Here is a 124283-nt window from a genome sequence, read left to right as displayed (position 1 = left end):
GTTTATTTGTATCATGAAATATGACATCTCTCTTCACTCTGTCATTGGTAGTTGGTCTGACAATATGACAATTGAGAACATTATTTTATGATTACCATATAGCCTAGGCCTATAACGTAATGCATGCTTCCCTCAAAACCTGATTTCAACAACTTGATACATGAGCAAAAAAAAAGCAGGAAACCACAGTACACCTGTAAAGCAGTGTGCATGGTACACACCCCCGATGGCACCCACTAGATGGCAGCATCACTATAACTGTGTACTTCACTAAATATTGGTGGACAGGAGTGGGTGAGACTCCTGTCCTGTCCACCAATATTTAGTGAAGTACACAGTTATAGTGATGGTGCCATCGGGGGTGTGTACCATGCACACTGCTTTACAGGTGTACTGTGGTTTCCTGCTTTTGTTCTCCAGGTCAAATCACCACAACCACTCCATCTGCCCCTCTACATAGCATGTTACAGAACAGCCAAGAGGAGAGGGTTAGCTTCCAACAGCACCAGGAGGACTCTAAAGATGTGCTACCTAGGCAACACATGTCCATGTTGAGTTGTAGGTTGCTTGCTCATGTATCAAGTTGTTGAAATCAGGTTTTGAGGGAAGCATGCATTACGTTATAGGCCTAGGCGATATGGTAATCATAAAATAATGTTCTCAATTGTCATATTGTCAGACCAACTACCAATGACAGAGTGAAGAGAGATTTCATATTTCATGATACAAATAAACATTGATTTGATTTTACTCGTGCTATTGTGCTTCCTCGAAAGCACTTATCTGCCACTGAGTGTGCAAGCAGTAGTGTGTGTATTTGACAGTGCATGTCAGAGCAAAAACCAAGCCATGAGGTTGAAGGATTTGCCCATAGAGCTTTGAGACAGGATTGTGTCAAGGCACAGATCTGGGAAAGGGTACCACAAAATGTATGCAACATTGAAGGTCCCCAAGAACACAGTGGCCTCCATCATTCTTAAACGGAAGAAGTTTGGAACCACCAAGACTCTTCCTAGATTTGGCCGCCAGGCCAAACTGAGCAATCGGGGGAGAAGGGACCTCATACTGGGGCGAAGGTTCACCTCCAACAGGACAACGACCCTAAGCACATAGCCAAGACAACACAGGAGTGGCTTTGGGAAAAGTCTCTGAATGTCCTTGATAAGGCCCAGCCAGAGCCCAGACTTGAACCCGGTCAAACATCTCTGGAGAGACCTGAAAATAGCTGCGCAGTGACGCTCCCCATCCAACCTGGCAGAGCTTGAGAGGACCTGCAGAGAAGAATGGGAGAAACTCCCCAAATACAGGTGTGCCAAGCTTGTAGCTTCATACCCAAGAAGACTCGAGGATGTAATCACTGCCAAAGGTGCTTCAACAAAGTACTGAGTCTGAATACTTATTTTTTTAATATCAATTTGTAAAACATTCTAAAAACCTGTTTTTGCTTTGTCATTATGGGGTATTGTGTGTAGATTGATCAGGGGGAAAAAACGATTGAATCCATTTATAATAAAGCTATAACGTAACAAATTTGGCATGACAAAATCTGAATACTTTCGGAATGCATTGTAAGTGGATTATACAGAAATGTAACACAATATTTCTTATAAGAACATGGAGTCAATCTCTCCTCTACTTTGAGTCAAGAGAGACTGTCATACAGTACCAGTCAAAAGTTTGGACACACCTACACATTCAAGGGTTTTTCTTTATTTTTACTATTTTCTACATTGTAGAATAATAGTGAAGACATCAAAACTATGGCATTCTCTCAACCAGCTTCATGAGGAAGTCACCTGGAATGCATTTCAATTAACAGGTGTGCCTTGTTAATTTGTGGAATTTCTTTCCTTAATGCGTTTGAGCCAATCAGTTGTGTTATGACAAGTTAGGGGTTGTATACAGAAGATAGCCCTATTTGGTAAAAGACCAAGTCCAGCTCAAATAAGCAAAGAGAAACGACAGTCCATTATTACTTTAAGACATGAAGGTCAGTCAATGCGGAAAATTTCAAGAACTTTTAAAGTTTCTTCAAGTGCAGTCGCAAAAACCATCAAGCGCTATGATGAATCTGGCTCTCATGAGGACTGCCACAGGAAAGGAAGACCCAGAGATACCTCTGCTACAGATGATAAGTTCATTAGAGTTACCAGCCTCAGAAATTGCAGCCCAAATAACTGCTTCACAGAGTTCAAGTAACAGACATCTCAAAATCAACTGTTAAGAGGAGACTGTGTGAATCAGGCCTTAATGGTCAAATTGCTGCAAAGAAACCACTACCAAAGGACACCAAAAAGAAGAGACTTGCTTGGGTCAAGAAACACGAGCAATGGACATTAGACCGGTGGAAATCTGTTCTTTGGTCTGATGAGTCCAAATTTGAGATTTTTGGTTCCAACTACTGTGTATTTGTGAGATGTAGAGTAGGTGAATGGATGATCGCTGCATGTGTGGTTCCCACCGTGAAGCATGGAGGAGGTGGTGTGATTGTGTGGGGGTGCTTTTCTGGTGACACTGTCAGTGATTTATTTAGAATTCAAAGGCACACTTAACCAGCAAGGCTAACACAGCATTCTGCAGCGATACGCCATCCCATATGGTTTGCGCTTAGTGGGACTATCATTTGTTTTTCAACAGGACAATGACCCAAAGCACACCTCCAGGCTGTGTAAGGGCTATTTGACGAAGGAGAGTGATGGAGTGCTGCATCAGATGACCTGGCCTCCACAATCACCCGACCTCAACCCAATTGAGAGGGTTTGGGATGAGTTGGACCGCAGAGTGAAGGAAAAGGAGCCAACAAGTGCTCAGCATATGTGGGAACTCCTTCAAGACTGTTGGAAAAGCATTCCTCATGAAGCTAGTTAAGAGTGTGCAAAACTGTTCATAGTTTTGATGTCTTCACTATTATTCTACAATGTAAAAAATTGTAAAAATAAAGAAAAACCCTCGAATGAGTAGGTGTGTCCAAACTTTTGACTGGTACTGTACATACTGTTGACATTAGCCCAATGTGTACATTGAAGGGCAAGACTGCTGCTCAGCACTTGACCATATCACTGGGCAATAGTCAAGATTACATCAAACTAGAGCCTGTGATGTTACAAATGCGGTGTGAGAGAGAGAGCGAGTGTGTGAGAGAGAACGCGAGTATGTGAGAAAGAGCGAGTGTGTGAGAGAGAGCGAGTGTGTGAGAGACAGCGAGTGTGTGTGAGAGAGGCTCTGCAGGTCCAGTCGGTATGTCCACAGGTTCAGTGTGCAGTGGTACCCGTACGACACGGGCATAATTGTGTCCAGCTCCTTCGACAAAACCATGAAGGCCTGGGACACAGACACTAAAAGGTATACCTACATACTCTTTCTCTTCCGTTGTTTTTCTCTCACATACATCCTTTGTCTGTCACTTTCTTTCTCTCTCGCTCTCTAGCACACTCCGTCTCTATCTCTGCCTCATATGGTGCGCTCTATGCTGAGCTAGAGTTACACTGGTGCCATGGTTACCTCAAAGGGTCAGCTAAAGGACAGTAAAACATACACACACACAGGAATTCAGATCCAGGAATCAGTATCCAGTACCTGCACCACACTTAAGCAGATAAGAAGTGCCTTGTATAATAGAAAAGGTCTAGCTAGCTACAGAATGTGTGCGTGGGTTAGCTATGTCCTCGATAAGCATCAGCATTGTATGTCATTTATATTCAACTGACATTTTCTGAGCCCATAAATGGTTAAGAGATAAGTGTATGTGACAGTGTGTTGAGACAGAGCCCCCTCTGTGTGTACCCATTGGGTCAGCCCTTGCTAGTACTGGCACACAGTGGCAGCCAAGGCACCAGAGAGGGCACTTGTGTTTGCAGATGGATTTGCATTGTAACTGTCGCTCTGCTGCCTTCCTCCAGCCTCTTAGTCCCCTGCCGTGCTCTGTTCTCCCACACTGCCATGTCCTTCTCTGCTCTCCTCCATTCCCCTCCATTCCTCCCCTCCATCTCTCTCCCAGTCTCACAGACACATTCTTCATTTCTGTCTCCTGGTCCCATTGTGTCAGTCACGGCAGTGTTCTTTCCTGTCATGCTGGCCGGCTGACCGAACAGTATTGTTGTCTCTCTACAGCACATAGATATCAGGTTTATGTTCACGTTGAACTGAAGCTGATAGTTCCTTCTCCTTCCTGTGTGTCTGTAGCCCAATGAAGTGTTCCAGTTTGAAGGGAACGTCTACTGCCACCACATGTCCCCCATCTCCAGGAAACACAGCCTCATTGCAGGTGTGTGTGTGTGTGTTGCTGCGTTTATGCAGCCCAATTCTGATTTTTTTCCCCCAATTATTAGTATTTTGACCAATCAGACCAATAATAGCAAGTTTGTGAGCTTAAAACATTATTTACTCTTTATAATAATCAGTTATTACATTTGTAAAGCTCTTTTCATTATACAGAATAATCTCAAAGTGCATAAAATAAAAACCTATTAGAAAAAAAAGAATGGACACAACTAGACAGGCCAACTGACACAAAGAACACAGCTGACGCTACAAGGGAACAGTCTGTCTTACTGATATAATCTAAGAAGGAACATTGGCTCTACTCTCCAGGCATTCTGTAAACCTATCAACAAGGTATTCATTTGCCCCTTTTGCTATGCTCATTCCACAGCATACCTCTGTTCTGATGCAAGGCCTGCAGCAATGATCCTCTCCACAGATTGTGAAAGCTGTTAGCATGACGGCTGATTGTGAAATATCAGTGTGGTGGGTTAACAAAGTGTATACCCCTTGGGGTCTCAGGAGTTGGAAATGACTCTGGAACAGTTTAGATAGACATGATAGGAATCCAGGCGGTGCCCCCCCTGCTGACAGAGCAGGACAGACTGGTTGTACATACCTGCCAAATCACTTGTTTAACACCCACACTGCTCTCTTTCCTCATCGCTCTCTCAATGCATTTCAAAGGGTCTCTCGCTCTCTCTCTTTCTGTGCGTGTGTTTTTCTCTGACTTTCTCAATGTTACTGTCTCTCCCTTTGTCCGCCCACCCCCCTGGTGCTACTCGGACCAAAATTATAATTTCATTTCTGCCGGGTTTCAAAATAATTGACTCAAACCTGGTTATCTTGTGTCTATCTCTGTCAATTATCTTGCTCCCTGACTGCTCACACCCTCTGTGTGAATAATGATCTGTGTTGTGAGCTCATGTATATCAATGGCTGGTATAAGTGCTCTCGTATATAGCTACACTCCTGTCTCATCTGAGAGAACCAGGGCCTCCAGTTTCTCCTCTCGGTTACAAAGCATTTATACACAAAGTGAAAGTAAAGATGTTTTTCCTTTGTCTTAGTCATGTATGTAACCTCTCAATGAATCCCTTGATCTGTGTGTTCTCAGTGGGTACCAAAGACCAGAAAGTACAGCTCTGTGATCTGAAGTCTGGCTCATGCATCTAGGTTCTGCAGGGTGAGTGTGCCGTACGCACACACGCACTCATGCACACACACCTCAGGTCACAGAGGTCCTATCTGGCCGGTGGTCGCCAAGATATGAGCACATTTTAGCTACAGCCAGGTAGGCCAATTAACACCACAGCTGGAGAGATACAACAACAACCTCCGTGTCATGCCTTTAGATACATGTACCTCCCTCAGGCACACCAAGAGACCGTGGCATTGCCTGGGAACTAGCCTCTATTCCCTGGGAGTGCCAACACAGCTCAGGCAGGCAGGATACCCACCTGGTTTACACCAAATTAGATCAGCTAATTAAACCATTGGGATCATATCACTGTCCCTTTGGGCTGTAAGTGATTTGAAAAACATCTGGGCATGCTTGAACTGCTACTGATAACATGGGCAATTGGACAGTGAAGGACACTGTCTTTGGAAATGTATGGAGTGATATTCTTTTTTAGTATGGAGGGCTATTTTCAGGAAATTTGAGGCACTAGAGCTGGAAAATTGAAGGGACTATGTGGCATTGTGGTAGTTGTAGTGTTACAGAACAGGTTTAACCTCTACTGTTAGAAAGCCTGATCAACTCAGAATACCTAAGAATGAACAAAAAATATTTTGAAAAACGCAATTAATGGAATTAACTGGAATGATCTCTTGTCCGATACAGATGTGGAAGCTGATAGTCAGGTTTTTCTATCCACAATCCAGACTACAATAAATGGCTTCCTAAAGAAAATCCAAACCTGGCCAAAAGAGCACTCTTCCTTGGCTAAATGGAGAAATCTGGAAACTGATGAAAGAACGAGATAATGCTCTAAAAACATCCCTAAAGTCCAAATTAGAGCATGACAGATGTAGGTTTACCATGTTGAGAAATAAGGTGATGAAAGAAAATCAGACAGGCCAAGGCAAACTTTTTTATTAACATAATTGGTGAAGCAAAGGGAAATTCTAAATTGATCTGGGAGAATCTAAAAAAGTGAACAGGGAAAGAGCATAGTAACACTGCAAAAAGACTAGAAATCACGGTGAATGACAATCTAACACAGGATGCAATCCAAATAGCAATAGCCTTCAATTCGTAGTTTGTTGACTCTGTCAGGGTACTGACACAGAACCCCTCCACTTGTTTCTTGGGCTCAGTGCTAGTGAATGACACTCAACCGGTCTTCAGAGGGGAACAAGGTGATTAGCTCACTAAAGAACGCTAAAGCCAAAGATATGTTTGTAGTTTTTAAGAAAGGTAGAGTCCAGCCCAGAGTCACTCATTGGCCCCATTACTAAGGTCACCAACACATCTATTGGTCAGGGGGTATTTCCAAGGGTCTGGAAGTCCGCGATAATAACGTCAATCTTTAAATCGGGTGACCCTGCTGACGTGAGTAACTACAGGCCCATTAGTATACTTCCTGTGGTGTCGAAGGCTGTTGAAAAGTGTGTAGCAGAACAACTGATTGCCCACCTCAACAATAGCTCCTTCACATTACTCTCCATGCAGTTTGGCTTCAGAGCAAAACACTCCACAGAAACAGCCAGCTGCTTTCTTCTGGAAAATATGAAGTCCAAGATGGACAAAGGGGGCGTTGTTGGGGCTGTGTTTCTGCACCTAAGGAAGGCTTTTGATACTGTTAACCATGAGGTTCTCATCACAAAATTGTCCAAGTTCAACTTTTCCAGCAATGGCTTGAGATGGATGAAATCATACCTTGAAGGCAGAACTCAGCGTGTCAGAGTGAGCAATGAGCTGTCGCCCGCTCTTAGCTATGACGTGGGCGTGCCCCAAGGGTCAATACTGGGGCCCCTCCTGTTCAGTATGTACATTAATGATCTGCCTTCTGTCTGTGCTGGGTCTGAAGTTCAAATGTATGCAGATGGTACAATGATATATGTGCATGCAAAGAGCAAACAACAAGCTGCACAAGAACTCACTACTGTAATGGTCCAGGTTACAAAGTGGCTCAGTGACTCATGTTTGCATCTCAATGTGAAAAAAACTGTCTGCATGTTCTTCACAAAGAGGGCAACTGATGCTACTGAGCCAGATGTCTATGTGTCAGGGGAGATGCTCCAGGTGGTATCTGATTTTAAGTACCTTGGCATCATACTTGATTCCAACTTCTCTTTTAAAACGCAGGTGAAAAAGGTAACTCAAATAACCACATTCAACCTAGCTAATTTCCGATTAATACAACATTGTTTGACTACAGAGGTAGCAAAACTGTACTTCAAATCTATGATACTCCCCCACTTAACATACTGCTTGACTAGTTGGGCCCAAGCTTGCTGTACAACATTAAAACCCATCCAGTCTGTCTACAAACAGGCTCTCAAAGTGCTTGATAGGAAGCCCAATAGCCATCATCACTGTTACATCCTCAGAAAGCATGAGCTCCTGAGTTGGAAAAATTGTGTGCAATACACTTCCCCTCCACTCAGTACTTTTGTTAAACAGAAAACCCAAACATATGGCAGCAGATCCACAAGGTCTGCCATGAGAGGTGACTGTATAGTTCCCTTAAGGAGTAGCACCTTTAGTCAATCTTCTTTCTCTGTGAGAGCTTCCCATGTTTGGAATACACTGCCATCAGACACACACAACTGCACCACCTATCACACTTTCACAAAAAACATGAAGCCATGGCCAAAGGCCAATCAGAATTGTGAACATAATCCCTAGTTGTGTATTGCTGCTTTCCATGTTGTCTGTAGCTTGTGAGGTGTGGAAATGCTTTGTTGCTTTTATGGATTTTGTCTTGTTGCGCTATGTTGCTCTGTCTGCATGCTACATCTTGCTTGCCCTATGTTGCTCTGCGTGTGCTCACTGCTCATCGATTGTCTGTATTGTTATTGTAATTGTTTTTAATAACCTGCCCAGGGACTGAGGTTGAAAATTAGCCGGCTGGTTAAAACCGGCAGTTTTACTGAAACGTTGATTATTGTGCACCGTCCAAGTAAAAATAAACTCAAACTCAGATGCCGTCTTAATTCGAGCCAGTTTGCTACAGCAGGAAAATAATCCTGCAGCAACAAGAAATGTGAATTATGTGGATTATAATTAATGGGCATTTGTTATTCTGGCAAATCAAGTCACACTTTAAAGTGGAAATTACAAATTTTAGAAGCCTTTTTAAACCTTGACTACTCTAGTTTGCATTTCCTGTAGTACAAGAAAATTCTCAGCAACAAAAGAGTGATCAAAATAAGACCCTACATCTGTACTTTGTTTATGCCCAGTGATGTGAACCTTCACCCGCAGACCAGTTAGGGGACGTTTATGTAAGGGCCCTTTATATGTCCCTATAGGGCCCGAGGGTGCTGTCACATGTCCCCTGGTGGATAGGTGAGAAATAGAAAGCTGTTGATTTAGGGTTCGCTCTTCTCTCTCACTCTCTCAATTCAACTGGCTTTATTTGGCATGTTTACATTGCTAAAGCAAGTGAAATAGATGATAAAATAAACAATATAAAATGAACAGAAAACATTACACTCACAAAAGTTCTAAAGGAAGAGACATATCAAATGTCAAATGTCATATCATGGTGTTGTAACTATGTGCAAATAGTTAATGTACAAAAGGGAAAATAAATCAACATAAATATGGGTTGTATTTACAGTGGTGTTTGTTCTTCACTGGTTGCCCTTTTCTTGTGGCAACAGGTCACAAATCTTGCTGAGGAGATTACACACTGGTATTTCACCCAATAGATATGGGAGATTATCAACATTTGATTTGTTTTAGAATTCTTTGTGTGTCTGTGTAATCAGAGAGAAATATGTTTCTCTAATATGGTCATACATTTGGCAGGAGTTTAGGAAGTGCAGCTCAGACCTGGCTCTTCTCGAGAGCCAGGTCTGCCTACGGCGGCCTCTCTCAATAGCAAGGCTATGCTCACTGAGTCTGTACATAGTCAAAGCTTTCCTTAATTTTGGGTCAGTCACAGTGGTCAGGTATTCTGCAACTGTGTACTCTCTGTTTAGGACCAATTAGCATTGCTCTGTTTTTTGTTAATTCTTTCCAATGTGTCAAGTAATTATCTTTTTGTTTTCTCATGACTTGGCTGGGTCTAATTGTGCTGCCGCCCTAGGGCTTTGTGTGGTCTGTGTTTGTGAACAGAGTCCCAGGGCCAGCTTGCTTAGGGGACACTTCTCTAGGTTCATCTCTCTGTAGGTGATGGCTTTGTTATGGAAGGTTTGGGAATCGCTTCCTTTTCGGTGGTTGTAGAATTTACCGGCTCTTTTCTGGATTTTTGAAAATTAACGGGTATCGGCCTAATTCTGCATGCAGTCTCAATTTGGTGTTTGTCCCATTTTCTTTATTGGCATAATGTAACAATGTACTTATTACAAATGGAATGATTCATTAACAATATATTTTAAAAAGTGTAATTTAGCAGATGCTCTTATCCAGCGCGACTTAGTTAGTTCATTCATCCTTAAGATAGCTAGATGGGACAACCACCTATCTCAGTCATAGTAAGTACATTTTTCCTCAAAGTAGCAATCATTAACGTCAGTGCTAGTAGGAGGGGGGAAAGTATAGTGCAAGTGTTGGTTCATGAAAGGCAAGGGTGTCATTTTTTCTTTTTTTGGGGGGGGGGGGTGTTGTGGGATTATAACAACATCCTTAAAGGTAATAAATATTGTCACAAACAGGACCATCAGTAACAATAATAATCAAGGGTTGCGGGGGGATGGGGTTGTATTAGAAATGTAAATCAATAAGAAAATCAATAAGTAGATAACAGTTGGTTGGTCTGTCACTAGGCAGGTTGCCATTGACCCAGGTTTAAATCGACAAAAACAATGTCACATTTTCTAAAGATCGACATTGTTTATCTGTTCGACGGGTGGATTTTCTTTTGTGTATAACTCTCTGTATTGTGGCAATGAGGATGGAAACTGTGGCGGTTTTTTTTTTCAAATAAATTATGATTGCCGAATAATTTAAGGTACGCGGGGCACGTGATGCCAAGCTTGCTAAATAAATGTTTCTTTGCAGGACAAGGATTGTCCTGACTTTGAAGAATGCCTGAATTGCTTCGCCTTGCTTTCTGGTTGGCTGGATGCAAGTTTCCCCGTCCAATTATTTCATATCGACAGCTGTGCAAGTTTCACCATGGTACTGGCTGTGGCGATACGTTGGCACATGAGAATTATTTGAAAATGGCGAAAAGTAAATTCTTGCATTCTATCTTCTGCGAGCTACCCGAGACGAGAAACAGATAGGTGGGAGGGCATACGGGCTGTCGGCAATTTATTAATGCGCAATTTGCCTAAATGGATAATGTAAACACTTCGACCACTATTTTTTGCAAGAAAGTCGTTGGGGGGGGGGGGGGGTTGACGGCATTACCTCCAGCTGTTTTTATAGACACACGACAGTTCAAAGGAAAAGCACCGTAGCAGACAATTGTCACATCTATTTTCTATGCCAACTATCCAAATATCTACAAAAACATCACTGGACAAGTTCATGGAAACATTGCTACTCCTGTCCCTCATTTTATGGCAGGCAGCAATGTAGTGCGCTGCCAACCCACAGCTCTCTGCGTCCTCCCCCAACAGGACGGGTAGCCTATTCTCAGAGAGGTCGTGGAAACCTTCAATGATTTTTTTCAACAAATTTCTTTGGGGGGGGGGGGGGGTGAACTCTCCAATTGCATTATATTTTTTACATATTGTCAGCTCTGTCTCAGGTTCTGCAGGGGTGCAGTGACTGCACAACCTGTTCTCTACAGGGAGCCAAGTTTCCTGTGTCTACCCTTCTCAATAGCATCAAGTCTATATTTTGTCAAGGTTTTTCTAAGGTTTTGATCAGTAACCATGGTCAAATAGTTTGCCATGGTGTACTGTCAATTTAGGGCCAGGTAGCACTTCATTTTGCTTTGTGCTTGTGTTTCCCAATAAGTGATGTAGTTTTGTTTTGACCCTGTTATAATTTGGTTGATTGATGTGATGTTCTGGTCCTGAGGCTTCGGTGTGTTCGTAGAACAGGTTTGTGAACTCAGTCCCAGGACCAGCTGGATAAGGTACTATTTTCTTTGCTTACCTCTTAGCATTGCAGGGCTTGGTAATGATATGAGAGGGTGTCAGTGTATTTTAGATGTTTCCAAAGCTCTTTTAAAAAAATTATTATTATTATTATTAGTGGATATTGCCCGAATGCTGCCCTGTATGTTTTGTTCTTAGTGTTACTCTGGACATGTAGGAGAATCTTGCATAACTCCGCATGCAGGGTTTCAATGGGGTGTTTGTCCCATTGTGTGAAATCTTGTTTCGCAAGTGGACCACATACCTCGCTGCCATAAAAAGCAATTGGTCCAATGATACATTCAGTTAGTTTTAGATGCATTTTAATATGCTATTCAATTTGAATTAGTTTATTAATGGTGTAGAATACCCTGCATGTTCTCTCTCAATTCAGTCACTGCCTCATTTAGACATTTCAGCTTTTCATTTTTAATTAATTTGTAAAAATGTAAAAAACATAATTCCACTTTGACATTGTGGTATTGTGTGTAAGCCAGTGACAAAATAAATCTATTTTAAATTCAGGCTGTAACACAACAAAATGTGGAAAAAGTCAAAGGGGTGGGAATACCTTCTGAAAGCACTAAGAATGTATAGTGTTATCAGCATATCAATATTATGTTAATTCATTATCAATACCTTACGCATGTTCATGTAAATCGGCTCATGTGCAGTCATATTGTTCCTAAGATGAAGCAAGGTCTCTGAGACCTGGATCGTATTCATTAGTGCTCATTCTAGCGAATCATAGCAAAATGTTTTGCGACGGAAAACCCGGTAGGTCCCTTCCTGTTTCTACCCGTTTGCTTCCGTTTGGTTCCAAATGAATAATACCCTGGCCACACATCCTGCCCACATTATCAGGATCCTGACGATGCTATCAGTAGATAGCTGACGCATTGTCAGTTTATGGTATATAGTCGGCATAGATAATATGACAGGGCAAGGAACACTGTCGCCTTCCACTAATGTTAATCAGAGGAAATACTGAACTAGTTATGCTGTTAGTCTATCCACCTAATGCCGTACATACTTATTGTACTGTTTCATATTGTATGTGTATATTTTTGTAATTACAGGGCTCAATTGTAAAACAGACCTTGGTTTCAGCAGGACTCCCTGTCAAAAGAAAGGTTAAATAAAATGTAAGTTGTCAGAATGTGGCAGCGCAACTTGTCACAGAGTCATTTTTTACATTTGAATTAATCTTTGCTTATCTTTTTTAGTTGAAGTAGGCTAATGCCACAAATACACCACCTCAAATGATTGGCAGGTTTGAACTTCTATTGGTTGGTTCCATTGTTCTCTCCCTGGATGAAGATTGTCATTGTTTTGAGTCTACTGTTTCATAAAGGTAGACACTGCTGTAATAACTTTTGACTTCCTCCTGCCATCAACACTTGAGTGACAGGATACTTCCTCAGCATGTTTCTTTCCACTTGACTACCTTTGCGAATTTAGGACCAAATGCTAACATGAGGTACTTTTCTGCATACAGTGCATTCGTAAAGTATTCAGACCCCTTGACTTTTTCCACATTTTGTTACAGCCTTGTTCTAAAATGGATTCAATATTTTTTTTCTTCTCATCAATCTACACACAATACCCCATAATGACAAAGCAAAAACAAGTTATACATTTTTGCAAATGTATTAAAAATAAAAAACATCACATTTACATACGTTTTCAGACCCTTTACTCAGTACTTTGTTGAAGCACCTTTTGGCAACGATTACAGCCTCGATGCTTCTTGGGTATGAAGCTACAAACTTGGCACACCTCTATTTGGGAAGTTCCTCCCATTATTTTCTGCAGAACCTCTCAAGCTCTGTCCTGTTGTCCTGTTGGAAGGTGAACCTTCGCCCCAGTCTGTGGTCCTGAGCGCTCTGGAGCAGGTTTTCATCTAGGATCTCTCTGTACTTTGCTCCGTTCATCTTTGCCTCGATCCTGACTAGTCTCGCAGTCCCTGTTGCTGAAAAACATCCCCACAACATGATGCTGCCACCACCATGCTTCACTGTAGGGATGGTGCCAGGTTTCCTCCAGGCGTGACGCTTGGTATTCAGGCCAAATAGTTCAATCTTGGTTTCATTAGACCAGAGAATCTTTTTTCTCATAGTCGGAGAGTGCTTTTAGGTGCTTTTTGGCAAACTCAAATCAGAATGTCATGTGCCTTTTACTGAGGAGTGGCTTCCATCTGGCCACTATACCATAAAGTGCTGCAAAGATGGTTGTCCTTCTGGAAGGTTCTCCCATCTCCACAGAAGAACTCTTGGGCTCTTTCAGAGTGACCATCAGGTTCTTGGTCACCTCCCTGATCAAGGCCCGTCTCCCCCAATTGCTCAGTTTGGCAGGGCGGCCAGCTCTTGGAAGAGTCTTGGTGCTTCCAAACTTCTTCCATGTAAGAATGATGGAGGCCACGGTGTTCTTGGGAACCTTCAATGGTGCAGACATTTTTTGGTACCCCTCCCCAGATCTGTGCCTCGACACAATCCTGTCTCAGAGCTCAACGGACAATTCCTGGTTTTTGCTCTGACGTGCACTGTCAACTATGGGACCTTATAAAAGACAGTTTTGTGCCTTTCCAAATCATGTTCAATCAAGTTGTAGAAACATCTCAAGGATGATCAATGGAAACAGGATGCACCGGAGCTCAATTTCGAGTCTCATAGCAAAGGGTCTGAATACTTATGTAAATAAGGTATTTCTGTTTTTACTATGCCATAATGGGGTATTGTGTGTGGATTGATGAGAATGTATTTAATCAATTTTAGAATACGCCTGTAATGTAACAATGTGGAAAAAGTCAAGGGATCTGAATACTTTCCAAATGCACTGTATGCTTCCGTTTTTTGTCGCCAGACTGGTGTGCATGGCCAAAGAGCTCTATTTTTATGTCATCTGACCATAGCACAGCCTGGAGTTTGATAAACGGCAATGGCACTTGGATTAGAACAGGTTCTATGGTCAGATGACATGGAAATATACCTCTTTGTCTACGCACACCAGTGGTGGGTTTGGCATCAAAATGGAAGCATACCTGTATACAAAAAAATAACTCATACCTACAGTAAAATATGGTGGTGGATCTTTGATGTCACGGCGCCATTTTGCTTCCACTGGTCCTGGGATCCTTGTTAAAGGTCAACGGCATCATGAACTTTACCAAGTACCAGGACATTTTAGCCCAAAGCCTGGTTGCCTCTGCCGGGAGGGCTGACACTTGGCCGCAAGTGGATCTTCCACCAAGACAATAACCCCAAGCACTAATCAAAATACACAAAAATCTACATTTTGCAATGGCCATCTCAGTCTCCAGACTTGAATCCCATTGAAAACCTGTGGTTTTCGGCTGCTCTTATGGGCTGCCCATAAGAGCAGCCGAAGGATAACAAGAATCTGAAAAGATTCAGTATGGAGGAATGGTCTAAGATCCCTCCCAACGTGTTCTCCAAACTCATAAAACATTTGGGAAAATTGCTCAGTGTCGTTATCCTCGCAAGGGGAGGGCGCTAGAGTATTGTAAACAGGGTGCCAATAATTTTGACCCTTATCTTTTATTACTTTTTAAACAAAATCTGTTTCTCAGAGAAATTGTATTGGTAGAAAATAATTTCCCCCTTTTTTTGTGTGTGCGTACAATACAGCTCAGTATTGATTTGTATAGTCTTTTTTGCTAAACTTTATCAAGGGTGCTAATAGTTTTGGACCTGACTGTATATGGCTCTGGCCAGGAAGTAAATAGCACAGAGTGTTGATACCCAGGCTAAAGTGCTGCTCTCCTCTGTGTGTCCAGGGTGGTACCTCTGTACAGCGGGGGTAAAGACTAACATCCTAGCCTGGGTTCCTGTTCTCCGACCCCCAGACATGGAAGAAGGGCCAGCCGCCAAGAAAGTAGGAGGCTGAATAAGCAGGAACAATTAAAAAACATTTGGGGGATGGCAGGTCTCTGTTCTCGTTCTAAAATGCAATCGCATTAGCCAAGCTAATAAACAGCCATCTATTAGGGACTTATTCTTTGATTCCAGTCACAACAATGCAGACCGACTAAGCCTTTGTGCACACAGGAATGAGATCATAGGGGTTGTGGCTTGTGCTGCACCTTACTCGGGTAACCAGGTGCATGCACACACACACACACACACAGTCACGCTGCCTCACCTTGGCTACATTTCCCAGGTGCTGATAAAATTGTCTAAGTATCTTAAGCCACCTCCCTATCCAGCTTCACTGGTTTTTATATTTAGCTTTGGAAACTGAATAATATATATATTTATAAACCTGTATTTATCCAGGCGAATCAATTAAGAACAAATTATTATTTACAATGACTGCAATTGCTTGCACTTAGGAAATGTATGTAATGCTTTCCTGATTACCTAATCGCGTTCAATCAAAACAACAAGGTATTTTTCCATCCCAGGGTGGGAGCCAGGCTACGGTGTACCCTGCTTTTGAAGACGCATGGAGCCTTGATGAGGACTGATGCATAAACACACCTACCTGTACAATTGGCCAAGTGTCATCCGGGTTTGGCCGGTGTAGGCCGTCATTGTAAATAAGAATTTGTTCTTAACTTACTTCCCTAGATAAACAAACAAAGGTTCAATATTTTTTTTCAATCTACATTAATGTGGATGATTACAGATACTCATGAATGATGAAAAAGAAAGTTAGACACACATATCATACTCGAAAAGACATGCTAACCTCTCACCATTACCAATCACATTTATTTGGGGAATGACATTTATGCCTCAAACTTTCTTACTCATCATTATTCACGATTCATTCATGATTATCCGTAATCATGGTAGCATCCACATTAATGTAGAGGTTTTCAGAAACATCATTGGAATCTTATAAAAGTTTCTCCAAAATCACACATTACATTATTTACCATTCGTCTCTATGAATGGCTAGGAATATGGGACCAAATACTAAACTTGACAAAATTTAATAGACTATAAAGTGAATTTGTCCAAATTCTTGTGACACCGTCAAAATGGGGGGACTAGATAGATAAAGTTCTTTAATTTCTAAAGGTATAACACACATGTATAAAAATACCCTCAAATAAAAGGTGACATTTTGCACTGTCCCTTTATAGGAAACATTGGATCTCAAATACTGGAGTATAGAGCCAAATTAAACGTTTTAGCTTCAATGTACAAATAAATATGTAGGGGAGTGTAATTAAGAATATAATCATGGTGCTACTGAAGACTTCTCTAAAACTACAAATGCAGTTTAACACCTACTGTGGTGTTAGAGAATAAACCTTAACAGAATTTGAATGTCTGTTGTAATAACTGATTTATCGTTTTCATTTTTTATAGAAAAGTGGAAATGTATAGTATTGGTGATTTGTGCATTTGAAATCAAATGTTATTTGTCACATGCGTCGAATACAACAGGTGTAGAAATGCTTACTTACAAGCCCTTAACCAACAATGTCGTTTTAAAAAAAATAAGTTAAAGTATTTACTAAATAAACTGAAGTAAACAGTAAATAAATAAAAAGAAAATAGAAAAATAATTAGAGAGCAATAATAAAATAAGGCTATATACAGGGGGTACTGGTACAGAGTTAATGTGCGGGGCACAGGTTAGTTGAGGTAATATATGCATGTGGGTAGTGGTAAAGTGACTATACATAGATAAACCTATGGATGGGTATCTGCACTGTACATTGAGCTATAGAATCTATGGTGTTCATATCAGCTTTCCATTATTCCAATGATGAGCAGAGTAAAACCAGCAGAACTGGAGCCAAACCAGTCCTCATAGCCTCTTTGAACATGAAGCTCAAGAGACGCACCTTTCTGTCATCCATTCACACACAAATGTATACATACAAGAAGTATACATTTACATTTACATTTAAGTCATTTAGCAGACGCTCTTATCCAGAGCATACAAACAGACAATGAAAACATACGCTAGGGGGTACAACAAATGACAGATTATACAAAGACCTTAAAAGAAACACATTGATTGTTTTAACAGCTTTCTTATTACAAGAATGTAGAATGGTCTTAATGTACTGCTCAAATTCCTTATAGAAAACATGGAAGAGTTTTTTTTATTAGTGAATTTACATTTATGAATACGACATTTTTCCATTAGCACAATTAGATTGGAGGTAAAGTTGTTTTTCTTTATCCTTATTATGGTTAAGGAAACTGAGCAGCACATTCTCCCATGAAAAACAAAAGTAATGAAGAATATTAACAATTATAAAACTATGAATATCTTTCCATATTTTTTTTTTTTACATGTAGACAATGCCAAAATAAATGCAAAACTGTTTCTGGATGCTCACCACAAAAAGTACAGTTAATGTTTTTTGTTGTTGAGTTTCTTCAGGTAATCATTCTTAGGGTAATATTTCTGGATCATTCTGAAAGAGACCTCTTTGACCTTGTTAACAAGCAGGTATTTGTGTGGTAATAACCATACTTTTTTTCCAACAGATATGATTGACAAATGTATTCCAGTAAATTGTGACATAAGGAATGGATACAATATCCCTTTGAAATAAAGCATGTATAGATCTGTTGTTCTGAGGGAGCAAGGAGAAACATATTTTTTCCTATTGGAGAGTCAACTGGATTAAGGGAGGGTAGGTCAAGGTGAGGTTTGGTTACACCTCTAAACAACATGAGAGTTCCAGATGGAATAGCATCAAAGACTTTGGCGAACTCTAGGTGTAACAGGGATATTGTAACGTGATAAAAATTCCTCATAATTGAGTAACAATCCTTCTGCGTTAAAAAGCTGACTCACCAGCAGGATATGATTATTGAACCACTTCTTAAAAAATAAAAAGACTTGTTTCTATACAAAATATCCTTATTGTTCCAAATGAAATACCTATGCGGGGAAAAAAATGTTTATATATTAACGACCACGCTAAGAATACTCGTCTATGAAAAGCAGATCATTTTGTAGGAATCTTATCAATGTTATAGTTACAAAGTAACAAAATTGAAGCCACCAAAATGGGAGAAGATATGAGGGATGACATTCCACATTGAAGTTGGATTCCTTAAGAAATGTTTAGCACAATTTATCTTAAAAGTATTATTCAAAGTTCATAACGACAGATTTCCTAATATTGCCAATCCGTTTCGACGGGTTTCTCGAAGAAAGCAAACGTCAGGCTCATTCTCCGCCCTCGTTCCGTATCAATGCACCGCAGTTACACAGTAGGGAGGGGACTATGGGACTCCTTGCAAATTGCTAGAGTTTGACACCCCATTCGTCAAACGCTCACAGCTGATCCACCGGCAAAGCACTGGAGGAGAAGTAACGTAGGACGGAGTGGTAGGATGCTCTCACGATATTGAAGGTTTGTGAATTAGGCTATGTTACGGCATTGATACATTGAATAATAACTTTACTTCAGCAGTCTACTCTGTGAAGATGTCATATTACCGTATGTGATAGGCTAAACATCTTAATTGATAGTCACGTCACAGTTTGTCCGACATTTGAGGATGAAGGGATTTTTAAGTTTGAAGTCCGTGTTGTGGCATTCATTTTTGGGATGACTGTTATTCTGTGTTGCTGCAGCGCTGAACGATTCCTGTTTTCATCAGGTCTCGTGCCAGTCCTCTAGCGCTGGTCTTCGTGGGCCGGTGATGAGTCTTGACGGACGAGTTACTACCGGGATTACTATGACGGAATTCCTTTCTGTGAAGCCTAATTGCATGAAACATCTTAAGTGTTCCCTTAAGGAATAACTTCCTCATACCTAAGGGTGTTGCATAGAGCCCCTCAAACATTTCCTTAGGTAAGGACATAATTGAAGGGTTTTACGGTAGTTTGGAGGCAGGTACGGCAGAAAGACTCCGGTTACCATGGAGACGACTTGAGTCACTGAACGTCTTAACTAGATCGCAAAATAGAACTTCTGCGTTCAAGAAAGGAGAAACAAATTGATTCCGAAGATATTAAACCATTTATTTTAGTTCTCAACTTGTTTCTATTACTTTCTAGCACGTCAAGCTAATTTAGAGTAGGTAGCTTTGTAAGTCTTGGATTGTGCACCTTCCATTGTTTAGCCAGCTAGCTGGTGTCTGTATTCCTTTTTAAACCAGGACAGAGGAAAGCGACATTCATCTCCACAAATGCTGTTTACATTGATATCCGTACTGAATGATGCAGTTAAGGGAAATCATGGGCACCCTTAACTTGATCACTTAATTTAAGGGGGTAATTCGCCCTAAAATGTTTTGTGCAACTGATTTAAAGTGGGAAATACACGTAAGACGTTTTATGCTACTGGGCCTTATTGGAATACTTAAATGCATGCATTCTCACTTGAAGTAATCACTCACTGATTTTACGTGTCTGGAGAGGTGACAGTAAGGGTTCCCCTTTCACCAACCCAGTCCTGTATTTAAATAGACAAGTATCTCAAGACCTGTTTATTTTTGTATGAACCTCCGAATCCTTCGCTATGCAATCTATACTTAAAACATTTACATTCTTAAACCCTTACCGTGTACCTATGGTCGTCCTCTTTTGTTGCGTGCCTTTCTTTGTTTGCTGAAATAGATTAAAAAAACGTTAATCAAATACAACCACCGACTGACTGTTTGCTTGTTGAGATTCAATTGTCACACGTGCATTGAGCTGAGTTGCCATGTTATAGTAACAGCAATGAGGTAACAGTTGGTGGTTGTATTTAACATTTTATTAAACAGTATGGAATTTAGCAACCAAATTCACACAGAGGACAAACAAACACTGAACACAAATATACAGTTCTGTCCTATGTTTCATTAGCTGAAATAAAATATCCCAGAAATGTTCCAAGCTAATTTCTCAAATTTGTGCACAATTTAAGTCCCTGATAGTGAGCATTTCCCCTTTGCAAAAATAATCCATCCACCTGACTGGTGTGGCATATCAAGAAGCTGATTCAACAGCATGATCATTACACAGTTACAGCTTGTGCTGGGGACAAAAGGACACTAAAATGTGCAGTTTTCTCACACAACACAATGCCTCAGATGTCTCAAGTTTTGAAGGAGGGTGCAATTGGCATGCTGACTGCAGGGATGTCCACCAGAGCTGTTACCAGAGAATGTTATGCGAATTTCTCTACCATAAGCCGCCTCCAACATAATTTTAGAGAATTTGGCGTCCAACCAGCCGCAGACCACGTGTATGGTGGTGTCATGTGGGCAAGTGGTTTGCTGACGTCAATGTTGTGAACCCATGGTGGCTGTGGGGTTATGGTATGGGCAGGCATAAGCTACAGACAACGAACACAATTGCATTTTATCGATGGCAATTTGAATGCACAGAGATACCGTGACGAGATCCTGAAGCCCATTGTCGTGCTATTCTTCCGCCGCCATCACCTCATGTTTCAGCATGATATTGCACGACCCCATGTCGCAAGGATCTGTACACAATTCCTGGAAGCTGAAAATGTCCCAGTTCTTCCATGGCCTGCATACTCACCAGACATGTCACCCGTTGAGCGTGTTTGGGATGCTCTGGATCGACGTGTATGACAGCGTGTTCCATTTCCCGCCAATATCCAGCAACTTTGCACAGCCATTGAAGAAGAGTGGGAGAACATTCCACAGGCCACAATCAACAGCTTAATCAACTCTATGCGAAGATGTCGCAAATGAGGCAAATGGTGGTCACACCAGATACTGACTGGTTTCCTGGATTTCCCCTCATTGTCTATACGATTTAAAGATGTGGGTCAAAAAGAAAATGAAAGTATTATCAGAGTCTTTTGGGGGGCAAAGGACCGTCAACGCACACAATGTCCTTCGCTAACACCTGCCGAACATCTGCCCTCACCGTCGTTAACAGAACAGTGGGAAAGCAGTGCCCAGCAGGCGGGGGTTGAAGGAAACAGTTTACCGTGTCCTAGCTAGCTACCTATCCTGCCTGCTGTGTACCGACGCACACAATGTCTTTCGCTCCTGCCTGCTAAACACTTGTCATCGTTGACAGACCTGCAGGAAAGCAATGCCCACCAGATGGGGGAATTGTTAACCTTCTCAGCCCATCCAGCTATACACTCGTGTCCTCCGGAGACCGGCTAGTACATAAAGCATCCTCCATTCAGGCTGCAAAGGTGTCGGTGTCCTCCTTAACTCGATTTAATGACCCGCCTGCCAAAAAGAACTGGGAAAATATGCATACTGTCATAATAAATCACAATTTTCCAGCACCATTTTCACAAGTAAAAAAGACTGCTGCACTGAAAAGAGTGTGCAACATCTAGAAGTTGTCCTGAAAATAGTGGTGGAAAATTGTTTTATTAAGACGGTACACATATTTTCCCTATCAAATCGAGTTAAGGAGGAAACTGACACCTTTGCAGCCTGAATTGAGGACTCTTTATGTACAAGTAGGCTGCCAAGGGGACATGAGTGTTTAGCTGGCTGGGCACTTTAAAGTCAGACGCAGATGACAAATAATGTAAAAGGAATAATAGTGCTATCTGGTGGCCAGTTGGACTAGCTTCATCAGGGTCCCTTACAAAAAAAGATTGCAGTTTTGAAACTGCAATAAAAGTGCAGTAACTGCAGTCGAATGTGGTATTTTGGAAGCAGTCATTGCAGAATAACTGCAGTGGAACTACACTGCAAAATTACTCCAGTAAAAAAAAAAGTATATTTTGGACACAGTATTTGCAGCATACTGCAGTAAACTGCACTCTGACTGCAATCTTTTTTGTAAGGGGTGGGAGCTGTCAGACAGGAAAGGTGTCAATTGCAAAAACTGAAATGAACATGTGAAAGCTTGTGTGTGTCTTATAATGGTGTCACCATGTCAACCAAGGGTTTGAATGACTCAGACATCCAGTGCTATCCCATTGTGTGGCACCACACCTTATCAGTCAAAGAGGAAACCTGCATGACCTGTAAAGTGTTGTGTAGATCCACATGGTAGTGCAGTTTGCCCAAGGAATCACCTACTATTTTATTATGTTGATCTTATGTTATGTTGATTATGTTGATGCCATTAGTTTTTTGGTTTGTTTTATTTCACCTTTATTTAACCAGGTAGGCCAGTTGAGAACAAGTTCTCATTTACAACTGTGACCTGGCCAAGGTAAAGCAAAGCAGTGTGACAAACAACACACATGGAATAAACAAATGTACAGTCAATAACACAACTGAAAAAGTCTATATACAGTGTGTGCAAATGGCATAAGGAGGTAAGGCAATAAGTAGGCCATAGTAGCGAAATAATTACAATTTAGCAAATGAACACTAGAGTGATAGATGTTCAGATGATGATGTGCAAGTAGAAATACTGGTGTGCAAAAAAAGTAAATAAAAACAATATGGGGATTAGGTAGGAAGTTGGATGGGCTATTTACAGATGGGCTGTGTACAGCTGCAGCGATCTGTAAGCTGCTCAGATAGCTGATGCTTTAAAGTTAGTGAGGGAGATATAAGTCTCCAACTTCAGTGATTTTTGCAATTCGATCCAGTCATTGGCAGCAGAGAACTGGAAGGAAAGGAGGCCAAAGGGGGTCTTGGCTTTGGGGGTGACCAGTGAAATATACCTGCTGGAGCACGTGCTACGGGCGGGTCCTGCTATGGTGACCAGTGAGCTGAGATAAGGCGGGGCTTTACCTAGCAAAGACTTACAGATGACCTGGAGCCAGTAGGTCTGGCGACGAATATGTAGCAAGGGCCAGCTGACGAGAGCATACAGGTCGCAGTGGTGGGTGGTATATGGGGCTTTGGTGACAAAACGGATGGCACTGTGATAGACTGCATCCAGTTTGCTGAGTAGAGTGTTGGAGGCTATTTTGTAAATGACATCACCGAAGTCGAGGATCGGTAGGATAGTCAGTTTTACGAGGGTATGTTTGGCAGCGTGCGTGAAGGAGGCTTTGTTGCGAAATAGGAAGCCGATTTCTAGATTTCATTTTGGATTGGAGATGTTTAATATGAGTCTGGAAGGAGAGTTTACAGTCTAGCCAGACATCTAGGTATTTGTAGTTGTCCACATATTCTAAGTCAGAACCGTCCAGAGTAGTGATGCTAGTCGGGTGGGCGGGTGCGGGCAGCGATCGGTTGAAGAGCATGCATTTAGATTTACTAACGTTTAGGAGCAGTTGGAAGCCATGGAAGGAGTGTTGTATGGCATTGAAGCTCATTTGGAGGTTTGTTAACACAATGTCCAAAGAAGGGCCAGATGTATACAGAATGGTGTCGTCTGCGTAGAGGTGGATCAGAGAATCACCAGCAAGAGTGACATCATTGATGTATACAGAGAAAAGAGTCGGCCCGAGAATTGAACCCTGTGGTACCCCCATAGAGACTGCCAGAGGTCCGGACAACAGGCCCTCCGATTTGACACACTGAACTATATCTAAGAAGTAGTTGGTGAACCAGGCGAGGCAGTCATTTGAGAAACCAAGGCTGTTGAGTCTGCTGATAAAAATATTGGCAGAGTCTTGGCCAGGTCGATGAAGACGGCTGCACAGTACTGTCTTTTATCGATGGTGGTTATAATATCGTTTAGTACCTTGAGCGTGGCTGAGGTGCACCAGTGACCAGCTCGGAAACCGGATTGCACAGCGGAAAAGGTACAGTGGGATTTGAAATGGCCAGTGATCTGTTTGTTAACTTGGCTTTCGAAGACTTTAGAAAGGCAGGGCAGGATGGATATAGGTCTGTAACAGTTTGGGTCTAGAGTGTCACCCCCTTTGAAGAGGGGGATGACCGCGGCAGCTTTCCAATCTTTAGGAATCTCGAACGATACGAAAGAGAGTTTTAACAGACTGGTAATAAGGGTAGTAACAATGGCGGGGGATCATTTTAGAAAGAGAGCCCAGATTGTCTAGCCCAGCTGATTTGTACGGGTCCAGGTTTTGCAGCTCTTTCAGAACATCTGCTATCTGGATTTGGGTGAAGGAGAAGCTAATGGTCACATTAGTGTGTTCTTCGTTCTGATTTATTTATTCAATTTGCCCGTGGTAACATTATTTGCCCTCGGCTCAACTCAAGTGATTTCAAATCAAATTTTATTGGCCACATACACATGGTTAGCAGATGTTTTGCGAGTGTAGCGAAATGCTTGTGCAACATCAAACAATTCCACAACAAATACCTAATACGCACAAATGTAAGTAAACGAATGGAATAAGAATATATAAATATATGGATGAGCAATGACAGAGCAGCATAGGCTAAGATGCAATAGATAGAATACAGTATATACATATGAGATGAGTAATGCAAGATATGTAAACATTATGAAAGTGCCTAGTGTTCCATTTATTAAAGTGGCCAATGATTTCAAGTCTGTATGTAGGCAGCAGCCTCTCTGTGCTAGTGATGGCTGTTTTAACAGTCTGATGGCCTTGAGATAGAAGCTGTTTTTCAGTCTCTCGGTCCCGGCTTTGAGGCATCTGTACTGACCTCGCCTTCTGGGTGGTAGCGGGGGAAACGGGCAGTGGCTCGGGTGGTTGTTGTCCTTGATTTATGTTTTTGCCCTTCCTGTGACATCGGGTGCTGTAGGTGTCCTGGAGGGCAGGTAGTTTGCCCAAGGTGATGCATTGTGTAGACCGCACCACCCTCTGGAGAGCCCAGCGGTTGCTGGCGGTGCAGTTGCCGTACCAGGCGGTGATACAGCCAGAAAGGATGCTCTCAATTGTGCATCTGTAAAAGTTTCATGGTTTTAGGTGTCAAGCCAAATTTCTTCAGCCCACTGAGGTTGAAGAGGCGCTGCTGTGCCTTCTTCACCACGCTGTCTGTGTGGGTGGACCATTTCAGTTTGTCCGTGATGTGTACGCCGAGGAACTTAAATCTTTCCACCTTCTCCACTACTGTCCTGTGGATGGGGGGGGGGGGGGTGCTCCCTCTGCTGTTTCCTGAAGTCCACGATCATCTCCTTTGTTTTGTTGACGTTGAATGTGAGGCTGTTTACCTGACACCACACTCAGAGAGTCCTCACCTCCTCTTTGTAGGCTGTCTCGTCGTTGTTGGTAATCAAGCCTACTACTGTTGTCATCTGCAAACTTGATGATCGAGTTGGAGGCGTGCATGGCCACACAGTCATGGGTGAACAGGGAGTACAGGAGGGGGCTGAGCACGCACCCTTGTGGGGCCCCAGTTTTGAGAATCAGTGATGTGGAGATGTTGTTTCCTACCTTCACCACCTGGGGGTGGCCCGTCAGGAAGTCCAGCACACAATTGCACAGAGCGGAGGTTGAGACCCAGGGCATCGATCTTAATGATGAGCTTGGAGGGTACTGTGGTGTTGAATGCTGAGCTATAGTCAATGAACAGCATTCTTACATAGGTATTCCTCTTGTCCAGATGTGATAGGGCAGTGTGATGGCGATTGCATCGTCTGTGGACCTATTGGGGCAGTAAGCAAATTGAAGTGGGTTTAGGGTGACCGGTAAGGTAGAGGTGATATGATCATTGACTAGTCTCTCAAAGCACTTCATGATGACAGAAGTGATAGTGATAGTCATTTCTTTCAGTTACCTTTGCATTCTTGGGTACAGGAACAATGGTGGCTTTAATGGATGTAAGTTTTATCCAGGGAAACCCGGTGCTTGAACATGTACAGCCAGTTCAGGGCATATCCTGTAGGCTTACTTGTACTCGTATCTAAATTATATATGGACATCTAGTGTTGAATGGCCCATGCATCATCCCCTTTTCTGGGTGTAGTGATGGCCCTGGGGATTTGTGCCGTTAACGGGAGCTGCTCCACTAAGACGATGGCATTTTTCCGTTTGAGCAGAAGCCCATCCTCTCCTCCGTGACCCGGTAACCGAGGAGTGAGTCAATTCGTTAGTAGGCAAACAGAAGACGGTCCTCCCCACTTCGATAGCCTCCTTTCAGCGAGGAAGCACAACTGTGTCCTACCGGAGTTCTTCACCGAAGAGTTTAGAAATCTGCCACACCCCCTTTGAATCAGATATTGTTTTCTCGAAGGAGAAAAGCATGCAAACATTTAAAAACGATATGCTACTTATCCATTTACAACGTCATTTGTTTTGATAGCTATATACATTTTGGGGGGGATTCATCCCTGTGAATGTAATTTGCCTGATGACGCGCGATTGGTGGAGAGTCTCATTTCATACAAGCGTATTTTCGTCCACTTTCATGCTCTTCGCAGTTTTTCCTCGATTACCTTTGACCTTTTTCAAAAGAAGGCCAGATACGAGAGAGGATTTAGGAGTTGAGCAAAGGCCACTGTTTCCCTCATAAACACTCTTCTGTTAAAGACTCACTGCAGTCAAATGTGATTTCCATGCGTTTTATATACATTTCCACACTGAGGTTGGAATAATATTGTGAAAATTAGTGTAAACTGTTTTTAAAAAACTGCCTGAAAATGTCAGTCTGTTTTTGTGGGATTGAGTTTTGGCCTGCCTGGTGACATCACAATGCGATAAATTAGTTAATAGACCAATAAGAAATAGTTCCAAACCTCTGCTAATAACTGCTAGTTTTTAGTTTTCCCCTTCCAAAGAGAAATTGCTCTTTGCTAAGAAGCTAGAAGCTTTTGTTTCTTTTTGACCATTTTAATTGAAAAAAATCACAGTAAGGTACTTCATTTTTACCCAGAAATGATTTGAAATTGAGATAAAAACAGTTCCATTTGACTTTTTTCCCCCAAAACCAGTCAGACATCATTTGAATGTTAAAGCTCAATATTTAACTTTTTGGGCGACCTGACCAAATTCACATAGAAATGTGAGCTATAGATCTCACTCATTGCAAGCAAGTCTAAGAAGTGGTAGATCTGTTCTATGTGTGCTATTTCTGTGCTTCCTATAAAGTTTCCTTTTTGCTGAAAATACAATATTTTTGGTTATGGAAAATATATTTCACAGCGTTTTAGATGGTACAATGGTTCTCTACACTATACTTGCTTGTTTTGTCACATAAACTGGCGCCGACAGAGATGGCCATCTCGTTTCGCGTTCTTAGGAAACTATGCAGTATTATTTCTTACACTGTTACCCCAGGAAATCTTAAGTCTCATTACATACAGCCGGGAGGAACTATTAGATATAAGAGCAACGTCAACTTACCAACATTACGACCAGGAATACGACTTAATACGACCAGGACAATGGATCGGATCCCAGCAGGCAACCCAAAACAATGTCGCCGCAGACAGAGTGGTCTTCTGGTCAGGCTCCGTAGACGGGCACATGGCCCACCGCTCCCGAGTATACTACTAGCCAACGCCAAGTCTCTTAACAACGTAGATGAAATCCGAGCAAGGGTTGCCTTCCAGAGAGACATCAGAGATTGTAACATTCTCTGTTTCACGGAAACATGGCTCACTCGGGATACGTTATCAGAGTCAGTACAGCCACCTGGTTTCTTCACGCATCGCGCCAACAGAAACAAACATCTCTCTGGTAAGAAGAAGGGCAGGGGTGTATGCCTTATGATTAACGAGTCGTGGTGTGATCATAACAACATACAGGAACTCAAGTCCTTTTGTTCACCTGACCTAGAATTCCTTACAATTAAATGCCAACAGCATTATCTACCAAGAGAATTATCTTCGATTATAATCAGTCGTGTACATTCACCCCAAGCAGACACCTCGACGGCCCTGAAAGAACTTCATTGGACTCTATGTAAACTGGAAACCACATATCCTGAGGCTGCGTTTATTGTAGCTGGGGATTTTAACAAGGCTAATCTGAAATCAAGGCTCCCTAAATTTTATCAGCACATCGAATGCGTGACCCAGGCTGGGAAAATTCTGGATCATTGCAACGCATAGTAAGCCATCTCTCGCCCTCCTGTTGGCAAATCTGACCACGACTCCATTTTGTTGCTCCCAGCCTATAGACAGAAACTAAAACAGGAAACGCCCGTGCTCAAGTCTGTTCAACGCTGGTCCGACCAATCTGATTCCACACTTCAAGATTGCTTCGATCACGTGGACTGGGATATGTTCTGGATAGCGTCGAACAACATTGATGTATTCGCTGATTCGGTGAGCGAGTTTATTAGCAAGTGCATTGGTGATGTTGTACCAACAGCGACTATTAAAACCTTCCCCAACCAGAAACCGTGGATTGATGGCAGCATTCGCGCAAAACTGAAAGCGCGAACCACTGCTTTTAATCAGGGCAAGGCGACCAGAAACATGACCGAATACAAACAGTGTAGCTATTCCCTCCACAAGGCAATCAAACAAGCTAAGCGTCAGTATAGAGACAAAGTAAAGTCGCAATTCAACGGCTCAGACACGAGAGGAATGTGGCAGGGTCTACAGTCAATCACGGACTACAAAAAGAAAACCAGCCCCGCCGCAGACACCGATGTCTTGCTCCCAGACAAACTAAACAACTTCTTCGCTCGCTTTGAGGACAATACAGTGCCACCAACACGGCCCGCTACCAAAACCTGCGGACTCTCCTTCACTGCAACGTGTTAACCCTCGCAAGGCTGCCAGCCCAGACGGCATCCCTAGCTGCGTCCTCAGAGCATGCGCAGACCAGCTGGCTGGTGTGTTTACGGACATATTCAATCAATCCCTATCCCAGTCTGCTGTTGCCACATGCTTCAAGAGGGACACCATTGTTCCTGTTCCCAAGAAAGCTAAGGTAACTGAGCTAAAAGACTATCGCCCCGTAGCACTCACTACCGTCATCATGAAGTGCTTTGAGAGACTAGTCAAGGATCATATCACCTCCACCCTACCTGACACACTAGAGCCACTCCAATTTGCTTACCGCCCCAATAGGTCCACAGATGACGCAATCGCAATCACACTGCACACTGCCCTAACCCATCTGGACAAGAGGAATACCTATGTAAGAATGCTGTTCATCGACTACAGCTCAGCATTTAACACCATAGTACCCTCCAAACTCATCATTAGGCTCGAGACCCTGGGTCTCAACCCCGCCCTGTGCAACTGGATCCTGGACTTTATGACGAGCCGCCCCCAGGTGGTGAGTGTAGGAAACAACATCACCACCCCGCTGATCCTCAACACTGGGGCCCCACAAGAGTGTGTTCTCAGCCCTCTCCTGTACTCCCTGTTCACCCATGACTGCGTGGCCATGCACGCCTCCAACTCAATCATCAAGTTTGCAGACGACACTACAGTGGTAGGCTTGATTACCAACAACGACGAGACGGCCTACAAAGAGGAGGTGAGGGCCCTCGGAGTGTGGTGTCAGGTAAACAACCTCACACTCAACGTCAACAAAACAAAGGAGATGATCATGGACTTCAGGAAACAGCAGAGTGAGCACCCCCCTATCCGCATTGACGGGACAGCAGTGGAGAAGGTGGAAGGTTTTAAGTTCCTCGGTGTACACATCACGGACAAACTGAAATGGTCCACCCACACAGACGGTGTGGTGAAGAAGGCGCAACAGTGCCTCTTCAACCTCAGGAGGCTGAAGAAATTTGGCTTGTCACCAAAAACACTTACAAACTTTTACAGATGCACAATCGAGAGCATCCTGTCGGGCTCTATCACCGCCTGGTACGGCAACTGCTCCGTCCACAACCGCAGGGCTCTCCAGAGGGTAGTGAGCTCTGCACAACGCATCACCGGGGACAAACTACCTGCCCTCCGTGACACCTACACCACCCGATGTCACAGCAAGGCCAAAAAGATCATCAAGGACAACAACCTCCCGAGCCACTGCCTGTTCACCCCTCTATCATCCAGAAGGCGAGGTCAGTACAGGTGCATCAAAGCGGGGACCGAGAGACTGAAAAATAGCTTCTATCTCAAGGCCGTCAGACTGTTAAACAGCCATTACTAACATTGAGTGGCTGCTGTCAACATACTGACTCAATCTCTAGCCACTTTAATAATTAAAAATTGGATGTAAAAAATGTATCACTAGTCATTTTAAACAATGTCCCTTTATATAATGTTTACGTACCCTACATTACTCATCTCATATGTATACACTCTACTCTTTACCATCTACTGCATCTTGCCTATGCCGTTCGGCCATCGCTCATCCGTATGTTTATGTACATATTCTTATTCAGTCCTTTACACTTGTGTTTATAAGGTGGTAGTTGTGAAATTGTTCGATTACTTGTTAGCTATTACTGCATGGTTGGAACTAGAGGCACAAGCATTTCGCTACACTCGCATTAACATCTGCTAACCATGTGTATGGGACCAATAAAATTTTATTTGATTTAGGCAAACTATCAGAATTTTAGCAACCAGGAAATGGCAGAGCGATATCTGTATAATGCACCTTTTTTTAAAGCTTACTTATCTTGGAAGTTTCACATGGCAGGCTTTGCCAGATAACACTGTGTATCCCGTAGTCTGGAACTTTCTACACGGCCTGTTCTGTTGGATTTTGTAGACTTCTCCAACTCAAACCGGCAGTCTCTTCTCAGCTACACGCTGCGCACAATACTTGTTTGTATTTTGGAATACTTTTAAGTGAAGTACTTCCAATGGACTGAATTTATAGTTTCAGGCATGTAGGATGATCTTGAATTGTGTGGATCTTTTAGAATCGATTGGTTTCTTGGTGTCTCCAGTTATGGGAAAGAGACCAAGGGTTCAGCTCGTCTTCCTCCCCCCACCCTTCTAGGAATGTAAAGGGACTGCTTCACATGGCTCTAAATGTTGTCTTGTTTTACTAGTACTTAGGCCTACATCATGTTAGGCTGAATCTTAAAGAGCATTGTGTCTCATGGGTTAAATAAAATATTGCATGACGGCTTAGCTATCCACTGGTTTAGTTTGCAGTAGACTGTTTGAATGGAAATCTGACATGGACATGGTGTACATGTCAGTCAGCAATCCACTTGTGTTGAGTATTGGCCTAATTGTTCTAGAATGGAGCTTTGTTATCTGGCTTGGCATTCTGTGTCTTCAGGTTGTAATTTTATTGAATAGAGAGATGTCAGGATAGTAACCCTAGCCTCATGTAGCTGTTCTCTGTAAATGCCATTTATCCTTAGCTCCCTCCCTCTTAATGGGTATCATTGGTTGACCGATCCAGTGTTGCTCCTTAATCTGTCTGTGTGTATCCTAATCTTTCCCTCCCGCTTAGCAGCAGGCGAGTCGGCTTGGGAACGGTAGACTGATATTTAGAATGCAGGTCATCTTGAATGGGAAGACGTTGAGTAGGACTACATGGCCTATTAGTTGTATAACTGAATGATTATAATATTGTCTTCATTATAATGACTGTCCCTGTGTGCACGTGTGCCACGCACTCCAGTGAATGAGTGCTTTGCTGTTCCCTGCATGCTGACTGTCTGTATTTCCAAATGGCACCCCATTCACTATTTAGTGCACCAGAGCCCTATGGGTGAGGAAGACTGACTGATGGCCATTGTACTGTCAACACTCCATCCCTTGTCTTCCAATGAGATACTGACCAAGAGGAGAGAGAGAAATGCTGATTAGACTTGTTTCACTTCAACAATACAGCCTTTCATTCAGGGCTGGTATATTGTATATGACCCATCCACTTTGGTCACAGAGTATTTGAATATGGTACATGCTTATTTATTAGAGGGAAATGGGGTGATCCAGGACTAGATCATGTAAATGTTATGACCATTTAAGTCAAGAGAGTAAGATTGAGATTTAAGGGATGTTATTTCATGTGGATCATCCCGTCCAAGAAAACTACTGTAGGACTGCCTGAACGTTTAGTGCTAAACGGAATTCTTGGGACATCCCTACCCTTAACCCTACCCTTAACCCTGAGCTAACCCACACTCTTTTACATTTCTACTTCAATTGGGTGACGTCATAGTTGGATGTCCCAAGGATCCCCGATAGCAAGAACCACTGTCTTACCTCTGTCACAGCACTGATCTCTAACCTCTGACCTGTGTGTTTCCTCCTCCAGGACGGCTACAGGAGCTCAGAGAGACATGGAGTTCAGGGATCTAACGGCCAGGGCCGGACTCTGGTATGAAAACTTCATGAAGAATGCAGGTGAGGATCCATCACTAACTGCTGTCCAGCGATGCATAGATTTTTAGTTTTGGTATTAAAAAGGTAAATGCACAATTCCAGTGTAAGCCAGAGGATAACGCATAAAAGCATTATGCAACATTCTCTTCCATTGTGTTACTTGGTGGAAACGGACAGATATTGACTCTTCATCTAGCCATGGTTGGTCTTTTGGGGTTGATGAAATGGCGCTAGTAATTACAAGCCATGGGAATCGACTCTAAATCTAACCCTCTTAAACTTGTTCGTATTGGTGCATCTCAGTTGAATGGTTGGCTAGATAGCATGATGTATTGAGTTATGTTGAATCACACTCAACCCTTCTCTGCTTTCCAGACCCCAGGACAGAAGACTGGTTTCTCATGTCGTCGCCGCTCCCCCAAACCATAATAATCGTGGCGTACATCTACTTTGTCACCCGGCTGGGGCCCAGACTCATGGAGAACCGCAAGGCCTTCCACCTCAAAGAAGTTCTCATTTTCTACAACTTTAGCGTGGTCGCCTTGTCCCTCTACATGTGCTATGAGGTGGGTCTCTTTCTCAATGGACTTCTGACAGGCTCTAGTGTTTGTTACTGCCTCGTCAAGCAATACGATCTTGTTTAGCAGCAAACTCAACAATCGTGATTTGTAATTTAATACTTTACACTACATTCTTTAGTTTCAATGTGGAGACAATGCATTTCAGTTGGCGTCTAGTCTTTGTTTAAAGGAGAGCAAGTGCAACAACAACTGTGTTGTGATTAGGAGTATGTTTTAATGAATTGTCTCTTACTGTAGTATGTGATGTCGGGCTGGGGGACGGGCTACACGTTCCACTGTGACCTAGTGGACTACTCGGACTCGCCGCAGGCAGTGAGGGTAAGAGCTGTAGAATGTGGCGCAACCTGCTACAGTACAGGTAGAGATCTTCAAACTACTAGTGCTGGTAGTTCCTTTGTCTCTATTAACACCCATTCACCTGTGGATTCCTCCACTGACTCTAGAATGCTAACAAACTGTTGGAACAAAGAATCATTGAGAGCAGGCCATTCCATAGCCGTGATTCACACCACGTTTTCTGTGTTGCATAATGTCATTAGTCGTGTGGTGAGGCCTGTTAGGTCACCACCATTTTGAATTGAATGGTTTTGCTTATCTGTAAGAAATGTAATTATTCCTGTCTTGCTACAAATAACCTCGCTCTCTTCCTTTTAGATGGCTGGGACGTGTTGGCTCTACTACTTCTCAAAGTTCATAGAGATGTTGGACACAGTAAGCTGATTCCCTTTAGTATAGCTTTCTGACTGTTTGTGTCTCGCTTGTTCAGTTGTCTGTTTTTTTTCTTTGTCTTGTTCTGTTAAAGGCCCAATGCGGCTGTTTTTATATCAATATGAAATCATCTCTGGGTAGCAATCAAGTACCTTACTGTACTTGAAGCACCAGTGACTAGATCAATACAAAAGTGGTCAGATGAAGCAGATGCTATGCTACAGGACTGTTTTGCTAGCACAGACTGGAATATGTTCCGGGATTCCTCCGATGGCATTGAGGAGTACACCAGATCAGTCATTGGCTTCGTCAATAAGTGCATCGATGACGTTGTCCCAACAGTGACCGTATGTACATACCCCAACCAGAAGCCATGGATTACAGGCAACATCCGCACTGAGCTAAAGGTTAGAGCTGCTGCTTTCAAGGAGCGGTACTCTAACCCAGAAGCTTATAAGAAATCCCGCTATGCCCTCTGACTTACCATCAAACAGGCAAAGTGTCAATACAGGACTAAGATCACATTGTACTAGACCGGCTCTGACGCTTGTCGGATGTGGCAGGGCTTGCAAACCATTACAACCGATGTGAAATGGCTAGCTAGTTAGCGGTGGTGCACACTAATAGCGTTTCAATCGGTGACGTCACTCGCTCTGCTACCTTAAGTAGTTGTTCCCCTTGCGCTGCAAGGGCCGCGGCTTTTGTGGAGCAATGGGTAACGATGCTTCGTGGGATGTCAGTTGTTGATGTGCGCAGAGGGTCCCTGGTTCAAGCCCAGGTTGGGGTGAGGAGAGGGACGGAAGCTATACTGTTACAGAAGCACAGTCGAGAGCCGCCCAGTGACACGAGCCAACCAGACGAGCTGAACTACTTAAATGCTCGCTTCGAGGCAAATAACACTGAAACATGTATGAGAGCACCAGCTGTTCCGGAAGACTGTGTGATCACGCTGTCCGCAGCCGATGTAAGACCTTTTAAACAGGTCAACATCACAAGGCCGCAGGGCCAGATGGATTACCAGGATGTGTGCTGCAAGCATGTGCTGACCAACTGGCAAGTGTTTTTCACTGACATTTTCAACCTCTCCCTGTCCGAGTCTGTAATACCAACATGTTTTAAGCAGACCACCATAGTCCCTGTGCCCAAGAACATTAAGATAACCTGCCTAAATGACTACCGACCCGTAGCACTCACATCGGTAGCCATGAAGTGCTTTGAAAGGCTGGTCATGGCTCACATCAACACCATTATCCAAGAAACCCTAGACCCACTCCAATTTGCGTACCGCCCCAACAGATCCACAGATGATGCAATCTCTATTGCACTCCACATTGCCCTTTCCACCTGGACGAAAGGAACACCTATGTAAGAATGCTATTCATTGACTACAGCTCAGTGTTCAACACCATAGTGCCCTTAAAGCTCATCAATAAGCTAAGGACCCTGGAACTAAACACCCCCCTCTGCAACTGGACTTCCTCACAGGCCGCCCACAGGTGGTAAGGGTAGGTAGCAACACATCCGCCACGCTGATCCTCAACACAGGGGCCCCTCAGGGGTGCGTGCTCAGTCCCTGTTCACTCATGACTGCACGGCCAGGCATGACTCCAAAACCATCATTAAGTTTGCCGAAGACACAATAGTGGTAGGTCTGATCACCGACAACGACGAGACGGCCTATAGGGAGGAGGTCAGAGACCTGGCCGTGTGGTGCCAGGACAACAACCTCTCCCTCAACGTGATCAAGACAAAGGAGATGATTGTGGACTACAGGAAAAAGAGGACCCAGCACGCCCCCATTCTCATCGACGGGGCTGCAGTGGAGCAGGTTGAGAGCTTCAAGTTCCCTGCTGTCCACATCACCAACAAACTAACATGGTCCAAGCACACCAAGACAGTAGTTAAGAGGGCACGACAAAGCCTATTCCCCCTCAAGAGACTGAAGAGATTTGGCATGGGTCCTCAGATCCTTAAAAGCTTCTACAGCTGCACCATCGAGAGCATCCTGACTTGTTGCATCACTGCCTGGTATGGCAACTGCTCAGCCTCCGACCGCAAGGCACTACAGAGGGCAGTGCGTACAGCCCAGTACATCACTGGGGCCAAGCTTCCTGCCATGCAGGACCTCTATACCAGGCGGTGTCAGAGGAAGGCCCTAAAGATTGTCAAAGACTCCAGCCACCCTAGTCATAGACTGTTCTCTCTGCTACCGCACGGCAAGTGTTACCGGAGCGCCAAGCCTAGGTCCAAGAGGCTTCTAAACAGCTTCTACATCTAATCAAATATCTACCCAGACTATTTGCATTGCCCCCCCACTCTCCCTCTTTTACACCGCTGCTAGTCTGTTGTTATCATCTATGCAGAGTCACTTTAATAACTCTACCTACATGTACACAGTACCTCAACTAACCGGTGCCCCCGCACATTGACTCTGTACCGGTACCCCCCTGTATATAGTCTCGTTGTTGTTATTTTACTGCTGCTCTATAATTACTTTTTACTTTTATTTCTTGTTCTTATATGTATTTTTTTAACTGCATTGTTGGTTAAGGGCTCGTAAGTAAGCATTTCACTGTTAGGTCTACACCTATTGTATTCGGCGCATGTGACTAATAAAATTTGATTTGTAATAGGTTTCCATTAATTTGAGCAAAAATAGCTTTTTAGCTAAATTACTTCTCAAGCAATAATTTTACTAGGACTGTCTGTAAGTGGTCTGAGTGGGGAGAGAGAAACTGAAAAATAGCAGTTATTGGCAAAGCGGTTTGGAACACTTTATTGGTTTATTCACCAATTTACTGCATGGTGATGTCACCATGGAAAGCAGACACTCCCGCTCGATCAAACCTGCTGATTTAGAAGGTCCTGTGTAGATTGTATTTTCAACCAGCAACTTTTAGGAAATTACACTGATCACATTTTTTCACACTTTCACAGTGTTAGTTTCATCAGCTGTTGTACAATATAATATAAACCACAGGAAGAAACAGAATTTTGACTGCACTGGGCCTTTAAGTTAAATGGCTGAATTCTCCCTTCTTTCAGATCTTCTTTGTTCTGAGGAAGAAGAACAGTCAGATTACGTTCCTCCATGTCTATCATCACTCTATCATGCCCTTTACCTGGTGGTTTGGGGTCCGGTTCGCTGCAGGTACAGTATACAAGTGCTTGAATTGGTACAGTGACTGTATTAGCACATTGGTGTCCTGGTCCTATAAGAGATCTTTGTCACCTCCCACGAGCCGGGTTGTGACAAACTCATTCTTATGTTTAATAAATGTAGTGTGCGCGTGTGTGTGTGTGTGTGTGTGTGTGTGTGTGTGTGTGTGTGTGTGTGTGTGTGTGTGTGTGTGTGTGTGTGTGTGTGTGTGTGTGTGTGTGTGTGTGTGTGTGTGTGTGTGTGTGTGTGTGTGTGTGTGTGTGTGTGTGTGTGTGTGTGTGTGGCAGGCTTACAATGATGGCAAAAAACAACATTTAAGAGTGCGCTGACCCTGGTGCTAGAGGGGGTACGCAGCTGGAAGTTGAATGTTTTTGAAGGGGTACGGGATTATCAAAAGTTTGGGAACCACTGCTCTATAGAACAAACAAAATCATAACTGCTAATTGCTCATCTCGTTCTCTAGGTGGCCAGGGGACATTCCATGCCCTGTTGAACTGTGTGGTCCATGTCATCATGTACTCCTACTACGGCCTGTCTGCCCTGGGCCCCGCCTACCAGAAGTACCTCTGGTGGAAGAAGTACCTCACCACTATTCAGCTGGTACGTACTGCACTGCACTAGTGTGGGAGTTGAATTTGAATCAGAAGTCATACGTTTTTATGAACAAGGATATGATTATGTTAAAAACAAGTCATATTTGACCTTCCTCTGTCTGTCCTCAGATCCAGTTTGTGATCATTACCACCCACATCTGGCAGTACTTCTTCATGAAGGACTGTCCCTACCAGTTCCCCATCTTCATCTACATCATTGGCCTCTATGGCCTGGTCTTCCTCCTCCTCTTCCTCAACTTCTGGTACCACGCCTACACCAAGGGAAAGAGGCTTCCCAAGGTACTTCAGGCCAAAACCTGGGCCCACCCCTACAACAAAACCAACGGCGAAATAACCAATGGGAATGGTTTCCACTGTGACAAGGATAAGTGACAGGAGATCAATCAATCAGGCTCACGATCAAGGGTCGATCTCATTTGAATATGAGCCTATTCATGAACTGAAATTAGACATGGAATTTAGAGTACTGAGGTGTATTCACTAGGAACCAAACGGAAAGGTACCTACCTGAATTTGTCTAATAGAAACTGTCTTTTTCCATTGCAACATTTTTTGGACTAATGATTACATCCCAGGTTAGGTATGCAGGAGTTTTGTTTTCCAATATAAAAGTCACTGCACTATTGAACTGAAAGAGAATTGACCCCTCACCTCTGGACCTTCTGATATTTTATTTTCTCTCTGCTACAGCAATCTCTCAGAGTTATGACCCAAAGCTCTACTGGACTTTTTGTATTAGATATTTTAAAGTTTTATACCTGTGCATTTCTTTCCTGTTCAGGGTAAAGGCACAAGTTGAGTGTTTTTTTATTTTATAAATAGATTGTATTTGTTAGACGTGTGTTAGGTTAGCCAATGTTGGGGCAGTTCAGTAGCTTTGTCCCACCAGCCCAAATGACCTCTGCTGTTTAGAGTTGGTGCTGAACCTCTCTAGCTTTGGCTGTAGAATTCAGCTTTATAATGTGACCTTGCTTTCAGCTGGTTTCTATATTTCAATACCTGTACTTTTTTATAATTTTAATACATTGTCTGTGCATTTAATTGTAAACATTTTATATATTCTGCTACTGAAAGTCTAGCAGGATTTTGTCTGTCTGAGTATGTGAGCCATCTTCCATAGTTGAGGCCTGATGTATTTCCTGGGTCTGGTCACATGGCTGAGAAAAACTCTGGGCCCTACCCATAGTACACCTGTAATGGTGGAAGGATACAGCATAACCATTTTGCCAGTAAGAACCGATGTTTACATGTATACTGAGTGGAGTGTATTGGTGTTGACCCCCCCCCCCTTTCATAAATTCCGCACCCATTTCTCTCTGGTTTGAGTCACAGCCTCTACTGGTGCTGAGAAACTTTGGATGCCAACCTGCTCCTACTGTTAAAGAGCTGTAGGCCTACTTGAATCTCATTGAAATCTGTCTGTATTATGTCCAACAGAAGTGACGGTGTGACATTTTGAAGCCAGAGAGAAAAGCGTGGCACTGTTCTTGCAGGAACTGGAGCAGAGTGCACATTTCGCTTTAGCTCTGTCGCAAGCAAAGAACGACACATTTAAAAAAATAAAAAAATAAAAAAAACTGTAGCCATTGTTTACCACTGCATGCATATACGTTTTATATCCACTCTTCCAAATTGAGTTCAGTCCTGATGCCATGCTTATGACAGTTAGTATGCTTTCTCACTGGGTGTGTTCACATTTGGTTTTTCGCCTCCGAGCTCTGCTCAACTGGTGATTGAGGACACAGCATTAGCTAAGTGTAGGATGGGCCTCCACAGGTGTAGTAAAACCCCAGTGCCTTGGGTGTAGGCTGAGTCCAATAAGCAACAGCGATCTATCTGATTTTAAATGTATTTGCTGATGTTAGTTCTAGTGTGAGCATGTTATCCACATGGGTTACTGTTCAGTGCCTTTGTCTAAGCCCCTCCAGCTCCACGTTGTCCTCCAGACATGTCGCTAATTCTGTATAAAAACAGTCATGTGTAAAGTAATTATTTTTGTATTTATATAAAAATAAATGCTGTTTTATACATCACCTGTGTTCTATTCTTGGGGCTTAGTTTGTAGCAGTTCAAATATTTGCTTCAGCATATTTTACTGTTTTCAACAGTCATTCACCCACAACCAATGCTGGATATTAGAAGTAGTAGTATAACTTTTTGAAAATGGATGAATCTGGAGTCCACATTTTGATAATTTTAGACACTGGAATGATGAAGGTAAAAGCAGCACAGCTGACCTGAGGCACATGAACACTCCTCTGAGAACATATCAATACATTTTTTCCCACGGGGAGGTGCTTTGAAACTAATGTTTTACACTGGTCTGTAACTACACTATAATTATTTCAATCAGTTTTTGTTCATTTAAAAAAAATTATTATTCAGAATTGTCTTACAAACACTTCAACCTTTTGAGAACTGAAATTGTTTGTGGACATTGATTAGAGCCTGAGCTTTAATGCAACGAAATGACACTATGAGCCCAATTCAGACCATTAAATTAAGGTGTGGCGGAGGTGTGTACAGATACGCCATATTCTGACCTTGATTTAGGCTAATTCCACCACCTTTATGTGCGAGGAAACCATGAAGGTCTAGCGAACCTACCAGTTCCAAGCTGGAAAAGCATCTACTTTGGATTTGGAGAATGGTGTTATTTCTATCAAAAAAATAATATTTGTCACATGAGCCACATACAACAGGTATACCTTACCGTGAAATGCTTACTTACAAGCCCTTAACCAACAATGCAGTTCAAGAAATAGCACTAAATATATACACTGCTCAAAAAAATAAAGGGAACACTTAAACAACACAATGTAACTCCAAGTCAGTGTGTCAGCAGTTCCTGCAAGAGGAAGGCATTGATGCTATAGACTGGCCCGCCCGTTCCCCAGACCTGAATCCAATTTAGAACATCTGGGACATCATGTCTTGCTCCATCCACCAATGCCACGTTAAACCACAGACTGTCCAGGAGTTGGCGGATGCTTTAATCCAGGTCTGGGAGGAGATCCCTCAGGAGACCATCCGCCACCTCATCAGGAGCATGCCCAGGTGTTGTAGGGAGGTCATACAGGCACATGGAGGCCACACATACCACTGAGCCTCATTTTGACTTGTTTTAAGGACATTACATCAAAGTTGGATCAGCCTGTAGTGTGGTTTTCCACTTTAATTGTGAGTGTGACTCCAAGTCCAGACCTCCATGGGTTGATAAATTGGATTTCCATTGATTATTTTTGTGTGATTTTGTTGTCAACACATTCAACTATGTAAAGAAAAAGTATTTAATAAGATTATTTATTTCATTCAGATCTAGGATGTGTTGTTTAAGTGTTCCCTTTATTTTTTTGAGCAGTATATTTACTAAATAAAGTAAGAAATGGAGTAAAATAAAAAGCAACAATAAAACAAAGAGGCTATACACAGGGGGTACCGGTTAGTCGAGGTAATTTGTACATGTAGGTAGAGGTAAAGTGACTACGCATAGATAAACAGTGAGTAGCAGCAGTGTGAAAACAAAGGGGGTGGGGGGGGGGGGTCCGGTACCGCTTGCTGTGCGGTAGCAGAGAAAACAGTCTGACTTGGGTGGCTGGAGTCAGTGACAATTTTTTGGGGCCTTCCTCTGACACCACCTAGTATATAGGTCCTGGATGGCAGGAAGCCTGGCCTCAGTGATGTACTGGGCCGTACGCACTACCCTCTAACGCCTTACGGTCAGATGCCGAGCAGTTGCCGTGATGCAACCGGTCAGGATGCTCTCGATGGTGCAGCTGTATAACTTTTTGGGGACCCATGCCAAGTCTTTTCAGTCTCCTGAGGGGGAAAAGGTGTTGTCGTGCCCTCTTCACGACTGTCTTGGTGCGTTTGGACCAGGATAGTTTATTGATGTGGACATGTGACGTTTAGAACTCATACAGTAGGCCCAACATTGGGCCTACTCACACAAAATCATTCAGAATATCTGGAGACATTTTATGTACCTCTTTTGGGTCAAGTGAAGAGGGAGGAAAATGTTACATGCCATATGTACATCAGAGTTTAAGTCACATTCTGAATCATCTTTATTTATGCATGAAGTGTAGAGGAGTATATTCCCCCATTAATCAACCAGAACTAATCTCCCTGGTGTAGGCCTATAAGAAACTTGGAATACTCTCCATTTTCCCCTATTAGTTTATGCATCAGCTAGGTTACTTTTTAAAAAAGTGTGCATTTGGTGATAAAGATTAATATTTGAGAATGACAATGTGTATGTGAAAGCTGATTAAAATGCATAATACCAACAACTTTTTAACAGGCTGTTATAGACAAAAACAGACTACCACTCAGTGTAGTTCAAGATTTTTTTTATTTTTATTTATTAACAATGTATCCCTTTAATAAGATTGTATGCTTCTTTAGGTCAGCAATGCCCCAAAACACACTGTACACATTATACAAGGGAAACCACGATTCAAGCAAAAAAAAAACACAAAAGAAAAATCTTTAAATTATAATACAGTCTCAAGGAAAAAAATATATAAATAACTGTTCTCATCTCAGTCACTCTGCTATGGTACAGATACAATAAATAGATCTGACATCACTCAGCAGACCTATAAATCACCCTAGGAGTCCACTTGTGTAGCAGCATAATAGCAAAACTAACCAATAGAAACAGAAACCTGTTCCCAAGGAAACCTTACAGCAATCCATAAATGATCGAGTCACCCTGTCCTCTCATCTCAGCCAATGATAGACAGCAATATCTGCATTGTGAAAACAACTTAGGGACCATTACTTTCCCCAGTTTGCAAACAAGTGATGGCAACCTATTATGATTTAAGACAATGAAACTATTAGAAGCATTTGGAAGAAATAAATTAACACTTTTCAGAAACAGTGACAATGATCTAATATTACAGTTTTGACATGCCGTTTGTACATGCAGTGAGAGCGAAGCGCGGAGGTAGGCTTTCTGACAACCTCTATAAAAAGAACCAACGAAAAGGTGAGAGAACCCGGCTGTTGCCACTGTCAGAGGCAGTGTCCTTCCAAACCCGGGTCAGAGATAGAGGAATACAGAAAGGGTGACAGACAGAACATAACTGCTGTGGCTTGCTATGTGTCCAGATGGGAAAAGAGTGTGATGGCTAAACATTTTTTTTTACAATACACTACTGATGTTTGATTGTCTGACAGTCTATAGACATAAATAGAAAAATGGTTGTTTAAACAAGAATGAGTCTTTTGATCATAAGCGGAGTTGGAAATAATAAACTTATGAGATCACAGCACAACCATCTCTAGCAGAAACAGACTGAGGGTATAACTATGAGGGAGGCTTCTAGAACCTTCTGTAGTGTTTCCATTATGAGGGAGAAGAGGATGAGTCCAGCACTGACTAGGATGGACTGAACATGCCCTTTTCATTTCATATCAGCATACACCAGAGCAAGATCACATTTTTCAAGACTTAGTCATATTTCATCCAGCTTGTGTTTAGGTTAAGTGTGATGTGTTAAGTAGTTGATGTGTCTCCTGTCATGTCAGTTGGTCAGGCTTGGACATCCGTCTGAAAACAGCATTTGGTAAAACTGCTCCCCCTGTTGGCCATAGGCAGGAACAAAACGTGTCAGGTTTCATTTGTTCAGACAGTCCATCTCCTCTTTCTCCAGCAACCGGAGGGAGACAACCCTTTCACACTCATTCTTTAACATCCATGATCCCTTCCTTCTCTCACCCATGCTCCCTCCATCTTGAACTTCAGCAAAACTTCTCCCCATCCCTCCCTTTTTTCACTATGTTGCTCTCTGTATCGCTATGTGAGGGTTGGAGGGAAAGCAGCGTCTCAACAGTCAGGGGAGGACAGAGACGAGGAAAGTCAGAACTTCGTGGGAGGGTCTATATCCACTCCGACGGGCTTTGGTGGCTTCGACAGGATAGCTTCTGCTTCCTCGTACATCTGAGGGGACAGGATGTGACATGCGCATGAGGTCAGAGGAGATGACTGTCATATTTCTGTTGTAACCACTAACGTAAATCGGAAGTGTAGGAGTTGAGGAGCGTCGATCTCCTCTCTCTGCCAATCAACCCATCACCCATACATCCTAACTACTAGAGAAGATCTGAAAGGACATAAGCAATACGGCAAAAACAAATCCACCAAACAAAGACGTGGAGCTATTACCAGAAACCCATCTTATTCTTCCAGATCTACATAAGTAACTAGAGATGGGGGCTAGGAGTGAATTTGGGACTGGGGAGAAATGGAAAGACCGTATAGATGAGGACCTTACCGGTATGAAGTGTACGTCCTGAAAGAGTTCCTGTATGAAGCGTCGAGAGGGCAGGCGGAACATACAGTGGGCCAGCAGGTGAGACACCTCAGAGTACAAACAGATATCATCAAACGCATAGGGAAACTTCTCTTTTATCCTGGAGAGACACAAAGCAGACACCATTAAAGCTCCAATGCAGCTATTTTTTTTTTTTGTATCTTAATATCAAAATCATTTCTGGGTAACAATTAAGTACCTTACAGTGAATGTTTCCAATTAAAATGGTCAAAAATAAACAAATTCCTTCATAGCAAAGGGCAATTTCTCAAGCAAGAATTCTGCTAGGGATATCGGAGTGGAAAATTGAATATTAGCTATGGATGCGGTAAAGAGGTCAATGGAACTCGACCAAAACAATGGTAATGCCATGAAAATATGTGGGGGAAAGATCCTGAATCTCCTCACTGCCCCTCAGCAAAATTAGCCTATATTTAGTGTGCCCGATGTGAAATGGCTAGCTAGTTAGCAGGGTGCGCGCTAATAGCGTTTCAATCGGTGAAGTCACTCGCTCTGCAAGGGCCGCGGCTTTTGTGGAACGATGGGTAACCATGCTTCGTGGGAGGCAGTTGTCTGTGTGCAGAGGGTCCCTGGTTTGAGCCCAGATAGGGGCGAGGAGAGGGACAGAAGCAATATACTGTTACATTAGGCTACTGTTTATATGTGCATTTCACACACTGTTTTTTAAAATAACCTTTATTTTTATTTATTTTTTAAATCAGTGTAATGCTTGTATGGATGTCAACCCCAATACATTTTCATGTCATCGTCACCAACCAACTGCATTACAGTTAAAAATGACTAACATTACTGATGTCTCTATGCTAGCTATGCTATCAGCTTACACGTACACGAGTTAGCATTTAGCAGTCACTTCTTCTAAACCTGAAAAGAGACTACTTCTAAATGTTATGCAGCGAAAACAGCCAAATATATCCAAATCGGACTTTATTAACCACATTGTGGGCCTTTTACAATGCATCAATCATGACGAATTTGACGAATATCCACTTAGTTAGATCAGATTTGTTGAATGTGGGCAAATCAGCATTCTTCTATCCCCCAGTCTGCGTTCCACTGACCTTTTCACCACATCTATTGGCAGAGGTTTCAAACTCTTTCTTATTGGTCTATTAACTAATTTACCGCATGATGATGTCACCATGGAAGGCTATTATCATAATTCTCACAATTTCACAGTATTACTCCAACCTTAGTGTGGAACTGTATGGAAAATCTGTGTTGGGGGAGGGGGTTTAATTGTGTGTGTGTCTTACGTCAGTAGTCCTGTCTCGTGGCCCTTGGTTCCTACAGAAGAGCTGAGGTTGATGACGAGGCGAAGCACCTCCTTCCTCAGCAGGACCCGACAGGCCGGGCCGTCTTCAGATATTGCCTTGCCACCTGACGGACATACACAACAGCCTATCAGAGCTCACTCACACAACCCGACCAAATCAGACATTTTGAGCGGAATTACAATGTTCAACAAAGGTGTACATATGCAGTCTGTGCGTGTGCTGCAGACAGCCTCCTGAGACTGCAGTGTGTGTGTGTGTGCATACCTAGCACTATGTCAGCAGGAGTAGGTGTGCTGCAGACGGATCCCTGTGACACAGCAGCGTCGCTGCAGCCGGAGACGCCAGAGAACTTGGACTGAGGCATCACCTCCAGACGATGGCTGGTCTGACTCGACCACTGAAAGTCTATGTAGTCTATGAAGAGAGATGGGGCAGGGGGGTAAGGCAACCATTACTCTGAGTGTGCATGTGTGTGCACTCAGAGTAGTCGGTGTGTGTGTGTGTTCTCTCACCAGTGCGTGTGTGTGCGTTGTTGATCTGAGGCTGTGTGGGGTAGCCCAGTACAGTAGCTCCTACGCAGTAGAGACAGTTGTCGTCAGTGTGTTCCTGTAGACCCGTCTCCTCTGGACCCAGGATATGGTTCTGGTTGTTCTCTCTGCTGGCCATCAGCTCTGAGATACTGAACTGCTGCTTCAGCAGTGGGATAGGAGGATAGGGACGACCACCGTCACCTACAGTACACAGGGCATAGAATGCGCAGTCACACCTACTGAAACTGGAAGTAAACCATCTCTATGATTCACGTTAAACTATCATCACCATCCACCCATCTCTCCCTCTCCTTCCTTACTGTCTGAGTCTCCAAAGTAGAACGGACACTTCTCGTCGGCGGGCGGGCTAGTCCTCTGTTGGAAGTAGGGCGTGTCTCGGATGTAGAACATGTCGTTGATGTCCATGGGCAGCGCCAGGCCCACGTAGTCGTCGTTACAACCGTAGGTGGCGCTGGACACCATGGAGCGCACCGACGAGCAACGCTGCAGAGTGATCTGGTTGATGGGGCTCAGCAGATCCTCCTTGTCCAGAGACGCAAAGCTCAACGCCTTCAGAAACCTGCCGGGCGGAGGGAGACGGGTGAGAGCGAGGGGTGACAAGTGGGCGAGGGGAGTGAGGGCAGACACAGTTAGACGTCGCTATAGGGCGAGAGAAGTAGAGAGAGAATGAAAAACTCTGACAAAGCAAGAGAGAAACACACAAAAACACACGGAAATGTGGGACTCCTAATCCACACCACAACTACACAGTGCCATCTATAAGACAGCAGGGTTCATCTGCTTGAATCTATAAAGGGAATCTAGCCTCCTAGTCTTATCAATATACTCCAAAACAGAACTGTGGGAAGGACAGTCAACACTAAGAAATGCCTATGAAAACTGTGTTGGGTAAGCAGAAACTGAGTAGTAGGGATGTGACAAATGGGAAAAAAATTCTTAACGTTTGAACTGCAATTCATTTTTTTCGATAAGAAAAATGAATACAATTCCACATGAATTCACAACGCTGCTGCCAGCAACGGTTTGGGTCTCACGGTGCGTCCCGTTCAGATGGTTAAGCATTGCACCTGTACTACCATTACTATACCTCAATTCCACCGAGCAAAGTTTCCATTTCCCTCTCATTTAACTTCTCAAAGTATTGCCATACAGGGCTTCGCTGCTGTCGCTTGCCGTCGCCATTTTTCCAACTGTTAACGACGATGACGTAACGTTGGAGCGTCAAACACCAAAATGACTGATTCCTCGACTCCTTGCACGTCGACTGCCAGTGTCAACTCCCATTTGTGTGTGTGTGACTCCGAAGATTCAGTATTTTTGGAACGGAGGACACTTGATTATATGCCGTACTTCCGAGAACACAAACACTTGCATCTTTCATAGCGAGAGAGAGGACAGAGTGTGGAGGTCAGCCACGAGTCAAACCGTGCACTAGGCCCATCTATCGGGCAATCAAAAACTATCTCGCAATGGAATGCTGTATCTCGCAATTTCTTGGCTTGCAATTTCAGTAAAGCAGGGTATATCATCAATGAATAGGCTAGGATATTGAGATGCGCAAGATGCAATACTTCTCTCTCACAGTATCTGCGCATGTGCACGGGTTCACAGAGTGGTAGCCAGGTCACCAAAACAGTGGAGAAGTTGAGCCTCGATCGTCGACGCCCTTAGTTGTGGAAATTGACCCACTATGTCTTTTACTTTCTGCATCTACTTTCTGTATCGTTTTTTTTTGGGGGGGGGGGGGTAGTGATTTTTATTAACATTAAGCATTTAAGGACACCAATTTCAACACAGGAGGGAAACTGCTCTACAAATGGGAGGCTAGGTTGGTCCACCCACCAAGGCATAGAGATGGACATCCTGCGGAGTGGCTGGACAGCTGGACAGCTGACCCTCTTAGCAGACAACCTGAGAGACCACCAGCGCATGCACACACACACACACACACACAGCGGTTACTGCTCTGAACCAGAAGAGAGAGACACCGTTGCTGCTAAAGATGACTAATAACCGGAGATACAACACACAAGCACACAGAGCAATTACCTCTAAACACACACACGCCACCGTTACAGCTAGAGACTACAGCTAACCCTCAGACAAGCTGACAGACCAGCACATCCAGGTATCTAAAGGGGGAAGGGGTGGACACTACTGGAGTGGTCCACCCACCGAGGGACGTAGGCTCTGGATGGCCTGCGGTGGGCATCAGAGGGGCGGGGGGCTGGACAGCTCACTCTCTTAGCAGACAACCTGAGATACTCCACCTCAGTCTGCCTCTCTCTGTCTACCGACCAAGACTGGGCTGTGGGGAAGAACCCTTCAGGAGCCCAAGCTGAGCTAGAAAGAACAGAGAGTTCAATGACCTCACAAACCAGCACACACACACACACACACACACACACACACACACACCCACAATAAAAAACAAATTGATTAAAAGGAGAGTGGAGAATGATTAGACAGAGCAGTAGAACACTGATATGACCAGTCACATAGAGACAGACACAAGGACCTATGACTGAGAAAAGCATGAGCAATGGCAGCCAGCAGCCATGACGGGCAGTGAAAACCCACCAGGAGAAGTTGTCCTTACTTGTGTGAGTTCAATGTGCGAGTGTGAATATAGGTGTGCATTTGTACGTGCATATTGCATTTCCCATATATGTGTGCGTTTGTGTGAAGCGTTCAGATACCTTATGTGTAGCGTGCGACGTAACTTACCTGCGCGGCGTCAGCCTCGAGTCCAGACTACCGGTCTTCATAGTGATAGTGTCAGTAAAGAGCACGTCTTTAGCGGGCGACGCTAACGACTCACTATGAGACAGAGACGGGTGGATCCTCTGCTGCTGCAGCCTCTTCAGAGTAGCATAGCCTAGTGCATCCCGCGGGCTGGTGTACATGAAACTGCAGTCTGCAAGGCTCTTAATGGCCGCCACCGAGGGAGACTTGAGGCTCTGGGCTCTGCGGGGGAGGGTGTGTGAGGAGCCAGGGGGGACCAGGGAGACAGAGTTAGACTTGGAGAGAGGCAGGTGGTTGGTGTGGGCCTGGGTTGGGGCAAGGGTGTACAGCGTTTTGACCGTCTTAGCCGAGACCACTGTGTTGAGGCTGACACAGTCCGACGAGTCTGGCTCGGGATGCTCAGGGTTTCCCACAGTCTCGCGGGAGGGGCTGGAGCTCATGGAGCTGATGCCGCTTGTGGTGGTGTCTGTGTTGAAGCTCTGACTGCGGCTTTTAAACTGAGTCCCTCCCCCATCTCCCGCTAGACGTTCCCGGCTACTCTGCTCCCTGGACGGGGGCTCTCCAGGACCCCCCAGCCCAGACCCCCCTCCACCAGCCCGGGATAGCCTCCCATCTCCCAGCTGCTCCACAGACCCCCCCACAGAGCCCCTGATCCCCACAAAGGAGGTTTCCAGGCTGACTGTGGGACTCTTGGGCATGCCTCTCCCATTGAACACAGACGTAAACACATCGCCTTGCGACGAGGAGTAGATGGAGGGCTCCGTTACCGTCCTGTTCCTCCTCAGCCCTCCCAGTTTGGGCTCGGTGGGGGTGCGGCTGCCCCCCATTGACTTGGGGTCGCTGGTGGAGCGCAACTTCTTGCTGGGGAGCGACAGGGAGTTGAGGAAGCGGTTGCGTACAAAACGGGTGGAGGCCAGGATGGTGAAGGGGCTGCGGTCCTTCATGGGTTTGGAACGCAGGTAGAGGGAGGCGTCGTCTGATTGGTCCAACATCTCAGACTTGTCATCATCCAGGATGTACATGTCTAAATCCACACACGTGACAAACATTACACAACATACAGTACCAGTCAAAAGTTGACACACCTACTCATTCAAGGGGTTTTCTATTTGTACTTTATTCTACGTTGTAGAATCGTAGAAGACATCAAACTATGAAATAGCACATGTGGAATCATGTAGAAACCAAACAATTGTTAAAGATTCTTCAAAGTTGCCACACTTTGCACACTCTTGGCGTTCTCTCAACCAGCTTCACCTGGAATGCTTTTCCAACAGTCTAGAAGGAGTTCCTATATGCTGAGCACTTGTTGGCTGCGTTTCCTTCACTCTGCAGTCCAACTCATCTCAAACCATCTCAATTGGGTTGAGGTCAGGTGATTGTGGAGGCCAGGTCATCTGATGCTGCATTCCATCACTCTCCTTCTTGGTCAAATAGCCCTTACACAGCCTGGAGGTGTGTTTGGGGTCATTGTGATAGTGGGACTATGCGCAAACCAGCAAACCAGATGGGATGGCGTATAGCTGCACAATGCTGTGGTAGCCATACTGGTTAAGTGTGCCTTAAATTCAAAATACATCACTGACAGTGTCACCAGCAAAGCACCCCCACACCACCTCCTCCATGCTTCACAGTGGGAACCACACATGCGGAGATCATCCATTCACCTACTCTGCGTCTCACAAAGACAGTTTTTTGGAACCAAAAATCTCAAATTTGGACTCAGACCAAAGGACAGATATCCACCGATCTAATGTCCATTTCTCATGTTTCTTGTCCCAAGTAAGTCTCTATTTTATTATCATTGTCCTTTAGTAGAGGTTTCTCTGCAACAATTCGACCATGAAGGCCTGATTCACACAGTCTCCTCTGAACAGTTGATGTTGAGATGTGTCTGTTACTTGAACTCTGTGAAGCAGTTATTTGGGCTGCAATTTCTGAGGCTGGTAACTCTAATGAACTTATCCTCTGCAGCAGAGGTAACTCTGGGTCTTCCTTTCCTGTGGCGGTCCTCATGAGAGCCAGTTTCATCATAGCGATTGATGGTTTTTGCGACTGCACTTGAAGACACTTTCAAAGTTCTTGACATTTTCCGCGTTGACTGACCTTCATGTCTTAAAGTAATGGACTGTCGTTTCTCTTTGCTTATTTGAGCTGTTCTTGCCATAATATGGACATGGACTTTTACCAAATAGGGCTGTCTTCTGTATACCCACCCTACCTTCTCACAACACAACTGATTGGCTAAAATGCATTAAGGAAAGAAATTCTACAATTTAACTTAACGCACACCTGTTAATTGAAATGCATTCCAGGTGACCACCTCAAAGCTGGTTGAGAGAATGGCAAGAGGGTGCAAAGCTGTCATCAAGGCAAAGTGTGGCTATTTGAAGAATCTCAAATATATTTTGATTTGTTTAACACTTCTTTAGTTACTACATGATTCCATATGTGTTATTTCATAGTGTTTGTGTCTTCACTATAATCTTCAATGTAGAAAATAGTAAAAATAAAGAAAAGCCAATGAATGAGTAGATGTGTCCAAACTTTTGACTGGTACTGTACATGACAGAAAATACACAAAACAACAATTATTCCCTGCTTAAGAACACCTACAGAAGCTACATATATCCATAATATACAAATCGAATGAAAAAAATAATTGTAAAGAAAGTGCTACTGAGGATGTGTTTAACAGAAACTGTCCTTGTTGCCTGGTGAAGAGTTTCATGGTTAACTCACTGGGTTGGGACTCGCTCTCGCTATTGTGCCGGGAGCTGGTGGACTCGGAGTTGAGACTGAGCGTGCTCGGTACGGAGGAAAGTTTAGAGGTCATCGGTTTGTCCACCTCGTCTGGGGTGACGGGCCACAGTGTCTGGCGACTGTGTCTGACTGTGTCCCAGCCATACTGTTTCAACACTTCACAGCCCTGCCGCGTCTTGGAGATCACGCCAACGACGTACACGCACGTTCTGGAGGGAGAGAAAACAGACATGAGACTGTTGGCGAGACATCAGGTTCATCTCTGTGTGCGCGCGCGTGTGTGTGTGTGTGTGTGTGTGTGTGTGTCCCCTTACCCCCGTACGGACAGGACCTCACAGTGTTGTGCCAAGGCCAGGATGTCAGGGATGACGTTCTCCTCCTGAAGCAGGTTCAGACCCCAGTTTGATGACCCAATGTTACCCTGGAAACAGACATACATTCAGTATCATTAACACAACAGACCCTGGGAACCACAGTCGGAACCAATGTCAGAGCACTGGAGGACGCAGACTGTCTATAGCGTCTACCCAAGAGAAAATAAAGACCATTATGAACCAATGGTGTGGTTTTTTTCTTTTCTTTACTGTAACTGACAACACGTGTACTTATCATACAACGTTGTGAATTATGTGCCGAGTGGTTAGGGGGACTGACCAGAGCCCAGAGGGCTGCCTTCAGCTGTTTGATGCCCTCCCAGGTGTCCAGCATCGGGGAGCGAACCGTGTAGCTGAGGTCAGGGACCACGCTCTGGAGAGCGTGAGACAGTCGGTAAGATACCAAAACCCATAGATTCTTCACATTAAGAAAGCCCTTTGTAAAGCAGAGTTACCTGAGTCTCTAGTAGGTGGCAGCCTGTCTTATCATGGACTAGCTGACCATACAAGTGCACAGGAAGATAAACATTTGGTCTCTGTAACCTAGAGACAAAACACACAAAGACAATGTAGTCATGTTCAACAAATGAGAAAATAAATACAGTTGGCTCAAGATCACAGCCGATGGTTTTTTTTGGTGGTGGAGAGCAACAAGGTATGCAGGCTTTACAGTTGTTTTAGCCCAGCACAGTTTCCACTTATCTAAATAAGAGTATGACGCGCCAAATCAGGCAAGTTAGTGCTGGGCCAGGACAAAGGCCTGCACACGGTGCCTGCAACCCTCCAGGACCAGTGACCACTGGATCATGGCTAACTGTCCAGCTTAGTAAGGTAAGAAGTCTCACCTTTGGTTGCTGCGTCTGACGTAGTTGTCTCCGTCCACAGGTTTCCGGTATGTAGTTAACGCTTCATTCAACTGCTCCTCAATCAGATCTACATACTTCAGGTTGTACTCCTGTTCACCACACGGGGGGGGGGGGGGGGGTACAGAAAACAAATCATTAGCGGATTACATTTGTACTGATAGAGAGTTATAAAAACAATCAATACAGTTAAAAGGTGCACTACGCAGAAATCGCTCTGCCATTTCCTGGTTGCAAGTATAGTGTAGAGAATCATTATACCATCTAAACCGCTGTCAAATATATATTTTCCATAACCAACAATATTGTATTTTCAACTGGTGTACAAAATCGAAAGTAAAAGATGCAAAACCTAAAAACTTAAAGGAAAGCATAGAAATAGCACACATTGAACAGATCTAGCGCTTCTAAGACTTGTTCTATAACACATTTCTATGTCAATTTGATCGGGTCACCCAAGAAGTTATATTGCAGCTTTAAATGTCATTTGATTTAGAAATCTGTCTTTATGTTCTTTTTTTTTTTTTACTATCTGTGAATGATTGTTTTGTACTGTGTGGACCAATGGAAGAGTAGCGGTTGCAGCTAATGGGGAAATGAATGAACGAGCAGGCTTACCTTTTGCCATCTGTCCAATTGTTTGCTGACGTAACCCCTCTCATTGAGGTAGGAGAAGCCCTTAGGAATAGACAGAAACCTGCACAAAGGACACTGGTTTTTAGAGATGGAACACAACCTCTCAGCACACCTGTGTGTCTGTGTATTAATTTGTGTGTGTGTGTGTGTGTGTGTGTGTGTGTGTGTGTGTGTGTGTGTGTCAGGCTGACCTGAGGAGCAGCAGAAGGCCCTTGTCTCCCAGGTGGGTCAGAGCTGGTTTGAGTTGGATCAGAGCATGGAGGTTAGCCTGGGGGGACACAATAAAACATCATGGAGCTGTTAGAGACAACATAATATAACATTCACTCCATACCCCTCGTTCTTCCATTCCCCAGCCCTCTGCCCATCGTCAGCCCTCTCCAACATATTCAGCACTTTCCCCAGCCCCTCTCCCACCTTGTCCTCGCAGGCCTCGTCCAGTATGTCCAGGGCTTCCATGGAGACTGCCTTGCTGTGGTCGTGCAGCTGGGTGACCAGCAGCTCCATGCCCCAGTTACTGAAGAACTCCACCCCTGCCCTCAGCAACACACGCAGGTGCTTGGTGGCATACAGCCTGCACGTCTGTGTATTGACACAGAGGGTGGAAAAGGGGTTGTTCGGGGTCAGTATTGTTTCAGCAACAACTTAACCATCATCACCCACATTGAAGCCCGTGCATCCATTCATTCATTCATTCATTCATTCATCCATTCATCCATCCCTCCTGTGTAAGGCCTTACATCAGTGGCAGCAGTGAGGATCTTGGAGAGGATGACTCTGGCCAGTCCATCTGTGCTGTAGTCCAGAGTAGACACAGCCAGCTTCAACACAGCGTCCTGATTCTTCACAGAGCACAGGTTCAGCAGACTGAGGAGGAGAACACGCATGGAATCAGGCAGTTGTCTGAGCTGTCTGACAACTGGAACTCTATTCCCCACAACCTAGACATTCAGTAGGAACCCAGTCCAAACAATGGATTTTTGACACTCAATAGCCTACTGCCTTTGACTCATCTGGCCAATAAAAATGGAGCTGCTGTTATTTCAACCAATCAGTGTTTTCCTCCTGTTCAAGTTCACGCTGACAATTTTTAAAAAGGGCAATAGTCCAGACTGACCTCTGAAAGAGGCCGCACTTCTCCAGCAGTTTAACCCCGTGTGGGTGGGCCGAGAGGGTCCCCAGGAACAGGAAGTAGTGCTGGCTGAGGGTGGTGAGCAGCCCGTTGCTCTGGAGACAGCGGTCTGGCTTCAGACCAGAGGACAAGGACAGCCAGGCCACCATGTCCTTCACCAGCTCCTCCAGGTACGCCTGGCCATCCTGGGAGGGGGGGGGGGGACAAAAACCATGAGGGAAAAAAGGCTATTGGTTTGGGGCTAAGTCAATTTCAAAGCTACCCTTCTTTAAAAAAGGTGACACCAAAAGAAAAATGTGTCCCGCATAGAAGTTTCCTCTGCACCTTTATTTTTCTGCTCTATTTCCTCACCTCATCAGACTCTATGAGGAACTCGATGAACTGGCATCCCACCACAGTGAGCTGTCTGGCTTTAGGATGGTCCAGCTCCAGCCCTGCATACAGCTTACTGCTGGGCTTATAGAAGTACAGCAGTCTCCGTACAAACCTGGACCACACACACGCACAGTTATAAAGGGGGGCACCTTACCACAGTCAAGCTCAGTATTTCACTAGTTGTAGTAGTGAATGGAAGGTGGGCCTTACTTATGCATCTGTTCATCTTTGTTGTTCCTGAGGTTAACGTTAGGCCACTGGGAGAGGAAAACCAAAACATATGAAATATGGCAATAGCAAATCAACCAACTGAAACACCCTCCCAGTCAGTCTTCTACATGTTTTATAGTATTGCTATGACTGACCTTGAGGATGGTTGCGATGAGGAGCCAGTTCCAGTCAAGGTTCTGTTTGTGGTTAAGGATCTGACTGTCTCTCAGGTTCAACATCAGGGCTTCCTCCGTGTCCTACAACACACACACAGTTTGCGTCACTGAATGTTGCTAAGGAAGGCTTTGGGGCTGGAGGTGAACAATTAACCTAGATGGCAAAGATGCCTGTGTGAGGTGTACCTTAATAGCATAGATGTCTCTGTGTACGCGTGTGTGTGTCTCTCTCCGGTGGTGTGCAGACACAGACTTGCGGACAATGTGGTCCAGATACAGACTATGGGGCTTGGGTCCTTGTTTCTTCTTGTCATGGAAACGCTTCAAGTGGTTGACTGCTGCACTCGCCCGTCTAAAAATACAGAAAAGGTGCCCAAAAAATAAAAAAAAATCAGAGCAGTGAAAAAGTGAGCGATTGCGTGCATGTGTGTGTGTGTACACTCACAGGCGTTTCTCCTTGGGGATGTCAAAAGAGGCAGCCATGTTGATAAGGGTGGGTAGACAGTGCAGGTGGTGACTGTGGGAGTGAGGGAGGATGGTGTTGGCCTAGCGATAAAAAGAGAGCGAGAGAGAGAAAAAGTGAAAGTGAAGCAAACACAAAACAAACCATTTATGCACAGCTGAATGAAGGCAACTACCAAGTACATACGTGTCCTCAAATAGAGCCACATCAATAGCAGAGCAGCACGCTCCTCAGAAGGAGCTACAGTAGCTATATACGGTATATCAGAGAGCCATGTCCCTGTGTGTTACCATGTGTAGCAGTTCTCCCAGTAGGATGGTGGCTCTCACTGATATCTGGTCCTCACTGCTGGTCACAACTTCTACCAGACCCTACAGGGTGGAGAGAACGAAAAGGAGAAAAAGAAAGAACGAGCGAGACATAATAAAATAATATCCATAACCCACAACAACAAATAAATCTCATGTTTGGGCGTTCCTGTCTCCTTACCTCTAGCAGGCAACTGGAGATGAAGGCAGCCAGTACCAAAGCCAGGTAGTTATCCATCAGGTCAGGCCTGAAAAACACAGCAGGACAAACAAGCAGACATTATAGCCACAGGAGAGATGGTGGTTGGGTCTGAGAGGCACCCATATTCACACTTTTTGTCAAGTGTGTAATAAAGGTGTATAACTTGCTATTCTATATGTTCTATATTGTAAATTCCTGTGGGTAGAATACATTTCCTACCTGGGAGCATAAAGCGATATTGATTAATTTATAAAAATAAAAAAAACTGATGTATTATCTGTGGTGTCATGCGTTACCTGGACCTCGCTCGATGAGGCAGGAGGACTTTAGCCTCCGCAGCCACAAAGCCATCAGACAGTCTCCAGCTGTCCTGGCACCTACTGGGGTCTACAGGGGAACACAGAACACGCATCGACAAAATAAACAATTTAAACCTGGTAGTTTTTGTATGCATGTTTGATAAATGTATAAAACTAGGGCATTGAGGGGGGGGGGGGGTTAAAGAAATTAGAAACGCTAATATCACTCACCCACGCTGAGAAGTGCTTCCGTAAAGTCCTGGGTTACAATGGGGAGAGGTATCCTAAATATCTCATACAATACCTCCATCAAACCTTTCTGCAGGGGGCAAGGAGAAAGGTCAGAGACACAAACAATTAGTGGTTCTCGAAGAACAGATCGAGAAGGCATACTTTTCATTATATTTATTTAAACAAATCTCATATTTCAGTACCCACCCTCACTTCCACATTTGGTATAGACAGCAGACCAATAAGGGATTGGATCCCAGAGTTCCCGGCCCTACAGAGGTTAATGATCCCTGGATCGCAACGGAGACAGAGTCTACCATTAACACATTCATGACTTGGCAGCAAAAGTGAAGACAGAGCACAAACAATGCGATACTAGCGTAAAAAGGGAATCTACTCAGCATTCTCTTCAGAGGGGTATTTGAGCGTTGACCCATTTAAAGCTGTTGGCATTAAACAAATACTAACGGTACGTTTCAAGTCATGACCCACAATGCAAAGAGAACCAGCCGAGCCAAACTGGATGGAAAGCTGAAGAGAATGACAGAGAGAAAGAGACTCACCAGACCAGGAGCGGAAGGCAGCTACTATAGCCATCCTGCTGGACAGGAAACGAGCATCGCGGTCCTCCCTGGTTACACACACAACAGGATCACAATCTACACGACATAGGGACACAACACACTAAACAGAACAGCGGAAAAGAGCCTCTGTTTACAACACACACACCACTTACTTGAGCTGGATCTCTGACGTGTCTGCATTGTGACGGTAGTGGAAGTCTGTGAAAGGTGCTAGGATTTGCTGAAAGAGCAGAACACAGGTTCATACACAGAACAACAAAACATTTCTCTATGTATTCATTATCAGCAAGGCTAAATAATTTCCCAATATCATGAGTGGATTTTTCTTCTCCTATTGCTGAGATTCCACTTAAATGGGACAAAACATTCAAGCATAGCAGCAATAGGCCAGATGTTTATTGAACGTTCACAAAATTTTTCCTGGTTGGACATTCCAAGTCATAGGGACACATTTCTCCAAACAGAGCACATACATTATCTGTATTCATCCATATGATCACATAATCCATATTATAATATTTGCATTCTTCTTCCATAAGCTTGTTAAGACTGAGTGGTTACTGGAGTGGCCATGCTGCAGGTATGAAGGAAGGGGGGGTATCAGTTTACACACAGACAGGATGTGTTGGAGAGAGGCTTTAGAGGGCTGATGTAACTGATCACTGTAATCTCCCTGGGAAAGAGAAAAACAACCCAAGGGTGAATCCTCACTGGCATGGCTAGTGGCTGTGTCTAAATAGTCTACACCGACCTCCTCTCCTAGTCTGTTCCTCAGCCTGCACTCTGCACTCATGGGAAAGAACGGTACCGGTGAAAGCCAATTCCCAAGAGGTTTCCCATGAAAATGAGTAACAACACACCATATCGCTTTTACCTATCCTGGAGACGAGGAAAGAAAGTCACCGCCGACTGACAAAGTGTGATGTGTGACTGGGAGTGTGTGAACCTCTAGTTTGATGCCTGTATGTGCATACTGGCACGTGCATGGCGGCTGTGCGTACCTCCAGCTCCACATCATTGCGTACATATTGCCTGGTGTGTGGATGGTTGAGCAGGTGGAGGATGGTGGTGATCAGAGCCTCATTGATGCGGCTCAGCTGACAGTCGATCACACTCTTTAATATGGTGCTGAGACCCCCCCTATTGGCCACTACCTCTGGGTTCTTCAACGCTGCAGAGTGTGGTTGACATAAAGACACAGTGTTATTACACAGTAACTATGTGTGTAGCTTCAGGATGGTTCTCTCAGTGCCGACGCTCCACACACCAAGTTCACAGACGATGGCAATGGCAGCGCGCACCATGCGGTCCCTCTCCTGCAGCCCGTCTGTTCCCACAGCGATCAGAGAGTTGGTGACAGAACTGGGGAACAGCAGAGCGTTCACTGTGATCATCTAGAGACAACGAGAGAGAGAGAGAGAGAGGGAGAGAGAGAGGGAGAAAGAGATTGAGAGCAAAGGTTACAGCACTAATTTTGCACTTCAGTTTATTTTAGAAGCAACATTACAGCAAATAGGTCACACAGCATGAGTGCCACTTTCAGAAGGTGGTGGGTCTAATCTGTGTGTGAGTAGAGCAAGTCTTTAAAGTCTAGGCCCTTCCTCCCAGACACTTTCTCCGGATTAATCTAATCAAGCTAAGCCACATTAACTGGCAAGGACACAGACCACCAGCTGGAAGAGGCAAGCTGGCTAACCAACCTGGGCTAAGTAGGCTACTGTCGATGTAGCTTAGTATATAGGTAGCTTCCAAAATAAAGGAAACACTTGAGTAAATTAGGAATACAAAGTATATTGAAAGAAGGTGCTTCCACAGAGTTGTGGTTTCTGAGTTAAGCAATTAGCATCCTATCATGCTTAGGGTCATGTATAAAAATGCCCAGTTGCCCATTATTTTGGCTACCATGGCTAGAAGAGGAGAACTCAGTGACTTTGAAAGTGGGGTCTCAAAGGAGCATAGGAGGTTTAAAGGGTGTGTGTATGTGTCAGTCACCAGAGCTCGACCCAATTTAGTGATGAGCATTTTAAATGATTTCACTATTCAAATAATACCATGATATTTTCTCAGATATAGGAATGGGCACAGTTAATCGAATATTCAAAACTCTGAACGGACATTAGTATTCATTTTCTTTAGAAATTAAAAATAGGCCTATTTTAACAATGAAAGGCTTTGTCTAAAATTCCTCTATGTGACACTGCTGTCAATCAAAAGCGGCGCTACAGTCAGAGGCTCCATGAGTAGAAAGTGAAGTGGGAGATTTCTAAACGATGCAAAATGGAATTAAACTTACGGTATTAAGTTGGCTAAATGAGAAGGAGTAGGCTAAAATGGTCAACCAACAGGTAGGCTGTTGTTTAATATGAATGGAGTTGTAGACAAGTACTGGGAACGTGGAAAAATAGCCCTAATTAGCCTTACTACGTTATCTAGCTAGCTGATTAACCTAGCTGGCTACTGTAGCTAGCTAGCTTCTTTACAACGATTTGACGTGGTCATGACAGGCACTACCAGATGGTATGGTAGATAACTTATGGAGCCTCTGACTGTAAAGCCGCTTTGACTGACAGACAATAAGGCGTGGTCAGAGAGACAGAATGTATTTTTTGGGGGTGCACTCAAAACTCGTGTTATAAAAAGTCCCATAGGGCGGCGCACAATTGGCCCAGTGTCTTCCTGGTTAGGGTTTGGCCGGGGTAGGCCGTCCTTGTAAATAAGAATTTGTTCTTAACTGACTTGCCGAGATAAATACAAAAAACATGTATATTCTTGTAGGCTATGTAGCAATGTAACAGATCATTTTATTTTAGACAAAGCCTTTAAAATAAAATAGCCTCTTTTTTCCTCTCTCAAAAAAATCAATACTCTGCCAAGTAATCAAATACTAACGTCCGTTCAGATATTCGAATAACAGTGCCCATCCCTAAACCAAATGAACACTTATGGGACATTCTAGAGTGGCGCCTGAGACAGCGTTTTCCACCACCATCAACAAACACCAAATAATGGAATTTCTCATGGAAGAATGGCGTCGCATCACTCCAATAGTCGCAGGCACTTGTAGAATCTATGCCAAGGCGCATTGAAGCTGCTCTTCTGGCTTGTGGTGGCCCAAGGCACTGTTAAGAAACTTTATGTTGGGGTTTCCTTTATTTTGGCAGTTACCTGTACCTTCTTCAGGTTTCTCTCTGATATCCAAGATTAATCCATTGACAACACTAAGACCATGTTCAGTATTTAGGCCTACATAGTATTCATTGTATATAGTGAGAGTTACTTGTTAATTGTAATAGTTGTATGTGTTAGCATTTACAGTAAACTGCAGAGAATGCAGAAAAAAAAAAATACTCCAGACATGTGCAAACTGTCCACACACTCACACCAATGCAGATCATCCAATAACAGCCTATGCTGGTACTATGCTCCAATTCTGTGCTGCCAGTGAATTTACGAAAATCAAGTAGACTATAACTAGTACACTCAAATAGCATAGTCAGCTAAAATGTAAACGTAATGAGTAATTACTATGCCAGACCTTCCAACCCTGTCCAACTTTTTAGAGTACCAGACGTGCAGGGCAAATTGGAGATTCGCTTGTCACCTCTCAAACAGGGCCAATCACTAGGGCCAACTCACAAGTATTGGCTTTTTAGACACGGTTCCTAATCAACACTAAAAGCAAAATCATTTTGAAAAAAATAACAAAAACAAATGATTGCATCGACACAGAACGCAAACTGGCTACACAAAGCTTAACTAGGCTACCGCAATGGGAATCTGAACGCTGTTCGCTAGAAGAGTCCGGTGTTTCAGTCGATGTAAAGGTGCCTTTCGTATTTCCTTGCAGCGCATACATCATTTCAGATTTTCGAAATTGATAAAATCTCAAATCTAGTGCAAATGCATTTTAGAAGCATTGCCTCTATAGCTAATAATCGACACTCCATTCTTCATCGCGCAGTCTTCTAAACTCCCGACTCCATTTAATGCCAATGTGTTTATATTTATTTTTGATTATACTTATACGTGGATCATAGTTACAGTCTATCAGGTTGCGTGATCCTCTTAAGGTTGCGTGATCCTCTTAAGGTTACGTGGGAAATACAACTAATGGGACGCAGAATTAAATGTGTATCACACTCGCACAAATGCCACCAGTTATTTTTCGTATTTGCATTTCATTCATTTATTTCACTAGCAAATGCGAGTGAACTGCTGGCACTTTAGAGCCCACTGAAAGTCAATATTATGTTCGCTAACGTTAGCTTGAAATAATTAGTGTTTACCTTTCCACAACACACGGAGTCGAAAAGCGATTTGTCCATGTGTTTACGTACAGCCGCAAACTCAGCATCACAACAAACAGGAGGGGCAAACACGGGATAGCCGTCTCGAATAATGATGTATTAATCTCCATGTCCGTTGACACAAACTCCGTACATGTCTGTGTGTTGCAGCTCGAGAATCGGGATGTTATATTTACTCAGTGGATGTATTTTTTATTAACATGTAAAAAATAAAATAAATTATACAAATCAGGCCCCATTCATTTCTGCTGTACTTTTAACTCGGATCTAGTATCTGCATACATGGACAGAGAATTGCGTAGTTGGTATGCAAAATGCGTGCATGTTGGCAGGTCTGCTATGCCTATGCAATAATTTAAATTATAAACTGTGTGGTTCAAGCCCTGAATGCTGATTGGCTGACAGCCATGGTATATCAGACCATATACCACGGGTATGACAAAATATTTATTTTTACTGTTCTAATTATGTTGGTAACCAGTTTATAATAGCAATAAGACACCTCTGGGGTTTGTGATATATGGCCAATATACCACGGCTAAGGGCAGTGTCCAGGCACTCCACCTTGCGTCGTTCCCAAGAACATCCCTTAGCCATGGTATATTTGCCATATACCACACCTCCTCGGGCCTTATTGCTTAATCATACACATGATATTACAGAAAAAAAATATGAAGTTAGTGCAATATGAAGAAAGCAGACTTACCTTTCTGACCAGTCGGAGGGCCTGAGTCCTCTCCCCCTCATTGCTCTGCTGGATGTCAATGCACCTGATCAAAGCACACAGGGGGTATGACATCACAGCCACGGTTCATATCACACCAGGTTATAAATCATCATGCTATCACTATGGAATAATAGTCCCCATGATTCTATGGTACCTCTGATGTAGTAACAACTTTGCAAGCAACAGACTACCACAGTAGTATACTCGAGTGCAACAACTTTTAACACCCTTATTTTTGTGAACTACATTGTTGTAAAATATGTTAAACATATGTAACATACAGGTAACTGTCAAAATAAAGGAAATACTTGAGTAAATGAGGGATACTAAGTATATGGAAAGCAGGTGCTTCTACACAGGTGTGAATCCTGAGTTAATTAAGCAATTAAAACATCCCATCATGCTTAGGGTCATATATAAAAATGCCCAGTTGCCCATTATTTTGGCTACCATGGCTAGAAGAGATCTCAGTGACTTAAAAAGAGGGGTCTCAAAGGAGCATACAGGGTTTAAAGGTTGTGTGTGTATTTGTCTCAGTCACCAGATCTCAATCCAATTCAGCACTTTTGGGAGATTTTTTGAGCAGCGCCTAAGACAGCGTTGTCCACTACCATCAACAACAAAACTCCAAATTATGGAATCTCTCATGGAAGAACATGTCGCATCCCGCCAATATAGTTTCAGACACTTGTAGAATCTATGCCAAGGCACATTGAAGCTGTTCTGTCTCATGCTAGCCCAAAGCCCTACTAAGACACTTTATGTTGGTGTTTCCTTTATTTTGGCAGTTACCTGCATGCTAAATTGTACAAGATGAATCCAGTGTGTCCCTGTGCAGGTGTGGTGACGCGACAGAGTATCTCTCTCACCTGGCAATCAAGTAGTCCACCTGCAATCTGAGGACCTTTTGTAGCACGTTGCTGTCTCTGATGAGGTACCTCAGAACCCTCAGGCCTGCAGCACGCACCTCCTTGGCCTCATTCAGCAGGGCTAACCGCAGGCTGGGGAGGGACACAAAACACAGCTTAGATTGACACTAAATGGCAACGTACACTTACGAACACAGAATGGACACTCGCATAGCTTGGCCACAAAAATTGGTTACAATGACCTGTCACTAATTTGGATATGTTCCACAAACAATGGAAGTGTTTGGATAAAAGCGTCTGCTAAGTGGCATTTAAAGTGTTCTAGGTTACACTATATGGGACTACTTACCAGATGATGATTTCTTCATATGTAAACCCAAACTTCTCCTCGCAGTGGCCAATGCTGATTAGCAGCTGAAACAAAGAAAGGACTAAACTTACAATCAGTTGACAGAGGATGCATTGAATCCTTTGGCTGTCCATAACAATACAGACCCAAGACATTTTGATATATAGCGAACATATGAATTGAGACAGAGACCCATATATTTGGGGTATGTACATTACATTGACAGTCATAAGGATTTTTTCCCTGATATTTAGCATGGCAACATTACAACAAGGACATGTTTATTACTTGTTCATAGCTTGTATGGCCATGGCATCTTTTGCACAGTGCGACAAACTGACAAAAGCTTCAATTCATAGTGTTTTAATGCTTTAAATCAATGCGCTTAAACAGTTTGCAGTAGGGTTGGAAAAAAACACCGTTCACACTCCGTAAACCCCAGTGCAGGGTGGGAGCGGAGTGAGAGGGATAGGGAGTAGGTCAGTGTGTGAGTGAGTTTGGAATCAGCAGTGATGTCAGAGCCCAGGCAGGCAGGAGGGGGTGGAAAGGGGGGCACTGAACATGCTACAGGGGGATTAGGTCACCTCTCGCTGTCCCGGAATCCTTAAAAGGAGCTGCAGGCCTCAACACCACACTCACTCAGTCCAGTGGTAAACCGAGAGTCATGTGTATACACACAGCTCAGACCAACTGTATCTGGTAGCTGCCGTCACCTCACTAATCTTACATAGGACAATAACACTTACACTAACCTATCAGGACAGGCCGTGCTAAGTTATAGTGGGGATGTCACCATACAATTTGACTAAACATCTTCCACCAAACACCTGATTGGCGTTAACCTCGCCGCAACTATCAGTATAATATCCTTGACATGGTGTGGCACCTGGAGGGAAACTAAACCTGCAGATCTACTTGCTACAACCTTGGAAAACAGAGACCACATGCAACATCTCCAGTTTCAAAAGAACAACAATACCAACAATCTCTGGTTTCAAAGTCAGAGTGCTGTTGACGCACATGAGGCCCCATGGCCAGAGCTCCTATTACCATCACTGTCAGCATCACAATGACAAACTCAGCTAGGCCTGACTGCAGAAGCTGAGGTGCAGCGGGCCAAGGAGAGGTCAACAGCTACACATAGAAGAATATGTTCAGCAGACGCATTTCAATACTCTGAAGTTGCTTCCTAAATGAAAGCTAAATTAACCTAAATGAAGGTTGCATGTCATGTGATTTTGATCAGCCCTAGGTGGATATCAGCAGCCTAAAGTAGTTTCATCTCCTCTCCTTCATCAGCACTGATTTGAAAAGCTAGGTGAAAGCAAGTGTATATCTGCCAGTAATTAACTGTCACCTGACCAGTTGTATCACATTGGTCAGGATGATGAAGCCACTAGGTGAAGATGGGTCAAATGTCACTTTCACCTAACTAACAGCTTGAATGCACAATGCAGCACCAGACACCTAAACCAAAAAAAACTGACTACTAAAGGCACCTGTTCTTTCCATGACAGACTGACCAGGTGAATCCAGGTGAAAGCTATGATCCCTTAGTGATGTCACTTGTTAAAACCACTTCAAATCAGTGTAGATGAACGGGAGGAGACAGGTTAAAGAAGGATTATTAAGCCTTGAGACAGTTGAGAAATGGATTGTGTACCATTCAGAGGGTGAATAGGCAAGACAAAAGATTTAAGTGCCTTTGAACAGGGTATGGTAGTATGTGCCAGGCGCACTGTCAAAAACCCAGCAGTGTTACAGTTTTTCACGCTCAAGTTTCCTGTGTGTATCAAGAATGACCACCCAAAGGACATCCAGCCAACTTGCCAGAACTGTGGAAGGCATTGGAGTCAACATGGGCCAGCATCCCTGTGGAACGCTTTCAACACCTTGTAGAGTCCATGCCCCGATGAATTGAGGCTGTTCTGAGGGCAAAAGGGGGTAGCGCAACTCAATATTAGGAAGGTGTCCTTAATGTTTTGTACACTCAGTGTATGTGTGTCATTAATAGGCCATACGATTAACAATATTCCATCTCCAGTCCATATTGACCAACACTGGATCTCTATGACCAGTTTCAGCAGACCAAACGCTTCCTCTGATTATCCACATTAATCGTGATCTTACTAGTCCCATTTGTGCTTTTCATTAGTTTGATCTTATGTTAAAGGGATACTTTCGGATTTTGTCAATGAGGCCCTTTATCTACTTCCCCAGAGTCAGATGAAATCATGGATACTATTGTCTTTAGCTAGCGCAATTGCTAACTAGTGTTAGTGCAATGATTGGACCTCGTCATTGCGCTAACGCTAGTTAGCAATTGCTCTACCTATATTAAAACACTTCAGTTTTTTCCGATAACGAGTATCATCCGATTCGAATGTCAATTTACAGACACGATTACGGCCATGTCGGCACTTATAAGCTGTGACATTTTATTTTAGCTTTGACCCTAAACTATTACAGACAGTCCAACAATGTTACATTGGGGCACAATAAAGCAAAGCTAAACCATGCACTTCAATAATGAGGGCAACTGCCATTATCATCATTACATAAATCAGTAATACCTTTATGAAATTGTTCAGGTGGCCCAGTTTCCGCATGTTGGTGACGCCATGTGGCTTGGCAACATTTTGAAGAATTTCACGCAAGTTGTCAGAGGGTTCTGTAAAAAAGAAGGGAGTTGAAATACTAACAAAACATCAAATCTTTTTGATATTCCAGTAATACTGAACCAATGCACCTATATCGGTATCTAACATGAACTCGTTTTAGCTGGTCACACCAATGCACTGTGAACAGTAAACACACCCTGGACATCTAAATAGAAGGCATGTTTAGGCAGGGTCAAAAGTAGGAAGTTCCTTCTGTTTTTCATCTCATTCACCTCAACCATTGGTAGCTAAAAGATACATGCACATAAACACATCTAGCTACAGTATCTCATATAATTCCATTCCATCTGTGTCAGGCTGGGGCTGTTAATGATAATGTACCAGAGGAAAAGGGTGCTCAGGCAGCCACTCAACTAAGCTGCTTTGGATCCCAAACTGCAACCTATTCTATGGCACAGTGAAAATGTGATGCAATTTGACTTCCCGCAGGTATATCCATGCCGCCCCCCCCCCCCCCCCCGAATTCAGAGGGGTTGGGTTAAATGCAGAAGACACATTTTGGTTGAAAACATTCAGTTGTTCAACTGACGAGGCACCCCCTTCCATCTCATACATGAAATACTGTGAGGGTAGAACTGGTGTTAGTGAAGATACATAGTGCAATGTTTGAAGGCAGTTGTTTACAATTAACGTTACATGCTCTATCCTTATTTAAAACATGATTGATGAACTCCTATTAATCTGTTTACAATCTGTCACAGGAGTGGAAGCGGCATCGGGAACAATTGGAGGGCATGGTTGTAGGATGCAAGTGATTGCATAGGGACATTACTGAGTCAGGGGCTTCCATCACACGAAAAGTGAAACGCTGGCAGGGCAGGAGTTGACACACGGTGCTGGAAAAGCCATCAGAGTGTATTGGCTAGTAAATACTCATACTCAATGTCTATCTAACCATGAACTAGAGTTGTCAAAATGTGACGCCCACCGCCGGTTTCAGCTGGACGTTAGCTAGCAACTGAGTTGTGAACGACCTTCAAACAAACCTAGCGGCTGTATGATTGGCCGTGTTAACGTTAGCTAGCTACAATAATTTAATAGCTTGCTAGCTTACAATCCTAGGAATGTAGCTAGCCAAATAACTAGCCACACGCCCAAATAATTAGCCAGCCAACTCAACCCAGTCGTAACAAATACATTGTATAGCAAAGCGAGCTAATACTAGTCACTAATCAAAACAACACACAGGAGCATTATCTTGCCTATGAGAGCTAGGGCGTATTCATTACGGAAACCGTTTAAGAACCAAACAGAGCAAAACGAGCGTTTATTTGGCATATTCATATAACGTTTAGGTCCCTCCCCGTTTCGCTCCGTTTAAGAAACGTTTTGCAACAAAATCGGCGTAATAAATACGCCCTGGGGTTTAATTAGTCCAAACAGTTGTGTTTTGCAACTAAAACGAGATTTTGTATTGGACAAAATCAGTTAGTTCCCTCCCGGTTTCGTTCAGTTTTCACCCGTTTAAGAACGTTTTTTAACATAATGGGCGTAAAACATACACCCTTGCTGACGTTACGCCTCTTTGGTGTTCCTTAAGATTCTGCAAGCTGGTTGTCAAAGTAGTCAACAACCAATAAACCGTAGAAGGTATTTTGAGCCATTTTCCATCCCCATCATCACCATATATTGCTGCAAACATTAGCATCCATTTGTACAATAATCGCTTTCACTTCGTGTGAATACTTTCTGCTTAACGTTACCTCTGGTCAGATCGAGCGGTACGTTCTCTTCCCCACTGTCATTCCGACCTGTCAAAAATAGACAACGGGGACATTGTAAGGCAACACACTTGGGTCGTCAGAAACTAGAGTAAATAGTCATTTACAATTTCAAGTTTATAAAGCTTATGTCGGGGTGAGTATTTCAAGCTTACCTCGCATCCGAAGACTTCGGATCGGACGGCCGCGGATGCTGACCGCCATGTTTCCAGGAACATACACAACACCGGAAACTTCGTGAAATCTCGCGAGATAATTGGGATTGGTTTATCGCGCATTGACTAGTACGAATGGTCTTAGCGAGAGGCAATACTGAGGACACTCCTGACTTGTAAAACGACTAACCTTAACCAAACCTTTAACCCTGACCGTAACCTAATTTTAACCAATTCTGAAATTAAATATCGGGTTGCAGGTCAGGAGTGTCCTTATATAGCCTTTTCCGGTCTGAGAGCATATTTTAATATTAAGACACCAACTAAAATACACAGCAAATGTTTCACATGCTGAGAGAGAAATTGTTCTTAAACACATTCATTTACATTGCAACCCATTCATTCAAATCTAATAAACACAACAACAATAGTAGTCAAGGCACATGTATCTGTAATTCTTTCAACACAATCAAATTACACATTTGAAGTACATTGTTTTTTCACCAGAAATAAACACATAGTACCAGTTCTACACCTGTTGTATTCGGCACGTGACTAACAAAATTTGATTTGAAGAAGCTGTCATTTTCTTTTTTTAAATGTAACCTTTACTTAACTAGGCAAATCAGTTAAGAACAAATTATTATTTACAATGATGGCCTACCCAGGCCAAACCCAGACGACGCTGGGCCAATTGTGCACCGCCCAATCACAAACAGATGTGATACAGCCTGGATTCAAACCAGGGACTGTAGTGACGCACCTTGCACTGAGACGCAGTGCCTTAGACCGCTGCGCCACTCAGGAGCACCAATGACGATGTTTGAAATGATACATTGTATTCCAAACACATACAATAAAAAAGGCCTATCATTGTCATGATTCTATAGGTAGGCCAATTTTCACTGCAAACAACATATTGAAAGCAGTCCGTACAGCTGGCAATGCAAATGTTTCAACAAATGTTTGTCCAGTTAGTGTAAAATATTTTCTAGAATGGTTAAGAGGCATACCTTCTCCAATGTCATCATAAATATCTCCACCATCCCTGATGAAGTAAAATCATATATCAAAACATTAGTTGTGTATAATTTGTGTGCGTGTGTGTCCGCATGTATGTGTAAATGTTTTTTGAGTGAGCCCATGCATGCATGTGTGTTTCTACAAACAGAAATAACTCTTGATCTCACTGTCCAACATTGACCATGGACACATAACCAAGTGGAAAAGAGGGCTAAATATTGCAATTAATCAAACTTCAAGGTTCATTCATATTGATTGTGAATAATTCATCCACAGCAATCACAACTGATGCCAACTTACACTTCCCGTCTCTGTTCCTGACGATCAGTTTGCCGTCTGTTGCCTTCACAATGACATCGATCACCTCTCCTGGCTTTAACTGCAAGTATTTGTTCCCCCATTTCTTACTGGCCAATGTAGGAGCTATAGTAACATCATATAACACCTGGATCTCCCCTTCAAACTGACAGTGGAAAATGTCAACAGTGTTACTACAAATCACGTACAATATCAATCTGATCACGTAAAAAATATAAATTGTTTATCAACATTTAAGAATGTTATCTGGGTGTAACTACATTGTTTTTTTAAATATATTTTTTCTGTATTTTCACTTTAATCAGATATGGATAGTATGAAACAAGAAGGGAGACAGTTATGTGCCAGCCTCAACTACATTACGTTACTATGTTTTCTCCAGTCAAAATCATAAATCTTTGAATTTCTTCCGGTTTCCTTTTCCTCTTTCTCAAACTTATTTTTCTTCTTATGGTCTAATCCCCCTTGCTTTTCCCTAGGTGTCAGCTGAAGGAGACTGAAATGGAGAAAAACAAAATTATTCAACTCAGGAATTGATTTCAAGCTCATTTGTGTCTGAGCTGACTATTCGAGAGTATAGTTGGTCGACCCAACTATGTCACGGTGACCATCTTCTCACCTGTTGAGAGGAGGAGGGGCAGGGACGCTCTGGGACTCCACACTGTCATATATCTTGTCTATGGACATAAAGACAAAAAGGTCATCAGTAGCACTGCTGAACACATATTTTAAACCAATGAAGCAACACACTTCTTTAACTCGATTTTACAGTTTACACTGTACAGAACAACACATAGAATAGGGGTTTTATTTATAGAATACAGGGAAATAATTTGACTGGGAAAGAAACGGCTGCTCTTCACTTTCCCAGTGAAAAAGTGATCGTATCATTACCTCCATCTGTAAACAGTGGAGGTGGTGGAGGGGGAAATCTGAGAATCGAGATTAAACCATTACTGAACAAAAAGATCCAGATGGTATATTCACTGTATTGAGATTATACATGGGAAAGGGTTCAGGTATTGAGATTATACATGGGAAAGGGTTCAGGTATTGAGATTATACATGGGAAAGGGTTCAGGTATTGAGATTATACATGGGAAAGGGTTCAGGTATTGAGATTATACATGGGAAAGGGTTCAGGTATTGAGATTATACATGGGAAAGGGTTCAGGGGCTTTCATAAAGGAAAGAAGGGATAAAGACTAAACTATTTGTCAATGAGCCACTGTTTCAGCATGACTTTTGCAATAACATTTCTGACCGCTAGATGTCAGTCAAATACTATACTAAGATAAGAAACTGTCATACCTTGACAAATATTCCTCTAACATTTAACATGTCATTTATTTTGTTTATTTTACCTGCAGGCTTTGTCATGGATGGCTACGTCATTGTAAACCTGTTTCAGAAGGTCGATGTCAAGATCCACTGACTTAGTCTTTACCAGAGGTAGAAAAAGTACTCAATTGTCATACTGGAGTAACATTAATATAAAACGACTCAAGTAAAAGAGAAAGTAACCCAGTAAAGTACTACTTGAGTAAAAGTCTAAAAGTATCAGATTTTAAAAGTACTTAAGTACAGTGGTGGAAAAAGTACTAAATTGTCATACTTGAGTAAAAGTACAAAGTAAAAGTAAATGCTATACATCAAATTCCTTATATTTAGCAAACCAGACTGCACAATTTCCTTTTTTATAACTTTTTTTGACAGCCAGGGGCACACTCCAGCACTCAAACATAATTTACAAAGGAAGCATTTATGTTTAGTGAGTCCACCAGATGTGAGGCAGTAGGGAGGACCAGGGACGTTCTCCTGATAAGTGTGTGAATTGGACCGTTTTCCTGTACTGCTAAGCATTGAAATTGTAACTAGTACTTTTGGGTGTCAGATTATGTAAAAAGTACATCATTTTCTTAAGGAATGTAGTGAAGTATAAGTAAAAGTTGTAAAAAATATAATAGTAAAGTAAAGTACAGATAGTACTTTAAAGTATTTTTACTTAAGTACTTTACACCACTGGTCCTTACATACCCATCTAGAACCCACAAGGAGCAGGAGGCATTAAGAACAGGTAAAGAGAGGGTGGAGGGTGGCGTGTGTGTGCGTGAGTTCGCGCTTGCCGTGTGTGTTTATATGTGTGCATTTGCTGGATATCTACCGGTATGTGTATACACTTACAGTTTCCTACATTGTTCCTGGCCAGCCAACATCCCTCTGGGTTGTCAGTGATGCATATGCTATCTATAGTCTCTCCCTGCTTTAGTGGCAAGTCAGTCTTTCCTCCTTCACAGTCCACCCAAGCATTGGCTATGTGAATCACCTGAATTGGCCCTGAAAGCCACATACAGGGATACATGTTACTCCACTACACTACTTTATAAACATAGTTGTACTTCTACAGTTATAGCCATTTTGGGAATAATAACCAAAAGTCTATCCCAGTAACTGTAGTACGCTATATGAGTTCATTCTTGAATCTGGGATTCTCACAAGAAGAGTAGTGTACTTACAAAGCTGCAGGGGAGTGAGAGAGAAGGCAAGGAGGCAGAGGGACAGGAAAACTGCTGGCATGGGGGGCAGGAGGTGAGGGAGGAGGGCCCACAGTCCTCAACCTTGGAACTGTCACATAGAACAGAATAATGCTTCCGTTTTCGCGAGAAGACCGATTTTCGGAATGTCTCCTGGTCTGACAAACAGTCTGTAGAGCTGTCACTTTCCACCACAGATGCATAAGTGTGACATATTCGGATGAGGTGGCTTGAGATGCACCACATGCAAAAACATATCTCTATATGATATACAAGATATCTCTAACTTAAATTGTCAGATTTTGATGGGGATTTTCGTTAGATTGACGCCTAGACTCTTAATGAAGATTCTGTATTATCAGAATAGCTGCTTCTAGTAGGCTTCTCTAGTAGGTATAGTAGGCTATGTTTCTATGTATCAGCAATCCATTGGGACTGTAGGAAAATAGTTGCATTGATGAAGTCTGGCCATCTTTTTGTAATTTAAGTGTCATGAGAAAGAGTAAGTGACTCACCATGATTCTCTGTGGGGAAAGCAGCACTAAAAGTGATTCTCAGCACAGCTCTCCCTCTACTGTACTTTACAGGTGGTCCCATTGCTGGTTTTATACATTTTGAGCCCTACCTGTTTAGCTTGTTTTTGTTGCCTGTTTTACATATTATTTTGGCATTAATGTGTCACATATCAGTTTGCAAACAATGTATTTTTTTTAAATAATCATTGAGTTTAAAAACTGCATACAAACATGGTCTCGTTTTTGCTTTCTTGAGTATGGCAGCTCCAAAATTCAGCCTAAAGCCTTGCTTTCTGTGGTGGTGGGGCAGCCAGCGGAAAATACAGAGCGTAGGGGTTGGTGATGTTCTCTAGTTGCGCTGTGATTTGCTCAGTGTTCTGTCACTCATGGGGACACTACGTCACCACAAAATCTACCGGGAGAGCTCGAAAATTCAAGCCCCTTGGGTGCTGCCATAGAGTTAAATTAGAAGTGCCCATCCAAGAAGGCTGAAGATCATTGGCCACAGATAAAATGTCAAATCACGTTATATCTACAATAGTTTTGATTGGTCTGATAATGTCAACATCATACTTTCAAAATCTTAGCTAGCAAGCTAGCAGTCGTCATCATGAATCAAGTCGACAATCTACTGGCAAATCCTTTTCAATGCTTGTCTTATGAAGAGAAATTATAGATAAAACGTATCAGTGCTCATCTTCCATTGGACATAAACATCACACAACAAGTTGGAAATCGCAAATTCAACAATAAGTGATTTGGAAGGAATCAGTGGCTAACTGCAAGCATTGCAAAGCAATCACTAGCCTGCTATTCAGTGGAGTGGATGTGTGGTCCAAGTCTGGGTTTAAGGGTCTCTTTACCAAGCGTAAAAGGATACACATTCAACATTGGTCCTGCTGTCATCCAACATGACTTCTGCCACTTTCAAAAACACTGAAAACTCAGAACTGGGAAATCTTATACTAGCTCTAACTGGGAAAATACGTTTTGAACGGTCATCCAACTCAGAATTCCAAGTCACGAACTCGGGTCTCTTTTCAGAGCTCCCACCTGAAGACCACTAACGACATGATTCAACCTTGTTTTTTTTCTATGTACACAGTTGTCTTGAAAACACCATAAATTCAGGGAATGCCAGACTTTGATGACAAAGTTTGATGGCAAAATGTGCCCACTTAGGACAGCTGCGCCACCTTCCTGTTCAAGTTAGCACAGCACAACAAGGTAAGTCCATAAATGTCTTGTATGCTGCTGCATAAATTATGTGAAATGCCAAGGAGATATGTATACTGTAGCTAAGAATGTAATACTAAGTGTATATTGTGTAGTAAGTTGTTAGTAGTCAATGTGCCTCACCCTAATCATTTGGTCCCTTTCCCCCGCATAACTTAGCTTACTGTTCTGACTTGGTGGTGAGCATGTAGCCTATAGCCTGTTTTAGAGAAATGTCCTCATCGAATTTTGTAAGAGCTTTCATTGTCTGCTTATATGCCAACTTTATTCATCCTTCGGTTCTGACTTGGTGTACAGGGAGAATACTGTAAGAACGGCCCTGGTTCTGAATTCTGTCGCTGTACATTTCAAAAGAGCTAAACAAATAGTTATTGATTACATCCGTTCTAGCTTGCTCATTAATGTCTTAATCTAAATTAGGGATTGCCTCTTATCTACTGACATCTTAATCATCAGTAGAAACCACATTTGTTAAAGCAAGTCAGCCATATTAGATATGTTTTTTTAAAAGGCAGTAAATGAAGCTGAATTAACTGTTTTGCTGCCAGGCAAGGCGTCGCTATAAGCAAGGTGTAACAGCGGTAAGGTGTTGGAACTGCTGTTGGGACTCTGCTGTTGGGAGAGCTTTATGTAGGCCCTAACAGTTTGTGTTCACGGTTTGTCAACGTTATAGTCCAATTAATGTATTGTTTAGTGTTGTGTAGTGGCTTTGCTGGCATGCATCAACAAAACATTTTGGGGGATTTACATGCTAAATTTGCCACAGCAAAATAAAAAAAAACACATCTAGCCTATTCTACTGTAAGGCATTCTTCCTTTTACTTGTATTCATAAACATATAAATGACAAACACATGCTGTAGACATTTCCAGCTATTATTTTTTTTACATAGCTTTATTTTTCAAGTTCAGTATTTCCAAATATACATAAAAATCCAGTACTTTGAGTTCTTTTTTGCATTTCTATTTTACGAGGCCACCAAAAACAGAGGAATTTGATTAAAAATGGGGCATCATGTCACTTGTTTTTTTTGTCATCAAACTGTACTGTTCAAAGAGCACTAACAACTCTAGGTCAAATGGAACCACAGATGAGTTGAGTTAAATGATGAGAGGAGTTGATCATGACTAAGTAATTTATTTAAATTACTTAGTCATGATCGTCGCTCTATAAGAAGCCTCATGATACGAAATGAAGACCGTGCAGATAGACAATTTTATTGGAATAATTTTTTTACAAACTGCTGCCTAGTTTCAACACACCACACCATCTTCTTTCTATTGAGTCTGGTCTAACCACAGTCTCTAACCATCCATGGGTTGAGGCTGTTGCTGAGCATCTATTAAAGTTACAGGCGCCAATACCATGACCTTCTGTATAGAATATATAGATATATATGCCATTTAGCAGACGCTTTTATCCAAAGCGAGTTAGTCATGCATGCATACATACATTTTACATATGGGTGGTCCTGGGAATCAAACCCACTATCTTGGCGTGGGAAGCTCTATGCTCTACCAACTGAGCTGTATCTAAGCCTCACAATCATGGGGAACTCTTATTTTTCCCGCAGTCTGTACTTCAACTGCAAGTAAAGAAGCGCTAAAACTGCACTAGAGGATGTTGCATTTGCTGACAAGTGTTACTTAATGAAACTGAATCCAATTAATATTTATGTTCCTCATTTTCAAGAAGTCTTGTTTCATGCAGGACTGTTTTACCCATCATGCAGGGATGTTTCTAGTGTGAGTGTAGTGGCTGAGAGGAGGTTGTCGATATCCTAGCTCTGGAGGCCCGCCGCGATGCTGCTCCTGCTGACCGGCTCACAGTGGGCCACGTTCTCTTTAGAACTGCTCGAACCACAGCCCACCCCTGTAGAACCCCTCTCGAGAAGATGACGATTCTCCAATAGAACTGGACAGAGCTGGTTAAAGGAACACAGATTGGTAATCAAGGACAGGTACCCGTTAGCCTTGATGCATTAGCCTGGTCTCTTTCTTCTAAAGCCAACTTTGGTGCTGTCTTGCTAAAGACAACAATGTCTTGTAGAATGCAGAACAGTCATGTACCGTACCCAGGATCATCATCCATGACCACCACCCAGAATAGTGACACTAAGGATACAGTTGAAGTGTTTGATCTTTAGGCCTGAAACTGAAAAATGGTAACATTTACATACCTAATAAAAATAGCTATGCTAGCAAGTGCAACATTGATGTCTTAAGTACACAGGCCTGCTTAAAAAAATAAAAAATAAATACAAAAAAAACTGCTTTGTCCTGACTCCTGTACAAATTACATTGTGCAGGCGACTAGTTCAGAGCCAGAGATAAATACAACGCATCTCTATGGGCCAATACAAAATGGACTAAATTGCACAAGATGATATAAGAGAATATAAAGCCGTTTGGCTATCATTGTAAATAAGAATTTGTTCTTAACTGACTTTCCTAGTTAAATAAAGGTTAAGTAAAAATAAAACATTTAAAAGATGGATGGATGAGACATGTGCATGGTCTAACCTTGTTCAAACAGCTGGGTGTAGCAGGGAGCTTCAGAGTGCCTTGCCTGGTTGTAGCAATTCAGGATCCTGTCAAAACAGTGGCAATAACGTTATACTCATGAATATAACTTGAATTAACATTGAGTTAAAATGGAATTAGCCACAATCATGGACGGTATTGTTGATGTACAGTAATTTATCATTAAAAATGTTACTGATGATTAATAGCAAGGTAGTAGCACTGCCTGATGACTACAGGTGAGCTAGCCTTAGTCCTCAGAGTTGGTCCAAGTCTACGGCCGTATCTCACCTGCTGGCTAGAGTCACCATAGAGCACACAGAATAGACCTGCACAGGTGTGTCAGGAGGGAGACTGCTCAGGTGGTAGGTCACATCCTTTACCAGAGGGAAATGCCAGAACATGAGCATTGCTTTTAGTCTGTCCTTGAACATATAGCTCCAGAAATACTGCACTTCCTATTAGATGTGTCAGCATCCCAAATATGTTTAAGATTCCACGAAAAATCATGGAAGCATCTGTAAAAGTCTGTACTGCCAATAAAAGCAGAATGAGATGGTAATAAAGAAAGATGGCTTTACACTGAATGATAGAATATAGCCCGCATAAATGACGACAGACTTCATCTCAGTGCACGGTTCGAATTACGGTGTGTACAAAGGGTAGCACAAGTATTAAGGAAACACACTACATGACCAAAAGAATGTGGACACCTGCTCGTCAAACATCTCATTCCAAAATCATGGGCATTAATATAGAGCTAGTCCCCCCATTCTTGCTATAACAGCCTCCACTCGTCTGGGAAGACTTTCCACTAGATGTTGGAACATTGCTGCGGGGACTTGCTTCCATTCAGCCCAACGAGTATTAGTGATGTCAGGCACTGATGTTGGCTGATTCCAATTCATCCCAAAGGTGTTCGATGGGGTCGTGGTCAGGGCTCTGTACAGGCCAGTCAAGTTCTTCCACACCGATTTCAACTAACCATTTCTGTATGGACCTCGCTTTGTGCACTGGGGCATTCTCATGCTGAAACAGAAAAAGGGCCTTCCCCCAAACTGTTGCCACAAAGTTGTAAGCACAGAATTGTCTAGAATGTCATTGTATGCTGTAGCGTTAAGATTTCCCCAGATCATTATTCCTCCTCCAAACTTTACAGTTGGCACTATGCATTCATGCAGGTAGCATTCTCCTGGCATCCGCCAAAACCAGATTTGTCCATCAAACTGCCATATGGTGAAGCGTGATTCATCACTTCAGAGGATGCGTTTCCACTGCTCCAGTACAATGGCAGCAAGCTTAACACCCCTCCAGACGACATTTGGCATTGCACATGGTGATCTTAGGCTTGTGTGGGCTGCTCAGGCATGGAAACCCATTTCATGAAGCTCCCGACAAACAGTTCTTGTGCTGACGTTGCTTCCAGAGGCAGTTTGGAACTCTAGTGAGTGTTGCAACTGAGGACAGAAGATTTGTATGTGCTACAGCACTCAGTGGTCCCGTTCTGTGAGCTTGTGTTGCCTACCACTTCGCAGCTGAACCGTTGTTGCTCCTAGATGCATCCACTTCACAATAACATCACTTACAGTTGACCGGGGCAGCTCTAGCAGGGCAGAAATGTGACAAACTGACTTGTTGGAAAGGTGGCATCCTATGATGGTCCCAGGTTGAAAGTCACTGAGCTCTTCAGTAAGACCATTCTACTGCCATTGTTTGTCTATGGAGATTGTATGGCTGTGTGCTCAATTTTGTACACCTGTCAGCCATGGGTGTGGCTGAAATGTCCAAAGCCACTAATTTGAAAGGCTGTCTATATACACACACACACACACACACACACACACACACACACACACACACACACACACACACACATATATACACACACACATACACACAAAAGTATCAACATCTATTTTTAGGGCACCCTCAAGAGTAAATTTGTAATTTGAAGTGTGATTAGGTGACATTTGGCCCATGGCCAGCTCTGTGGTGGGTGAAGTAGCCAGCACTCCGTTAGACCGAATGACTGAACTATCCTCTGGAGAAACTACCTTGACTGGGATTGCTCCATACACTGTCCTGGACGGAGACAGATGGATCGAATGGTTAAAGAGAAGAAAATAACTGGACAAGGTTTGTCGACCAAGACACATCTATTTTTATTGTCTTTCTAAAAGAGTTAAGGTGTAACATGCTTTCTATGATTTAAAAAGCAGAATATAGTATCTTTATTAACTAATCAGCAAACCCTATCAAGTTAATATGGATCATACTGCATACAGGTACCTGTACAGCACCCCTTGGCACAACACCAACCTAACCAGTAGGTAGGTCTTGGTCCGGCTCCTGTTCATCTTGTACCAGAGAGTCCCTGAACTTCCACCTACAGTAAAAACACGCCCAAGTGATGTATTGGGCCGTCTTCAACACCAGCTGGAGGGCCTTGCAGTCGTGGACGGAGCAATTCCGCACCAGGTGTTGATGCAACCGGTTTCTTCAGTCGCCTCTGCACCCTCTTGACAAGAGTGGTGGTGTTGTTGGTCCATGTCAAGTCCTCAGTGATGTAGACGCTGAGGAACTTAAAACTGCTGACTCTTTACTGCTGTCCCACATGTTCCCTCCTCTGCTTCCTGAAGTCACAATCAACTCCTTTGTTTTGCTGACATTGAGGGAGAGGTTGTTGTCCTGGCAGCACAATGCTAGTTCACTTTCCTCCCTATATGCTGACTCGTTGTTGGTTATCAGGCCTACAACCGTGGTGTCATCAGAAAACTTGGAGTTGGTGTCTTGCAAAGCCACGCAGGCGTGCGTGAACAGAGAGTTCAGCAGAGGGCTGAGGACACACCAATGTCGGGGCCCTGTGTTAAGAGTCAGTGTGGAAGAGGTGTTGTTGCCAATCCTTACAATCTGTCGCAGAGGACGGTGTCCAGACCCAGGGTTTGGTGTTGAGCTTGGAGGAATCAATATTGTTGAATACTGAACTGTAGTCAATGAACAGCATTCTTACATAGGTGTTCCTCTTGTCCAGATGTGTTACGGCCGTGTGAATAGCGATGTAAATGGCATTTCCCATGGATCTGTTGGCTAGGTAGGCAAATTGGAGTGGGTCAAGTGCGCCTGGCATGCTGGCCTTGAGGTGGGTCATGATCAGCTTCTCAAAACACTTCATGAGGAGTGCGACGGTCGATAGTCATTTGGGCATGTCGCCTTGTTTTTCTTAAGCACTGGGATGATGGTCGTCTCCTTGAAGCAGCCTGAGACAGGTTGAAGATGTCTGAGAAGACGCCCGCCAGCTGGTCAGCACACGCTCTGAGGACGCGATCAGGGATTCCATCTGGGCCTGCTGCTTTGAACGTATTCACTCTTTTGAGAGTTTTACTCACGTCAGCCTCGGAAAGGGAAAGCACCTGGTCGTCCGGAGCAGCAAGTCTTCCTGGATGGTACGGTATGGTCTGCCTCGAAGTGAGCATAGAATGTGTTAAGCTCATCTGGGAGGGAGGCTTCGGTGGGCACCACACAGCTGAATTTGCCTTTGTAGTCTGATATTCAGTAGTGTTGCCACAGTGTATGAATGCTGCAGTACGGCCTCTCAGCAGGGTGCGGATACCTCTGTTCATCCAGGGTTTTTGGTTGGGGTATGTCTGGATTGTTATTGTGGGTACAACGTCAACACATTTCCTAATGAAGCCTGTGACTGACAATGTACACTGAACAAAAATATAAAACTCCACACGTAACAATTTCAAAGATTTTACAAAGTTACAGTTCATAAGGAAATCAATCAATTGAAATAAGTTCATTGGGCCCTAATCTATGGATTTCACATGACTGGGAATACAGATGTGCATCTGTTGGTCACAGATACCTTAAAAAAAAAAAAAAAAATTAAAGTAGGGGTGTTGATCAGAAAACCAGTCAGTATCTGGTGGGACCACCATTTACTTCAATCAGCACGACACATCTCCTTCGCATAGAGTTGATCAGGCTGTTGATTGTAGCTTGTGGAAAATTGTCCAACTCCTCTTCAATGGCTGTGTGAAGTTGCTGGATATTGGCGGGAACTGGAACACGCTGTCGTACAAGTCGATTCAATGGGTGACATGTCCGGTGAGTATGCAGGCCATGGAAGAACTGGGACATTTTCAGCTTCCAGGAATTGAGTACAGATCCTTGCGACATGGGGTCACATGCTTTATCATGCTGAAACATGAGGTGATGGCGGCGGATGAATAGCACGACAATGGTCCTCAGGATCTCATCACGGTATCTCTGTGCATTCAAATTGCCATCGATAAAATGTAATTGTTTTTGTTGTCCGTAGCTTATGCCTGACCATACCATAACCCCACCATGGGGCACTGTTCACAACGTTGACATCTGCAAACTGCTCACCCAAGCGACACCATACACGTGGTCTGACTTCTGCTCGGTACAGTTGAAACCGGGATTCATCTGTGAGAAGCACACTTCTCTAGCGTGCCACTGGCAATTGAAGATGAGCATTTTCCCACTGAAGTCGGTTACGATGCCGAATTGTAGTCAGGTCAAGACGCTGGTGAGGATGCAGATGAGCTTCCCTGAGACGTTTTCTGACAAGTTGTGCAAACCCACAGTTTCATCAGCTGTCCGGGTGGCTGGTCTCTGACGATCCCGCAGGTGAAGAAGCCAGATGTGGAGGTCCTAGGCTGGCGTGGTTACACGTGGTCTGCAGTTGTGAGGCTGGCTTATGATAGAGAAATCAACATTCAACAGCTCTGGTGCATGCTCAATTGCACGCTTCTCAAAACTTCAGACATCTGTGGTATTGTGACAAAACTGCACATTTGAGTGGCATTTTGTCCCCAGCACAAGGTGCACCTGTGTAATGAGCCTGCTGTTTAATCAGCTTTTTGATATGCCTCATCTATCAGGTGGATGGATTATCTTGGCAAAGGAGAAATGCTCACTAACAGGGATGTAAACAAATTTGTGCACAAAATTTGAGAGAAATAAGCTTTTGTACATATGGACAATTTCTAGGATCTTTGACTTCAGCTCATTAAACATGGGACCAACACTTTACATGTTGATTTTATATTTTTGTTCTGTATATTATCCTCAATGTTAATGGATGAGTCCTGGGTGGATGAACCTTTCCAATCAGCATTCTCAAAACAGTCCTGCAGCACTGATTTTGCCTCCTCTATCCAGCGCCTCACTATTCTCTGTTGTTGGTGGCTCCTTCTTGAGTTTTTGCTTGTAAGCGAGGAGTAGGAACAGAGAGGCATGATCCGATTGACTGAAGTGGAGTGGGGGCTCGCTATCCCTGCCTGGCTTTTCTGCTGTCTCCCCTGCTCTTCTCGCCAGAGGTCCGGGTGCTCCAGAGGAGAAGGGCCAGAAAGAGAGGGCAGCACCACACCAAAGGAACACAGGAGACATAGTGGTGCTGGACAGATATACCTCTTGGCTTAGAATAGTTTACTGTCCACATGATGAAGAAACTTGCCATTGGCTTCACATTACAATTAAAAACATAAACAACATTCAAGAATACAGAGCACTTTGAGCATTGCTCCATGGCAAGCCTTACCTTAGGCTGCTCAGCACATGTTACTTCTTTGAGAAGGAGTCTTTGACCTACAGGTTTGGTTGTCTTGTTGTGTGTTCAGTGACTGGCTCTTGGCTCTGAGGCCTGTGGTGTTGTGACTGAGCGTGCAGGTGAAGCCTACGGAGATCTCTTCTCCAGAGGGAGAAAGCAGCAGACTGGCCCTCCCCTCCACTGAGCTGACAATGTTCTCTCCATTTGATTTCACCTCAGTGTTACTGGAATGACATGCAGACCACTCCACCGGAGTCAATGCTGAAGACTTGTTGGAAGACAAGGTGAGAAGCACATCAATGGTGAAAGGTTAAATTGTTTCCTGGTGGCAATTGTACAACTCTTGGCAAAATAATGTAGTGTTACAATTATCAAAAGATTTCACCTGTGTATGTGAAGATATGATTTAAAAAATGCCCCAATTACACAGAAATTAAGCAAAGACAATGTGGTAATGAATTTCAAAACAAATTGCAAGCAAAACTGTTTGTTAGCTAGCTAAGTACCTTTCTGTGGTCGTCAGGGATTAGTCATTCTGGCAGGTAAGGCCGTGTCGCATACTTATTCAAAGCATTCAGGTCCTAGAATATTGACAAAACAGGATTAGTAAAGGGCTGTTTTATAGCTTTTAATGGCGTTAAGAATGTGTCAAACTCATTCCACGGAGGGCCGAGTGGCTGCGGGATTTCGCTTCTCCCTTGTACTTGATTGATTAATTAAGGTCGCTGATTAGTAAGGAACTCCCCTCACCTGTTTGTCTAGGTCTTAATTGAAAGTCAAAACCAAAAACCAGCAGACACTAGGCCCTCCATGGAATGAGCTTGACCCCCAGACTTGAACGCAACCCTTAACTAGCTGCCTTGAATTCAGCGCCAGCAACTCAACAAGCACCAGCTGCTACACATTGCCAATCGGCCTCAACTATTTTTTGCAACACTTAACTAGTTGCCTTGAATGTAACTCCTTAAACAACCTACAGCTGCTAATCAGCCTCCAGACCTGGTCTAACTCTCCTTAAAATCACCACTACCACCCTACTTAAACCTGACCAAACAGTCATGCATTCCTCCTGTCCTTCAGTCACATTCAAATCACATCCCTACACAGGCTCGTGTCTGTGAGGACTGAACATTAATCAACAGGATTCATTGTAATGCCTCTGCAGAAAAATCCCAGAGTCACAAAATACGCTCAGCCGCACTCACAATGTCTATTTTCTCCGGTTTCCTCTCCGTTTGCGCTATGCAGTTGATAACCAAAGTAATAAACACTACAAAATACACCTTCTTAACATGCAACATGTCAGGATTCCTCTGTTGACAAGGCATGTCATATGTCTCTACTCTTCAAGGAGCAGGAGACTAATCCGGATGCTTATAAGAAATCATGCTATGCCCTCAGACAAACCATCAAACAAGCAAAGCATCAATACAGGATTAAGATTGAATCCTACTACACCGGCTCTGACGCTCGTCGGATGTGGCAGGGCTTGAAAACTATTACAGGCTACAATGGGAAACCCAGACGCGAGCCGACCAGACGAGTTAAATGCCTTTTATGCTCACTTCGAGCCAAGCAACACTGAAGCATGCACGAGAGCACCAGCTGTTCTGAATGACTGTGTGATAATGCTCTCGGTAGCCGATGTGAGTAAAAACCTTTAAACAGGTCAACATTCACAAAGCCGCGGGGCCAGACGGATTACCAGGACGTGTACTCAAAGCATGCGAGGACCAACTGGCAAATGTCTTCAATGACATTTTCAACCTTTCTCTGACCGAGTCTGTAATACCTACATGTTTCAAGCAGACCACCATAGTCCCTGTGCCCAAGGAAGCGAAGGTAACCTGCCTAAATGATTACCGCCCCGTAGCACTCACGTCGGTAGCCATGAAGTGCTTTGAATGTCTGGTCATGGCTCACATAAACAGCATCCTCCCGGATACCCTAGACCCACTCCAATTCGCATACCGCCCCAACAGATCCACAGATGACGCAATCTCAATTGCACTCCACACTGCCCTTTCCCACCTGGACAAAAGGAACACCTATGTGAGAATGCTGTTCATTGACTACAGCTCAGTGTTCAACACCATAGTGTCCACAAAGCTCATCACTAAGCTAAGGTCCCTGGGACTAAACACCTCCCTCTGCAACTGGATCCTGGACTTCCTGACGGGCCGCCCCCAGGTGGAAAGGGTAGGCAACAACACGTCTGCCACGCTGATCCTCAACACTGGGCCCCTCAGGGGTGTGTACTTAGTCCCCTCCTGTACTCCCTGTTCACCCACGACTGCATGGCCAAACACGACTCCAACACCATCATTAAGTTTGCTGACGACAACAGTGGTAGGCCTGATCACCAACAACGATGAGACAGCCTATAGGGAGGAGGTCAGAGACGTGGTGCCAGGACAACAACCTCTCTCAGAATATGAGCAAGACAAAGGAGCTGATCGTGGACTACAGGAAAAGACGGGCTGAACACGCCCCCATTAACATCGCCGGGGTTGTAGTGGAGCGGGTCGAGAGTTTCAAGTTCCATGGTGTCCACATCACCAATGAACTATCATGGTCCAAACACACCAAGACAGTCGTGAAGAGGGCACGACAACACCTTTCTTCCCTCAGGAGACTGAAAAATGTGGTATGGGTCCCCAGATCCTCAAAAAGTTCTACAGCTGCACCATCGAGAGCATCCTGACCGGTTGCATCACCGCCTGGTATGGCAACTGCTCGGAATCGGACCATAAGGCGCATCAGAGGGTAGTGCGTGCGGCCCAGTACATCACTGGGGCCAAGCCTCCTGCCATCCAGGACCTATATAAGAGGCGGTGTCAGAGGAAAGCCCAAACATTTGTCAGACTCCAGTTACCCAAGTCATAGACTGTTTTCTCTGCTACTGCACGGCAAGCAGAACCGGAGCGCCAAGTCTAGGACCAAATAGCTCCTTAACAGCTTCTACCCCCAAGCCATAAGACTGCTGAACGATGAATCAAATGGCCACTGGACTATTTAAATTGTCACCACCCCCCCCCCCCCCCCCCCCCCGCCCCCATTTGTTTTGTACACTGCTGCTACTCGCTGTTTATTATCTATGCATAGTCACTTCACCCCTACCTACATGTACAAATTACCTCGACTAACCCGTACCTCTGCACACTGACTCGGTACCGGTACCCCCTGTATATAGCCTCGTTATTGTTATTTTATTGTGTTACTTTAAAAAAAATATATATATATTTTGTTTATTTGGTAAATATTTTAACTCTTCTTCAACTGCACTGTTGGTTAGGGGCTTGTAGGCATTTCACAGAAAGGTCTACACTTATTGTATTCGGCGCATGTGACAAATATAGTTTGATTTGATTTGATCATTATTTCTTCAACTTCACTCCTTTCTTCCACTCTTCTCAACGCCTCCAGATAGGACACATTTTGGACTGCCCTTATTCTTGCCAACTCTGTTTCCTTCGCCTCCTTAGGTTTCTTCTTTCTTAAAGGATAAATAAAACCCATTCGTGATGGGAAAAACAACTTAATCCAACCCCCCCAAAAAACAATAAAAAAAAAATCACATTTCTTCCTTCAAATCTCCATATCTCCCTTCTCATGCTCTATGACCTGAGGGGGTGGTACGGCTTCTGACAATACTCCATGCAACTCCTCAGCCGAAAAAGTCTCAGTCCCAGGAGCCGTTCCGCCGCATCCACAATAATTTCTATTTTCCTGGACTTCCTTTCCACCTTGGCAGTGACATTAATCACCATAGTTATAAAGGCTACAAATCCACCTTCTTAACCTTTAACATATCTGGGTCCCGCTGTTAAGCGACAACCCCGGCAGCCTTCAGTGAAGGCCTATCCACCACCATGGACTCTTCAGAAGCACCATTCGAAAACCCTCAACCCTTTTAACAGCCCGGCATATGAAATGCTCTGGACAGCCCTGACTTTGGCCAGCTCATTATCATTCATCCTTGTTGGGCATTCCAAAGACGTGGCTTCATGGTTCCCACCACAATTGCACCCTGTATCATTTTCATCACTTTTAAAACGCATATGATCTTTTCCACAACTTGAACATCTCCGCTTCTCCCTTTCGCTAACACTTGAAACAAGTCAAAAAGTTTTACAATGATCACATTGCATTGGTCTTCGAACAAATGTTCTGACTCTGTAGTTTATATATCCCAACTGCACACTCCATATAAAAAAACAGAGACAATTTTTCTTCATTCACCACAGGATTCATCCGACGAGCATCAATCACCCCAGGAATATTTTTAATCTCTGCAACACCAACTTCCCACAAAATGCCAGATATTACCCCCTTGAGGGGTGCCCTGCTTCAAAGAGACAAACTTCTCAAGTCGGGTGAGTCGCAACACGCTCCTTCTTGAACCTCAGAAGAACAAAATTCCAAACAAGCCTGCCTCTCGTGATCCTCACAGCCTTCACTTTACCCAGCACTCTCCCCACCAGTTAGGATATATCAACTGGATTCTTCAAAATTGGTAATCCAATCACCTGCTCCTCATTAACAAAACATACAAGATAGGGACAGTCTCATCACTGTATGCTACTTTGCTGCAAATTCCAATTCTCCTCGATTCCCCAGCCATTATATTCTTACTCCACCTCAGCATCCGCTTCCGCCATCTTTTCTGACGTTTGACGTCAAAATCTGATCTTGCACAGATGTCAAGACCAATCCATGCACATTTGTTCTTCGTTACAGTAGCCTAACTACCGCGGCCTGACGGCTCCAAGTCCAATTCTAGAGTCAACCTCTCCGGATCCTTAACCTGCAGCCTTTGGCTTCATCCGGTCCATTCTCATTTCCCCACTGAATCCTCATTCTCACATCCATTCCATTTCCTCAACAAATATTCTAAACCCATTTCATGTCTGGTCCTTAAACTCCTGAATTGAGCCAATTAGAGCTGCTGATGGCCAACCTCATCCTCTGTTGAACATTCTTGCTAGACTGGAGAGGATGTACAGTGCAGGGGCTTTCTCCAACACAGAACCACAGTACAGGCCGAAGGATGCAGACGGGAATCATCTCCGTCCAACTCATTCTCGTGATCATCAAATTGATATTGGTGTTGTTGATTTAGCTAGCTAGTAACGAAACCAAATAACTTTCTGCTGGTGTGCAACACTGTCAGCAAAATTCCCACAACTTGAAAAGGTGCACTGTGTCCCATTGGATGGATGCTCATTCTTCTAGTAAACATTTTAGTAGTGGACAAAAGGAGCATCATCTACTGTGCTTTTCAGGTAACTTACATTTCGCAACATCCTGCACACACTTAAAATAAGAGTCAGGCAGTGAAATATTCATATTTTAAATAATTTATTGCAGGCAAACAATACTGTTAATATGTACAAACATTCCTTTGTATGGGATCGATTAATTGCTGCTGATGAAAACAAATTTGAACTTGCAGGTGCATCCTTTGAGAGATTACTGTTTTAGTGGTGTTTCTCAATGACAGGTCCAAATTGCAGGACTACAAAAGGTTTAAAGCAGTGTTCGATAGACAAATTGGATTAAAAACGATACCAGAGCCAGGGGTGTATTCATTCCGCCAATTCTGTTGCAAAACGTTTCTTAAACTGAAGCAAATGGAACAGGAGGGACCTGTCCAAAATAAACAAAATAAACTTTGTTCTGCTCCGTTTGGTTCTTAAACGGTTTCCGTAATGAATACACTCCAGTACTGTACTCCTCAACAATTTTCCAATAACTTACAATTCTAAAAAGGCTCATTTGAACCAGTAAAAGGAAGAACAAAAACACCTCTAAAGTTGAAACAACTGGAGCTCTCTTTTGCAGACAGTTTGCTGCCACTTGACGGAATTCAGTATTTCTAGCTCTTTTATTCGTTTCACAAACCCACCTCCTTAAATGCATAGCTTGTTAAAAGGGTGGTTGACCAACTAAATGGCCAAATCCTCAATGTGCAATTTAACAAAATGTCCCTGGAGGTCAGTAGGGTGCAACATTCAGAACACTGAAAACAGAGAAGTACCATATAGAACAGACAATTCTCTTGAATACTGTATCTATAAGCCCCATGTAGCAAAATTCTACACATCACATTTCTATTGCAATTTTTTTTTTCTAGATCAAAAAAGGGGCTTAGGTGATGGTGTGACAGGAAGCATGGCAATGAGCATGGCTGGCCCGTCGGGCTCATCTTGGCGGTGTAGTTTTTTTTTTTTTTACAAACATATATATTTATCAAATTTCCTGCAATTCTGCAGACTTCTCCATGAAGCGGAGATACATTTTTGCAGTTTTAAAGCTAATTTCCTGAAAGCGTTATTTATTTTTATACTTGGCGGCCTGTCTAAGCATATTCTTCTTTTTTCTGCCGAAAAAGCCCTGTATTGTAAATGTTCTGAGTGTTGCCTCCCCTGCACTACTCCCTGTAGCTGAACCCCATATTCTGTCGTTGCTTATACAGTTAGTATGAAATCAAACTACGCACAGATTTGATGATGCTACTCTGCTGTTGAGCTACTTAGTAGTCTAAAATCCACCTCACATAGTTTTTTCCCAACGGCGTTATGAGGAAGAGTGAGGGAAAGTAGCGTTTATGAAATAATCAAAAGAAGCAGAAAACCAACTCCCCCACTCAGAACAGCCACTACAACTCAGCGGAATAATGATCCAGTTGATTGTCCCCAATCTTCCAACCAACACAAATTCCAGCCAGAAAAAAACCTGTAACTGAAGTGCAAACTATACAGTTTATTTTGCGAAAAAATATATATTTTTGAAACATATCAATTGCTGGTTATCTTTGATTTTTCCCCAGTCGCAAACACTCCAGCAAGTCAAACACGAAAGGTAAGTTCAGTCTCTTGCTATGCTCTCATACTAGTCTCACGGTCGTCTTTTTCGCTCAGACTCTAAGCAGAACTTCTCAAAAGCTTCCTCAATCTCAGGGTCCATCTCATCCTCGTCATTGAATGATCTGGAACACACAAAACGCAGGCAAAATTGTTAAGAGAATATAAAAAGGTTTGTTTCAAATGCCATTCAGTGTACCACTAAAGATCAAAGTCACAGTCCTCCAAAGGAAAAGGCATGCACACACACACAGTTGAGTGAGAGGTAGACGGGTCAACTAAGCGCTCTTTCTGTTTCGTCTGCGGACTCATCTGACTCGGAGGTTCTGGCTTCCCCTGTTCCAATTGTGGGCTAAACAATTACACACAAGTCAACAACCTCATGTGGCTTTCAGGTTCTGCGACCTGGGTGACATTTGCACTACTAAATCATGGCCGCCACTGAAAAAAAAAAAAGAGATCTACGTATTACAGACCCAAACCCCCGCTAACTCTGCTTCCGCTGCTGAGAAAAATCCTAGGGGAAACACTGCATTGGCATATGCACACAGGAGTGAGGGACAAAGGTCACAAGACGCTACACTGGCATTAGTGACTATGGCACAGAAGAATATTCTAGAACTACAACGGAATGTTCAAAAACTACAGAAGAGCATTCTAGAACTATAGAGGAATTTTCTAGACTAGAATAGCATTCTAGAACTACATAGGAATATTTTACGGATTAAGTTCCATTATGACTCACACACATGGGAACCAAGTCAACTGAAAAAGCAAGGGAACATGACCAAAACTAAATCACAGACAATTAATACTCACGATTCATTTCCATTCTCTTCATAGGCCTCTGGGAAATAGTCATCTTCCCGATCCAGGATCTCCTGGTATTTTTCAGAATATTCTGTAACACCAAAACATAAATTTAGGGACAATGCGTAGCTTCACCTTGATGAATGCTGAGGATAATACTTACCAGGGTCGGCTGCTGTAAAGGGAGTGCCATCTGCAGTGTAGAACGTAGGCTCATTCTGACAGGAGAAACACACAAAGACAAAGAGGTGAAAGGTTGGTGGGCATGAACTTCCATTTGAACCAGTTTCGCCCAAATGTTGGATCGCCGGCAATTCCTTTTGTGTCATGGCTTAAAGCAGGAGTTGGCTTGAAACATGAGTGAAACATTTAAAAGCTTGTAACTCCTCACCATGAAGTAGTTGGGGTCGTTGTCAGGTGTAGCTTCGGCAGCAGCAGCAGCATGGACTCTGCCCCAGTTACTAGACCTCAGCTCCACCAGTCGCAATAACATCTGCTTCACATCTCTGATGAAAACACAAGACAGTCTTTTATGTAATCACTCACTGGGCGTCCACAGCATCTTCTTCACACAACAGGCAGTCCACTCATCCTACCATCTTTTACCTAATAGAAGAAGCATTCATTTTACTTCTGAATCTGGGAGAGGTAACACACACACACACACACACACCGACCTGCTGCACTGGGCATCCAGCACAATGTTCTCAATCCTCTGGACTATCTGGTCCATGTCAGACTTCCCCCTCTCTTTCCACGTATCCTCCAAAACCGAGCCCGTCAACTACAGATGACATCACAGGTAAACGTCATTGTAACACAGGGGAATTTTTTCGTGCACATTACAACAAGCTTGACATTACATTGTAATATACTATAATTTGGATTGTGGCCTGCAGATTTCTTTCAATAGACATGAATTAACGGTGTACCACAGTTGTGGAACATTGAAGCAACTTGACATTAGAGATCAGAAAACGTGTGAAATCACCTTGAGCAGTTTGACAGCACAGATGAGGTTTCCATCCACGGGGTTGGAGAAGAGGGCGTTCATCAATTCCCTCAGGGCAGTAAGCAGGATCTCAGCTCGAGACGGAGGCCCTTTCGCACTCTTAAGCTGAGACAACCAATCATACAAGACAGCGGTCAGGTTCGGTCTAATCTCAGTTAACCCAGAATTTAAAACCTAACGCCATTTGGTCAGATGCTTGAATACGTTCTGTGGGAAGCGTGTTTAAAAAAAAATAGGGCTGTGACGAATATGGAATTTTGGGAGACGATGAATTGTCATGCAAAATGGACTCGGTTATTGTCGTAATGGTCATTTTTGTTGAAAGATGTTTTCAATTTATAATGCATCTTAGAAAAATAGCTACGACATACTCAATGAATACAACACGGCTTGGTGACACCCCTATCCCATTTGGAAATTATGCTGCTACTCCAGACCCTGCTGTTCTGCTCGTAAAATGATTACCAACATAACCCATTTCATGTAAAAATGAAAACTGCTATTGGGTAAACTATACAGTCACTTCAGAAAGTATTCACACCCCTTGACTTTTTCCACATTTTGTTACAGCATGAATTTAAAATTGATTAAATTTAGATTTATTTTGTCACTGGCCAACACACAATACTCCATAATGTCAAAGTAGAATTACGTGTTTCAAATTTTGTACAAATTATTTCTAAATGTCAGGTTAAATTTCTTGACTCAAGTATTCAATCCCTTTGTTATGGCAAGCCTAAATATGTTCAGGGGTAAACATATGCTTAACAAGTCACATGGACTCAGTGTGTGCGATAGTGTTTAACATGATTTTTGAATGACTACTCCGTGTCTGTACCCCACACATACAATTATCTTTGAGGTCCCTCAGTCGAGCAGTGAATTTCAAACAGATTCAACCACAAAAGACCAGGGATGCTCGCAAAGAAGGGCACCTATTGGTAGGTATTGGTATTTTAAAAAGAAGAAATTGAATATCCCTTTGAGCATGGTGAATTTATTAATTACTCTTTGGTTGGTTTATTAATACACTCAGTCACTACAAAGATACAGGCGTCCTTTCTAGCTCTTGATGGAGAGGAAGGAAACCGCTCAGGGATTTCACAATGAGGTCAATGGTGACTTTAAAACCGTTAAGAGTTTATTGGCTATGATAGGAGGAAACTAAGGATAGATCAACAACATTGTAGTATTTAGGTTAGTATGCTAAAATACTAACCTAGATGACAGAGTGAAAAGCAGAAATAAAAAAATATACCAAAACATGCATCATGTTTGCAACAAGTCACTAAAGTTATACTGCAAAAATATGGCAAAGCAATTCAGTTTTTGTCCTGAATACAAAGTTATGTTTGGGGCAAATCCAATACATTACTGAAAACCACTCTCCATATTTTCAAGCATAGTGGTGAATGCATCATGTTATGGGTGTGCTTGTAATCGTTAAGGACTGGGGAGTTTTTCAGGATAAAAAAATAAACGTAATGAGCTAAGCACAGGTAAAATCTTAGAGGAAAACCAGGTTCAGTCTGCTTTTCATCAGACACTGGGAGATGAATTAAACTTCCTGCAGGACAATAACCTAAAACACAAGGCCAAATCTACACTGGAGTTGCTTACCAAGACGACAGTGAATGTTCCTGTTCTTAGAGACTTACCCAGAAAGATTCAAAATCAGTAATCGCTGCCAAAGGTTCTTCTACAAAGTATTGACTCAGGAGTCTGAATACTTATGTAAATAAGATCTGTATTTCATTATCAATACATATGCAAAAAATTCTAAAAACATGTTTTCACTGTCATTATGGGATATTAATCCATTTAGAATTCAGTCTGTAACAAAATGTGGAATAAGTCAAGGGATATAAATACTTTCTGAAGGCACTGCATCTACTTGAATATAAAGTTGGATCCCCCCTAAGATATTTGTTAAAAAAATAAATAATCCAATCTAATGTCCATAATGTCTGATTACACGAGTATAAGAATTGTGCCAGCCCTAGTTAGAAATTATGATATCAGGTTTTCAAAGTCTCCACCCTTGCAAAAGGAAACTCAGCCAAAGCCCCCCCACCTCCGATATTTTCAACTGTGTTCATCATCAGTCAAAGTGAATCTGTTTAAGCAACTCCTTCGCCCAATCCTGATACGTCCAAATAACCAGTGACAAAAACCCAACTGTTGCTCGCTATCTCACAGATCCCATAGCATGCCGACAGATCTACTGTACCAGTTATGTTTAGGTAGTCTATCCACAAGAGATTAGGTTCTGTCTAGAGTTTATTATCAACTCAAAATGTATCTAGGGGGAGGGGTTATGGAAGTTGGGTTATGGGAAGCAAGTGTCAAAGTTGAGGGGTTGAAATGGCACAGATCCACAGAGACAAAGACCCCCAAAAGACTGGGACAGGACAGAGGGGCTCCTGCTCACCTCCAGTCTGAGGTAAAGCTCCCCCAGGAAGAGCACATAGGCATGGAACTTCTTCTGAGTCGCTGCGTCTCCCCACACCGCTACATCCCTTTGTTCATACTCTGTCTGACACCTACAGGGGGAAGAAAGAGAGTGTGTTTCTGTATAAATGGCTACAAGTGTTACTTATGGTAGGCTTAAAGCATCAGGACGAAGCCCATGATGACAAAAGTGATGAAGTAGATGTTAGGTCTACTTGATAAAATGTTACTAACATAAACAAAGCTCACCGTTTTAGTAACAGCTGACGGAAGTTGCCACTTGCTGGGCTGAGTGCAAGGTTATGAGACAGAAAGTTACAGAGCCTTGCCCCCGTGTAAGAGAAATTGGGGATAACAGTAGACTGCAAAACAGGCATCACACAACATAACAAATTTAGTTAAAAAATGACAGTAAAACATAACAGTAAACTACATATAGACAGTGCTATACAATTCATAAGCAGGTAGATGGCCGAACCGTGCGTGGGTTGATACACATACTTGTGTGTAGAGGAGTTCCACCAATTCCTGCAGCGTCTCCTCTGTAGTGACCCAGCTGTTCAGCATGTTTGCTATGTGCTCAATGTCGTTCTCAAAGGACCCCGGCGAGGAGTTTAGGTGGCTGAGAAACTCCTCAACCAATTCAGCCAATGTTGTCTCAGTATAATAGCCATCGCTGCCATCCTCCGAAACAGATTCCTTTAAAATTGAGAATACCGGTAATCAAGGATTGGTGAAAAATATGGATACTAGCTAGACATTGGTAGTGGATGAGGTGATTGATTAGTTCAGTCCTTATAATGTAAAGTGCAGTTGATGAGGTACTATGCAACCCATTATCATTATCCATTTGTACAGGGTGTGAACCCAGCACCACAACACCTGATTTAATTTAATAAGGGGCTTTATTACTTGGTCAACCTAGTTCAGGGTTTCCCAAACTCAGTCCAGGGGCCCCTCCTGGTTGCACATTTTAGTTTTTGCCCTAGCACTCACTACACAGCAGACTAAAATAATCAAGCTTAGATTATTTGAATCAGCTGTGTAGTGAGTGCTAGGGCAAAAACTAAAACGTGCACCCAGTAGGGGCCCCTGGACTGAGTTTGGGAAACCCTGCCCTAGTTGAACCAGCTGTGTCAGTAGTACTGGGGGGGCTGCACATTGTGGGAACACTGCTTTAATACCTCATGGGGGAGAAGCCTGCACATTGTGGGTTTGGGGGAATCACTGCTTTAATACCTCATAGGGGGGGGAGCTGGAAGGGTAGAACTCGGGTGCGTTGGCTGACAGAATGGAGGTGTTCACCAGAGAGTCCACACTTTTCACTTTGGAGGCAGGAGTGCTGTTGTTGTGAATGACCTGGTGGGGTTTGCTTGGTCTTCTGCTTTCTGGGTGGGAAATGAAGGAAATACTGAAGACCATAGCTAGCAATAGAGGTCTGGCACAAGGGACACTGGGTGGCACGGACCTAGCTAGTCATGTGAGGTGATTTGGCCGCTGTCCTTGCGCTTTATTTAGCAGCTAGCTCACTGACCAATGTCTAAAAATAGACTTACAATTTAGCTATGGGTAATTCGTGCGACGAATGGCGAATTTTGTCGGTGTGACAGGGGGATTCAAGTTGTTCTCGCTTTTAATATAATGTATTCATTGACGTAATTCAATTCACGTTTAAATTGTGTAGCTACTAATATTTGTCAAACGTGTGAGCAGCATTGAGTCATCTAAATCGATAGCTTGTGCCTAGCTGACGTGAGCAAACAGGGCGCGCTCACCCCATGCCCGCGAGATAGAATGTTGTGTAGATTCACGCTCGAGGTCCAAAGTCAGGAAATTCACCCGTTTGATGCCTAAGCACCTGTGTGAAGCTAGATACAATAAGTATGAGCCACAAGTGGAATTTCCGTTTCGCCTTCAAAATACAAGTTACCCTTTGAAAGTGATTCAAATAGTAGATTCATGATATGTTTGGCCTAGATAATGCTAAACAAGGTCAGAATGTTACATAAATTCAACAAAACACAATTAGTTTACTTGACCGAGTTGAAATCGCACTGGATGTATTAGACTTTATAATTGAATTTGGGGCATACGTAGTGGCAGTGCCTTCAGAAAGTATTCATACACCTTGACTTATTCCACATTTTGTTGTTTCATCCTGAATTCAAAATGAGTAAATTAGATTTTTAATCCATCTACATCCAATACCCCCATAATGACAAAGTGAAAACATGTTTTTAGAAATATTAGCAAGTTTACTGAAAATAGACATAACTCATTTACAAAGATACTTTGTAGAATAACCTTTGGTAGCGATTACAGCTTTGAGTCTTTCTGGCTAAGTATCTAAAGCCTTGTTCACACCGCAGGCCTTAATGCTCATCAGTTTGTTTTTCAACTCCGTTTTCAACCACTGACTGTCCAAACAGCAAGTTACAAGTGACCAAATTGGATGTCATTTGCTGACGAGGTTACGCTTATCATAGTAACGACGTCAGTGTGTGCAATAGTGTAGGCTGATTTGTTGGTTTTGCTTGTGCTTCCTAATCACCCAGAAGTTATGTAGCAAGCTAAGGTGACAATGCCTGCCATAGACGTTTCCCAATTGCTTTGATTGTTCAAAATCATAGTGTAAGAACACCTTCAAAGCCTCAAAGGATTAGATGATCCAACTTTCAAATTGTCTTTTTTGGCTAGCTGATTAGCTTTATAGCACATTCACAAATGTGTTTGTAAACAATTAACAAGCTAGTTAGCTACCACATGTTCTTGTCAAACTATCAACATAATAGCTAGCGAGCAACAAAATATGCCAAATAAATCTAAATACCACTTGAAGGCAAAAAAATATATAATCTGATTTGACCAGTCAGACAAGTCTTATGGCCAGGAATTAGATTTGTATCCGACTTCAAACCACCTACAAAGGTGCTTTGAAATGTGGCTTGAAATATCCGATTCCATGTGCTTTTTGGCTGTTCAGACTGTAGGAAAAATAACAGAGTCGAATCGGATATGCAAATAAATAGGATTTGAGTCACTTCAAACTGCCTATGTGAACACGTCTTAAGCGCTTTCCACACCTGGATTGTGCAACATTTCCCCTTTATTCTTTTCAAAAGTCTTAAAGCTCTGTCAAATTGGTTGTTGATCATTGCTAGACAACTATTTTCAGGTCTTGCCATAGATTTAAGTACATTTAAGTCAAAACTGTAAATTGGCCACTCAGGAACATTCACTGTCTTCTTGGTCAGCAACTCCAGTGTATATTTGGCCTTGGGTTTTAGATTATGGTCCTGCTGGAAGGTGAATTCATCTCCCAGTGTCTGATGGAAAGCAGACTGAACCTGGTTTTCCTCTAGGATTTTACCTGTGCTTAGCTCCATTCCATTTGTCATATCCTGAAAAACTCTCCAGTCCTTAAAAATTACAATCATACCAATAACATGATGCAGCCCCCACTATGCTTGAAAATATGAAGAGTGGTACTCAGTGATGTGTTGGATTTTCCCCAAACATAACACTATGTATTCAGGACGAAAAAATGAATTGCTTTGCCACATTTTTTGCAGTATTACTTTAGTGCCTTGTTGCAAACAGGATGCATGTTTTGGAATACTTTTATTCTGTCCAGGCTCTTTTCACTCAGTCATTTATGTTAAAATTGGGGAGTAACTACAATGTTATTGATCCATCCTCAGTTATCACACCCATTGAACTCTAACGTTTTTAAAGTCACCATTATTGGCCTTGTGGTGAAATCCCTGAGCGGTTCTCCATCTCTGGCAATGGAAATAAAATCTAGAAAAAAACAATTATGTTTTGACATTATAGGGTATTGTGTGTAGGTCAGTGACTTAATTTAATCCCTTTGAAATTCAGGCTGTAACACAAAAACATTTGGAAAAAGTAAAACGGTGTGAATACTTTCTGAAGGCATTGTATATGAACTGTACAGCAAAACTAACCCAAGATAGACCACAGCCTGTTTCCAATTTGAGCAAATTAATCATAATGGGCAGAACAAGCAAGGAGGTGGGAAGAGCCAGACAAGCTAGCGAGATCCTATTGGCACATTCTAGCCTGTATTAGCATATTTCCAATAACTCAATTCACCCTTGCATTCCTAAACCGTGCAATTTTTTTTAAACTTTGGCAAAGAGTAAAGTCCACAAAACTTTGTCCTCTCTTTTCATAATATATTATAGTTTTGGGAACAGAAAACTGTATTGAGATCAAATGTTTCATAGATACAAAAATTAGCAGAGTTGCAAAGAAAAAGCCATATTTCAGACTGGCCAATAAAAAAAAAGATTAAGATTGTTCTTTTTCCTCAGACACTGGACAGAGGAACACCACCTAGACGGCCAGCATCCCGGAGTCGTCGGGACCGGCCGTGAATACAAAGCACTATGTTTAGGCCAAATCCAACACAATGAATCACTGAGTATAAAATCAAATTTTATTTGTCACATACGCTGAATACAACAGGTGTGTGTAGTAGACCTTACCATGAAATGCTTACTTACAAGCCCTTAACCAACAATGCCATTTTAAGAAAATAGAGTTAAGAAAATATTTACTAAATAAACTAAAGTGAAAAACAGAAAAAGCTAAAATGAACTACATTAAAATACAGTACCAGTCAAAAGTTTGGACACGCCTACTCATTCAAGGTTATTTTATTTTATTTTACAATTTTCCACATTGTAGAACAATAGTGAAGAAATCCAAACTATGAAATAACATATGGAATCATGTAGTAACCAAAAAAAAAAGTTAAACTGAAAATATACTTTATATATGACATTCTTCAAAGTAGCCACCCTTTGCCTTGACAGCTTTGCATACTGTGGGCATTCTCTCAACCAGCTTCATAAGGTAGTCACCTGGAATGCATATCAATTAACAGGTGTGCCTTGTTAAAAGTTAATTTGTGGAATTTCTTTACTTCTTAATGCATTTCAGCCAATCAGTTGTGTTGTGACAAGGTAGAGGTGGTATACAGAAGATAGCCCTATTTGATAAAAGACCAAGTCCATATTATGGCAAGAACAGCTCAAATAATTAAAGAGAAACGACAGTCCATAATTACTTTAATGTCAATAACTTTGAACGTTTTTTCAAGTGCAGTCGCAAAAACCATCAAGTGCTATGATAAAACTGGCTCTTAATGAGGACCCCCACAGGAAAGTAAGACCCAGAGTTACCTCTGCTGCAGAGGATAAGTTCATTAGAATTAAGTGCATCTCAGATTGCAGCCCAAATAAATCCTTCAGAGTTGAAGTAACAGACATCTCAAAATCAACTGTTCAGAGGAGACTGTGTGAATCAGGCCTTCATGGTCAAATTGCTGCAAAGAAACCACTACTAAAAATGACACCAATAAGAAGAAGAGGCTTGCTTGGGCCAAGAAACACGGGCAATGGACATTAGACCGGTGGAAATCTGTCCTTTGGTCTGATGTGCCCAAATTTGGTTCCAACCGCCATGTTTTTGTGAGACGCAGAGTAGGTGAACAGATAATCTTGGAATGCGTGGTTCCCACCGTAAAGCATAAAGGTGGTGGTGTGATGGTGCTTTGCTGCTGACACTGTCCAGGATTTATTTAGAATTCAAGGCATACTTAACCAGCATAGCTACCACAGCACTCTGCAGTGATACGCAATCCCAACACACCTCTAGTCTGTGTAAGGGCTATTTGACCAAGGAGGAGAGTGATGGAGTGCTGCATCAGATGACCTGACCTCCACAATCACCCGACCTCAACCCAATTGAGATGTTTTGGGATGAGTTGGACCGCAGAGTGAAGGAAACGCAGCCAACAAGTGCTCAGCATATGTGGGAACTCAAAGACTGTTGGAAAAGCATTCCAGGTGAAGCTGGTTGAGAGAATGCCAAGAGTATGCAAAGCTATCAGCAAGGAAAAGGGTGGCTACTTTGAAGAATCTCATATTTTCATTTGTTTAAACACTTTTTTGGTTACTATATGATTCGATGTGTTATTTCATTGTGTTGATGTCTTCACTATTATTCTACAATGTAAAAAAATAGTGAAAATAAAGAAAAACCCTTGAATGAATTGGCATGTCCAAACTTTTGACTGGCACTGTATATAAAAAAAGTAACACAAGAAAATAACACTAATGAGGCTATATACAGGTGGTACCGGTACCAAGTCAATGTGCAGGGGTACAGGTTAGTCAAGGTAATTTGTACATGTAGGTAGGGGTAAAGTGACTATGCATAGATAAAACAGCGAGTAGCAGCAGTGTAAAAACAAAGGGGATTTTTTTTTTGGGGGGGGGGGTCTATGCAAATAGTCCGGGTGGTCATTTGATTGATTAATTGTTCAGCAGTCTTATGGCTTGGGGGTAGAAGCTGTTAAGGAGCCTTTTGGACCTAGACTTGGCGCATCGGTACTGCTTGCCATGCTGTAGCAGAGAGAACAGTTTATGACTTGGGTGACTGTAGTCTGACAATTTTTAGGGCCTTCCTCTGACACCGCCTAGTATATAGGTCCTGGATGGCAGGAAGCTTGACCCCAGTGATGTACTGGGCTGTACGCTCTTCATATTTTCAAGCATGGTGGTGGCTGAATCATGTTATGGGTAAGCTTGTCATCGGCAAGGACTAGGGACCTTTTTTAGGATAAGAAGAAAAGGAGTAGAGCTAAGCACAAACATGGTCCTAGTGGAATAACTGGTTCAGCCCGCTTTCCCACATAGACTAGGAGACAAATCCACCTTTCAGAAGGAAAATAAATTAAAACGCAAGGCCAAATATACACTGGAGTGACTTACCAAGGCGACATTAAAATGTTCTTGGGTGACTTAGTTAAAGTTTCGACTTAAATCTATGGCAAGACTTAAATGGCTGTCTAGCAATGATCAACAACCAACTTGACAGAGCTTGAAGAATAAATGGGCAAATATAATACAATTCAGATTTGCAAAGCTCTTAGACTTACCCAGTTTTATATTCCATTAATGAAAACATATATTTTTTTTAATTCTTCCACTTTGACAGAGTATTTTATGTAGATCGTTGATCCCAAAAAATTGACAGTTAAATCCCACTTTGTAACACAACAAAATGCGGACAAAGTCAAAGGGTTTTGAATAATCTGAATGCACTATAGAATGACTGACTGGCTCCAGATTGTATTAAATTCAGGCCGGTGACACCGCTACAGTCCGGAACCAACTGTGACATGTTTTGCTATGGCCCTGGGTTGGTTTGAGTTTATTGCTGCTAGTTAGTACACTGTTGTAGTCAGCTAGTACCATGATAGCTGCATCCAATTTCATTTGTGCCCTAGACATGGGTTGCACCTCAGAGGCTAATGTGACTGTTTTGTCTAAATTACACTTACTTAGAGTGGCATGGAAATACGATGACATTGCTAAAATAGGCAAATAAGTAGTAGGAAACAACTTTGCCATATGATGCCGTTAAGTTTACTTCAGAGAGATGGCAATGTTGCCATTAATGTTACCAGCACAGTGTCTAAAAATGCTGGCAATGCTAATGTAGACAAGCTAAAATACAGTGGACCCCTCAATCTTAGTTAGCTGGCTAAAAGTTATAGTGCATCTAAAGTCAACCTGGCGACATCACACTCATGACAAAATGGTTTTCATACTAATTATTTGTCTTCTTTTGAAATGTTATTGTGTTTCCAAACCAAATCAGAGTTCCATTGAGGTACACTAACGTTAGCCAGCTAGCTAACTAGGTAGCAAGTCGGTAGTTAGCTAGCTAATATCAGCTATGCTAGCGATGATAATGATTATCAAAAGATATATCACCATCTATATAACGAGCGGTCTAAGGTCTAGCTACCAGTACACCACTGGGGACCAACAATCTCCAACCACCGATTCCGCATGATAGGGTCCTTGAGCAGAGCATGCAAACCATAGTTGTTGGCTGTGCATCCTGCTGGAAGCACGCATTGCATGGTCAATCCGTATAGAATTTCTCAGTCTCAAACGGCCATGATCCTTTTAGCGAGTTGGTTGGGGGCGATGAAACAACGGAACACCATTCAATGAAGCGAAGCGGGTGGGGGGGCAATTTGCATGGGGAGCTTGGCAAAAGGGGGCATGATTTGTTGACATAATTGTAATCCAAACCCAACTTCCATTTACTACTTGTGACGCACTGAGGTTCCAGACTCTATTTTAGACGAGACTGACTTTATGACCAAAGTTATCCTATTCACACTTTGCAGTATGGTAAGGTGGTAGCTAGCATTAAACTTATCTTATATAAAAAATATATATATTTTTTTTTACATAATCACTAGTTAACTACACATGGTTGATGATATTACTAATTTATCTAGCTTGTCCTGCGTTGCATATAATCGATGCGGTGCCTGTTAATTTATCATTGAATCACAGCCTACTTCGCCGAACGGGTGATTTAACAAACGCATTCATGAAAAAAGCACTGTCGTTTCACCAATGTGTACCTAACCATAAACATCAATGCCTTTCTTAAAATCAATACACAAGTATATATTTTTAAACCTGCATATTTAGTTAATATTTCCTGCTAACATTAATTTATTTTAACTAGGGAAATTGTGTCACTTCTCTTGCGTTCTGTGCAAGCAGAGTCAGGGTATATGCAGCAGTTTGGGCCGCCTGGCTCATTGCAAACTGTGTGAAGACCATTTCTTCCTAACAAAGAACGTCATTAATTTGCCAGAACTGTGCATAATTATGACATAACATTGAAGGTTGTGCAATGTAACAGCAATATTTAGACTTAGGGATGCCACCCGTTAGATAAAATACGGAACGGTTCCGTATTTCACTGAAAGAATAAACGTTTTGTTTTCGAAATGATAGGTCATTAATATGGTCAAATCCGGAAACTAAGGCTCATATTTCTGTGTGTTATTATATTATAATTAAGTCTATGATTTGATATTTGATAGAGCAGTCTGACTGAGCGGTGGTAGACAGCAGCAGGCTCGTAAGCATTCATTCAAACAGCACTTTCCTGCATTTGCCAGCAGCTTTTCGTTGTGCTTCAAGCATTGCGCTGTTTATGACTTCAAGCCTATCAACTCCCGAGATTAGGCTGGCAATACTAAAGTACCTATTAGAACATCCAATAGTCAAAGGTATATGAAATACAAATTGTATAGAGAGAAATAGTCCTATAATAACTACAACCTAAAACTTCTTACCTGGGAATATTGAAGACTCATGTTAAAAAGAACCACCAGCTTTCATTTGTTCTCACGTTCTGAGCAAGGAACTTAAACGTTAGCTTTTTTACATGGCACATATTACACTTTTACTTTCTCCAACACTTTGTTTTTCATAATTTTTCAACGCCGATACCGATACAGATTATTGGAGGACCAAAAAAAGCAGATACCGATTAATCGGCCAATTTTTTATTTTTTTTATTTGTAATAATGACAATTACAACAATACTGAATGAACACTTATTTTAACTTAATATAATACATCAATAAAATCAATTTAGCCTCAAATAAATAATGAAACATGTTCAATTTGGTTTAAATAATGCAAAAACAAAGTGTTGGAGAAGAAAGTAAAAGTGCAATATGTGCCATGTAAAAAAGCTAACGTTTAAGTTCCTTGCTCAGAACATGAGAACATATGAAAGCTGGTGGTTCCAACCTGTTGGGGACCCTTTTGAGATAGGATCCCGTTAACGGGATTGCTTGACAAGATAGCATGGCGCAAAATTCAAAACAGCAAAAAAATCGAATCATTTCAATTTCTCAAACAATCAACTATTTTACACCATTTTAAAGATAAACTTCTCGTTAATCCAACCACATTGTCCGATTTCAAAAAGGCTTTACAGCGAAAGCAAAACATTAGATTATGTTAGGAGAGTACATAGACAAAAATAATCACACAGCCATTTTCCAAGCAAGGATATATGTCACAGAAACCGAAAACACAGCTAAATGAAGCACTAACCTTTGACGATCTTCATCGGATGACACTCCTAGGACATTATGTTACACAATACATGTATGTTTTGTTCTATCAAGTTCATATTTATATCCAAAAACAGCATTTTACATTGGTGCGTGACGTTCAGAAAATGTATTTCCCCCAAAATTGCCGGTGATCAGCACAACAATTTACAAAAATACTCATTATAAACGTTGATAAAATATTAAACTGTTATTCAAAGAATTATAGATTAACATCTCCTGAATGCAACCGCATTGACAGATTTCAAAATAACCTTACTGGGAAAGCACACTTTGCAATAATCTGAGTACTGCGCTCAGAAAAAAACATCAGGCAATTACAGATACCCGCCATTTTGGAGTCATCTAAATGCATAAATAGCATTAGAAATATTCACTTACCTTTAATAATCTTCATCAGAAGGCACTTCCTGGAATCCCAGGTCCACAATAAATGTTGTTTTGTTCGATAAAGTTCATAATTCATGTCCAAATAACTCCATGTTGTTATCGCGTTCAGTAAGCTACTCAAAATGTAGGACGTGCGAGGAAAATGTCACAACGAAAAGTTAAAAAAAAAGTTATATTTACGTTCGTTCAAACATGTCAAACGTTATATAGCATCAATCTTTAGGGCCATTTTAACTTCAAACTTCAATAATATTCCAACCGGACCATTGCTATGTCTTAAAAAACGTTTTGGAACACAGGTCCCTTCTCACGTCAACGCGCGCAATGAACTGATGTGATTTTCTGAGTCACCTACTTCCCAGCCTTCTTGTTCGGTCTGTGTTTACCGCAAAAGCCTCAAACAACTTTCTAAAGACTGTTGACATCTAGTGGAAGCCTTAGGAAGTGCAAAATGAACCCTAACTCACTGTGTGTCAGAAAGGCAAGGACCTGAAAAAACTACAGGCACCAGATTTTAATTTCCTGGTTGTATTTTTCTCAGGTTTTTGCCTGCCATATGAGTTCTGTTATACTCACAGACATCATTCAAACAGTTTTGGAAACTTTAGAGTGTTTTCTATCCAAATCGACTAATAATTTGCAAATATTTGACTCTGGGCCCGAGTATTAGGCCGTTTACTCTGGGCACGCTTTTCATCCAAAAGTGAAAATACTGCCCCCTAGCCCAGACAGGTTTTAACATGAGTCTTCAATATTCCCACGTAAGAAGTTTTAGGTTGTAGTTATTATAGGACTATTTCTCACTATACGATTTGTATTTCATATACCTTTGACTATTGGATGTTCTTATAGGCACTTTAGTATTGCCAGTGTAACAGTATAGCTTCCGTCCCTCTCCTCGCTCCTACCTGGGCTCAAACCAGGAACACATCGACAACAGCCACCCTCGAAGCAGCGTTACCCATGCAGAGCAAGGGGAACAACTACTGCAAGTCTCAGAGCGAGTGATGTTTGAAACGCTATTAGTGCGCACCCGGCTAACTAGCTAGCCATTTCACATCGGTTACACCAGCCTAATCTTGGGAGTTGACAGGCTTGAAGTCATAAACTGCGCAATGCATTGCGAAGGGCTGCTGGCAAATGCACGAAAGTGCTATTTGAATGAACGCTTACGAGCCTGCTGCTGCCTACCATCGCTCAGTCAGACTGCTCTATCAAATCAGACTTAATTAGAACATAATAACACACAGAAATACGAGCCTTAGGTCATTAATATGGTCGAATCCGGAAACGATCATCTCGAAAACAAAACGTTTTTCCTGTCAGTGAAATACGGAACCGTTCCGTATTTCATCTAACGTGTGGCATCCCTAAGTCTAAATATTCCTGTTACATTGCACAACCTTCAATGTTATGTCATAATTACATAAAATTCTGGCAAATTAGTTCGCAACGAGCCAGACGGCCCAAACTGTTGCATATACCCTGACTCTGCGTGCAATGAACGCAAAATGACACAATTTCACCTGGTTAATATTGCCTGCTAACCTGGATTTCTTTTAGCTAAATATGCAGGTTTAAAAATATATACTTCTGTGTATTGATTTTAAGAAAGGCATTGATGTTTATGGTTAGGTACAGTCGTGCAACGATTGTGCTTTTTTCGCAAATGCGCTTTTGTTAAATCATCCCCCGTTTGGCGAAGTCGGCTGTCTTTGTTAGGAAGAAATAGTCTTCACAGTTCGCAACGAGCCAGGCGGCCCAAACTGCTGCTTATACCCTGACTCTGTTTGCAAGAGAAGTGACACATTTCCCTTGTTAAGAGAAATTCATGTTAGCAGGCAATATTAACTAAATATGCAGGTATAAAAATATATACTTGTGTATTGATTTTAAGAAAGGCATTGATGTTTATGGTTGAAGCAACGTGTACCTAAGCGATTATATGCAACGCAGGACAGGCTAGATAAACTAGTAATATCATAAACCATGTGTAGTTAACTAGTGATTATGATTGATTGATTGTTTTTTATAAGATAAGTTTAATGCTAGCTAGCAACTTACCTTGGCTTCTTACTGCATTCGCGTAACAGGCAGGCTCCTCGTGGAGTGCAATGTAAAGCAGGTGGTTAGAGCGTTGGACTAGTTAACCGTAAGGTTGCAAGATTGAATCCCCGAGCTGACAAGGTAAAAAAATCAGTCGTTCTGCCCCCGAACAAGGCAGTTAACCCAGTTCCTAGGCCGTCATTGAAAATAAGAATGTGTTCTTAACTGACTTGCCTAGTTAAATAAAGGTAAAAAAAATTAAATAATAAATAAATAAATAAAATGTTAAAAAAATACAAAACTACAAAAAAAGATAATTAAATAACCAAAAAAATATAAAAAAATTGGCCAAATCAGTGTCCAAAAATACTGATTTCCGATTGTTATGAAAACTTGAAATCGGCCCTAATTAAATCGGCCATTCCGATTAATCGGTCAACCTCTACTCGAGACAACTCCGATAGTGTTTTTTCCTCAAAGTTGCCGGGATGTCACGAGTCCTACTTATAGCAGTTCACTCAACAACTTAAGCATAATACCCATAAAACCAAGTGTCAAACAGGGAAATAGTTCCAATCGTTTTTCCACTATTCATTTTTCCCATAGGGGATTTTAGAAAACACATAAAATAAGGGCTGTGTTTAGTGTAGGCTTACCCTGGCATAATGTTTTGATGACCGAGTAAATCTCTCTAGGACAAGGTGACTTTTATCAATACATTCACCTGTATTTACCGCTCAAAGAAGAAATGCTAATCAGCTGCTAATGTGGCTATCATAAAGAACTGCAAATGCCATGATGACATGGGTGAGACTGCCGAATCAAGGCAAAGGTAAGAATATCTGGATTAACTATCTAATGCTAGCTAAATGTAGTAATGAATAAATTGGCTACATTTCTTTAAAATTGACAATTTTGTGAACCATCTTGTGCAAGTTTTAAATTGACAATACCTGTTAGCAAAGGTGTCAACTACCGATGACGTGCAGGAACTTGCAGGGATTTGTAGTCTTGCATGTCAACTTTGGTGCTAATTAGCATTTTCGAATCAGAGTAAATAGAGCTGAATATATTTATAAGTCACCTTGTCCAAGGGATTTACATGGTTATCAAAATGTCACACCAGGGTAAGTCTACACGAAACACAGCCCATATTTTAAGTGTTTTCTAAAATACCCTATGGGAAAAATGAATGGTGGAAAAACTATTGGAACCCTTTCCCTGTTTGACCACTAGGTTTTATGGGTATTATTACGCCACTGTGGGGCTCTATTGAACTCCATACAAAAACACCTTCCTTGGTGGGCGAAACAACGCCACCTGCTGTACAGAGAGATTTTCTGCCGAGTTGGACCGCTCTCTTCCTTTTCTTCTCTGATATAAGTATGCCTCCAATGCAAATCTAAAGTCTAATACATGATTTGAACTTTTTTAGTATCAAATTCACTATGTATTGTGTTGAATTCATACAACATTCCGATCTTGTTTAGTATTATCTAGTCCAAATGGCATGAATCCACTATTTGTATCAGTTTGAATCACTTTCAATGAGGGACTTTTATTTCGAAGGTGAACTCCTAATTTCAACTACTGTGGCTAATCGTTATTGTGGCTAGCTTCACACATGTCTAGCTAAATACCTGTTAGAATGTAGCCAAAGATGCTGGTAACTAAAACAGTAATCCAGTAACTTATAAGGTTTCCCTTCTTGTCTATGACATAGCTAATTAATGCAAATTACTTACAGTAAAAACATATTTGAACTGACAGCACATCTTACCTCCGCCGATAGCCTCACTAGTGTTTGTGTTGTTCTCAGTCAAAGGTGGAGACGTCCGAGGCTGTCGTAGAGGCTCACGCTGGTTGAAAACAGAGTTTGCGTCCCCGTCTCCTACATCTGCGAGGCCGGGGCTTGTTGGCTTTATACGGGCTCTACCTGCGCCTGGGGCTCGGTCGAAATTCTCTGTCATCTCTGCTGCTTGTTTGTACTACGGCCTGTTTGGTAAAGCACAACACTACAGAACACCTGGCATTCCCTCCAAACAAATGTGAAGCGGTTTGGTAATTCCAATAACGTGCTATTAAATTATTATTTAGTTTGGACTCAAACACTCACCTATTTCACTTTAATGTTTATTTTCTCGATCGGATATTAAAATATATTTCTGTAAGGCCACTTCCTTCAACAACAAATCAGGATATCGGCTGATTATTCATCTGCATGTGAAGGTGTTGGTGACCTCTAGGGGAAGGGAGTGGCAGAGCACCAACTTGGAGCTGAGCGGAGTGGGTCGTCGGTAGACTAGTTATTATAGCCACAAAGTCATAATTACGATTAAAAACCCTTCCTATTTTAAAAATGTATCTTATAATCTGAGCTTAACCATAACCACACTGCTAACATTATGCCTAGTCCTAACCTTAAACTAACCTCAAATGTTTGTTTACATACATTTGTACGACATAGTCAATGTTGCCTTTGTGGCTGTGGTAACTAGTGACAACCGAGCGGAAGCAGACTGGAAAAATAGTCCCAGGAGGACTGCATTGAACTGAAACAAAAAAGTAAGTTAATCAAATACACATATCATGATAGATGTGACGCAGGTTCTTTAGCAATGAAAGAGAGTGGGGTGGTCGAATAATATAAACATACCACCCACCTCCCACACTACTATAAAACCACAGACGCATGCATCAGAGAGCAGAATCAGGATCCTTGTGGATCAAACCCTCTCACATGTGCCACTCTCCCTCTGCTGCTCTCTCAGTAGCTGCCCACAACAAACATGTGTGTTTCACCAGACCAAACAGAATAAGCATTCATTAGTTGTTTAGCCTTCAGTCATTTTCCACTTGTTTCCCAAAGCTGGATCACATTATGTCAAAGAACATTCCCGTTCCAGAAATGTGGAGACACACTTTGATAGAAGATTACTTCCCCTATTTTCTGGTATTGCTGTTTTTTCCCCCAAATGGGTGTCTTGGAGGGAGTTCAAACATTCACAAGTCAAGTCTTAGGAACGCAAAGAAGATGAAAGATGACAACAATGCCTTTTGGAGTCCTTGCTAGCTGGTGTTGTGTGTGGGGGGGCACTGGCTGTGTGTTCAGGGCAATTAGTTTGACTATTAGCCTTGTGGCATATGGGCTATACTACTATCTGTGACCAAGTAACAATATAGCATAATGTTAAAATCCAAGGAAATGCAGTGAAAAGGGGACGATATCAAGGCCATGGTGGAAATTGTAACGTAGCTCAGCGAGGATTGCTATACTGTCCCCATGGAATGGGAAGGCAGTCTTCGACTACTCAGCCCGCTCACACATCTGAGCCATGCGCTCCAATGGCCTCACAGTCACCAACGTAGTGAACAGCACGGCAAGGAATGAAACCCGGGTCGCTGGCGGGAAAAGGCAAACACCCTACGCGTTGCATCAACAGAGTTAACCCCATTTGGTGGGAATTTAACTTGGCTCATATAGTAAGGACCATTACAGTATGTTGGAAAAGCATTGCAACGTCACGAAATAATTAGTTGTGAGTCCATAAGCCATCATTACGGGGACAATATTAGCATTTCTAGCTCAAAGCAAATACTTTCATGATCCCTGGCATCCTACTGTATCTCCAAGAATTTACAGTAGTTACAGGCCAGGAATCACGGTCTCTAGTTGAATGGGATAAATCTGGGCATTTTCAGGTTAGTTTTGCACACACTTTGTGCTCTTTTCCCGATTTCACGCACTTACATAAAAATATATTTAGATGAGAGAGGCACAGGACCGAGCGTTCGTGGTGTTAACATTCTCCCCCTGGTCTTTTGATCTGGCATCTGACAGCTGTCATTGATTAGAGCATTTGTTGACGATTACAGGAGGAAGTGGGTGGCGAGACACAGGTCATACGGACATCTCTCTCACGCACGCATCGCATGCACCCACACACAAACACACACTCACAGCCTCCTACCCCTTATAACCTGCACCACATATGTTATGTAAGGGCTTGATGTGGGGCAATACAATGCAGAAACGTGAGATCTACATACTATCAACTATCTTTCGTATTACTGTATGAAAAAAAGGTTTCTTGCTGTATCCATGTGGCCCAAGGCCTCCGCAACATTCGGGAATGTTGCAGCTCCACGGTAATGGGGTGATAGTTGAAAAAAAAATGATGTAAGCATCTACAGCCCATACCAGGGTAGTTACCTCCCTTCCGTTTTGATGTGGTTGGCCTGTATGTTTCCAGTTTGTTTGGGAACTCTAATCATTAGCGCAATGGCTGCCACATGGAATATCTGGTGGGCCTGTAATGGTTGCTTTTGTCATTCCCCTACCTCAGTCAGCCTGATAAGACTAGTCACTCGAAAACTACACTTGTTTTCTGTGCTCTGGGTTACCTTTCTTTTACCATAACCTGTTACCTATGTAGATATCTACTTTATATTCTATAGTATAAGATGTATTCGTTCACATTCTCGTATGTGTATTTGTCGGATGTTTACTGAGCCAACCAGTTTTAGTTGCACACTTTAGTGATGGACATGAATGAGAACATTTGGATGCAGAGGAGGAAACGTCTCGTTTTATTTTCTCTTATAGACATTAAAGGTGTAAAAGAATGCAATTAAATGTTCACCTTCTTTCCACCTCCAGTTAAATATTACACAAAATAAATAATTTGCTTCAACACAGTCAGAACTCAGTGGTTAAGTATACATTATATATTCACTTTTGTTATGGTTTCAGGCTTAAAATGAGCACTAGGATCTTGCTCAAGAGTTTATTGCTGTTTTCACATCTAATGATCTGTTAACCCTTCTTCTTGATTTCCAAACCTGTTCAGATTATTGAAATGCGATTGAGAACCGTGAATAACAGTTTGTAACAAGTGTTTTGTACACCCAAAACCAGTGTTTCCTCAGTTCATCCACTTGATGTGTGAAACAGCCTCCTACTTTGTCCCCCCCATGTCACGTCCTCCTTCAGTCCATCTCCTTCCAATGATTTGGCACAGAATAGAGTTTATATTTCACCCAGCGCCACAGAAAACACTGTCCATCCCCCAAACCAATAAACTATCTCAAGCAAAGTGAGAAGCAGCCCACTGGGCACAGCTGGTTGAATCAACGTTGCTCCACGTAATTTCAATGAAATCACATTGAACCAACGTGGAATATACGTTGAATTTGACGTCCGTGCCCAGTGGGAGGCAGCATCTGCGCAGTTAAGTAACTTCCTTAGACAAAATATGTATTTTAGTTCAGATGCTCTCTGTCCAGATTAGAAGTGAAAAGCTCCAGTGAAAAGCTCCTCATCATCACACCATGATGGGGAGGAAGTGTGTGGCCGTATTCCTCCTCCGTGTTTTCTTCCCTCTCAGTGGCCTCCCCTGGACACTCAGGCCCACAAACATCTGTCTCTTCTTGTTCCTCCACTCGGCTGAGGCGTAGGTGTTATAGCCGTTCTCTTCAATACGTTCCTTTAGTGTGCAGTCAATGCCAAACTCTTTCTGGAAGAACAAAGAACATTATTGGGTTACATTCACATATGTGTATTTGGATATTGACTGAATCCATTTTATACTGATTCAACCATTTCCATTTTGAAGTGCATACACTGGCAAAGGGTGTAAAAATACCACCACTATAGTTAATCCAGTGGTGTGCTGTTCATACAAGAGTTTAAATCAAAATCTAAATATTTCCCGGTATTTATTCAACCTAATTCAATCTAATTAGCTAACTGATAACTCACTGGGTACACCACGTAATTCCAATTTGGAGAATTGGGTAATATTTGGTTGATAGATTGATCAATTATATTACAACCTATTTTCAGCCACTCAAAAAGACATTCAAACGTGTGTTTAATTCCCAACGTGTTGTCGCTATGCTTTCAACAATCTAAAAGCACAACGAAATTCCAATCGAAAATCAATGTCCGATTTTTGTTTTAGAAGTCACCTAAATGTGTTATTACCGCGCGTTCAACCATTTAAAAGCACAACAAAGATCAAATTGGTATACAACGTTAGATATTTTTGTTTATTTGTACAACAACTTAATGTGTTAACAATGTGTTTCATCTAATAAGCACAGTGTTGTGGGGCGGCAGGTAGCCTAGTGGTTAGAGCGTTGGATTCAAATCCCCGAGCTGACAAGGTACACATCTGTCTTTCTGCCCCTGAACAGGCAGTTAACCCACTGTTCCTAGGCCGTCATTGAAAATAAGAATTTGTTCTTAACTGACTTGCCTAGTTAAATAAAGCTAACAAAACAAATAGCGCAACCAAATGACCTGGATTGCAATTGAGATTATTTAAATGCATAGTGCAAGTGGTCAACGGAGTTTGAGATTCTGCGCATATTATTATATACGTTTTGAAGGTCTCCATAGACCTGTGACATTTGCGTGCTATCTTGAACATGCAGCTTTCTTTGATTACATAAGAGACATGTATTGTTACAGTAACCTCCGAATGTGGCAAGGGATGTGGGGAATAAATACTGTTACATTATTGTATTAGAAAAGTAATATTGAATTGTGTTTGGTTAACAATGAAACCAAATGTCAACATTTAAAGGAGATGTATCTGCTTAGTCCTATTCTTTAACTTGTATTTTTTGTTGAGTTTGAGACCTGAATCCAACATGTACTTTTTTAACTGGTCAACAAGTTAATAGACTATTTACTGTATGTCAAAAGTGATACTTGACCAAATAGCAACATTTGAAAGATAGGTGTCCTTGGATAGTTCTGTCTGTGCCACTGTATCTGGCTTAATTCCAGTTTGTCTACAAATTAATAATTGAAATGATGGATTCATGTCTCCATTAAAACCAAAAATCAAAGCTAATTAATAGGATTACATAAAATAAAATCTAACTTTAAATGCACTTTAAATACAGTTATATTCTTTAACTTCGATTTTTGGTTTGGATGGAGATGTGAATCCAACATATTTGTTTTACTAGCTTGTAGATTCCTTTTGAAATCAACCAAAGCTTAAAATCCTAGGCCTAGACCTATATGTATGGTCTAGTTTTAGTTCAACCCTGGGTTGAATTTAAACAATAGCTATTGATGACTTCCCAAATGCTATATAGGCCTAAATAGCATCATTGATGATACATGATTGAAAATATATGGTTACATCTCATTTTCTCTCTTAAACCTACGCTTGGGAATGACTATGATAGCAACAGTGAATCTATTAAGTGGAGATTTCTCAACAATCATTCTCACAAAAGCCCATTGGTAACAGTCGGTGATAAATATCAAAGCTAGGCTTGATTAAAACCGTTGGTGGGAGACTAAAGGGTAGCTGTAGATAGATCAACTACCCAGTAGGAGGTGCTGCCCAGCATTTTGTTTCTTTCTTATAGTGGATGTTGAGTTGAAGATCTGACATTGTTTCAAAGGTACAAATTCAACACATTTAATACAACGTTGGTCAATGTTGAAAATGAATCACCATGATGGCATAATCCTGTGGCTGAAATTTCATCTCAAAACAACAGTTGATGGCTTTTTTCAAATCCAATATATTTTCCACGACACAATACGTTGAAAAATTAAGTTGAAAACAACATTGATTTTGCCCAGTGGGAACCAATTCAACTTAGTCAAGATGTACCAGAGGGGTACATTCAATAGAAATGGTTAATTATTCAAATCAGTGATAAATGTGATGTAATCTAATGTCTGTGTTATTTAGAACTATAGTCATGACTTGCTGACTTCCAATTTCGTCTTTAAATGCTTGGAGAGTGTGCTCTTTGCACTTTTCATAGTTTCCACTTGCACCATTGGTTAAACACGAAAGCAGCTACATAGTTAAACAATCTTGTGAGAAAGACTGAAGAATCTAAGGGAATCTCTTTGTGGCGTGTTGAATGACCCCCTGACATGGATACTGACCGCTCCATACAGCTCTCCCTTGGTGCTGATAGCCAGGTAGTAGTTACTGCCCAGTCCTTTGATAGCCACCACGCCCACATCCACTGATGTGATCTCCAGAATACCTGAGAATAAACACACACAAAAAAAACCTTTTTATAAGCCATTTATAATCATCATGACCATTTGTAGGGGAGGATTTAAGGGACATCAGAGGCAGAGGAAATAAAAGCTAGTGTTCTGGATCTGCTGTAGTCATATACACTGCGGATAAGAGTTTGTAAAACAGTCAGCAGTCTGCCTGCCCCTCCTGACTGAGGAAGACAAAGGCCCAGCCACCAGCTGTGTCAGATAAAGGGAAATGGACAGATCTATATGGTCCATGGACAGCAGCACAGACTGTCAAGTGAGGCGACAGGATTCCATCCATTGTTACGCAAGCCAAGCCCATCAATAATTGACACAATAAATGTTCCGGCTAGAGCCTTTCTCAAGACAACACATCGGCTGGACGTGTTTGAGAAAGCCTCTAGGTGAAATTGTGTGGGTTCATAGCCAACTAGGTGCCAGGTAGCCTAGCAGTTGGAGCATTTGACCAGTAACCAAAAAGTTGCTAGTTCAAATCCTAGAGCCAACTAGGTGAAAAATCTGTCGATCTGCCTTTGAGCAAGGCACCTAAAGATGCACTATGTAGAAATCCATTTCCCAGTGGCTAAAATTCATATAGTTTGCCTAATTTATGTTTATGTGACAAAACAAGCAAGAAAAGCGCACATAGAACAGATCTACCACTTCTTAGACTTGCTTTCAATGAGAATGACAGAGCTATAACTCATATTTCTATGTGAATTTTGTTGGGTCTCCCAAAAAGTTACATATTGCAGCTTTAACCCTAATTGCTCCAAGGTCGCATCAATAATGTCAGGGGAAGTGGGATATTCAAAAAACACATTTCAAGTTCACACCACACACTTGTACAGGTTGTTCATGTGTGAGAAAGGGCAGATATCAACAGGACAGATATCAACACTCCGCATTTGAACTGTCATGCTACTTATGGTGCTCAGTAAATAGATAAAATACTCTAGTTAATAGTCAGAGATGGGATGTCCATCCCATCCTTGATTTCATCCAAATAAGCTTGCTTCATCAATATCCCCTCTACACAAAACAACAGACTTCACCTTAACTCATTTATTTTGTATTTATTTATTTAACCTTTATTTAACTAGGCAAGTCAGTTAAGAACAAATTCTTATTTACAATGACAGCCTACCAAAAGGCCTCCTGCAGGGACAGGGGCTGGGATTAAAAATAAATAAAATATAAATATAGGACAAAACACACATCACGACAGGAGAGACAACATAACACTACATAAAGAGAGACCTAAGACAACAACATAGCAAGGCAGCAACACATGACAACACAGCATGGTAGCAACACAACATAACAACAACATGGTAGCAACACAGCATGGTAGCAGCACAAAACATGGTACAAACATTACATTTGGCATGAGGATTATAATAATTGCAGATTAGATTTATGTGTGAACAGTTTGGCTCGTTTGGTATGTAGGCCACCAATTCACAGTGCAAATATTCTGGTTACCTAAAAGCCATTCGAAAAGGTTGAATTATACCCTAGTAACCATAGCATGCTGTTGTTGTAGACAGCTGAGGTTATTAATTGTGCTCTTAGTATCAGAGGTCAGAGAGATACAGCTTCCTAATGTGTCCTTTGACCAGAGAGTCCACTTATCATCCACACACACACACACACACACACACACACACACACACACACACACACACACACACACACACACACACACACACACACACACACACACACACACTTATCTAATCTGATGCTGGTGTGTGTTATCAGAGGTCAGAGAGATACAGCTTCCTAATGTGTCCTTTGACCAGAGAGCCCACTTATCACACACACACACACTTATCTAATCTGATGCTGGTGTGTGTTAATGACACCTCTCTGTTTCCCATGGCACATTTGATTTCATGCCTCACTCCTTGACTTCTTCTTCCCACTTCCTGTGTGGTGGTGTTATCCTATCTTGCAACACACACACACACACACACACACACACACACACACACACACACACACACACACACACACACACACACACACACACACACACACACACACACACACACACACACACAGCTAGGGCGTATGAACTGTAGGGAGTTGTCATGACGATGGCATGGTTCCCCTCCTTCCTCTCCCTGATGAGTGCTTGTGTGGCTGCCTGTGTCCCTGTCCAACTCCCTGTCTTGTTGTCAGACCGTCTAAAAGGAAAATTATGCAAGTAATGTTATTTGATAAACTCCAATTCTATCTACTAATTTCATAGCTGACTAATGAAATTAGCTGCACCCCCCCAAAAAATTATCTTGTGGCAGTGAGGTCTGCATCATTCGGTAGAGCTGGGATGATAAATTGGAAATTATCGACACCGACCAAACTGATCCACCTATCATGGACATTTTTCTGATATCGTTCATTACGAATAAATCACCTGTAGAATAAAAACGATGCGTGCGCAGCGATGGGGCAAAACAGACGGTGTTGGCTTAGATTGTTGACATGTGAACTATATTTAGTCTCCAAATGTTTGAGAAGATAAATTCATTTGCACAATCAGTACTTGTTGTCCTTCAAATACATCGTTACAGTTGTTGGTTAGCTAGCTAGCACATTTTTTGCCATATTAGCGTTGACATGAAATCAGTCAAAAAAACTCAAAAGAAGACATGGTATCAAGAGCAAGATAAAACTAGCCTCGGATTCCCCACATGACTGGGCTCCCAAGTGGTGCAGCGGTCTAAGGCACTGCATCTCAGTGCAAGAGGAGTCATTACAGTCCCTGGTTCGAATCCAGGCTGTATCACATCCGGCTGTGATTGGGAGTCCCGTAGGGCAGCACACAATTGGGCCGGGTTTGTAAATAAAACTTTGTTCTTAACTGATTTGCCTAGTTAAATAAAGGTAAAATAAAAAAATGACAGCTTCTTCAAATCAAATTTTATTAGTCACATGCGCCGAATACAAGGGGTGTAGACCTTACAGTGAAATGCTTACTTACAAGCCCCTAACCAACAATGCAGTTTAAAAAATATGAATAAAAATAAGAAATAAAAGTAACAAGTAGTTAAAGAGCAGCAGTAAAATAACAATAGGAAGACTATATACAGGGGGTACCGTTACGGAGTCAATGTGCGGGGGCAACGGTTAGTCGAGGTAATTGAGGTAATATGTACGTATAGGTAGAGTTATTAAAGCAGAGATAATAGCAGATGGTAGCAGTGGCATAAAAGGGGGTGGGGCAATGCAAATAGTCTGGGTAGCCATTTCATTAGATGTTCAGGAGACTTATGGTTTGGGGGTAGAAGCTGTTTAGAAGCCCCTTGGACCTAGACTTGGCGCTCCGGTACCGATTGCCGTGCTGTAGCAGAGAGATCAGTCTATGACTAGGGTGGCTGGAGTCTTTGACAATTTTTAGGGCCTTCCTCTGACACCACCTGGTATAGAAGTCCTGGATGGCAGGAAGGTTGGCCCCAGTGATGTACTGGGCCGTACACACTACCCTCTGTTGTGCCTTGCGGTCGGAAGCTGAGCAGTTGCCGTACCAGGCAGTGATGCAACCAGTCAGGATGCTCTCAATGGTGGAGCTGTAGAACCTTTTGAGGATCTGAGGACCAATGCCAAATCTTTTCAGTCTCCTGAGAGGGAATAGGTTTTGTTGTGCCCTATTTACGACTGTCTTGGTGTGCTTGGACCATGTTAACTTGTTGGTGATTTGGACATCAAGGAACTTCAAGCTCTCAACCTGCTCCACTACAGCCCAGTCGATGAGAATGGGGGCGTGCTCGGTCCTCCTTTTCCTGTAGTCCACAATCAGCTCCTTAGTCTTGATCACGTTGCATGAGAGGTTGTTGTCCTTGCACCACACGGCCAGGTCTCTGACCTCCTCACTATAGGCTGGCTCGTCGTTGTCGGTGATCAGGCCTACCACTGGTGTGTCATCGGCAAACTTAATGATGGTGTTGGAGTTGTGCCTGGCCGTGCAGTCAGGAGTGAACAGGGAGTACAGGAGGGGACTGAGCACGCACCCCTGAGGGACCCCCGTGTTGAGGATCAGTGTGGCGGATGTGTTGTTACCTACCCTTACCACGTGGGGGCGGCCTGTGAGGAAGTCCAGTTGCAGAGGGGGGTGTTTAGTCCCAGGGTCCTTAGCTTATTGATGAGCTTTAAGGGCACTATGGTGTTGAACACTGAGCTGTAGTCAATGAATAGCATAGAAGTAGTTTAGCTCGTCTGGTAGGCTCGTGTCACTGGGCAGCTCTCAGCTGTGCTTCCCTATGTAGTCTGTAATGGTTTGCAAGCCCTGCCACATCTGACGAGCGTCGAAGCCGGTGTAGTACGATTTTATCTTAGTCCTGTATTGACACTTTGCCTGTTTGATGGTTCGTTGGAGGGCATAGCGGGATTTCTTATAAGCTTCCGGGTTAGAATCCCACTCCTTGAAAGCGGCAGCTCTAGCCTTTAGCTCAGTGTGGATGTTGCCTGTAATCTATGGCTTCTGTTTGTGGTATGTACGTACAGTTACTGTGGGGACGACGTCATAGATGCACTTGTTGATGAAGCCAATGCCTGATGTGGCGTACTCCTCAATGCCATAGGAAGAATCCCGGAACATATTCTAGTCTGTGCTAGCAAAACAGTCCTGTAGTTTAGCATCTGCTTCAACTGACCACTTTTTTATTGACCAAGTCACTGGTGCTTCCTGCTTTTATTTTTGCTTGTAAGCAGGAATCAGGATAGAATTATGGTCAGATTTGCCAAATGGAGGTTGAAGGAGAGCTTTGTATGATTCTCTGTGTGTGGAGTAAAGGTGGACATTTTCGTGACATTGTCAGCCAGCCTGCCTATAGGGCGTGAGGGTAGCCTAGTGGTTAGAGTGTTGGGCTAGTAACCGAAAGGTTGCAAGTTTGAATCCCCGAGCTGACAAGGTACAAATCTGTCGTTGTGCCCCTGAACAAGGCAGTTAACCCACTGTTCCTAGGCCGTCATTGAAAATAAGAATTTGTTCTTAACTGACTTGCCTAGTTAAATAAAATAAAAAATAGGACTATGGACAGCTACAACATTCAAAGTAGGAGTTGTTTTTAGGGTTATTTAAATAACAAATTGTGGTGCACTTTAATTTTATAAACTAATCGTTAAATTTATCGTTACGTGATAATTCAGTACATTTACAAAGTGATATGGATTTTTGTCCATATCGCCCAGCTCTACCGTTAGGTGAAGTGGTGGCGGGGACTATGACACAACGGCCATTGAAGATCTGAGAGTTGCTTCTGTAAGGGATCAGGTGTCCGGTACCGCGCGAGGATGTAAGACTATCTAAGGCCGTCTCTGGCCCCTCTGTAAACATGCTAGGGATGAAAGAAGAAAGAACAGAGGAGAACAGAGGCCATGACAGAGAGACAGGGAGATGAGGATTAGAAATAACTTAATGACCGCTGATCAAAGACACACGCCGGAGGCTAGTGCGAGACGGCTCTTATAAAGTTTTAGCACACACACACACACACACACACACACACACACACACACACACACACACACACACACACACACACACAAAGAGTCTCCCCCCCACAAAAACATAGAGTATACATTGTATACATTGCGTACACACACCCATTTGGATGTAGGATCTTAATTGGATCACTCTTTTGTTGCTGAGAATTTCCCTGCAGGAAATGCAAACTTGTAGTGTATTCAAGGTTTAAAAAGGCTTTCATAGTTTGTAATTTCCACTTTAAAATGTAATTTGCCCTAACGAAAAATGTAGCAACCCCTTTAAAAAATGTCCATTAATTATAATCCACATAATAATTCTCATTTCCTGTTGCTGCAGGATCATTTTTCTGCTGTAGCAAACTGGCTCAAATTAAGACCCACATCTGTATGCGTGAACACACACATGCACATACACACACACACACACACACACACACACACACACTCTAGTCTATAGTAGTTCCCACCTGTATCTACTCAGTCTGTGATGATTAATGTCTACTTGCTCACTTAGGAATGATATCCACAATGCCACAAAACAAAGCCATTAGGACAAATGTGTTCTTCATTCAACATATTACACATTACAACACCCAGCACCAAATGTGACACCTGTGTGCTGTGTAGTGGTGATTCTGAAACACCACGCGTAAAAACATGGCCCTGGGTCAACCACACATTTCCATCTGTTTATTTAGGGAAATATTTGTTGCATACTGGATTCTTTTTCCTAATGTGTGGCTCATTTGATACGCTCTGTTTGTAGTTACTACAGTAAATGGTGCGTTAGTGTCGAAGGGGTGCAGACAATGCCAATGTGAATTAAAGGTGGATTTTCCACAGTGGGTTGCCAAGTTCAGATGTGTTTTGCAGTTTGCATTGTTATTCTTGGTAGCTGGAAGTTTACTCTTTGAAAAATATGTGTTGTCTCAGAAAAATTTGACAGAGCTTACAGTACAGATACGGTAGACTGCTTGATTTAAGAATGAGGAAAAATATACTTTGAGATCTGGAACCATTCGAACTGTATTGTCATGTTGAAATATGGGATTGATGGAAACATAAATCAGCTGTTAAGCAGATGAGGACCACATTGAATGTAATTAGTTTGTTCATATCCTTCCTCTATCCACGTCCATAAACAACTTTACATCTCTATCTCAGTGTCCCTGAGAGTACTGGCTGTGGTTTCCGTTCTGTGGGACACACACACACACACACACACACACACACACACACACACACACACACACACACACACACACAGAGAGAGAGAGAGCAAGTGGGGACCATGTCAGACCAAGTCCGATGGCGCCTCAGCACATATGGCCCCTGGCAGAGAGAGAGAGAGAGAGAGAGAGAGAGAGACACACACAGACACGTTTGGTGGCCTCCTATATTTGCCTCCTGCGCTCTTGACAGGCTGGGCTCATACTCACACAATCCCAATTTGGGGTAATTAGACTAATCCGTCTGCTGCCACACATCTGTTAGTGCCTCAGTTAGCACTGCTAGAGTCCACCATTACTGTTCTCAGTAACAATGTACAATTCATTAGAAATGCTTTAGGTTGCTCAAATTTGGTGAAATGTAACAATGTAAAGCAAATTAGGTTATCGATAAGCACATTTTTTGTTACTCTGCATGCCGGCTAGCTTGTGTATCTTTATACCCATGTGCTTATTTTAGCAAAGCTCCATATTTCTGGGGTTTCCATTCCAGCCCCCTCTCTCTGTAAGCTCCCAGCAGAATCCCAGCATGATGGAGTGCCATGTGGGACAGTTTTGCACTGGCATCCCTATAAATCTGTGGGAGGTTGGATACAGGCTCTTAAACAGAGCAGGGTCCTCACAGGGCCATGGGCAGCCCCCAAAACCACTACCTCTACATCTGTAGAGATCTGTGCTAGCGCAAGGTTGGTATTTCAAACCCCAAACCAGTTGTTCCCCTTCTATTGTTGCACTGTTGCAACCAGGGTTCAAAGGTCGGGTCTCAGCCTTGCACACAAACAAACTTGACGTAAACCATATCTCTAAAGAGGAGTAATAAGAATGACTAGTGAGAGAGTGAGGGATGTTTAATAAAAATCTAAACTGGTAACATTGTCTCCAGATATGCGTTTGTAGTGCATAAACATAATCATGATTTAGCATATCTATGGAAAGATTACCAAACCTTTAACTCAACATATTTAATGTGATTGCTCCTAGCAAGAACAAGTACACAGATTTAGTTTAGGAAATGGCCTTTTCTAGTTTTATTCATACAGTATATCTGTTCTATGTTATTATTTTCTATTTTCCCGGAGTGTTTAACTGGGCATTACCACAGAATCAGTGCCAAAAACCTGATCTAGTGCCATTTCAAGGGCCTACAATGGACATCCTCTCTGGGATCATGTCTAGGACATCCTCCTAGGGATCATGTCTAGGACATCCTCCTAGGGATCATGTCTAGGACATCCTCCTAGGGATCATGTCTAGGACATCCTCCCAGGGATCATGTCTAGGACATCCTCCCAGGGATCATGTCTAGCCCCTGGTCCAGAACAGAAACTAGAGCTGCTCTTCTGTAGTATCCCTTTCCCTGTGAACCTGATCGTGGGCCATATAATCCACACACACTGTCCCCTGTCCCCCCCCAGGACACGGCTTTGTGACGGCACCACCATTGATACTGAACACTCGTAGCTTTGATGTGACCACAATGACGTTAACCATGTCATTCATGAATTAGTACCCCCCCCCCCCCACACACCACTGCATTCATACCCAACCCAAAGATAAACTTTGTCACCTTTTGCAAATGCTTAGTAATATCTACGACAGCATATTACTAATATATACTACCAGTACAGTAGTATTATAGCCTAGAAATGTAAATAATTATGATGAGTAATGGTGAGAGACAATTGATAGGTTAAATAGGTTTACACGTACTGTAGCGTCAAGTTGAACCAGCCAATCATCTTAGTAAAGACATTGCTAGCCTGGCTGTTGTGCTATTTCCCAAATACCCGTAAGGGGCACATTGAAATTCATTGCATTTTTTGCCTCACTGTCAAATAAAGACAGTTTAAAGTCTATAAATACATTTATATAAAAGTGTAGAGCCTATAAAGACATTTCTGTCATATTCTTGTCAAAACAAACACCATTAGTGGCATTTTTTTACATCCCTTACTGTTTCCCATAAGTGTCTTTGATTGAATGTGTGGTTAAGAACTCCCAGGAGAAATGTTAGAGTACCATATACCGGGGATGGGGGGTGGGTAGGTGTGGTGGGTGGGTGGAGGTTGTAGTTTAAGTGGGCACATGTGCCGCTGGTTCCTTGGTTTCTACATTCGAACACACACCCACTTGAGCATGTGAGTGCCCGCACACAGATAGGCTCACACACGTAGCTAATTGGGAAGTGGGTTGATAGAATTGTTTTTTTGTTTTTTTTCAAGTGATCACTGACAACACTAAATAAAAAGAGTTGCAGTGAAGACGGCAACAACGTGTTTAGACACGTTACTGGTCATGCTACACCGTTTACAATAGGATATTCAGGCACAAACATTTGACGTGAGTAAAAAAAAACATCCCCATTTATGTTACTGTACCTGTGTAAATGTCTCAGATCACGTTCGCATTATACTGCATTGATCATAAACCAGACGGTATCAGCATTATGTAGCAGACTGGCTGTGTGTGAGAGAGTCTCAGAGCATGGTAGTGATTGACGTTTCCTCTCCTACCCCCAGTCCTGCTCCTGTCTAGTTGTTATCAGTGCTATTTACCCTGGGCAGTGAATAATACAGATAACAGGTTGGTAATCTAATCCCTTGTCCTGTTTTAGCCATCTGAGATCTACCATCATTGTGCTGAATGTTTGGGGAGGCCAGATATCACAAGGATGTTTGCTGGAGATGGAAAAAGGAGCTTCTAATCAGGAATGTGAACTAAACCAAAAGGTTTAACATCCGTGATCTGCTAGGAGACTAATCTTGCCATTTTGATTCAACATACAGTATTTGAAATGATCAATGCAAAAATACAGTTATTCAGTACAGTTCTTCAACTCAAGTCAATCATTTGAATTTGTTTTCTTTTTTTCTGTAATTTGTATGATATCCTGTAGTGAAGACTGTGCCAGAAGGTTTGAGAAAGCCTAAACAACACAATGGTTCATTTGTAATACACTATGGTTGAACCTCTGTTTCCCCCTCTTTCACTTTCCTACAAATTGAAAAACATACTCTTGTGGTTACTTACTGAGTGGGTCATCTTTGCTCTTGGTTCCGTTGACTCGGCCATTCTTATCGATCCGCAGGAAGAACTTCTGGAAGGAGAAGAGCTTTCTCCGCCGCACATCTCCTTGCAGGTGGTTGTAGCTGCGTACATGCCTCCCAAGTGGACCCCCTGTCCTTCCTAAGGGATCCCCAGTCTGCCCAGTTCCTCCAATCCTGGACCCAGCCAGGGAACTGTTCACTGGGGCACTAAGAGTGCTGTTGGGGCTGTGGGGCTGGTTCCTGCCTCTGTAGAGAGGTTGATGACAGACAACCAAAGGGAGGGAAAGGGAGAGCAGCAGTGCTAGCAGCAGAGACAGTGACAGGCTGGAAAAGGAGGACCCAGAGATGGAGCTGGAGCCAGACCTTAGCCCAGACCCAGAACCAGACCTAAACCTGGACCCAGAGCCAGACCTAAACCAAGACCCAGAGGTGGACCAGGCAGAGGCAGCCTTACTCCCTCCAGCAGCCCATGTGCTCATGGTAGAGTGGTTTGGGGAGGACTGGAATCAGCCTCACAGCCTGGGACATGCTGCTGGGGACAGGGGAGGCTGGGAGGGCAGGGAGGGGAGCCCTCCTGGGAAATGGGGCTATCTGATACCTTTTCTACCAGGTCACTACGCAAAAAGAGATGTCCTTCTGTTCCTCCTGTTTGTTGGTAGCTAGAGCAGTTACTGTACTGAAAGTCAATGAATTCCAATGACAAATCTGAGAGTCCTCTCTTTCACGTTTCTTCCTACACAGATGTCCAGGTAGATAAATAAATACAAAAAACACCCACCTTATTTTTTACCAGTGCAAATGCTGTTAGTGTATTCCAATGACAAATCAAGCAGCTGTCCTATGTCCCACTGAATTTAATTCCAAACCAGAGCTCCTCAGATGATTACTCCAATAATGAAAGGTCCACTGGCATAAGACCGTTCTGCTGTAACACTTTCTCCAGGTTCATCCCTCAAGTCTCAAACATTCAACAGCTCATTACTGCCAGATTTCACAAAGAAGGTAAAATACATTTGAGTGTGAAATCCTCCGCTGCTCTCTCCTCTCTTTCTCTCTCCATGGATGAGTGTGGAGTGGACTCTCTCTCTCCCGCTCTCTACAGTGGCTCCACCTTCACTGAGGTGACAGGCTGAGGAGGGGTGTGTGTGTGTTTGTGCATGTGTGTGTTAAAGATGTTTTGCTCCCCTTGCTGGGTTTGATGTGACGTGGTCTCAGGGTAATTTGTATTTTTCAGTATGTAAATATGTGACACAACATTTAGTATGATATGTAATGTAATGTTAGGTTACAAAATGAATGGGATAGCAGTCATACAATATAATACGATTTATAGGACTTATAGTATCATACGTCTTACTCGGTCGAACAATAGCATACGA

General features: G+C 42.6%; 4 protein-coding genes and 1 long non-coding RNA gene across 9 annotated transcripts; 1 reads left to right on the top strand and 4 right to left on the bottom strand.

Annotated features, from left to right (window-relative positions):
• The first annotated feature begins 2950 nt into the window (after nt 1-2950).
• Nucleotides 2951-39490, top strand: LOC115164229 (elongation of very long chain fatty acids protein 7). Of its 3 annotated transcripts, XM_029716496.1 has the most exons (10): nt 2951-3342; nt 4183-4264; nt 4652-5446; nt 32327-32415; nt 32770-32960; nt 33213-33293; nt 33630-33686; nt 36729-36834; nt 37307-37443; nt 37566-39490. In XM_029716496.1, exons 3-10 carry the CDS (start codon nt 5427-5429, stop codon nt 37827-37829), a joined length of 945 nt encoding a protein of 314 aa, XP_029572356.1. In that variant the 5' UTR covers nt 2951-3342; nt 4183-4264; nt 4652-5426; the 3' UTR covers nt 37830-39490. The 3 variants fall into 3 exon arrangements, with proteins under 3 accessions (XP_029572356.1, XP_029572358.1, XP_029572357.1); XM_029716498.1 differs by lacking the exons at nt 2951-3342; nt 4183-4264; nt 4652-5446 and adding exons at nt 18616-18823; nt 19074-19267; XM_029716497.1 differs by lacking the exons at nt 2951-3342; nt 4183-4264; nt 4652-5446 and adding an exon at nt 18617-18823.
• A 2302-nt stretch (nt 39491-41792) lies between these two features.
• On the bottom strand, nt 41793-67891 carry LOC115164228 (rapamycin-insensitive companion of mTOR). 3 transcript variants are annotated; one of them, XM_029716492.1, is made up of 39 exons: nt 67800-67891; nt 67627-67674; nt 65816-65913; nt 63243-63307; nt 62894-63025; nt 62004-62067; nt 58258-58384; nt 57992-58161; nt 57143-57210; nt 56970-57037; nt 56614-56696; nt 56407-56494; nt 56173-56263; nt 55856-55922; nt 55657-55737; nt 55349-55449; nt 55090-55255; nt 54883-54984; nt 54728-54774; nt 54494-54629; nt 54128-54327; nt 53751-53877; nt 53428-53592; nt 53202-53278; nt 52993-53071; nt 52357-52466; nt 51967-52054; nt 51792-51884; nt 51452-51558; nt 51117-51346; nt 48357-49398; nt 47805-47972; nt 47472-47540; nt 45929-46188; nt 45591-45809; nt 45343-45492; nt 45058-45181; nt 43742-43880; nt 41793-43407 (listed from the first exon to the last, which is right to left on the bottom strand). In XM_029716492.1, the coding sequence occupies exons 1-39, from the start codon at nt 67846-67848 to the stop codon at nt 43327-43329; spliced, it is 5379 nt and encodes a 1792-aa protein (XP_029572352.1). In that variant the 5' UTR covers nt 67849-67891; the 3' UTR covers nt 41793-43326. The 3 variants fall into 3 exon arrangements, with proteins under 3 accessions (XP_029572352.1, XP_029572353.1, XP_029572354.1); XM_029716493.1 differs by lacking the exon at nt 47472-47540; XM_029716494.1 differs by lacking the exons at nt 47472-47540; nt 47805-47972 and having other exon boundaries at nt 67800-67890.
• Nucleotides 67892-75514: 7623 nt separating this feature from the next.
• LOC115165169 (uncharacterized) lies at nt 75515-82176 on the bottom strand. Its single transcript, XR_003870088.1, has 4 exons — nt 82035-82176; nt 81520-81796; nt 75948-76015; nt 75515-75579 (listed from the first exon to the last, which is right to left on the bottom strand). It is a non-coding gene; the product is annotated as an uncharacterized LOC115165169 (long non-coding RNA).
• A 4696-nt stretch (nt 82177-86872) lies between these two features.
• Nucleotides 86873-107325, bottom strand: LOC115164227 (polyadenylate-binding protein-interacting protein 1). The gene is made up of 12 exons (XM_029716491.1): nt 107217-107325; nt 106881-107095; nt 93907-94055; nt 93169-93366; nt 92917-93029; nt 92648-92759; nt 90196-90321; nt 89882-89988; nt 89596-89710; nt 89368-89422; nt 89214-89295; nt 86873-88519 (listed from the first exon to the last, which is right to left on the bottom strand). The coding sequence occupies exons 2-12, from the start codon at nt 107068-107070 to the stop codon at nt 88429-88431; spliced, it is 1338 nt and encodes a 445-aa protein (XP_029572351.1). The 5' UTR covers nt 107071-107095; nt 107217-107325; the 3' UTR covers nt 86873-88428.
• Nucleotides 107326-109667: 2342 nt separating this feature from the next.
• On the bottom strand, nt 109668-124055 carry LOC115164226 (fibroblast growth factor 10-like). The gene is made up of 3 exons (XM_029716489.1): nt 122888-124055; nt 113028-113131; nt 109668-110616 (listed from the first exon to the last, which is right to left on the bottom strand). Exons 1-3 carry the CDS (start codon nt 123381-123383, stop codon nt 110425-110427), a joined length of 792 nt encoding a protein of 263 aa, XP_029572349.1. The 5' UTR covers nt 123384-124055; the 3' UTR covers nt 109668-110424.
• Nucleotides 124056-124283: the final 228 nt, after the last annotated feature.

This window comes from Salmo trutta, chromosome 27, assembly GCF_901001165.1.
Source record: "Salmo trutta chromosome 27, fSalTru1.1, whole genome shotgun sequence".
In the NCBI taxonomy this organism is placed as follows: domain Eukaryota; kingdom Metazoa; phylum Chordata; class Actinopteri; order Salmoniformes; family Salmonidae; genus Salmo; species Salmo trutta.
The sequence above is the reverse complement of the archived record's forward strand: the minus strand, read 5'-3'. Positions and strand labels throughout refer to the sequence as shown.

Coding starts and splice junctions, on each gene's coding strand:
- LOC115164229 (XM_029716496.1), top strand. CDS start 5,427: ATGCATCTAGGTTCTGCAGG. Junction 32,416..32,769: donor AAACTTCATGAAGAATGCAG/GTGAGGATCCAT, acceptor TCTGCTTTCCAG/ACCCCAGGACAGAAGACTGG. Junction 33,687..36,728: donor TCATAGAGATGTTGGACACA/GTAAGCTGATTC, acceptor CCCTTCTTTCAG/ATCTTCTTTGTTCTGAGGAA.
- LOC115164228 (XM_029716492.1), bottom strand. CDS start 67,848: ATGGCGGTCAGCATCCGCGGCCGTCCGATCCGAAGTCTTCGGATGCGA. Junction 56,697..56,969: donor TGCCTTCCGCTCCTGGTCTG/GTGAGTCTCTTT, acceptor GTTGCGATCCAG/GGATCATTAACCTCTGTAGG. Junction 45,810..45,928: donor CTACTTTGGAGACTCAGACA/GTAAGGAAGGAG, acceptor TGTGTACTGTAG/GTGACGGTGGTCGTCCCTAT.
- LOC115164227 (XM_029716491.1), bottom strand. CDS start 107,070: ATGACAGAGAATTTCGACCGAGCCCCAGGCGCAGGTAGAGCCCGTATA. Junction 89,423..89,595: donor ACGACCCCAACTACTTCATG/GTGAGGAGTTAC, acceptor TTCTCCTGTCAG/AATGAGCCTACGTTCTACAC. Junction 88,520..89,213: donor GAAGAGAATGGAAATGAATC/GTGAGTATTAAT, acceptor TGTGTGTTCCAG/ATCATTCAATGACGAGGATG.
- LOC115164226 (XM_029716489.1), bottom strand. CDS start 123,383: ATGAGCACATGGGCTGCTGGAGGGAGTAAGGCTGCCTCTGCCTGGTCC. Junction 113,132..122,887: donor GAGCAAAGATGACCCACTCA/GTAAGTAACCAC, acceptor GTTTATTCTCAG/GTATTCTGGAGATCACATCA. Junction 110,617..113,027: donor AGGGAGAGCTGTATGGAGCG/GTCAGTATCCAT, acceptor TTGTTCTTCCAG/AAAGAGTTTGGCATTGACTG.